Source organism: Ranitomeya variabilis, chromosome 1 (genome assembly GCF_051348905.1).
Source record: "Ranitomeya variabilis isolate aRanVar5 chromosome 1, aRanVar5.hap1, whole genome shotgun sequence".
Taxonomy (NCBI): domain Eukaryota; kingdom Metazoa; phylum Chordata; class Amphibia; order Anura; family Dendrobatidae; genus Ranitomeya; species Ranitomeya variabilis.
Genome location: NC_135232.1, coordinates 440,377,968 through 440,522,146, shown reverse-complemented (window position 1 = coordinate 440,522,146; position 144,179 = coordinate 440,377,968). Strand labels below are relative to the sequence as shown.

The 144,179-nt window shown below is 46.0% G+C and overlaps 1 protein-coding gene across 2 annotated transcripts; it reads left to right on the top strand.

The window, feature by feature from the left end:
• Positions 1-73,926: 73,926 nt before the first annotated feature.
• On the top strand, positions 73,927-136,078 carry LOC143768143 (uncharacterized). Of its 2 annotated transcripts, XM_077257699.1 has the most exons (3): positions 73,927-74,239; positions 117,137-117,421; positions 134,664-136,078. In XM_077257699.1, exon 3 carries the CDS (start codon positions 134,681-134,683, stop codon positions 135,938-135,940), a length of 1,260 nt encoding a protein of 419 aa, XP_077113814.1. In that variant the 5' UTR covers positions 73,927-74,239; positions 117,137-117,421; positions 134,664-134,680; the 3' UTR covers positions 135,941-136,078. The 2 variants fall into 2 exon arrangements, with proteins under 2 accessions (XP_077113814.1, XP_077113256.1); XM_077257141.1 differs by lacking the exon at positions 117,137-117,421.
• The last annotated feature ends 8,101 nt before the right edge of the window (positions 136,079-144,179 follow it).

The window sequence follows — 144,179 nt, the reverse complement described above, 5'->3', positions numbered from 1 at the left end:
CCGGTGGTTGTTGGTGGTAATGCAGTTGTCCCTGGGATGCAATCCTGGGCAGGTGTTGCTGCTGATTGCAGCTCTGACTGGGCTATTTAGGTGTGCAGGATTCATTAGTCATTGCCAGTTGTCCATTGTTCTTGGAGGGCTTGCATCTCTCTCTGGTTCCTCCTGCCCTGCTGCCAAATTCAGCAAAGATAAGTGTTTGGTTTGTTTCTGCAGCACACATGCCGTGTGCTTTACAATTCAATGCTTTTCATTGTTTTTCTTAGTCCAGCTTTGACTGTGTTTGGATTTATTCAGTCTAGTTGGATTCTCTGGAGATGCAGATATACATTCCATGTCTTTAGTTAGATGGTGGAATTTTGTATTGTCTGCTCTGGATTTTTTAGGGTTTTAATACTGACCGCTTAGTATTCTGTCCTATCCTTTTCTATTTAGCTAGAGTGGCCTCTTTTGCTAAATCCTGTTTTCTGCCTATGTGTGTTTTTCCTCTTATACTCACAGTCAATATTTGTGGGGGGCTGCCTATCCTTTGGGGGTCTGCTCTGAGGCAAGATAGAATTCCCATTTCCATCTATAGGGGTATTTAGTCCTCCGGCTGTGTCGAGGTGTCTAGGATGTGTTAGGTACACCCCACGGCTACTAGTTGCGGTGTCAGTTTAGGAATTGCGGTCAGTATAGGTTCCACATACTCCAGAGAAAGTCCATGCGGCTCCAAGGTCACCACCAGATCATAACAGGTTTACCCCCACATATGGGGTATCAGCGTACTCAGGACAAATTGCACAGCAATTTTTCAGGTATAATTTCTCCTGTTACCCTTGTGAAAATAAAAATTTTGGGGCAAAAAAATCATTTTTGTAGGAAAAATGCGATTTTTTTATTTTTACGGCTCTACGTTAAAAACTTCTAAGTGCTCACCACACATCTAGATAAGTTCCTTAAGGAACAGTTTCCACTGTTTAGGCACATCAGGGGCTCTCCAAATGCGACATGGCGTCCGATCTCAATTCCAGCCAATTCTGCATTGAAAAAGTCAAACGGTGCTCCTTCTCTTCCAAGCCCTGCCGTGCGCCCAAACAGTGGTTTACCCCATGTATGGGGTATTGGCGTACTCAGGCGAAATTACACAACAAATTTTGTGGTTCATTTTTTCTTTTTACACTTGTGAAAATAAAAAAAAATGGTTCTGAAGTAAAATGTTTGCAAAAAAAAGTTAAATGTTCATTTTTTCCTTACACATTGTTTCAGTTGCTGTGATGCACGTCAAGGGTTAATAATCTTCTTGAATGTGGTTTTGAGCACCTTGAGGGGTGTAGTTTTTAGAATGGTGTCACTTTTGGGTATTTTCTGTCATGTACACCCCTCAAAGTGACTTTAAATGTGAGATGGTTCCTAAAAAAAATGGTTTTGTAAATTTTGTTGTAAAAATGAGAAATCGCTGGCCAACTTTTAACACTTATAACTTCCTAACAAAATTTAGTTTCCAAAATTGTGCTGATGTAAAGTAGACATGTGGGAAATCTTATTTATTAACTATTTTGTGTGATATATCTCTCTGATATAAGGGCATAAAAATTCAAAATTTGAAAATTGCAAAATTTAAATTTTTTTTTGCCATATTTCCGTTTTTTTCATAAATAATCGCAAGTACTATCGAAGAAGTATTACCACTACTATGAAGTACAATATGTCACAAAAAAATTATCAGAATCAGCGGGATCCATTAAAGCGTTCCAGAGTTATAACCTCATAAAGTGACAGTGGTCAGAATTGTAAAAATTGGCCTGGTCATTAACCCCTTTGCGACATGCACCATACTAGTACTGCGCTGCCGGCACTGCATTAGTGCCAGCAGCAGTACTAGTACGGCGCATTGATCACCGCGGTCTCGCGCTGAGCGCCGCGGTGATCGGCTGCGGGTGTCAGCTGTATATGACAGCTGACACCCCGCAGCAATGCCCATGATCGGCGCTATCGCCCATCGCGGGCATTTAACCCCTCTGATGCCGCTGTCAATAGTGACAGCGGCATAGAGGGGGATCGCGCAGGGACGGGGGCTCCCTGCGCTCTCCCACCGGAGCAACGCGATGAGATCGTGCTGCTCCGGTGACCTGGAAGGAGTCCCCGGATCCAGGATGGCCGTGGGACTCCTTCCGGGTCATGAGATGACCCTGCTTGCCGGCGCCTGCTGAGAGCTGCTGAGTGCAGGCGCCGGCAAGCCTCTGCAAAGTGCCTGTCAGATCGGTGATCTGACAGAGTGCTGTGCACACTGTCAGATCACCGATCTGTGATGTCCCCCCCGGGACAAAGTAAAAAAGTAAAAAAAAAAAATGTCCACATGTGTAAAAAAAAGAAGAAAAAAATTCCTAAATAAAGAAAAAAAAAAAAATATTCCCATAAATACATTTCTTTATCTAAATAAAAAAAATATCACACAATAAAAGTACACATATTTAGTATCGCCGCGTCCGAAACGACTCCACCTATAAAACTATATCACTAGTTAACCCCTTCAGTGAACACCGTAAAAAAAAAAAAAAACCCGAGGCAAAAAACAACGCTTTATTCTCATACCGCCAAACAAAAAGTGGAATAACACGCGATCAAAAAGACGGATATAAATAACCATGGTACCGCTGAAAACATCATCTTGTCCCGCAAAAAAAAAAGCTGCCATACAGCATCATCAGCAGAAAAATAAAAAAGTTATAGCTCTCAGAATAAAGCGATGCAAAAACAATTATTTTTTATATAAAATAGTTTTTATTGTGTAAAAGCGGCAAAACATAAAAAAATTACATAAATGAGGTATCGCTGTAACCGTACTGACCCGAAGAATAAAACTGCTTTATCCTTTTTACCAAACGCGGAACGGTATAAACGCCCCCCCTAAAAGAATTTCAGGAATTGCTGGCTTTTGTTCATTCCGCCTCCCAAAAATCGGAATAAAAAGCGATCAAAAAATGTCATGTGCCCGAAAATGGTACCAATAAAAACGTCAACTCGTCCCGCAAAAAACAAGATCTGACATGACTCTGTGGACCAAAATATGGAAAAATTATAGCTCTAAAAATGTGGTGATGCAAAAACTATTTTTTGCAATAAAAAGCGTCTTTTAGTGTGTGACGGCTGCCAATCTTAAAAATCTGCCCAAAAAAACGCTATAAAAGTAAGTCAAACCCCCCTTCATCACCCGCTTAGTTAGGGAAAAATAATACAATTTTAAAAAATATATTTATTTCCATTTTCCTGTTAGGCTACTTTCACACTAGCGTCGGTACGGGGCCGTCGCGCTGCGTCGGCCCGACATACCGACGCATACTGTGCAAGCGCCGCACAACGGGGGCAGCGGATTCTGTTTTTCCACGCATCCGCTGCCCCATTGTGAGGTGCGGGGAGGTGGGGGCGGAGTTCCAGCCGCGCATGCGCGGTCGGAAATGGTGGACCGTCGGCACAAAAAAAGTTACATGTAACGTTTTTTGCTGCCGGCGGTCCGCCACAACACGACGCAACCGTCGCACGACGGTTGCGACGTGTGTCAATACGTTGCAATGCGTCGCTAATGTTAGTCTATGGGGAAAAAACGCATCCTGCAGATGACTTTGCAGGATGCGTTTTTTCGCCAAAACGACGCATTGCGACGTATGCAAAAAAACGCTAGTGTGAAAGTAGCGCTAGGGTTAGGACTAGGGTTAGGGTTGGGGTTAGGGCTAGGGTTAGGGCTGGGGTTAGGGTTGGGGTTAGGGTTTCAGTTAGAATTGGGGAGTTTCCACTGTTTAGGCACATCAGGGGCTCTCCAAACGCGACATGGCGTCCGATCTCAATTCCAGCCAATTCTGCTTTGAAAAACTAAAACAGTGCTCCTTCCCTTCCGAGTTCTCCTGTGCGCCCAAACAGTGGTTCCCCCCAACATATGGGGTATCAGTGTTCTCAGGACAAGTTGGACAACAACTTTTGGGGTCCAATTTGTCCTGTTACCCTTGGGAAAATAAAAACGTGGGGGCTAAAATATCATTTTCGTGGAAAAAAATATATTTTTTATTTTCGCGGCTCTGCGTGATAAACTGTAGTGAAACACTTGTTGGTTCAAAGTTCTCACAACACATCTAGATAAGTTCCCTGGGGGGTCTAGTTTCCAATATGGGGTCACTTGTGGGGGGTTTCTACTGTTTAGGTACATCAGGGGCTCTGCAAATGCAACATAACACCTGCAGACCAATCCATCTAAGTCTGCATTTCAAACGGCGCTCCTTCCCTTCCGAGCTCTGCCGTGCGCCCAAACAGTGGTTCCCCCCAATGTTTGGGGTATCAGCATACTCAGGACAAATTGGACAATAACTTTTGTTGTCCAATTTCTCCTGTTACCCTTGGGAAAAAAAATTGCTGGCTAAAACATCATTTTGTGGAAAGAAAAAATGATTTTTTAATTTTCACAGCGCTACATTATAAACTTCTGTGAAGCACTTGGAGGTTCAAAGTGCTCACCACACATCTAGATTAGTTCCTTAGAGGGTCTACTTTCCAAAATGGTGTCACTTGTGGGGGTTTCCACTGTTTTAGGCACATCAGGGGATCTCCAATCGCGACATGGGATCCGATCTCAATTCCAGCAAATCTTGCATTGAAAAGTCAAATGGCGCTGCTTCCCTTCCGAGCTCTGCCATGTGCCCAATCAATGGTTTACCCCAACATGTGGGGTATCGGCGTACTCAGGACAAATTGTACAACGACTTTTTTGGTCCACTTTCTCCTGTTACCCTTGGCAAAATAAAACAAGTTGGATCTGAAGTAAAAATTTTGTGAAAAAAAAGTTAAATGTTGAATTTTTTTTAAACATTCCAAAAATTCCTGTGAAGCACCTGAAGGGTTAATAAACTTTTTGAATGTGGTTTTGAGTACCTTGAGGGGTGCAGTTTTTAGAATGGTGTCACTTTTGGGCATTTTCTGTCATATAGACCCCTCAAAGTCACTTCAAGTGTGAGGTGGTCCGTAAAAAAAATGGTTTTGCAAATTTTGTTGCAAAAATGAGAAATCGCTGGTCAACTTTTAACCCTTATAACTCCCTAACAAAAAAAAATATGTTTCCAAAATTGTGCTGATGTAAAGCAGACATGTGGGAAATGTTGTTTATTAACTATATTATGAGATATAACTCTCTAATTTAAGGGCATAAAAACTAAAAGTTTGAAAATTGCTAAATTTTTGTTTTTTTCACAAATAAATGCAAGTCATATCGAAGAAGTTTTACCACTATCATGAAGTACAATATGTCACGAGAAAACAATGTCAGAATCACCAGGATCCGTTGAAGCGTTTCAGAGTTATGACCTCATAAAGTGACTGGTCCGAATTGTAAAAATTGGCCGTGTCACTTAGGTGAAAACAGGCTTCGGGGTGAAGGGGTTAAGTACCAAATTGGCTCTGTCACAAAGGGGTTAATTATCCAGACGTATTATTTCAGTAAGCACAGGGACATGAGCTGGAGTTCATGTGAGAATGAATGTTGACTCCTTATATCAAATGAATTAATTTTCAATGGCTGCCTTTTGTTGACTGGCTGCTGATTAGCTAATGTATATGTCCTAGCATTGCAGTTCTAGTATTGTTCTACTATCTTTGGGCAAGAAAGGCACATGATGATTAAACAATGTTTGTTAATATGTTGATGACCCATTGGTGCTGTACAAATATGAAAGACAATCTGCACATTGTTTGAACACTCAAGCAGTGAGGGATGATCTCCCGCCATCTTCCCCCAAGCCTGTAGAGGAATGCATGAATGCGAAGCTGTGAACAATAAGAGTAAGTTCACACAGGGCGTTTTTGCTGCTTTTTATGCTCATTTTCAGCTGCTTTTTACAATACCAGCAAAGCCTATGAGATTTCAGAAATCTCATGCACACACATTGTTTTTTTTTTTTATCAGTATTTTGTGCTTTGCTGCATTTTTTGGACATAGAGCATGTCACTTCTTTCACCGTTTTTGCTGCTTTTTTTCGCCCATTGACTTGAATGGGTGTTGAAAAAAATGCAGCAAAAATGCAGGTATCATTATTTGCTGAGTTTTTGCTGCTGAAAATCCAAGGACATTAGCATGGACAAGGAGAAAAAAAATGCACCAAATACGCACTTAAACCTACGTTTTTGACGCAGCTTCTTTCCTGCCAAGATCAGGTTTTGCTGCAGAAAAAAAAGCAGCAAAAGAGCCCTGTGTGAACTTACCCTAAAAAGGAGGATCTGCCTGTGTTTTGGAAGACTCTACATTACAATAGCCATTACAACTGTAGAAATACAGAGCTACTACATTGACATCACTGAACCCTCAAACACATTTAATGAATCCAGAATGGGACAATGAGGTCACTTGGCCTCGTACATCAATGGACTGTCAGCTTCCTAAGCTTGTCATTACTTCCTTTGAGTGGGTGCCTGACAAAAGTGGGGTGCCACTGATTGTGATAGTTGGCCCTGGAAGCCCCAATGTTGCAGCTACTCTAATTCCAGAGAAAAAACAAAGCACCAACAACAGTTTATAGTCCGCAAATAGTGAATATAATTTATTGTAATTTAATAACCAACAGGTACAAGGTATAACAGGAGAGAGACATGCAGCAATGCGGCACATGTATAAGCACATGAGGGCTGTGAACAGCACAAGGGGTTAATCATAGGTGTAGAGGGGCAATTCCACCAAACAGACACATAATGAAGTTAAGATATAACACAGCCATCAGTGGGCTAGCATCCAGGACTGAATAGCACCTCAACAAATAGCGAGAAATAAAACATAAAAGGGGAATTGCCAGTAAACATACCCTTAATGTAGACTCCAACCACCGCGCCGTCCACAGCCCACCCTGACGCGCGTTTCGGAATTAAACCTTCCTCAGGGGGCCACCACAATATATATCACTGGGGGGTGGTAGTAGCCCCATCTTGAACTGCCTTGAGTAGACTCTCGCAGGCCCGTTCATTTTTCAAGAAGGGTTCATCCTGCTCCCCTCCTTCTGTGATCACATCCACTGCATACCAGTGATGTTGACCCTCCATTTTGAGAATTGTGACCCTGGTTCAAGCCATCAGCTCTTGCAGCCTTCAAGGCAAGTGATCCGTCTCTACTGCCCAATAGTTGAAAGAAATGAGATGATGTGTCCCAATCTCTTCAACGGACCCCCTTTTCCGCTACCGTTTGTACGTAATGCGCACTCTATAGGATGTCAACACTTGGTATCTTGTGGCTAACGGGCCTGATAGCATTTCTCCAGCCCTGTTCCTAGCTCGTCTCCTTGTCTCTTCCAACCAGCCTAGACACCGCAGTCTGCTCACCAGTTCCTGGATCCTGGATCTCCCGCTGGAACCAGCAGTGAAGGCTGTGGCCTGGGTTTGGGACTTTTTGTTTCCGTGATAGCGGCCTGATCCAGACAACAGGCTCCTGTCATCTCTGCTGTCATACCAGCTTCCTTTGTCCCCAATATTCCTCTGGTCACTCTCTCAGTAGTCTCACTTAGTTCTGCCATCTTTGAGCGCATATTACACTGTATGGATGACTAATTGAATACCAAAATATTTTTTTTTACACTTTTTTGGAGTATTATGTATCACAGAAATGCACCCCAGACCATAGAATACTGTATAGGTGAGTAATTTAACCCAGTAATTTTTTTAACACTTTTTTGGAGTGTTATGCATCACAGAAATGTGCCCCAGACCACAAAATACTGTATAAGTAAGGAACTTAACCCAGCAATTTTTTTTTACGCTTTTCTGGAGTGTTATAGTTGTGTGAAAAGGTGTTTGCCCCGTTCCTGATTCTCACACTTAAATGTTCCAGATCTCCAACCAAAATTAAATATTAGACAAAGATGACACAAGTAAACACAAAATGCAGTTTTTAAATTAAGGTCTTTATTATTAAGAACAGCACATGCAGTGGCCTGTGTTGGAAGTAACGGCAGATAAGTATCTGCCAGTGGAACAGACTGTTGGTGCTTGTTGTGTTCCATGGACATTGATGAACGGTTCGACTTACGGTCACCCATGGTAACTGGGCGAAGTGAGAGGTCCAGCATGTTTAGTGTCTGTGAGTTAAAGCCGTATATGAAATATCTGAGTTAAAGCTGCAACTTAATATCACCGGTTGGTGCCAACTGTGTTCTATGAAGTTTACAATGAACTGTGCATAACCCGGTTTATGACTACACAATAAACCACATGGACTGTTTTTGTGAGAAAAACGTACCTGTGTGACTGAGTCCCGTTGCTAAGCGAGTGTCCCCCAACACATGCAGTAAGCACTATCTCACATATGGTGGAGAATGGGGACAGTGGTCCAGGAAGCACGTGTGGACGTGATTGCTGTAACACGGTGGGGTTACGAAGTTTACTGTGGATCAGCGGGTCCAAGAAGTCTGTGGTGGAGCTGTGCAGAGCCTTGTGGAAAGGAGCTGCAGTTGCAGCAAGAGGTTTCGCAGCAGCCGGAGCTGCAGTGGCAGCAGCAGCGGCTTGTGATTGGCAGCTGGAGGTGCTGGTGGTCTGTGACTGCAGCAGAAGCTGGTGAAGTGTCGTAAGTAGTGTTGAGCATTCCGATATTCGTTCTATCGGAAATTCCGATACCGAGTTCCGATACTTTTGCGATATCGGATACCGGAATCGGAAGTTTCCATACTGCAATAATGCACTATAATGGAGTGTGGGCGGTGCGTGGGCGGAGACTGCATGTCTCTGTGCGGGCGGGGTATGTGCGGGACCGTGGGGGGGTCTGTGCGTGCCTGCTGGGGCCCTGTACGGGGTGCCGGGGCTCTGTGCGGTCTCTCAGGGGTCTGTGCGGCCTGTCGGGGGGGTCTATGCGGCCTGCCGGGGGGTCTGTGCGGCCAGTCGGGGGCTCTGTGTGGGCCTTTCTGGGCTCTGTGCGGGCTGCCGGGGGGTCTTTGTGTCTGTGCAAGCATTGTCCGATGGGACTACAAGTCCCATCGGGCTATGCCTGCTACAATGACAGTGATTGATACATTAGCCAATGATGGGACAGTAGTAGTCCCATCATCCGGCTAATGTGTTGAATGTAAAAAAAATACTACATACATGCTTCATACATACTACATACATACTACATGCTACATGTATGCTACATGCTACATACATACTACATGCTACCTTATATGCTACATACATACTACATGCTACATACATACTACATACATACTACATACTTACATACTACATACTACTGTAATAATTATATGGGATAACTCAGGAGACTCTTTGCATGGAACAAGACAACTACAGGACACAGTTTTATAAGTGGTAAAGTCTATATTATCACACGGTGATTCAAACAGGTGCAGAGAGAAACTCAAGTCCACAACACTTGGTGCAAATATCAAATGCAGCTCAGCAGTCTATAGGAAACTTCAGAGGAAAATGCAATCACGCAGAAAGTCTATGAAGCACAATTATTCTTGAGGATACTTGACACAAATAAGTCCTTGCTTAGTCCAAAACACAGATAGATATGTTTATAAGGCAGTTCAAATAATATCTTAGCTCAACCAGGGAGGTCTGGGTAATAGTCTCAGGTTCTTGCAGAGCAACAACAGCTTACATGTCCAGCAAATGCAGATGGTAGTAAACACGAGCAGCAGATGAAGGAGGATTACTGGAACTGGTGTATGCCGCAGGAACTCAGAGCAGAGTAGCAGGATAACCCCACAGGTTCACAGGAGCAGGTATATAGCCAGGGAGTCACCAGAGGTCAGGAGCTGGATGCAAGGCAGAGTACTCTAGCACAGACTGAAGGCTGGGGTGGAGATTTATAGCAGGAAGACACAGTGCACATGAGACCAAAGACGCCATCTTGGAAAAGGGCAGTAATGCACAAAAAGGTAATAAAAAATGTTCAGAGTCCTGACAACTACATACATACATACAACATAAATTCTACATACATACTACATACATACATACCACATTCATACTACATACATGCTACATACATACTACATACATACATACTACATACGTACAACATACATACATACATACCACATACAATACATTCATACATTACATACAATACATACATATAGACATACATTACATATAACATAGATTACATACTCACCATCACTTGTCACTTTGTTCCCGAAGCCAGTGTCATCTGTAAAAAAAGATTAAAATAACAAACAACCAACATACTTGCTGTCCGCAGAAATCCACGAGTGTCCCACGACGATCTCCCGTGGAGAACAGCAGCATCAACTGATGCAACCGCTCTCCAGGGGCTCCAGGAACACAATGACGGGAGGAAGGTATCCTTCTGCCACTGTATTCCTCCGCCGCTGTAAAAAAAATAGTCCCTAGTCTCACTTTATGCCATTGCTGTGTGAGAAATTTTCCCACGCAGCAATTGCCATAAAGTGAGACTCAGAGGTTACTATAGTTCAGTGATGCACTCCAGGAGCCATTGTCTCCTGTCAGTGTGTCACTGAGGCTACTTTCACATTAGCGTCGTGCACTGCACGTCGCAATGCGATGTTGTGGCGCACCGACGCATACAGTGGAAGCGCCGCACAACGGGGGCAGTGGATGCTGTTTTTCAACACATCCGCTGCCCCATTGTGAGGTGCGGGGAGGCGGGGGCAGAGTTTCGGCCGCGCATGTGCGGTTGGAAAAGATGGACACCACGCACCAAAAAACGTTACAAGCAACGTTTTTTGGTCGCGACGGTCCGACGCAACACGACGCAACCGTCGCACGACGGTTGTGACGTGTGGCAATGCGTCGCACTGCGTCGCTAATTCAAGTCAATGGAGAAAAAACGCATCCTGCAAGCACTTTTGGACTACGGTGGACAGGTAGTATGCGGTTTATTATTTTACGTTTTTTGCAGGTGCTGAAGTATGGTAAGTATGGTGAAATGAAGAATATTAAAATACTTTTTTCTAATGTGTGTGTTTTATTAACCCTTTACTAGTATTGGATTAATAATGGATAGGCGTCTTATTGACGCCTCTCCATTGTTAACCCGGCTTAATGTCACCTTACGATAGCAAGGTGACATTAACCCCTTATTACCCCATATCCCACCGCTACATGGGAGTCGGAAGAGAGGGGCTAAGTGCCAGAATTGGCACATCTTACAGATGCGCCATTTCCGGGGCGGCTGTCGACTGGTATTTGTAGCCGGGGAGGTGGCAATATCCATGGCCCCTCTCTAGGCTATGAATATCAGCCCGCAGCTGTCTGCGTAGCCTTCCTGGCTATAAAATATAGGGGGACCCCACGTCATTTTTTTGGGGGGTCCCCCTATTTTAATAGCCAGTAAAGGCTATGCAGACAGCTGCGGGCTGATATTCATAGCAGGCTACAAATATTGGCCCCCGGCTGTCGGCTTTTCCCCTCTGGTGCAGAAAATTGCGCGGGAGCCCACAACGTTTTTAAAAAAATAAATAAAATTCAACGCTCATTAAGGCCTCTTTCATACTTGCGTTACATAGTTACATAGTTACATAGTTATTAAGGTTGAAAGAAGACTGTAAGTCCATCTAGTTCAACCCATAGCCTAACCTAACATGCCCTAACATGTTGATCCAGGGGAAGGCAAAAAAACCCCATGTGGCAAAGAGTAACTCCACCATGGGGAAAAAAATTCCTTCCCGACTCCACATACGGCAATCAGACTAGTTCCCTGGATCAACGCCTTATCAAGGAATCTAGTGTATATACCCTGTAACATTATACTTTTCCAGAAAGGTATCCAGTCCCCTCTTAAATTTAATTAATGAATCACTCATTACAACATCATACGGCAGAGAGTTCCATAGTCTCACTGCTCTTACAGTAAAGAATCCGCGTCTGTTATTATGCTTAAACCTTCTTTCCTCCAGACGTAGAGGATGCCCCCTTGTCCCTGTCTCAGGTCTATGATTAAAAAGATCATCAGAAAGGTCTTTGTACTGTCCCCTCATATATTTATACATTAACATAAGATCACCCCTTAGTCTTCGTTTTTCCAAACTAAATAGCCCCAAGTGTAATAACCTATCTTGGTATTGCAGACCCCTCAGTCCTCTAATAACCTTGGTCGCTCTTCTCTGCATTCTCTGCGTTGGTAAGGGTCCGTCGCTATGCATCGGGCCGACGTACATTGTGAAATTTGTGGACGACGTGTGCAGCAGATGCAGTTATTCAACGCATCCGCTGCCCATTCTGAAGTCCAGGGAGGAGGAGGCGGAGTTTCAGCCACGCATGCGCAGTAGAAAATGGCGGACGAGACGGGCAAAAAAACCTTCAGTTGAACATTTTTTCGTGCCGATGCTCCGCCAAAACACGATGGATCTATTGCACGACGGACGCGACGTGTGGCCATCCGTCGTGATCCGTCGCTAATACAAGTGTATGGGGAAAAAACGCATCCTGCGAGCACATTTGCAGGATCCGTTTTTTCTGCCGGATCCATTTTTTTCTGCCGGATCCTTTTTTTTCTGCCGGATCCGTTTTTTTTCCACCGGATCCATTTTTTTTCCACCGGATCCGTTTTTTTCCACCGGATCTGTTTTTTTCTGCCGGATCCATTTTTTTTTCACCGGATCCGTTTTTTTCTCATAGAGTTGTATTAGCACCGGATTGCGCCTGCCGGATCCGTCAAAAAAGCTGTTTCCGCCGGATGGAAAACACATACAGAGGAACGTTTTTTCTGTCCGGCGAAATAACGCACAGCGACGGATCTGGCAAAAAACGTATGAAACTGAGATGTGAAATGATGGATCTGGCCTCCTAATCTGTTTTTTCATGCATGTTTCCATTCAATTCATGCACATTTTCCATTTTTTTATTTATTTATTTCCAAAAATCACATCAAAACCTGCATCAAAAACTGCATCAAAACTGCACCAAAAACTGCATCGAAAACCGCATCAAAAACCGCACCAAAAACCTGCATAAAAAAAGAACCAAAAACTGCACCAAAAACTGCATCAAAAACCGCACCAAAAACCTACATCAAAAACAGCAACAAAAACTGCATCAAAAACCGCACCAAAAACCTGCACCAAAAACTGGGATACTCTGGGGTGATGTTATGGCAGCTGTTATGACCCCAGTGGACAGGGTCTCAGAGGAACGTGTAAGTCTGCAAGATACAAAAATCCAGCTCATAGGGCTGTGGTAACTGGGTTGACCAAATAGCTACTCCTAACGCCAACACTAGAAGTAGCCGGGGATCATGCCTACGGTGATCGCTAGATGACTCGCGCCAGCCGGAGAATCTAACTACCCCTAGGAGAAGAAAACAAAGACCTCTCTTGCCTCCAGAGAAAGGGACCCCAAAGCAAGATACAAGCCCCCCACAAATAATAACGGTGAGGTAAGAGGAAATGACAAACACAGAAATGAACCAGGTTCAGCAAAGAGAGGCCAGCTTACTAATAGCAGAATATAGCAAGATAACTTATCTGGTCAACAAAAACCCTATAAAAATCCACGCTGGAGATTCAAGAACCCCCGAACCGTCTAACGGTCCGGGGGGAGAACACCAGCCCCCTAGAGCTTCCAGCAAAGGTCAGGATACAGATAGGAACAAGCTGGACAAAAATACCAAACAAAACAAAAGCAAAAAGCAAAGAAGCAGACTTAGCTTGAAAAACAGGAACCAGGATCAGAGGACAAGAGCACAACAGATTAGCTCTGATTTCAACGATGCCAGGCATTGAACTGAAGGTCCAGGGAGCTTATATAGCAACGCCCCTGAACTAACGGCCCAGGTGAGGATATAGGAAAAGACAGACGCTCCAGAGTCAAATCACTAATGACCACTAGAGGGAGCAAAAAGCAAAATCACAACAGGCAGCTAGATGGTATAACTTCCCACAGGTGAAGTTGGGTCCCCAGGGCTGGAGATGGTGAGTGGTGCAATAAGAATGGAGGACACAGGTTTGCAGTCTATTTACCTAGTTTACTGAATCTTCAGGCAACTGTAGTCCAGGGAACCAGATCACAGGTACAGGCAGGGTCCGGCCGGCTTGGAAGCGAATCCAGAGTACCCTTTACCAGGTGGAGATTAAAGCCTTCCTCAAAGCACGTTGGTGTTGTAGTACCTTACTGCCTATGGCTTCTGATAAGGTCCTCACAGTTCCTCTCTGTCCTCCATATAGGTTAGGACACAAACCCATATGACAGGTGACTCGAGCCTGTTGATAGTGTCTCTATCACGACCCGGGCTCTTTGTGTCACTGTGCCTCCTGGGTGTAAAGGCGGACAGGTGATTTATAATCCGGCTGTCCTGCCGGTTTCTGCTGTGCCTCCTAGAGTCCAACACGGCCTTGGTCTTCCAGCTACCAGAATCTGCGCTCAGCCAGGCAGGTAGCCAAATCACTGCAAAGCTCCCCTGGTATCTCTCTCCTGTGCTCTGTTCTCCTGCACACTTTCAACAAACTGTCCTTTCCTTCTGTATCTCTTTCTCTAGGAGCTGCAGCAACTCTGGCTACACGGCCCCTTCAGTCTTTCTGACACTCACTGTCTGACTGCTCTCATCTCTGTCCTCTGACAGACTGCCAAAAACTCCCTTTCCCTCCAGACCAGAATGTATTTATAGGGGAGTTCACCCTTAATCCAGGTTCAGAGCTCCCCCTTCTGGCCTGGAGTATGAACATGTTGTGCGTATGTGATTACCTGATAAAAAAAGATCTTTCATCGCTTCCAAGCGTGACATCACTCTCCCCGTGAGGAAAGCAATGCCACTGTGATGACCAGGACCCTGGGGCATCACACATGACTGCAACAACCATGGGTGGCGGCCATGGGAAGAAAAGTCACATGAATGGGCGCACTTTGAAAGTGTGCTGACTAAAGGTCTGGTGACACAGACAGACTATTACTTAAGGGCCAAAGCTCAAGGCCTATATGTTGACCACTGGGGCGGAGAAAACCTAACAAAGGTGTGATGATTAGTGATGAGTGAATATACTCATTACTCTAGATTTCCCGAGCATACTCGGATGTCCTCCGAGTATTTTTCAGTGCTTGGAGATTTAGTTTTTATTGCCGCAGCTGAATGTTTTACACTTGTTAGCCAGCATAAGTACATGTGGGGGTTGCCTGGTTGCTAGGGAATCCCCACATGTACTTATGCTGGCTAACAGATGTAAAACATTCAGCTGCAGCAATAAAAACTAAATCTCCGAGCACTAAAAAATACTCAGAGGACACCCGAGCGTGCTCGAGAAATCTTGATTAATGAGTATATTCGCTCATCACTAGTGATGATGTAGGACACTAAAAACCGACTGAGATGGTTCTCTCGACTGGTTGGGCAAGGTAATGCGCGTGACCTATCTCAAAACCCCGGGTGTATGACAGGTGCTCAACCTCACAAGTTTGAACAGGGAGGTATGTGATGCAGTGACCCCTGTCACAGCTAGGGGGAGCTGTGTGTGCTCCTCGGGATGTGCATGGAGGCGTATCTGTGGTTATAATGATGATGAAACAGTGACTGGCAGATTTGTAAATGTCCGATATGTGTCGCAGTGAGAGTCTGCACTGTAAGCCTGAAGTAATGTTGGACGGCTTGTGTGTTGGGAGGTCCTGTGTGTGGACTGGATCCTTGAATAGCGCACTGTGAGGCCGTGGATCTGAAGACTGGTGTGTTGGGAGATCCTGGGAGTAGGATTGGATCCCTGAACAGCGCACAGAGAGACTTGTGTGTTGGAGGGTCCCAGGTGGGGACGGACGCCCTGAACAGCACACGCAGTGGCCTGTGTTGGAAGTCCTGGGAGTAGGACCTTCCTGAATAGCTCAACCTGTGTAGGAAGTCCTGGGAGTAGGATTCCTGAAGAGCACATGGGAAGGAGTGGAGGCAGAGTCTGCAATGGCACTGCACTGGGGGAGCTACAGCCCATCTGAGGATGTGGACTGTCAGGTGGCCTAGTGAGCAAGGCATTGTCCGGGATGGTGATCCCAGGTCGGCAGCTTCCCAGAGAGAGAGGACTGACAGGAGGTCAGTGTGTGGAGCAGGAGCTCCAAAAAGGTAACATCCAGGAAGGGGGATATCATAACGGCAGAAAAGTATCTGCCAGTGGAACAGACTGTTGGTGCTTGTTGTGTTCCATGGACATTGATGAACTGTTCAGGGTACGGTCACCCATGGTAACTGGACGAAGTGAGAGGTCCAGCATGTTTAGTGTCTGCGAGCTAAAGCCGTATATGAAATATTTGAGTTAAAGCTGCAACTTAATATCACCGGTTGGTGCCAATTGTGTTCTATGAAGTTTACAATGAACTGTGCATAACCCGGTTTATGACTACACAATAAACCACATGGACTGTTTTTGTGAGAAAAACGTACCTGTGTGACTGAGTCCCGTTGCTAAGCGAGTGTCCCCCAACACATGCAGTAAGCACTATCTCACATATGGTGGAGAATGGGGACAGTGGTCCAGGAAGCACGTGCTAAGCAAGTGTCCCCCAACACGTGCAGTAAGCCCTATCTCATAGTGTGTAGAATGTACTGGGTACGTCCAAGGTCGTAAGGGGTTAATTATAATTGATCACATAATTATTAATATAAAAATAAAAATTGTGAGTAGAGATGAACAAACCTTTCATGGTTCGGTTCAGTGAACGTCCCGAAGTTCGCCAAACATGTTTGCCAAACAGTTCGTCGAACATACCCGAACAACATTGAATTAAATGGGAGGCAAAACCAAACGCATAGACAAGTGGGGGGCCCAAAAGCTTCCCAAACAACTCATATGAAGGGCAGACACCAGGAAAAGTGGCTTCAATTGACCCAGAGTACAAATAGCGCTACAGCATGGATGCATGGGACAGGGCTTTGACCAGCATTTCTAGATGAAACATTGATCAGTAACAGGAGGACGAGTGAAAGGTATTTGCCTGGTGCTTAGACAGCTCTGCCAAAATCAGACAACACACATGAAGGAGATCCAACTTGGAGTCCAAACATTTCCAAAAATTATGGGCAGACAACAGGAAAGTAGCATCAATTGACCTACAGTAGAAATTTGATAATGGCACAGCAGCAGTCAGCCATGGGCCATGCATCAGTATCAGGGCCTGTGCCAAAATTTATACTTTTAAAATTAACTTTAAACTAAGACAAGGTGGGTGAGGGACCGGTGTAAGCCTTCTTTCCTGGGATCCCTGATACATTATTATACAGCTCAAACTGAATTTTTGCTCAGCCACACTCAGGTGCCACAAATATCAGTTTCATAGACAACTATTGGTAGAAAAATGTAAGGATAATTACTCAGGTAGTTGACTGATGATCAATTCACCCACAGTAGAAATTTTATAATGGCACTGCAGCAGTCAGCCATGGGCCATGCATGAGGTATCAGGGTCTGGGCCAGCATTTAGAGTCTTTTAATTGAGATGAGGTGGGTGAGGGAACTGTGTAAGCCTGCTTTGCAACAGCTCAAACTGCTTTTTTGCTTAGCCACACTGAGGTGGCACAAATATTAGCTTGGTAGACCACAAATGTTATAAACATTTAGGCTGTGTGCACACGTTGCTGATTTTTCACATTTTTTTCCACATTTTTCCCGATAAAAACGCTATAAAACCACAAAAAAACAGCATACAATATGCATCCCATCATTTAGAATGAATTCCGCATGTTTTGTGTACATGATGCATTTTTTTCTGCGAAAAAACGCATCGCGGTAAAAAACGCAGCATGTTCATTAATTTTGCGTTTTTTTTGTGGATTTCCCACTATAAAATGCACTGGGAAATGTTCGGAAAAAAACACATCAAAAACGCATCAAAAACGTGGTAAAAATGCGCAAAAAACGCATGCAGATTTCATGCAGAAAATTTCAGGTTTTTCTCAGGAATTTTCTGCAAGTATTCCTGAACATGTGCACATAGCCTAAAGGAGAGTAACACAGGTAGTTGACTGATCAATTCACCCACAGTAGAAATTTTAGTAAGACCCAGCAGCTGTTAGCCATTTGCCATGCATGAGGTATCAGGGTCTGGTCCAGCATTTATAGCTTTTAAGTTTAAATTAATATGAGGTGGCTGAGGGACTGGTATAAGACTTTTTTGACATAGCAGCAGTCAGCCATGGGCCATGCATGAGTCTGGGCCAGCATTAACAACTTTGAATTGTAGTTTCAATTAAGACCAGGTGGGTGAGGGAGCGGTTTAAAGGTACCTTCACACTAAGCGACTTTGCAGCGATAACAATAGCGATCCGTGACGTTGCAGCGTCCTGGATAGCGATATCGTTGTGTTTGACACGCAACAGCGATCTGGATCCCGCTGTGATATCGCTGGTCGTTGCTGAAAGTCCAGAACTTTATTTGGTCGTCAGATCGGCGTGTATCGTCGTGTTTGACAGCAAAAGCAACGATGCCAGCAATGTTTTACAATGGTAACCAGGGTAAATATGGGGTTACTAAGCGCAGGGCCGCGCTTAGTAACCCGATATTTACCCTGGTTACCATTGTAAAAGTGAAAAAAAAAAACACTACATACTCACCTTCTGATGTCTGTCACGTCCCCCGGCGTCCGCGCTGCTGCTCAGAGCTTCCTGCACTGAATGTGTCAGTGCCGGCCGTAAAGCAAAGCACAGCGGTGACGTCACCGCTCTGCTGTTAGGGTCGGCGCTCACTCAGTGCAGGGAAGCGGACACCGGGGGACGCGAATGTAAGTATGTAGTGTTTGTTTTTTTTACATTTACACTGGTAACCAGGGTAAACATCGGGTTACTAAGCGCGGCCCTGCGCTTAGCAACCCGATGTTTACCCTGGTTACCCGGGGACTTCGGCATCGTTGGTCGCTGGAGAGCTGTCTGTGTGACAGCTCTCCAGCGACCAAACAGCGACGCTGCAGCGATCGGAATCGTTGTCTGTATCGCTGCAGCGTCGCTAAGTGTGACGGTACCTTAAGCCTGCTGTGCTGGAAGACCTGATACCTCATTCAACAGCTCAAACTGCTGTTTTGCACGGGCACACTCAGGTGGCACAAATATCAGCTCGGTAGACCGCTAATGTTAGAAAAATTTAAGGATAGTAACATGGGTAGTTGACTGAAAGTAAGTGCAAGCCTGATGATCTGGGAGCCTTACTGCTACAGACAACACTCATGAAGGAGACTAAACTTGGAGTGCAAACATTTAAAAAAATTATTGCTACACACCACTAAAGTGGCATCAGTTTCCCCTAAGTAACCCACCAGATGGAGGCCCAATTTGGGGTCTCCACATTTGCAAAAATTATTTTCACACACCACTAAAATTGCATCAATTTCCCCAGATTAGAAATAGTATAATGGGCCTCTGACACCCCTTCCACTACAGGCAACCCACCAGATGGATACCCAACTTGGAGTCTATACATTTCAAAAAATTATTGTCGCACATGACTAAAGTGGCATCAATTGTCCCAGAGTAGAAATACTATAATGGCCTCTGATATCCCTTCCACTTCAGGCAACACACTAGATGGAGACCCGACTTGGAGTCGCAACCTTCCCAAAAATTATTGCTACACACCACTAAAGTGGCATCAATTTCCCCAAAGAAGAAATAGCATAATAGCCTCTGACACCCCTTCCACTATAGGCAACACACCAGGTAGAGACCCAACTTGGAGTCTCCAGATTTCTAAAAATTATTGCTACAGACCACTAAAGTGGCATCAATTTCCCCAGAGTAGGAATAGTATAATGGGCTTCTGACACCCGTTCCACTACAGGCAACACACCAAATAGAGACCCAACTTGGGGTCTTCATATTTCCAAAAATTATTGTCATACACCTGTAAGGCAGAGCCAGGGCCGTAGTTATGGCTACGGATACTGGGGCGCCTGTGCCCTGGCCGCCCTTCACATGAAAATAATGTCCATTACTCTGCATACCTGTAGCTCCACTTTCTGCACCGTCAGGATCCCCTCTGCTCTGCTGTAGGTTCCCTTTAGATGATGTTGCACAGATTGAGACACAGTCCTTTTCAACTTTCATATAAACAACTTTACCATATTCTTCATAGCATTTACAACAGGATTCACATTGTACATTTCTTCCTCTTTCCCTGCACTTTACTTTCTGTCACACAGCACATACCCGGGTCGAACCATACCGCATGGTTCCTCAGCATCCTCCCAATTCAGCTCTGCTTCGGATAGACCTTCCTTAGTCTGTTTCGCCCCAGACAACAGATTATCAGCCTCCGAAGTCAGTGACCACTTGGTGAGCTAAGTGCCCATCTGTACTGTACTTTGCGATGACCCAGTGCACTCCTGGTCCAAGCTCACTGCATCTGAGATTTTCCTCAGCTGTTTCGCCCATGCTATAAGTTGCCACATACTGGAGCTACCTGCATCCTCGTTCTGACCCTGTTTCTGTCTTTAGTATCCTTGCTTGCTGCTGTACTGGCCTACTGCTGATAAGGCCCAATGCAGTGGATGGCTGGGCTTCTGCCTTAGTGAACATTGCATGGTCACTGTTATCGTCCTGGGCAGGGGAGGACATATCATTGGTGCAACCTGAGCAGCCGCACAGGGGCCCAAGAGGTAAGGGGGCCCATTTCTACCTCCGAAACAGGTGCAATTTTGCATTTTTAGTAGCTCTTGAGCTGCAAAGGGTCCAAATATTTTTCTTGCACATGGGCCCTTTTCTATCTGTGTCCGCCAGTGGTCCTGGGCATTTAAGCCTATGTGGACTGTCTGGCCACCCGGACCCTTCTCTCTGAAATGAGGAAGTTCTCCCTTTCTTAGCTGCAGCTGACCCCTCCTACATTAACTATTTACTAACTGGTTTCAATAACTATATTACATCTATATATATAATTGTCTAAGGGTTTTTCTGTCTGTCCTGGAAATCCTGCGTCTCTGATTGGACGAGGCCGCCTGGGCCTCGACCAATCAGCGACGGGCACAGTATCGACGTAGATGTCATAATGGTTGCCATGGCTCAAAACAAAGAAGAAAAGATTGGACTACAACAGGCCCGCACAACCATATAGTATGAAAAAATGGAAAACGTTTTATTCAACACCACAAACAAGCATAAAAACATTTAAAATACAACGATTGTAAACACAACACCCCTATGCAAGATATAACTGCAAAGATTATATACAGTGAGGCAAAAAAGTATTTAGTCAGTCAGCAATAGTGCAAGTTCCACCACTTAAAAAGATGAGAGGCGTCTGTAATTTACATCATAGGTAGACCTCAACTATGGGAAACAAACTGAGAAAAAAAAAATCCTGAAAATCACATTGTCTGTTTTTTTATCATTTTATTTGCATATTATGGTGGAAAATAAGTATTTGGTCAGAAACAAACAATCAAGATTTCTGGCTTTCACAGACCTGTAACTTCTTCTTTAAGAGTCTCCTCTTTCCTCCACTCATTACCTGTAGTAATGGCACCTGTTTAAACTTGTTATCAGTATAAAAGGACACCTGTGCACACCCTCAAACAGTCTGACTCCAAACTCCACTATGGTGAAGACCAAAGAGCTGTCAAAGGACACCAGAAACAAAATTGTAGCCCTGCACCAGGCTGGGAAGACTGAATCTGCAATAGCCAACCAGCTTGGAGTGAAGAAATCAACAGTGGGAGCAATAATTAGAAAATGGAAGACATTCAAGACCACTGATAATCTCCCTCGATCTGGGGCTCCACGCATAATCCCACCCCGTGGGGTCAGAATGATCACAAGAACGGTGAGCAAAAATCCCAGAACCACGCGGGGGGGACCTAGTGAATGAACTGCAGAGAGCTGGGACCAATGTAACAAGGCCTACCATAAGTAACACACTACGCCACCATGGACTCAGATCCTGCAGTGCCAGACGTGTCCCACTGCTTAAGCCAGTACATGTCCGGGCCCGTCTGAAGTTTGCTAGAGAGCATTTGGATGATCCAGAGGAGTTTTGGGAGAATGTCCTATGGTCTGATGAAACCAAACTGGAACTGTTTGGTAGAAACACAACTTGTCGTGTTTGGAGGAAAAAGAATACTGAGTTGCATCCATCAAACACCATACCTACTGTAAAGCATGGTGGTGGAAACATCATGCTTTGGGGCTGTTTCTCTGCAAAGGGGCCAGGACGACTGATCCGGGTACATGAAAGAATGAATGGGGCCATGTATCGTGAGATTTTGAGTGCAAACCTCCTTCCATCAGCAAGGGCATTGAAGATGAAACGTGGCTGGGTCTTTCAACATGACAATGATCCAAAGCACACCGCCAGGGCAATGAAGGAGTGGCTTCGTAAGAAGCATTTCAAGGTCCTGGAGTGGCCTAGCCAGTCTCCAGATCTCAACCCTATAGAAAACCTTTGTAGGGAGTTGAAAGTCCGTGTTGCCAAGCGAAAAGCCAAAAACATCACTGCTCTAGAGGAGATCTGCATGGAGGAATGGGCCAACATACCAACAACAGTGTGTGGCAACCTTGTGAAGGCTTACAGAAAGGATATATTACAAAGGATATATTACAAAGTATTGAGATGAAATTTTGTCTCTGTCATTGCCAACAAAGGATATATTACAAAGTATTGAGATGAAATTTTGTTTCTGACCAAATACTTATTTTCCACCATAATATGCAAATAAAATGATAAAAAAACAGACAATATGATTTTCTGGATTTTTTTTTCTCAGTTTGTCTCCCATAGTTGAGGTCTACCTATGATGTAAATTACAGACGCCTCTCATCTTTTTAAGTGGTGGAACTTGCACTATTGCTGACTGACTAAATACTTTTTTGCCCCACTGTATATGTAAAGATATATGTTGCAAAAACATGCTCCATCAAGCCAACTATTGTACATAACACCACCTATTCACCAGTAAATTAGCCAAAGCTCTGAGGAACCTATAGAGTAAATAAAGCAATAAGCTAAAAAAAAGAGATGGTTAAAGGCAGTGTGTAATAAATCCCTCTGCTACCTGTTAGAGGAGAGGGTGGCGCCTGTGTGAAAAATAATCGCAAAATGGCTAAACAACGCTCTTAAGTGCACAAGAGAGCGGCATTGCGCCAATAATACTTGACCGGATCAGGAGTGGAGCAAGCTGGAGCCACAAGGTTGCTAGGCTGGAGAAGTCATGCAGATGCACATGCCAAGGAAAGTCGGCATAAAATGAGAATGGGGTGTGAGGAAAAGACCCCACGCGTATCGCCGCTACAGCGGCTTCGTCAGGGGAAGTAGGTTGTGTGATGAACAGCGTACGTTAAATATAGATTTGTATTTCCTTGAGTGCCAACCGGTGTGCCGTCCAAGAGAGGGAGGCGTGAACAGGAAGACGCGTGCCAGCCGTAAATGGGGGGAAGCAGAATAGATCATGGAGGTCTCCATGGAGAAATGCTGCGCATGCGCCGAAGCGGTTCAAGTAAAGAGCCGCAAGGCGCATGCGTCAGGACCGGGAGGCATAAGGAATAGAGGAGGGTACAGAAAGCGCGTAGTGTACGAACCGTTCTAGAGAGGAATGGGGCATAGATGCAGGTACAAAATCACAAGTGTCATACGAAATAGCCTGTGAAGAGGGGAAGCTGTTGTGAATTCCGTTCTTGGGCTCCCTCTGGTGGTTTCTAGTGGAACTTAGCAGCTGCATTCACTAATCGGTTCCCTGGTCTTGTTATTTAACTGGGCTCTAGTCTTTAGTCAATGCCAGCTGTCAATGTTCCTCCTGTGGACTCAGTCCTTTCCTGGAAGTGCTCTGTTGGCCAGTTCATTTCAGCTTAAGATAAGTCTGCTAGTTTTTTGGGTGTTTCCTTGCTTATGACCTTCAGTTCAAGTTAATGTTTTGTCTTTTTGTCCAGCATGCCAGTATGAATTATTTTGGCTAGTTGGAAGCTCTGGGGTAGCAGATTTGCCCCTCCACACCGTGAGTCGGTGTGGAGGTTATTTTTTGTAAACTCTGCGTGGATATTTAGTTTTTTAATACTGACCGCACAGTAGCCTTTTCTATCTCTGTCTATTTAGATAGTAATGGCCTCCTTTGCTAAAATCTAGTTTCATTTCTGAGTTTGTCATTTCCCTCTCCACTCACCGTCAATATTTGTGGGGGGCTATCTTTCCTTTGGGTTGCTTTTGCCTTTGCCTATCCCTGAGAGGCCCTGGACGCATATTTCCATGGATTTTATTTCCGATCTTCCTGTCTCTCAGAAGATGTCTGTCATCTGGGTGGTTTGTGACCGGTTTTCTAAAATGGTCCACTTGGTACCTTTGCCTAAGTTGCCTTCCTCCTCTGATTTGGTTCCTTTATTTTTTCAGCATGTGGTTCTATTGCATGGTATTCCGGAGAATATTGTGTCTGACAGAGGTACCCAATTTGTTTCTAGGTTTTGGCGGTCCTTTTGTGCTAGAATGGGCATTAATTTGTCTTTTTCTTTGGCATTTCACCCTCAGACGAATGGACAGACGGAGCGAACCAATCAGACCTTGGAAACCTATTTGAGATGCTTTGTGTCTGCTGATCAGGATGATTGGGTTACTTTTTTGCCGTTGGCCGAGTTTGCCCTTAATAATCGGGCTAGTTCGGCTACTTTGGTTTCGCCTTTCTTTTGTAACTTCGGTTTTCATCCTCGTTTTTCCTCACGGCAGGTTGAGCCTTCGTACTGTCCTGGGGTAGATTCTGTGGTGGACAGGTTGCAGCGGATTTGGACTCATGTGGTGGACAATTTAACATTGTCTCAGGAAAAGGCTCAACATTTTGCAATCTGAGGTTGGTCGAGGAACCCCCATGTTTAATTAAAAAATGCTCGGCCACTGGGATGAGGGACTTGCCCTTTTTCTGATCCGAAATCGCAAGATGTACCATTGAGACGTGCTTCTGTGCACATTTCCTCAGCTCTTGCGAGGTCTGCCCAACGTACACCATTTTACAAGGGCAAATGAGAGCATAAACCACATCCCTAGACTTACAGTTAATGTATGCCCTTAGGGGATGTCTACTATGGAGTGTGGGGTGGACAAAGAAATCGCGGGTCGGACACATGTGGGGACAGATGTTACAATCCTCACATGGAAATGAGCCTTTAAGATTGATGCCTCTGTTCAACCTCACGGTGGGTTTTTTAAAATGGCTCCTAGTGAGTATGTCTCTCAGATTCGGTGCTCGTCTTGCTGTCATAAGGGGTCTTTCACTCGTTATCTCCATTGTTTGGAGATCCGCTCGTAGAATTTGCCAGTGTTTAGATAGAATGTCACTGACCTGTTTCCAGCTGTCATTAAAGTCGGTGATAAACCTTGTTCGTGTTTCCTGGTTCTGCCTCCCAGAAGATAGAAGTGACTTCTGATCTCGTCCTCTTGCTCTCTGATAAGCTGTGAAAATAACACGTTTAGGGTAAGCCCTTTGCTTAAAACGAGCCGATAGATCTCGAGCCTGGACCGAAAAATCACAATCCCGGGTACAGTTACGCCTTACGCGTAGAAACTGTCCTGTGGGTACACCCACCTTGGTGTGCCAGGGATGGAAACTGGAAAATTCCAAAAGTGCATTTGTTGCCGTAGGTTTACGGAATAAGTTTGTCGCCAGGCGATTTTCGTCTGGAAATATCCTTAGGTCCAGAAACGTGATTTCACTAGCGGAGATGGAATAAGTGAGAAAAATGTTAAAGGGGTTGGAGTTCAGGACATTAAAAAATTCAATACACTCCTCCTCTGTGCCTCTCCAAAGAATGAATACAACGTCTATAAAGCGAAACCAGGCGTGGACGTGGGCGACGAATGATGGTAAAGGGTAGACAAATTTCTCTTCCCACCAGCCTAAAAAAATATTAGCATAGGCTGGTGCGCATTTCGTGCCCATCGCCACGCCTGATCGCTGTAAATAATAGACCCTATCAAAAATGAAGAAGTTATGATTATGATGTAAAACAAAAGTCAACAAGTCAAGCAAGAAGGAATCATGCCCTCTGTCGGTAGAGCAATTCTTGTCCAGAAAATACGCTACCGCCTCGGTACCATCTTTGTGACCAATATTCGAATACAATGATTCTACATCGCATGTTATGAGTAGAAAATCACCAGGGAGTTCTACCTGATCACACAATTCAATAAAGTGTTAGGAGTCACGGACAAATGATGGGAGAGATGAGGCGATAGGCTGAAAAAAGAAATCCAGGTACTCACCTGCTCTTTCACACATGCTCCCGACACTCGAGACAATAGGTCTTCCGGGAGGCCTTACGCTGTCTTTGTGTATCTTCGGCAACATATAAAATGTTGCCGTGACTGGATTTTCCACCCATAGATACTGTTTCTCTTGTGGGGTGAAGATAGCAAACTGTAGGGCCCTGCAAAGGAGTCATTCAAATTTTGAGAGGAAATTGGAAGTAGGGTCAGATGGGAGCTTTTGGTAATACTGCACATTATTAAGCTGCCGCTTAGCCTCAGCTTCATAAAGTTGAATAGACCACAGCACTACGTTGCCCCCTTTATCTGCCTCCTTGATGGTAAACTCCCTGTTATTTTGTAGGGCCGTTAGGGCTCGTTTTTCCTCTGCATTTAAATTGGAAGGGCCACTTACCCGAGCAGACATGGCCAAAATGTCTTGTTTGACCACCTCAAAAAATATTTTTATGGCCGGCACCAGAGAGAAAGAGGGTGTTTTGAGAGATTTATTCCGGTATGGAAACTTCCTTCTGCCGGACCCCAACTCATTCTCCTCCAATAGTTCCAATAGATCCTGAAACGTTTGATGATCGTCCATGGAAATAGTCTGCAAGATATCGGGTCTCCTGCACATGACCTGGAAAGTTAACTTCCTCCAAAAAAGATAAAGATCCTTTATGAGGATAAACTTGTCCACCGAATGTGTGGGCACAAATGATAAACCTCTCTGAAGGACAGACAGTTCAGTAGATGTGAGATTATGTTTAGAGAGGTTGATTACCTGTAGTGCCGTAGAGTTAGACCCATGTTCTCGAATGTTCTAACAAGGAGCATCCGAAACCCCTACTTCTGTCTGGTGGGATACCTGTGGCGGTAGGGAGATCTGTGACTCCTGTACCGGGTTGGTCTTTTTTGTACGTTTCTTACATTTTCCACCGCGCCTGGTCCGTGGTCTATTTTGCTCCTGCTTGAAGACAAAAAATCACTAGAATGCTCCTCCCTATGTGGGGAAGTAGAGACCGCTGATGGAGAAATGTCTCTATTCCATCTCGGGCGACGGGCATTACCCGAATGCCTCCACTTATATGCCATCTTTTGTTCAAAGTCCATTTTATCCCTCTGAAACTTTTTACATTTGCGTTGCGTCACCTCTGCTTCGTATTTATCAAGTGTATCTTTCAGTTTATTTTTAAAGATCATAACTTGACTTTCATCAAAGACTGCCAGCTTGGTCTCCAGCTCCTTGATTAAAGTTTTAGTGGACCCAAATATGGTTCTGTCATGTTCAAGCAACAAATTTATCAGAATAGTCGAGCAACGAGATAATCCCTGTTCCCAATGTTGTTTAAAGGTATCAGAAGGTTCTCAAGCTGGAAAAATTGATATACGGAGCCCACTTGGGATGAAACCGCATTTTATGTACTCTTCTAAACTTCTCATGTTCCACCAGAGCTTGACACACGTTTTGTGGGCCCTGGTTAGATCAGAACAGAGTGCAGAAAAACCACTATCCACCTGAGGGGTGGAAACCCCTGCTGTCTCAAAGACACTGGAAGATTTGGCCCACCAAGATGCCTCTCTGGCCTCCCAATCCATGACAACACCAACGGTGTAAAGCCACCCAAGACAAAATATAACAAATAATGTATATAAATATATCTCACAACAGCACCACCCGAATCGGTGTGTGCAACCCTTGGAAAATTGCCCTGGGACACAGGGCTAAACAATTAAATGAAATTATGGAGAAAGGGTGCACCCAAGCTGTAAAACAGATAGTGGAGAGGGTGCAGTGCCTAGTCCAATAATATGTATAAATCAAAACAAAGAAGAAAAGATTGGACTACAACAGGACCGCACAACCATATAGTATGAAAAAATGGAAAACGTTTTATTCAACACCACAAACAAGCATAAAAACATTTAAAATACAACGAGTGTAAACACAACACCCCTATGCAAGATATAACTGCAAAGATTATATATATATGTAAAGATATATGTTGCAAAAACATGCTCCATCAAGCCAACTATTGTACATAACACCACCTATTCACCAGTAAATTAGCCAAAGCTCTGAGGAACCTATAGAGTAAATAAAGCAATAAGCTAAAAAAAAGAGATGGTTAAAGGCAGTGTGTAATAAATCCCTCTGCTACCTGTTAGAGGAGAGGGTGGCGCCTGTGTGAAAAATAATCGCAAAATGGCTACACAACGCTCCTAAGTGCACAAGAGAGCGGCATTGCGCCAACAATACTTGACCAGATCAGGAGTGGAGCAAGCTGGAGCCACAAGGTTGCTAGGCTGGAGAAGTCATGCAGATGCACATGCCAAGGAAAGTCGGCATAAAATGAGAATGGGGTGTGAGGAAAAGACCCCACACGTATCGCCGCTACAGCGGCTTCGTCAGGGGAAGTAGGTTGTGTGATGAACAGCGTACGATAATGGTTGCCATGGCGACGATGATGTCATAAAGGTTGCCTCGACCAATCAGCGATGGGCACAGTCTGCCGTGAATTGTCATCATCAATCATCATTGTCCATATACTACGGGGACATGCATATTCTAGAATACCCGATGCGTTAGAATCGGGCCACAATCTAGTATACTATAACGCCCCCATCTAGTGGCCAATTTAATAACTGTACTTACCCTATACACTATACCTACCAGCATTACAACAATTTAACATTACAAATATATACATTTAGTAAGGCACGGTAATACACATAACTGTCTAGCAGTACCATTGTATAGGGTTGGTAATGCACTAAATCGTGTAGCAGTACCATCATATGTAAACAAATATACAAACACTGATAATATATGGCACCGGGACAAAAGAGAAAGGCAAAGGTACAAAACATAATACTGTATATCATACCCCCTACACACCACTAATGTGACATCAATTTCCCCAGAGTAGAAATAGCATAATGGTGCTCTGAGACCCCTCCCACTACAGGCAACCACCAGATGGAGACCCAATTTTGAGTCACATTGTAACTAGTGTTGAGCGATACCGTCCGATACTTGAAAGTATCGGTATCGGAAAGTATCGGCCGATACCGGCAAAGTATCGGATCCAATCCGATACCGATACCCGATACCAATACAAGTCAATGGGACTCAAGTATCGGACGGTATTCCTGATGGTTCCCAGGGTCTGAAGGAGAGGAAACTCTCCTTCAGGCCCTGGGATCCATATAAATGTGTAAAAGAAAGAATTAAAATAAAAAATATCGTTATACTCACCTCTCCGACGCAGCCTGGACCTCAGCGAGGGAACCGGCAGCGTTGTTTGTTTAAAATTCGCGCTTTTACTTGGTTACGTGAAGTCCCGGCTTGTGATTGGTCAGGGCGGCCATGTTGCCGGGACGCGGACCAATCACAGCAAGCCGTGACGAAATTACGTCACGGCTTGCTGTGATTGGTCCGCGTCCCGGCAACATGGCCGCCATTAACCAATCACAAGCCGGGACGTCACGGGAGGCTGGACACGCGCCCATTTTAAAAAGCGCGCGTGTCCAGCCTCCCGTGACGTCACGGCTTGTGATTGGTTAATGGCGGCCATGTTGCCGGGACGCGGACCAATCACAAAGCCGGGACGTAATTTTAAAATCCTTAAGGACCTGAAATTACGTCACGGCTTGCTGTGATTGGTTGCGTCTCCCATGTGACTGCGACGCAACCAATCACAACGCCGGAACGTAATTTTAAAATCCTGAAGGACCTGAAATTACGTCACGGCTTGCTGTGATTGGTTGCGTCCCGGTCACATGGGCGGCACGCAACCAATCACAAGCCGGGACTCACGTAAAGGAAAGAAAAGCGCGAATTTTAAACAAAGAACGCTGCCGCTTCCCTCGGTAAGGTGCAGGCTGCGTCGGAGAGGTGAGTATAGCAATATTTTTTATTTTAATTCTCTCTTTTACACATTTTTACATTAATGTTGTTTCGATACCGATACCCGATATCACAAAAATATCGGATCTCGGTATCGGAATTCCGATACAGCAAGTATCGGCCGATACCCGATACTTGCAGTATCGGAATGCTCAACACTAATTGTAACATCAGCAGCAGTAGCAACAGCAGGCACAGAAGCCATGACAAAGGTGTCACAGACTGCAATAACGTGAGATCAATGCATCACACTAAAAATGATACCATTGCCTAGTCTGCCCAGTCTGCAACTAGGGTGCAAAAGTTATTGGAAATCCATGACTTGTTCATCTTGATGAAAGATAGCTGGTTTACACTTTCAGGAGACACCCGGATATGCTTATCCTTCAGGATACTACCAGCAGCGCTTAAGACATGTTCTGAGGGAATACTGGCTGCCGTTCATGATAAAACCTCCAAGGTGTGAGCAGTTAGCTCAAGCCACTCATCCATTTTTGAAGACCTAAATGTAAAAGGGTCCAAATTCCTCCTGATGGCATTGATATTAAGCTCAAGATACTTATGCACCATCCTCTCCAGTCGTTCACAACATTTCAGGTTTGTACACTGTTCAGCTGGAGCACGGGTTGGTCTAAAAAATGTGTGAAAAGACACACAGAAATGGCTTATGCCACTTACACCAACTTACAGGGTTGGAAGTCTATAACTGCTATGCACACTGTGTGCCTCACTGCTATCTTGGGGAAAACCACACTTAAGATTTTCTACAAGCGTGTTTCAATACTTCAGCATGCACAGGGGGAAGTATCTTGCAAAATTTTCTCTTGTACTGTGGCTTTAACAGAGTGGCAACCCAGTAGTCAGCACTATTTCTAACCCTAAGGGTATGTGCGCACATTGCGGATTTGCCTGTGGAATTTTCTGTGCTGCTTCTGCATCTGTTGGCAGAAAACGCAGGTCAAAATCTGCGCATTTTTTATGCAGATTTTGTGTGTTTTTGTTGCGGATTTACTGTGGATTCTGTGCGGATTTACTGTGTTTTTACCCCAGCGGATTTCTATTTTGGAATGGGTGCAGAAAAGCTACAGATCCGCACAAAGAATTGACATGCTCCTTCTTTTAATCCGCAATGTTTTCAGTGCGGAGTTTTCCGCACCATTAGCACAGCATTTTTTTTTGCCATTGATTTACATTGTACTGTAAATCACTTGCGGATCTGCAGTATTTCTGCGCAGACAAAAACGCTGCAGATCCGCAGGAAATCTGCAACATGTGCACATAGCCTAACAATAGGGGCATCATGTTGCAGATAGTGAAGCAAGAAGGTGCTCATGTGTCAGGGGTTTCTATGAGGTCCGATAACATGGTGTGTTGGTGGCGGGGTAACAATCAAGCTTGCTTCCTCAATCCCCTCCCACCAACCATCGACAACAAAGGGATTGTTATCCTCTTCGGTTTTTGACAGTTGCATGCCCATCACCTCTTCCTCCTCATCCTCCTCCATTTGGTCCTCGGTTCCTGAACCTTTATTAACAGTTTGGTACCATGAGCTCCCCTTGATCCACTCTCCCATGGCACTCGCCTGTGCAACGATGGAATGTCAGTGTGTTTGTGCCTTGTTTCCCCAGCGTTACTCTGCAAGTCTGTGCTCTTACCTTTTGCTCCTTTCCCCCTAATCAGCTGGAATCTGTTATTATTATTATTATTATTATTATTTATTGTTATAGCGCCATTTATTCCATGGCGCTTTACATGTGAGGAGGGTTATACATAATAAAAACAAGTACAATAATGTTAAACAATACAGGTCACGACTGGTACAGGAGGAGAGAGGACCCTGCCCGCGAAGGCTCACAATCTACAAGGGATGGGTGAGAATACAGTAGGTGAGGGTAGAGCTGGTCATGCAGCGGTTTGGTTGATCGGTGGTTACTGCAGGTTGTAGGCTTGTCGGAAGAGGTGAGTCTTCAGATTCTTTTTGAAGATTTTGATGGTAGGCGAGAGTCTGATGTGTTGTGGTAGAGGGTTCCAGAGTAGGGGTGATACGCGAGAGAAATCTTGTATACGATTGTGGGAAGAGGAGATAAGAGGGGAGTAGAGAAGGAGATCTTGTGAGGATTGGAGGTTGCGTGTAGGTAAGTACCGTTGTCTTTTACCTGTATGGATGCTGCTCAGTTCCCTGCTCTGCTATGTAGCCATACATGTGTTGTAGAGTCTTTGCTCTGCTGCATGACCATCCACATGTGCGGTCTGTGGAGCATGTGGAGCCTGACGACCGCTGCTCGATGTCTTGCCAGTGTCCCTGAAGTCCTGCCGGTGTCTCTGATGTCCTGCCTGTGTCCTGATGTTCTCTGCCTGGAGCTGTGTCTGTTGTCCGGAGTAGAGATGTCCTGCCTTTGTCGTGTTCCTGGACGGGTTCCTCCTCCATGTTTCTGGGGAGTCTCCAGTCTTGTTTCCTGGTGGCGGCTCTGCCTGTGTGTCCTGGATCTGACCAGCCAATGTCCCGAGCTGCCATGTCGATGTTTCAGGACCTGTGCTGTCCGTGTTTTGCCTTTGTCCCGATGTCTGGCCTGTTCTCTGAGGTCCATCCTGTGATGACGTCTGTCCGATGGTGGTGTCTCATGTTCTCCTGCTGTGCCTGTGCTATGCCTGTGGCCTGAGAGAGAAGTACTCCTGATAGGCCCGTGCCAGATGACCACTGGACTGCATCAACTCGAGATGACTTTTGCCATCGTCTGACGTCTGCTGTCCTGTGATGTTCAACCTTGCTAGATGTGCGGAATCCGTAACCTGACATCGTAATTTCTTGTTTCTGTATTGTGACTTTATTTAGTTAACTTTTCTTCATATCTGAAGTTGTGCAGTGTCATCTAGTCCTGCATGTTACCACCTTGCCCACATGCTCAGCTGCCACAGACCCCAGTCGCTGCCCTTCCTTAGTCCGCGTAGTCCCAGGTCTGTTGTGAATTCCGCTCTTGGGCTCCCTCCGGTGGTTGTAAGTGGCACTTTTGTGAGTTCTGCTCTTGGGCTCCCTCCGGTGGTTTTAAGTGGTACGGCTGCTCCTTGGATTTAGCAGTCAGCAGCTGCTTCCACTGATCGTCTATTCTGGCTTGGCTATATAGCCTGGCTCTATCCTTCAGCCAGTGCCAGTTGTCAATGGTTCCTGGTTGGATTCACATCTCTGCTTGGATTTCCCTGATATTCTGACCAGTTCAGCAAAGATAAGTCCTTGCTTGTTCTTTTGCTGTCCACATATTGTGGACTTAATCGTTCAGCACATTCTATGTTTTTCCTTGTCCAGCTTGTCAGTATGGATTTATTCAGTTAAGCTGGAAGCTCTGGGAAGCAGATTTACCCTCCACACCTTTAGTCAGGTGTGGAGATTTTTGTAAACTCTGTGGTGGATTTTTCTAGTTTTTAATACTGACCGCACAGTTCCTGTTCTATCTATCTAGCTAGAGTGGCCTCCTTTGCTACATCCTGGTTTCATTCTGCGTATGTCATTTACCTCTCCACTCACAGTCAATATTTGTGGGGGGCTGTCTATCCTTTGGGGATTTTCTCTGAGGCAAGATAGCTTTCCTGTTTCCATCTTTACGGGTAGTTAGTCCTCCGGCTGTGACGAGGTGTCTAGGGAGTGACAGGAACATCCCACGGCTACTTCTAGTGTTGTGTTAAGCTCAGGAACTGCGGTTAGTACAGGTACCATCTCCTCCAGAGCTCGTCCCATGTTGCTCCTAAACCACCAGTTCATAACAGTACAACTGGCCAAAAATGAATTAGATGCATCTCAAAAGAAGGAAAAAAAAAGGTTCTGAGCCATTTTTTTTTCTGCAGTCTTGTCTTTTTTTTTTTCTTCTTAATCTCTGGGTGGTTCCGGATTTTGGCGCTGGCATGGATGTTCAGGGTTTATTTTCTCATGTGGATCAACTTGCTGCAAGAGTACAGAGTATCCAAGATTATGTTGTCCAGACTCCGGCTTTAGAGCATAGAATTCCTACTCCTGATTTGTTTTTTGGGGACAGATCCAAGTTTTTGAACTTTAAAAATAACTGCAAATTGTTTTTTGCTTTGAAACCCCGTTCCTCTGGTGATCCTCTGGTGATCCCATTCAGCAGGTTAAAATCGTCATCTCTCTGCTGCGTGGTGACCCTCAGGACTGGGCATTCTCCCTTGAATCAGGGGATCCGGCATTGCTTAATGTAGACGCATTTTTTCAAGCGCTCGGATTATTGTATGACGAACCTAACTCTGTGGATCATGCAGAAAAAACCTTGTTGGCCCTGTGTCAGGGTCAGGAAGCGGCAGAATTATACTGCCAGAAATTTAGAAAATGGTCTGTGCTCACTAAATGGAATGAGGAGGCTCTGTCAGCAATTTTCAGAAAGGGTCTTTCTGAAGCCCTTAAAGATGTTATGGTGGGGTTCCCCACGCCTACTGGTTTGAGCGAATCTATGTCTCTAGCCATTCAGATTGATCGGCGCCTGAGCAAGCGCAAAGTCGTGCACCATATGGCAGTGTCCTCTGAGCAGAGTCCTGAGCCTATGCAATGTGATAGGATTTTGACTAGAGCAGAACGGCAGGGATTCAGATGTCAGAATAGGCTGTGTTTTTACTGTGGTGATTCTGCTCATGTTATTTCTGATTGCCCTAAGTGTACTAAGAGGGTCGCTAGGTCTGTTACCATCAGTACTGTACAGCCTAAATTTCTCTTATCTGTGACCCTGATTTGCTCATTATCGTCCTTTTCTGTCATGGCATTTGTGGATTCAGGCGCTGCCCTGAACTTAATGGACTTGGAATTCGCCAGGCGCTGTGGTTTTTCCTTGCAGCCTTTGCAGATCCCTATTCCTTTGAGGGGTATTGATGCTACGCCGTTGGCCAAGAAAAAACCTCAGTATTGGATTCAGCTGACCATGTGCATGGCTCCAGCACATCAGGAAGATTGCGGTTTTCTGGTGTTGCATAATTTGCATGATGTTGTTGTACTGGGTTTTCCATGGTTACAGGTACATAATCCGGTGCTGGATTGGAAATCTATGTCTGTGACTAGTTGGGGTTGTCAAGGGGTACATAGTGAGGTTCCTTTGATGTCAATTTCCTCTTCCCCCTCTTCTGAAGTTCCTTAGTTTTTGTCAGATTTCCAGGATGTATTTGATGAGCCCAAGTCCAGTTCCCTTCCTCCACATAGGGACTGTGATTGTGCTATTAATTTGATTCCTGGCTGTAAGTTCCCTAAGGGCCGACTTTTCAATCTGTCTGTGCCAGAACATGCCGCCATGTGGAGTTATGTTAAGGAGTCTTTGGAGAAGGGGCATATTCGGCCGTCTTCGTCACCATTGGGAGCGGGATTCTTTTTTGTTGCCAAGAAGGATGGCTCCTTGAGACCCTGTATTGATTATCGCCTTCTTAGTAAGATCACGGTCAAATTCCAATATCCCTTACCTTTGCTTTCTGATTTGTTTGCTTGGATTAAGGGGGCTGGTTGGTTTACTAAGATTGACCTCCGAGGGGCATATAATCTTGTTCGTATTAAACAGGGTGACGAATGGAAAACTGCATTTAATACGCCCGAAGGCCATTTTGAATACCTTGTGATGCCTTTCGGGCTCTCTAATGCTCCTTCTGTATTTCAGTCCTTCATGCATGATATTTTCCGCAATTATCTTGATAAATTCATGATTGTGTATTTGGATGATATTTTGATTTTTTCCGATGATTGGGAGTCTCATGTGAAGCAGGTCAGGATGATATTCCAGATCCTTCGTGATAATGCTTTATTTGTGAAGGGGTCTAAGTGCCTATTTGGAGTTAAGAAGGTCTCTTTTTTGGGTTTTATTTTTTCCCCCTCGTCTATAGAAATGGATCCTGTTAAGGTCCAAGCCATTCATGACTGGATTCAACCCACATCTGTGAAGAGCCTACAGAAATTTTTGGGCTTTGCTAATTTTTATCGCCGTTTCATTGCCAACTTTTCCAGTGTGGTTAAGCCCCTGACCAATTTGACGAAGAAAGGCGCTGATGTGACGAATTGGTCCTCTGCGGCTGTTGAGGCCTTTCAGGAGCTTAAACGCCGATTTACTTTGGCCCCTGTGTTGCGTCAGCTGGATGTTTCTCTTCCTTTTCAGGTTGAGGTTGACGCTTCTGAGATTGGGGCAGGGGCCGTTTGTCTCAGAGGAGTTCTGATGGTTCTTTGATGAAACCGTGTGCTTTTTTTTTCAGAAAGTTTTCGCCTGCGGAGCGCAATTATGATGTCGGCAATCGGGAGTTGTTGGCTATGAAGTGGGCATTTGAGGAGTGGCGACATTGGCTTGAGGGAGCCAAGCACCGCGTTGTGGTCTTGACCGATCATAAGAATCTGATTTACCTCGAGTCGGCCAAGCGGCTGAACCCTAGACAGGCTCGATGGTCCCTGTTTTTCTCCCGTTTTGATTTTGTGGTCTCGTATCTTCCGGGATCTAAGAATGTTAAGGCTGATGCCCTCTCTAGGAGTTTTTTGCCTGATTCTCCTGGAGTCCTTGAGCCGGTTGGCATTCTTAAGGAAGGGGTTATTCTTTCTGCCATCTCCCCTGATTTACGGTGGGTGCTCCAGGAATTTCAGTCTGATAAAACTGACCGCTGTCCAGTGGGGAAGCTGTTTGTTCCTGATAGATGGACAAGTAAGGTAATTTCTGAGGTTCATTGTTCGGTGTTGGCTGGTCATCCTGGGATTTTTGGTACCAGAGATTTGGTTGCTAGGTCCTTTTGGTGGCCTTCCTTGTCGCGGGATGTGCGTTCTTTTGTGCAGTCCTGTGGGACTTGTGCCCGGGCCAAGCCTTGCTGTTCCCGCGCTAGTGGGTTGCTTTTGCCTTTGCCGGTCCCTGAGAGGCCTTGGACGCATATTTCCATGGATTTTATTTCGGATCTTCCTGTTTCCCAGAGGATGTCTGTTATCTGGGTGGTTTGTGACCGGTTCTCTAAAATGGTCCATTTGGTACCTTTGCCTAAATTGCCTTCCTCCTCTGATTTGGTTCCATTGTTTTTTCAGCATGTGGTTCGTTTGCATGGCATTCCGGAGAATATTGTGTCTGACAGAGGTTACATAGTTACATAGTTACATAGTTATTAAGGTTGAAGGAAGACTTTAAGTCCATCTAGTTCAACCCATAGCCTAACCTAACATGCCCTAACATGTTGATCCAGGGGAAGGCAAAAAAAACCCATGTGGTAAGAGTAAGCTCCATCATGGGTAAAAAAATTCCTTCCCGACCCCACATACGGCAATCAGACTAGTTCCCTGGATCAACGCCTTATCAAGGAATCTAATATATATACCCTGTAATATTAAACTTTTCCAGAAAAGCATCCAGTCCCCTCTTAAATTGAAGCAATGAGTCACTCATTACAACATCATATGGCAGAGAGTTCCATAGTCTCACTGCTCTTACAGTAAAGAATCCGCGTCTGTTATTATGCTTAAACCTTTTTTCCTCCAGACGTAGAGGATGCCCCCTTGTCCCTGTCACCGGTCTATGATTAAAAAGATCAGCAGAAAGGTCTTTGTACTGTCCCCTCATATATTTATACATTAACATAAGATCACCCCTTAGTCTTCTTTTTTCCAAACTAAATAGCCCCAAGTGTAATAACCTATCTTGGTATGGCAGACCCCCCAGTCCTCTAATAACCTTGGTTGCTCTTCTCTGCACCCGCTCCAGTTCAGCTATGTCTTTCTTATACACCGGAGACCAGAACTGTGCACAGTATTCTAAGTGTGGTCGCACTAGTGACTTGTATAGAGGTAAAATTATGTTCTCCTCATGAGCATCTATGCCTCTTTTAATGCATCCCATTATTTTATTTGCCTTTGTAGCAGCTGCCTGACACTGGCTACTGAATATTAGTTTGTCATCCACCCATACACCCAGGTCTTTTTCATTGACGGTTTTGCCCAGAGTTTTAGAATTAAGCACATAGTTATACATCTTATTACTTCTACCCAAGTGCATGACCTTACATTTATCCCCATTAAAGCTCATTTGCCATTTATCAGCCCAAGCTTCTAGTTTACATAAATCAGCCTGTAATATAAAATTGTCCTCCTCTGTATTGATTACTCTGCAGAGTTTAGTGTCATCTGCAAATATTGAAATTCTACTCTGAATGCCCCCTACAAGGTCATTAATAAATATGTTAAAAAGAAGAGGGCCCAATACTGACCCCTGTGGTACCCCACTACTAACCGTGACCCAGTCCGAGTGTGCTCCATTAATAACCACCCTTTGTTTCCTATCCCTGAGCCAACTCTCAACCCACTTGCACATATTTTCCCCTATCCCCATTATTCTCATTTTATGTATCAACCTTTTGTGTGGCACCGTATCAAAAGCTTTTGAAAAGTCCATATACACTACATGTACTGGGTTCCCTTGGTCCAGACCGGAACTTACCTCTTCATAGAAGCTGATCAAATTAGTCTGACATGAACGGTCCCTAGTAAACCCGTGCTGATACTGGGTCATGAGGTTATTCCTCTTCAGATACTCCAGTATAGCATCCCTTAGAAAACCCTCCAGGATTTTACCCACAGTAGAGGTTAAACTTACTGGCCTATAATTTCCGAGTTCAGTTTTTGTCCCCTTTTTGAATATTGGCACCACATTTGCTATACGCCAGTCCTGTGGTACAGACCCTGTTATTATGGACTCTTTAAAGATTAAAAATAATGGTCTATCAATGACTGTACTTAATTCCTGCAATACTCGGGGGTGTATCCCATCCGGGCCCGGAGATTTGTCAATTTTTGTGATTTTTAGACGCCGCCGTACTTCCTGCTGGGTTAAGCAGGTAACATTAAATTGGGAATTATTATCACTAGTCATATTGGCTGCCATGGGATTTTCTTTTGTAAATACTGATGAAAAAAAGTCATTTAGCATATTGGCTTTTTCCTCATCCTCATCCACCATTTCACCCAGACTATTTTTAAGGGGGCCAATGCTATCATTTTTTAGTTTCTTACTATTTATGTAGTTAAAGAATATTTTGGGGTTATTTTTGCTCTCTCTAGCAATGAGTCTCTCTGTCTCAATCTTTGCTGCCTTGATTTGCTTTTTACATAATTTATTTAATTTTTTGTATTTATTTAATGCCTCCTCACTACCTACTTCCTTTAATTCTCTAAATGCTTTCTTTTTGTCACTTATTGCGCCCCTTACAGCTTTATTTAGCCATATTGGTTTCTTCCAATTTCTAGTATCTTTATTCCCATACGGTATATACTGTGCACAGGTCCTATCCAGGATGCTAATAAATGTCTCCCATTTTCTTTGTGTACTTTTATGTCTCAGGATATCGTCCCAGTTAATTGCACCAAGATCCTCTCTCATCCGTTGGAAATTTGCCCTCCGGAAGTTTAGTGTCCTTGTCACCCCTCTACTACACATCTTATTAAAGGAGACATGAAAACTTATTATTTTGTGATCACTATTCCCCAAGTGACCCCCCAACCCTTATATTTGATATGCGGTCTGGCCTGTTGGTTAATATTAGGTCTAGCAGTGCCCCCCTTCTTGTTGGGTCCTGAACCAGTTGTGAAAGGTAATTGTCTCTCATAGTTGTCAAAAAACGATTACCTTTACTGGAACTGCAGGTTTCTGTTCCCCAATCTATTTCAGGGTAGTTGAAGTCCCCCATAATAATGACTTCTCCTTGAGTCGCAGCTTCATCTATTTGCTTTACAAGGATATTCTCCATTGCTTCCATTATTTTTGGAGATTTATAACAAACCCCTATCATTAATTTATTATTTTTTCCCCCTCCCCTTATCTCCACCCACAGGGACTCTACATTTTCATTAGATTCACCTATATTATCACGCAGGATGGGTTTTAAGGTCGATTTTACAAACAGACACACCCCACCCCCTCGCTTATCTGTACGGTCATTTCTGAAAAGGCTATAGCCCTGCAAGTTAACAGCCCAGTCATGGCTCTCATCCAGCCATGTTTCAGATATCCCCACCATGTCATAATTATGTTCCAACAACATTAGTTCTAATTCGTCTATTTTGTTGGCGAGGCTTCTGGCATTAGTATACATGCACTTGATGTTCCTCTCTGTACCTCTATTCTTTCTTAAATTACTAACTGTTCTAACCCCACCCCCCATGCCTCCGCCACCCCCAACTTCCTTATTTGTGCCCAGGTCTCTATCTGCCCTATCTTCCCCTCCTATAAAATGAATACCCTCCCCCCCAATCCCTAGTTTAAACACTCCTCCAACATTCTAACCATTTTCTCCCCCAGCACAGCTGCACCTTCCCCATTGAGGTGCAGCCCATCCCTAGCGTAGAGCCTGTAGCCCACTGAGAAGTCGGCCCAGTTCTGCAGGAACCCAAACCCCTCCTTCCTACACCAATTCTTGAGCCACTTATTAACCTCCCTAGTCTCCCGTTGCCTCTCTGGCGTGGCACGTGGTACAGGCAGTATTTCAGAAAATACCACGTTGGAGGTCCTTGCTTTCAGCTTGCAGCCTAATTCCCTGAAATCATCTTTAAGGACCTTCCACCTACCTCTAACTTTGTCATTTGTGCCAATGTCCCAGTTTGTTTCTAGGTTTTGGCGGGCCTTTTGTGCTAGGATGGGCATTGATTTGTCTTTTTCTTTGGCGTTCCATCCTCAGACAAATGGCCAAACTGAGCGAACTAATCAGACCTTGGAAACCTATTTGAGATGCTTTGTGTCGGCTGACCAGGATGATTGGGTGGCTTTCTTGCCGTTGGCCGAGTTTGCCCTTAATAATCGGGCTAGTTCGGCTACTTTGGTTTTGCCTTTCTTTTGTAATTTTGGTTTTCAGCCTCGTTTTTCTTCGGGGCAGGTTGAGCCTTCTGATTGTCTTGGTGTGGATTCCGTGATGGACAGGTTACAGCAGATTTGGACTCATGTGGTAGACAATTTGACGTTGTCTCAGGAAAAGGCTCAATGTTTTGCTAACCGCCGTCGGTGTGTTGGTCCCCGGCTTCGGGTGGGGGATTTAGTCTGGTTATCTTCTCGTCATGTTCCTATGAAGGTTTCTTCCCCTAAGTTCAAACCTCGGTTTATTGGTCCTTATAAGATTTCTGAGATTATCAATCCGGTATCTTTTCGTTTGGCCCTTCCAGCCTCTTTTGCCATCCATAATGTTTTCCATAGATCTTTGTTACGGAGATATGTGGTGCCCGTTGTATCCTCTGTTGATCCTCCTGCCCAGGTGTTGGTTGAAGGGGAGTTGGAATATGTGGTGGAGAAAATTTTGGATTCTCGTTTTTCGAGGCGGAGGCTTCAGTATCTTGTCAAGTGGAAGGGTTATGCCCAGGAGGATAATTCTTGGGTTGTTGCCTCCGATGTCCATGCCGCCGATTTGGTTCGTGCTTTTCACTTGGCTCGTCCTGATCGGCCTGGGGGCTCTGGTGAGGGTTCGGTGACCCCTCCTCAAGGGGGGGGGGGGTACTGTTGTGAATTCCGCTCTTGGGCTCCCTCCGGTGGTTGTAAGTGGCACTTTTGTGAGTTCTGCTCTTGGGCTCCCTCCGGTGGTTTTAAGTGGTATGGCTGCTCCTTGGATTTAGCAGTCAGCAGCTGCTTCCACTGATCGTATATTCTGGCTCGGCTATATAGCCTGGCTCTATCCTTTAGCCAGTGCCAGTTGTCAATGGTTCCTGGTTGGATTCACATCTCTGCTTGGATTTCCCTGATATTCTGACCAGTTCAGCAAAGATAAGTCCTTGCTTGTTCTTTTGTTGTCCACATATTGTGGACTTAATCGTTCAGCACATTCTATGTTTTTCCTTGTCCAGCTTGTCAGTATGGATTTATTCAGTTAAGCTGGAAGCTCTGGGAAGCAGATTTACCCTCCACACCTTTAGTCAGGTGTGGAGATTTTTGTAAACTCTGTGGTGGATTTTTCTAGTTGTTAATACTAACCGCACAGTATTCTTTCCTGTTCTATCTATCTAGCTAGAGTGGCCTCCTTTGCTACATCCTGGATTCATTCTGCATATGTCATTTCCCTCTCCACTCACAGTCAATATTTGTGGGGGGCAGTCTATCCTTTGGGGATTTTCTCTGAGGCAAGATAGCTTTCCTGTTTCCATCTTTAGGGGTAGTTAGTCCTCCGGCTGTGACGAGGTGTCTAGGGAGTGACAGGAACATCCCACGGCTACTTCTAGTGTTGTGTTAAGCTCAGGAACTGCGGTTAGTACAGGTACCACCTCCTCCAGAGCTCGTCCCATGTTGCTCCTAAACCACCAGTTCATAACACAGGTCCCCCTCTGTAGTCCATTAGGTCCACATTCTATTACCACCTGGAACACACACCCCACTTCGTCATGGCCTGGCGATGTGGGAACGTAAGCTAAGCAGTGTCCCCCTTGTTTGTGGCATACGACAGTCCGGACCTTAGAGATATTGTTATTTCTTCCGCATCCTTCTCGTTCACCATCTTAATAGCCATTTCAAAACTGTGCAGAAGGGTGCAGAGGTCCTTCATCTGTGCCCACATCACAAGTATGATTTGCACCACATCCATATTGCGTTGGCCCAGGCTATGCAAAAGTACATACTGCACTAGGGCTTGTCGCTGTTGCAAAAAAAGCATATTAGGACTAGGGAAAATCAAATTTGTGTAACATATAATCCCTTAAAATGTGTAATTTTATTGACTATGAATTTAAAAAACACCACCCAGTGGACCAAAAAATGTGTTCAAATAACACAAAATAAGTACAAATACAACCCCCGGCAAAAATTATGGAATCGCCTGCCTTGGAGGATGTTCATTCAGCTGTTTAATTTTGTAGAAAAAAAAGCAGATCACAGAGATGGCACAAAACTAAAGTCATTTCATGGCAACTTTCTGGCTTTAAGAAACACTAAAAGAAATCAAGACAAAAAAAATTTGGTCGTTTTTTAACCAAGCATAGGGGAAAAATTATGGACTCACTCAATTCTGAGGAAAAAATTATGGAATCACCCTGTAAATTTTCATACCCAAAAAATGGAATAATTAAAAACAAACAGAAACACTCGAAAACATCACCAGTACTTAAGGGGACGTGTCACGGGGGCTACCCGGTCCGTGGCCCTAGGCGCCCATGTAAAAGGAATATTGATTAAAGTTTATGTCCATGATGACACCTGCGGTATTTGGTCAGTAGGGACCGACGCTGCTAAAAGGGGTCCTCTGGAGTGATGGTGTGGCAGCTAGATGGTATAACTTCCCACAGGTGAGTATCTCCCCAGGACTCCCGGTGAGTAAGTGAAGATGGTGAGAAGTGCAGTGAAGAACAGAGGACACAGGTTTGCAGTCTCTTTACCTGGTTTACTGAAGCTTCAGGCAACTGCAGTCCAGGGCACCAGATCACAGGGCAGGCAGGGTCCGGCCGGCTTTGAAGCTAATCCAGAGTCCCCCTCACCAGGTGGAGATGAAAGCCTTCTTCAAAGCGCGGTGGAGTTGTAGTCCCTTACTGCCTATGGCTTCTGATAAGGTCCTCACAGTTTTTCTCTGTCCCCCATATAGGTTAGGACATAACCCGTATGACAGGTGAAGCAGGCCTTTTTACAGGGTCTCTATCACGACCCAGGCCCTATAAGTATCACTGTGTCTCCTGGGTGTAAATGCGGACAGGTGATGTACAATCCAGCTGTCCTGCCAGTTTCTGCTATGCAACTATAGAGTTCAGCACGGCCACGGTTTTCCGGCTACCGGAATCTGCGCAAGCCAGGGAGGTAGCTAATTCACTGCTCTGCTCCGCTGGTATCACTCTCCTGTGCCTTTTCTCTCCTGCACACTTTCCACAAGTTGTTTGTTCTTTCTAAGTTCTCTTTTCTCCAGGAGCTGTAGTACCTCAGACTACATGGCCCCTCCAGAACTTCTGACACTCTATGTCTGTCTGCTCTCTTCCCTGTCCTCTGACAGTCTGACTGAAAATCTCCCTTTCCCTCCAGATCAGAGGGAGTATTTATAGGGGAGTTCACCCTAAACCAGGTTTAGAGCTCCCCCTTCTGGCCTGGAGTGTGAACGTGTTGTGTGTATGTAATGACCTGGTGAAAGATATCCTTCATCGCTTCCAAGCGTGACATCACTGTGACGACCAGGACCCTGGGGCGTCACACTGCCCCCATTAAATCCAGTACTCCTGGATTGGGAAAAAGAAAACAATTGTTGCAGGTTAATAAAAGACATGCAACATTTTTGGAAATGCATTTCAACAAATTAAGTTAGACATCCCTTTATGGGAGGTGCGGGTTCTTGAACATTGCATAAACAATAACATAAGTGCACACAGGTAAAAGTGCAAACATTTATATACAAAGGTGCATTGACCAGCACTGGTATTCACTACGCCATACAGTTCTGCTTCTGGCCTGTTAAAGCAAAACAAGGTAAATAAGGCCCTACCCACGCCGGGAAAGTGGATAGAACCAGGGTGCACCTGAGTGTACCGACTATTTACAAGGAAGTTCTCAGTTAATTATTGTCCATTACCCTATTGTCCTTTTCAAACTGGAAAGAAAACATAAAATCAACGTTATTTACCTTATTTTCACGCAGGTGAATATCTCTTTAATTATTCTTCCAGGGCAGGTCCTGGTGTGCACAGCTTCCTGACTGGGGAAGTCCTTTGGCAGATGTCACAACTGGTGACTCAATAGGAAACAGTCCATCAATAGGACTTTGTGTAGCATGGGTATGCATTCCACTTTCAGTGGCTACACGGATATGGATTTGCTGTCCAGAGCACCTTTTTACATGCAGGGCATAATATCCTGTTCTAAACCTGTCTGCAGGTTTAGCTTTACGGGACCTGGTTTATGCTAGTATTTCCACACGGTTAGCTGCTATATGGGCCTCTACTGGGAATCCCATAAGGTCAGTTTTTGGGTGCTTCCATCATATGGCTTCTTTTGGTCTGTATGCCTTCAGGGGCGATAATTCTGGTATCATAGGGTCAGTTAAATCATGTCTTATGTCTATCATGCGGTCCCATGTTACTGTAACAGTTACTGACTGGCCAGGTGATAAAGTCAGGGGGGGATCTAGGGGTACGAACAGGGTGTCTTCAGCTACCGGGGCAGTTTGCGTACCTTTTTCCTCCTCTGCTGGGGTCAGGATCACTTGTTGTGGCGCCTAGTCCGTGGGTTGCAGGGTCTTGTGCTGCGGCATTGTCATCTTTGTTTGCAGCATCTCACTTTCCGGTGGTGCCTTACATTCTGGCTCCTTCGGGTTTACATGTGTAGGCTCTGGATCTTCCATCGGTGCCAACTCCTGCAGCAGCGTCACTCCTTCCGGCTCTGCTGGGGTTGTGAGCGCTGGTGGTATGGTCGGAAGCTGCGCGGTCTTCATCCTCCGGATCAGGGACTCCTTCCATGCGGTCACCACGTCATCTGGGTCCACAGGAGCCATTCGGCCAGTTCCTCTATCTCTGCTCCGAGGAGCTCCGGATCCATGGTGGTCATCAGGTGGGTGGTTTCTTGCGACTGCTGACCGGGGACATCTCCGTAGGTGTGGGCAGATCCCGATGGCTCTCCACTGCTGTCCGCCAATGCAGTTATCGGGTAGCGTGCAGCCATGCTGCGGTCACACTTTCCCGCTTCCTCCTCCTTCTTTCCTCCATTTTGTGGACGATCTCTGCTCCACCTTCCCGCAGGCAATCTCCGGGGGCGGATCCGTCCTGGTGATGGACATGTTTTTCTGGCATTAAAATCTCTGTAGTGGGTGGATCCAGCTTTCGCGCCGGTTCTTGAACTCCACCCATGGCAACACATCTTCTTCCTCCTTTATCTGCCTTGTGGTGCAGCAATGGGGGCCATTAACAATTTCACACAGTCCATTATAATCCATGGCGCACAGGACCCATTCCAATGGGTCAGTCCATTTTGTTCATGACACCAAAATGGAACGCCCGCCAGGGTTGTGGGGCACTCGGTACCGGGTCTGGTACTTAAGGGGACATGTCATGGCAGAGACCTGGTCCTTGGCCCTGGGCACCCATGTAAAAGGAATATTGATTAAAGTTTATGTTCGTGACGCCACCTGTGGTATTCGGTCAGTAGGGACCAACGCTGCTTAAAGGGGTCCTCTGGGGTGATGGTATGGCAGGCAGCTAGATGGTATAACTTCCCACAGGTGAAGTATGTCCCCAGGACTCCCGGTGAGTAAGTGAAGATGGTGAGAAGTAATAATAATCTTTATTTTTATATAGCGCTAACATATTCCGCAGTGCTTTACAGTTTGAACACATTACTATCACTGTCCCCGATGGGGCTCACAATCGAAATTCCCTATCAGTTTGTCTTTGGAACGTGAAAGGAAACCAGAGTACCTGGGGGAAACCCACACAAACACGGGGTGAACATACAAACTCCTTGCAGATGTTGTCCAAGGTGGGATTAGATCCCAGGACTCCAGCGCTGCAAGGCTACAGTGCTATCCACTGAGCCACCGTGCTGCCCTATAGAAGTGCAGTGAAGAACGGAGGACACAGGTATGCAGTCTCTTTACCTGGTTTACTGAAGATTCAGGCAACCACAGTCCAGGGCACCAGATCACAGGCAGGGTCCAGCCGGCTTGGAAGCGAATCCAGAGTCCCCCTCACCAGGTGGAGATGAAAGCCTTCCTCAAAGCGCAGTGGAGTTGTGATCCCTTACTGCCTATGGCTTCTGATAAGGTCCTCACAGTTTTTCTCTGTCCCCCATATAGGTTAGGACATAACCTGTATGACAGGTGAAGCAGGCCTTTTTACAGGGTCTCTATCACGACTCAGGCCCTATAAGTATCACTGTGTCTCCTAGGTTTAAATGCGGACAGGTGATGTACAATCCAGCTGTCCTGCCGGTTTCTGCTATGCCACTATAGAGTTCAGCATGGCCACGGTTTTCCGGCTACCGGAATCTGCACCAGTCAGGGAGGTAGCTAATTCACTGCTCTGCTCCGCTGGTATCCCTCTCCTGTGCGTTTTCTCACCTGCACACTTTCCACAAATTGTTCGTTCTTTCTAAGTTCTCTTTTCTCCTGGAGCTGTAGTACCTCAGACTACATGGCCCCTCCAGACCTTCTGACACTCTATGTCTGTCTGCTCTCTTCCCTGTCCTCTGACAGTCTGACTGAAAATCTCCCTTTCCCTCCAGACCAGAATGTATTTATAAGGGAGTTCACCCTAAACCAGGTTTAGAGCTCCTTTTCTGGCCTGGAATGTGAACGTGTTGTGTGTATGTAATGACCTGGTGAAAGACATCCTTCATCACTTCCAAGAGTGACATCACTCTCCCCATGGGGAAAGCAATGCCACTGTGATGACCAGGACCCTGGGGCATCACAGATACAAGCAGGAAGGAATGAAGTATGAAGGAACAGGTTGGGACCTGTTCACACAGGAGGAGAACCGCAAGGCTGCGGATAACAGCAGTAGAGCAGCAGGAGATTCTGCAGCAGCAGAACCAGCATGAAGCAGAATCGCAGGAGTACAGAGCACAGGCAGAGCCACAGAGAAACAAGGGTAGAGAGCAAGGTAGAACCGCAAGAAGCAGGGCAGGGTAGAATGGAGCCAAAGAGCAAGGGCAGAGCGGAGCGGCAGAGTGCACAGTAAAACTACAGAGTATAGAGCCGAGAGCAGAGAGAAGCCACAGAGTGCAGAGCCGAGAGCAGAGCAAAGGCACAGAGTGCAGAGCTGAGAGCAGAGTAAAGGCACAGAGTGCAGAGCCGAGAGCAGAGCGAAGGCAGAGTGCAGAGCCAAGAGCAGAGCGAAGGCACAGAATGCAGAGCAGATAGCAGAGTGAAGGCACAGAGTGCAGAGCCGAGAGCAGAGCGAAGGCACAGAATGCAGAGCCGAGAGCAGAGTGAAGGCACTGAATGCAGTGCCGAGAGCAGAGCGAAGGCACAGAGTGCAGAGCCAAGAGCAGAGTGCAGAGCCGAGAGCAGAGCGAAGGCACAGAGTGCAGAGCCGAGAGAAGAGCAAAGGCAGAGACTGGACAGCGGAGAACAGAGCGAAGGCACAGAGTGCAGAGCCAAAAGCAGAGCAAAGGCACAGAGTGCAGAGCCAAAAGCAGAGCAAAGGCACAGAGTGCAGAGCTGAGAGCAGAGGCCCAGAGTGCAGAGCCGAGAACAGAGAAAAGGCACAGAGTGCAGAGCCAAGAGCAGAGCAGAGCCACAGAGTGCAGAGCCGAGAGCAGAGCAGAGCCACAGAGTGCAGAGCCGAGAGCAGAGCAGAGTCCCTGTCAGGCTAAACAACACCGCAGACGTAGGTGTAGCTCTTGAGGCTGGCATGCAACTTGCCAGAGTATATGCTCTACCCACAGAAGTGAACCCCATGGGACCCTTACAATTCACCCCGTCTACAGAAGATGGCTGGACGGTAACTGTCTCAGCCATAAATGCTCAAGCAGATGATGAAGACATTGGGCGAAAACTACTGGAAAAAGTGCAACTGGACCCGTCCCAGTACACCAAACAGGAAGTGTCTCAAATGGAGAAACTACTACGAGAACATCAAGACTCCTTTGCAAAGCATGACACCGACTTCGGGTACACCACCAGTATCCAACACGAGATTCCCACGGGCGATGCTGCCCCTATTCGCGAGAGGTACCGACAAATACCACCTCAACAATACCAGGAGGTGAAAAGCCTCTTAGAATCTATGCTACACGCCGGAGTGGTGCGGGAAAGCCAGAGCCCATGGGCTGCACCCGTGATGATAGTCAAAAAGAAAGATGGATCCCTGAGATTTTGCGTAGACTACCGTCGGTTGAACGCTTGCACGATCCGGGACTCCTATCCACTCCCCCGGATCGAAGAGTCACTGACCGCCCTGAAAAAGCCAAATATTTTTTGTCTCTAGACTTGGCCAGTGGATATTGGCAGGTCCCCATGAGTGAGAAGGACAGAGAAAAGACCGCCTTCATCCTTCCCATGGGCCTGTACGAGTTTGACCGGATGCCATTCGGCTTGAATAACGCACCAGGGACCTTTCAGAGACTGATGGAACGCTGTCTGGGAGATTTCAACTTCGAATTCATGCTGATATACCTTGATGACATCGTGGTATACTCCGCCACCTTCGAGGATCATCTTGACAAGCTTGGCAAAGTGTTCCAGCGCTTGAAGAAACACGGCTTGAAGTTGAAGCCCAGCAAGTGCCGTCTATTCCAGCAGGAGATCGATTACCTGGGACACCGGATCTCGGCCGAAGGTGTCCAACCCTCTCCAGAGAAGATAGCAGCTGTCCAAGAGTGGCCACAGCCAACCACCATCAAAGAAGTCCAGGCTTTCCTGGGGCTAGCGGGCTATTACCGCCGATTTGTCAAGGACTTTGCCCGGCTTGCGGAACCACTGCATGAGACCCTCCAAGGGACCGCGAACAATCCCAGAGGACGACGCATCAGCTGGGGGCCCGACCAAGAAAAATCCTTCCGGGCGCTTCAAGCTGCTCTGACATCACCCCCTATTCTGGCATATGCAGACTACACCTTGCCGTTCCAGTTATACACCGACGCCAGCCTTCGAGGTCTCGGGGCGGTCCTCTCCCAAGTCCAAGATAACAAGGAACGCGTAATAGCCTATGCCAGTAGATCCCTGCAGCTGAGGTTCGAGCAGCAGGGGGGGACAGAGAATGGGGTGTAGAAAAACAGAGCCAGCAACGGAGTACTCTCGCCTCGAGTAGTCCTACACTTGAAGTTATTCTGGAGGGAGTTGCAGTGCAAGGGTTGATGGACACTGGGTCGCAAGTGACCACGGTCTCTGAACAGTTTTATGAAAAGTACCTCAAACCAAGAACTGCTTGTGATCCAGATACCACCATTAAGATTATTGCGGCTAATAACCTACCTATTCCAGTAACCGGAGTCGCCTGGATGGATACGAAGGCCTGCGGACAAGACCTAGGGAAACGAGGAATCGTCATTGTCAAGGAAGGCTTCGGCTCCGAGACCCCAGTGATAATCAGAATGAATATCTTGAAAAACCTGGACCTTATGCTGTTGACAAGAAAAGGGCCCAAGTACTGGCAGAAAGTTACCAAACATAAACCGACTCATCTGGCATTCCAACGCGTAATCCGGACCGTTGGACTTCAACAGATGGCAAAGGAACAACTACCCCTAGCAGCCATTAAAGTGCCCCGCTGTACCCGGATTACTTTGCCCGCTGAAAAAGAGACAGTCATTTCCCTGCCTCTTAACACCAACCGACAACTTGAAGGAGTTGAAGTGTTAATCGAGCCGAGGGCTCCAAGTGGGAGTAAGCTAAACCCACTAGTCACCCGCACCCTAGCCGTCGTGAGGAACGGAAGAGTCCCTGTCAGGCTAAACAACAGCGCAGACGTAGGTGTAGCTCTTGAGGCTGGCATGCAACTTGCCAGAGTATATGCTCTACCCACAAAAGTGAACCCCATGGGACCCTTACAATTCACCCCGTCTACAGAAGATGGCTGGACGGTAACTGTCTCAGCCATAAATGCTCAAGCAGATGATGAAGACATTGGGCAAAAACTACTGGAAAAAGTGCAACTGGACCCGTCCCAGTACACCAAACAGGAAGTGTCTCAAATGGAGAAACTACTGCGAGAACACCAAGACTCCTTTGCAAAGCATGACACCGACTTCGGGTACACCACCAGTATCCAACACGAGATTCCCACGGGCGATGCTGCCCCTATTCGCGAGAGGTACCGACAAATACCACCTCAACAATACCAGGAGGTGAAAAACCTCTTAGAATCTATGCTACACGCCGGAGTGGTGCGGGAAAGCCAGAGCCCATGGGCTGCACCCGTGGTGATAGTCAAAAAGAAAGATGGATCCCTGAGATTTTGCGTAGACTACCGTCGGTTGAACGCTTGCACGATCCGGGACTCCTATCCACTCCCCCGGATCGAAGAGTCACTGACTGCCCTGAAAAAGCCAAATATTTTTCGTCTCTAGACTTGGCCAGTGGATATTGGCAGGTCCCCATGAGTGAGAAGGACAGAGAAAAGACCGCCTTCATCCTTCCCATGGGCCTGTACGAGTTTGACCGGATGCCATTCGGCTTGAATAACGCACCAGGGACCTTTCAGAGACTGATGGAACGCTGTCTGGGAGATTTCAACTTCGAATTCACGCTGATATACCTTGATGACATCGTGGTATACTCCGCCACCTTCGAGGATCATCTTCACAAGCTTGGCAAAGTGTTCCAGCGCTTGAAGAAACACGGCTTGAAGTTGAAGCCCAGCAAGTGCCGTCTATTCCAGCAGGAGATCGATTACCTGGGACACCGGATCTCGGCCGAAGGTGTCCAACCCTCTCCAGAGAAGATAGCAGCTGTCCAAGAGTGGCCACAGCCAACTACCATCAAAGAAGTCCAGGCTTTCCTGGGGCTAGCGGGCTATTACCGCCGATTTGTCAAGGACTTTGCCCGGCTTGCGGAACCACTGCATGAAACCCTCCGAGGGACCGCGAACAGTCCCAGAGGACGACGCATCAGCTGGGGGCCCAACCAAGAAAAATCCTTCCGGGCGCTTCAAGCTGCTCTGACATCACCCCCTATTCTGGCATATGCAGACTACACCTTGCCGTTCCAGTTATACACCGACGCCAGCCTTCAAGGTCTCGGGGCGGTCCTCTCCCAAGTCCAAGATAACAAGGAACGCGTAATAGCCTATGCCAGTAGATCCCTCCGTGACACCGAAAAGAACCCCGTCAACTACAGCTCTTTCCGCCTGGAACTCCTGGCCCTGACCTGGGCTATGACAGAGAAATTTGCTGGCTACCTGACAGGGGCGGAGGTGCTGGTCATGACAGACAACAATCCTCTTGCCCACCGAGAAAATGCCAAACTAGGGGCAATGGAACAGCGCTGGATGGCAAGGCTCTCTAGATTCCAATACAAAATTAAATACAGAGCGGGGACGGAGAATCAGAATGCTGACAGCCTTTCCAGAGTGACATCATCCCCGCCAGTGGGGGACCGGGATGAAGAGTTGGAGGAAGATGAACTGCCCGACTTTGCCTGGCTAGCTAAACAAATAGAAGATAGCCGCCAGTATGCTGTAGGCGGGATCGAAGCCGTAGTGGGGTCCCCCCTGTCCCAACAAGAATGGGCCAAGCTTCAAGATCGAGACCCTGAACACGTCTTACTGAAACAGTATGTGAAGACACAAGAGAAACCACCCTCCGAAGTAAGAGCCCGACTATCAACCAGGGCCTCTGCCCTACTTGCCCATTGGGATCGGCTGATCGTGAAGGATGGAGTCTTGTATCGCAGGGCCCTTTTATCCCATATGCTGGAAGAATGTTTGCAGATTGTCGTCCCGGTGCAGCTAGCCCATGAGATGGTGGCTGAAGCCCACAGAAGGAACGGTCACTTCGGCATAGACAAGACCCTCCGGTGGACCCAGCAATTCATTTTTTGCCCAGGACTCCGTAAGCTGGTTGAAAACGTCTGCCTAAGATGTCGTACATGTGAACTCCACAAGTCTACTGAGCAGCGTGCACCCGTCCAGACTATTAGCACATCCAGGCCCCTCGAATTGTTGATGGTGGACTATCTGTTGATCGGAACGGCGAATAGTGGCTACCAGTACTGTCTGGTGATGGTGGACCACTTCACGAAATTCGCCGTCACTGTTGCTACCAAAGATCAGACTGCCGAATCAGCTGCACAGGCCATCTGTCAACACTTCGTTCGGGTCTACGGGTGTCCGGAGCGGCTGCACTCTGATCAGGGGGCGTGTTTTGAAGGGCGAGTCATTGAAGAACTTCAGCAGATGTATGGAATCAAGAAGTCCAGGACCACCCCGTATCATCCACAAGGGAATGGCGCGTGTGAACGTTTCAACCGGACCCTCTTACAACTGATCCGAACCTTAGCAGAAGACAAAAAGCCCGACTGGCCTCGATTCCTCCCAGAACTGCTGTGGGCCTATAACTATCAAGTCCATTCTGTCACCGGATACACGCCTTACACCCTCCTTTTTGGCCGCCCAGGCAAAGGCATCCATGAGCTACACCTGTCTAACTCTGATGAAGACACCTGTGGTACCTATCCTTCCTGGCTACAAGCACACCGTCAAAGGATGGAAACTGTCTACCGGCTGGTGGAACAGCAGATCCAGGACCAGGTCCACGCTGATCCACTTCCAGTACAAGAAGACCTACTGAGTGTGGGTCAACTAGTCCTAGTTCGTATAAAGAAACCGCAAGGAAAACTCCGGCCCAAGTGGGAGACCGAAGTCTATCGAATAATTGGACACCCGTACCCTGGTGGCCCCGTCTACCAAGTACAAGGCAAAGACAGCGGCAGCCTCCGCACCCTGCACCGTAACATGTTGCGCCCCTGTCGTTCTCAGCCTGACTCCCCTCCTATAATGCCTAGAGAGATGGATATCACTAATACTGTGGGAGACACCGATACCGGGGATGTAGAGGTGGAAGACATCCCTACCCCTGCTCGCCTGACTGATGCGTCTGAACCCCTTACCTCCTCGACTGACTTACCGACTGGGGCGGAGAGTGGGGTGACCGATCGGGGAGAGAGACTAGCACCCGTTAGGCAGACGGCGAGGACCACCGCAGGAGTGCCCCCGGGACAGTCCTACAGAGACCAATATGTGTGGCCCTCTTCACAGCCGGGTCCTACAACCTCCACAGCCATCGCCGCCCTGGAGTCAGTCGTTGACAGGGACTGCCAACCTTTAAGCGGGGGGCGTGTAGTGAGCTGGCCGGCTGTGGCTGTTCCGTTATCATTGACATAGAATCTGTGACAGACACTGCCCCCGTGTGGCCAGAAGTTATACCTATGCCGAATGTGATTACAGAGAAACAAACTGTATTGGCTAAACTCCCCCCTGTTATGTCATGTGAACAGGAAGGGGAGGGAGAAGAGAAAGAGCCCGGGAAATCAGTCGGTGCAGAGAGAGGTCTGTGTGTGCTGGCGTCCTCCTGTAGATGCGATATAGAAGATTGCCTGGATGACCTCTCTCTCTTGGAAGCTGACATCCAGCTTGTTCCCAGCTCCCACACTGCGGAGCACTCAGCGGTGACATCTTCACAGATCCTGGAGCCCATGAACTGTAAGCGGGTCCTCTGTTGAGAGGCCGAACATCCCAGCCTTACCTGCTGAACCCCAAGGACTACAGTCTGGACCTGAGAGACAGAGTTTTGTTTACTCCCTGTTGTTTTCTCTTCGGCTGGAGCGTCTCCCTGCAGTGACAGACAGGCCTGCGACGTGGGAAGATAACCTCCTGGAGCAAAGGAACTGGTAACGTGTGGATAGGGACAGTGAGGGATAGTTTGTTATTACACGTTATTTCTGTGAATAAGCATACTTTGCACTGTCTATTATTGTGTTCTGCTGTGTTAAGAAAAATGTATAACAGTAAAGATACATTTGTTAAGATGGAATCTGAGTGTGGAGGTTTTGCTGGGCCAGATCATGGATATGCATGGGCGGCCTTGCCCTCGGACACTTCAGAGGCACAGCAGGGAAAGAAGCCACAGACAAGGAGACGGGGACAGAGGTAGGACAGAGTTCAGACAAGGTAATGATACAAGATAAGGTACAGAAACAAAGACACAGGGACCAGGATATTCTGCCTCCTGGAGGGCAGACAGACAAGTACAAGGCAAGGCACAGGAACAAAGACACAGGTACAAGGATATTCTGCCTCCTGGAGGGCAGACAGACAAGAGCAAGGCAAGGCAAGGAGTAAAGCCTTCAGAGAAGGCAAAACACAGAACAAGGCCTGGCAGCTCAGAAGCAAAACACTAACTGAATTAACACATTGCACAGGCCAGTTCAACAGGATGGAGCTGCCCTAAATACTAAAGGCCTCTTGATAATTGGTCAGGGACACATTAGACAGGTGCGCCCTGATTCCATAAGAACCAAAGAGTTCTGGCGCCGCCCCCCTATGCACACAGCCATGAAGCATGCAGAGAGCAGGCAGAAAGCAAGAGACACAGAACATGAAGCCGGCAGCTGACAGAGATCACAACATGACCTGGAGCAGTGAGTAAGATGATGTGTGAAAGATGAGAGGCCATGCCGTGATGCCAGCAGAGTTGTTACATGCATTTATTGAAGATGTCATGACAGCCATCTCCCCAGTGCCTTTACCTGACATGCAGCCCCATATAGGGTTGAGCGAAACGGGTCGGCCATTTTCAGAAGTCACCGACTTTTGGCAAAGTCGGGTTTCATGAAACCCGACCCGACCCCTGTGTGGGGTCGGCCATGAGGTCGGCGATCTTCTAAATCTGGTATCAGAATTCCGATACGGAGTTCCGATATGTTTGTGATATCGGAAATCGGAATCCATATTTAAGTGTAAAATAAAGAATCAAAATAAAAAATATTGATATACTCACCCTCGGACGTGCCCTGGTACTAACCGGCAGCCTTCCTTCCTAAGAATGAGCGCGTGAATGACCTGCAGTGATGTCGCGGCTTGTGACTGGTCGCGTGAGCGGTCACATGGGCGGTCGCGACCAATCACAAGCCGCGACGTCATCTAAGGTCCTTCACGCACTCATTCTTAGGAAGGAAGGCTGCCGGAAAGAAGCAGGGCGCGTCCGAGGGTGAGTATATACCTAATAGGAATATACTCACCCTCGGACGCGCCCTGCTTCTTTCCGGCAGCCTTCCTTCCTAAGAATGAGCGCGTGAAGGACCTTAGATGACGTCGCGGCTTGTGATTGGTCGCGACCGCCCATGTGACCGCTCACGTGACCAATCACAAGCCGCGACGTCACCGCAGGTCATTCACGCGCTCATTCTTAGGAAGGAAGGCTGCCGGTTAGTACCAGGGTGCGTACGAGGGTGAGTATATCAATATTTTTTATTTTGATTCTTTATTTTACACATTAATATGGATCCCAGTGCCTGAAGGAGAGTTTCCTCTCCTTCAGACCCTGGGAACCATAGTATCCCATTGCACTGCATTGTGTTTCGTGTTTCGGCCGACCCCGACTTTTTTATAGGATCGGCCGATTTCACTCGACCCGACTTTTGAGACAGTCGGGTTTCGTGAAACCTGACCCGATCCTATAAAAATAAAAGTCGCTCAACCCTAGCCCGATATCATCATGACTGTGGAAATTTGCATGTTCTCTTCAGGCAGTCACCTTTATAAATCTCATTGGAACGGCACCAAACAAAAGTTCCAGCATCATCACCTTGTCCAATGCAGATTCGCGATTCATCACTGAATGTGACTTTCATCCAGTCATCCACAGTCCACAATTGCTTTTCCTTAGCCCATTGTGATTGGTTTTCCTTAGCCCATTGTAACTTTGTTTTTTTCTGGTTAGGTGATGGCTTTCGTTTAGCTTTTCCGTATGTAAATCCCATTTCCTTTAGGCGATTTCTTACAATCAGCGGACAATCGGACAATCAGCGCATTGCATTCCAATCTCAGTCTGATTTATACAGTCTTACTGCACCCTTAAAAGGGAACCTGTCAACCCCAAAATCAAAGGTGAGCTAAACCCACCGGCATCAGGGGCTTATCTACAGCATTCTGTAATGCTGTAGATAAGCCCCCGATGTATTCTGAAAGATGAGAAAAAGAGGTTAGATTATACTCACCCAGGGGCGGTCCCAGTTCTGTTCTGGTCCGATGGGCGTCGTGGTCCGGTCCGGGGCCTCCCATCTTACGATGACGTCCTCTTCTTGTCTTCACGCTGCGGCTCTGGTGCAGGTGTACTTTGTCTGCCCTGTTGAGGGCATAGAAAATTACTGCAGTGTGCAGGCACCGGGAAAGGTCAGAGAGGCCTGGCGCCTGCACACTGCAGTACTCTGCTCTGCCCTCAACAGGGCAGCACCACAAGAAAAAAAGATGATACTAGGTCTAATAAAGTATCAAACTGTAACAACTTTATTAATAAAATCATTTAGATACAAGGTGAACGGAGATGACAATACAGAGTTACAGTATATATAAAAGGATATTGTGCAAAACAGCAGGAGGTTTTGTACCCAGGGATCTTATTTCACATGCATATAATGATCTCCAATGACTAGGGTTGAGGGAAACGGATCGGACAAATTCAAAAATCGCCGACTTTCGGCAAAGTCGGGTTTCATAAAACCTGACCCGATCCTAGTGTAGGATCGGCCATGAGGTCGCCGATCTGTGCGCAAAAGTCGCGTTTCATATGACGCTTTCAGCGCCATTTTTCAGCCAATGAAGGAGGACGCAGAGTGTGGGCAGCGTGATGACATAGGTCTCGGTCCCCACCATCTTAGAGAAGGGCATGGCAGTGATTGGCTTGCTTTCTGCGGCGTCATGGGGGCTATAAAGGGGCGTGCACGCTGACCGCCATCTTACTTCTGCCAATCTTAGCATAGGGAGAGATTGCTGCAGCTTCGTCAGAAGAAGGGATATAGTTAGGGAGGGAAGATTAACCCCCAAACTGCTTGTGCTGTAGCGATTTCCACTGTCCAACACCACCTTTTTTTTGCAGGGACAGTGGAGGCTATATTTTTGTGTATCAGCTCTGTAGCTTATTAGGCTGCCTTATAAGGCTCCCTGATAGCTGCATTGCTGTTTGCACGCTGCTGTGCAAACCAACTGCTTTTTTAAAAGCAAAAATCCTGTTGCTCCTTTCTGCAGTTATCTTGTTTATTTGTCCACACTTTTGTGTGCAGCAGTCCTTTTTATTGCTGCCATACTTGTCCTGAGATCATTGTAGGGAGATTGAAATTGTACTACAGTCCTTGTATTTTTTCATATTTCTTCCAGCCACTTTCTGCCACTTACATTGTGTTGTTTTATACACTGGGCCTGAGTTTTGGTTCAGTCTCCCCCCCAAAAAAGTGAGATTCAAATTCTCACAAAGTGGATATACTTCAGTCCTGTAAGTTTGTCGTATGTCAGCCAGCCACTTTCTGCCACTTAGATTGCGTTGTTATATACACTGGGCCTGAGTTTTGGTTCAGTCTCCCCCCAAAAATAGTGAGATTCAAATTCTCACAAAGTGGATATAATTCAGTCCTGTTAGTTTGTCGTATATCAGCCAGCCACTTTCTGCCACTTACATTGTGTTGTTTTATGCACAGGGCCTGAGTTTTGGTTCAGTCTCCCCCCAAAAAAGGGAGATTTAAATTCTCAACAAGTTTATATACACCTTCTACCTTGTTTTACAGTACCATTTAACGGTTGTTATTTTGGCTAAATTTTCCAAGAAATGAGGAAGTGTGGTGGAAGAGCCCGTGGGCGGTGGTTGCCAGCTGGTACTGATGGTGGTGGTGCTGGTGGTGCATCTGGTGGTAGTGGCAAAAGCACAATAGCACCTAAGGCTGGAGGTGTTGAGCCAGCGTCATCGTCTGGCTACACAAGGCCTCGAAGGCTCCCTTATCTGGGAGTAGAAAAACAGCTTTTAAAGCCGGAGCAGTAGGAAAAAGTTTTGGCTTTCCTTGCTGACTCAGCCTCTAGCTCTTTCGCCTTCTCTTCAGAAAGTTCCAAATATAAAAGCAGCGAGTCGTCAGTGGATGCTCCCGGTCAGGAACAAGATGTTTCCTTGTGTCCTTCACCCAAACCAAAAGTGAAGGATGCGTCAGGCGACACTACAGGTTACTCCATGGAGCTCTTTACACATACATTGCCTGGGTTAGAAAGGGAAATTGTTAACTGCCCATTACAAGATGAATTGGACATGGAGTGCACTGATGCACAGCCACAGATAGATTATTATGCTGTTCCATTGACTCAGATTACTACATTACCCTCACAGTGTACTGAGCCAGAATCTGACCCTGATGAGACTATGGTGCCCTGTCCTGAACGCTATAGCACCTTACACGGTGACACAGAGGAAGGTGCACATGACATTGAAGAGGGGGTGATAGATGACCCAGTTGTTGACCCAGATTGGTAGCCATTGGGGGAAGAGGGTGCCGCTGCCAGTAGCTCAGAAGCGGAGGAGGATGATCCGCAGCAGCCATCTACATTCCAACAGCTGTCATCTGGCAGGCCCGTATCAATCCAAAAATGTTTGTCAAAAACAAAAACAGTTTTAGGACAGCGTGGCCATCCGGTGAAAGTAGCACAGCGTGCAATGCCTGAAAAGGTATTCCATAGTAGGAAGAGTGTAGTGTGGCAATTTTTAAACCAAGATCCGAATAATCAGTCAAAAGTTATCTGTAAGAAATGCTCAAAGACCTTTAGCAGAGGGAAGAATCTTCAAAATTTAAATACAACGTGCATGCTTAGACATTTAACCAGCATGCACTTGCAAGCCTGGACTAACTACCAAACGTTACGTACCGTTGGTGCACCTGCTCAGAATGAAGGTAGTCAGCAACGCTACATTGCTTCCCTCACTGTAAGCCCACCGGTTAGGACACCACCAGCAGCAAATGTGGAGGTATCGTCGCAAGGCCAAAGCAGTCAGGGAATCACAAGGTTATTGGTAGGAAACACTGTATGTAGGCCAACATCAAGAATACCATCACCAACCCTCTCTCAATCCGCCATGTCCACCACCGCTAGTTCCACCATATGCAGCTCTCCAGTCCAGCTCACCCTACAAGAGACTCTCGTTAGGAAAAGAAAGTACTCATCCTCTCATCTGCATACACAGGGTTTGAACGCCCACATTGCTATACTAATCTCGTTAGAGGTGATGCCCTACCGGTTGGTTGAAAGCGAAGCTTTCAAAGACCTGATGGCTACGCAGTACCACGCTATGACCTACCCAGTCGGCACTTCTTTGCGAGAAAAGCCATCCCAGCCCTCCACCAGCATGTCAAAGACCGCATTGTCCATGCACTGAGGCAATCAGTCAGTGGAAAGGTGCACCTCACAACAGATGCATGGACCAGTAGGCATGGCCAGGAACGTTACATGTCCATCACGGTGCACTGGGTTAATGTGGTGGATGCAGGGTCCACAGTGGACAGCCATAGTGAGACAGTTCTGCCTAGCCCACGGTCTAGGAAACAGTTGGCTGTAGGCGTTCGCCACCCCTCCTCCTCCTCCTCCAGAAGCGAAAGCTTGTCCACAGAGCGCAGTCGCACGACCACTCCATCCGCAGCTGTCAGTGTTGAACACGAGGTGTCCCATTATCGAACAGCTAGTGGTAAGCGTCACCAGGCTGTGTTACAAATGAAGTGTTTGGGTTACAACAGACACACCGCGGAAGTGCATCTTGAGGCAGGCAAGGTAGTCAGTGATAACGGAAGGAATTTTATGGCTGCCATAGCCCTTTCAGAACTGAAATGCAGCGCCCCAGAGTCCTGGTCGTTGCAGTAATGTCGCTCTTCCACCAGGGGGAGTGATATTACGTCTGATGGTAATAAAGTAGTTCATCTTTCCAGGTATCACAAAACAGACACCACATTTCACACTCCAGTCCACCAGGGGGAGCCTTGTCTCTATCTATTAGGACACTCCTCACATTAGGGTAAAACTGGTGGGCTGGATAGAAAGTTAGGCAGAAGCTGACTGGGCTTGGCCCAGGCAACACCTGTCAGGCAGACAGGGGGAAAGGAGGAACATCTGAGCTGCAGACAGAGGGTCCCTGTCAGGGGTGGGATCCTGACAGGCCTAGCACGAGACAGAAAGACACGGAGCTGCGCCTGCCCCACATGCGGCAGCATCCTAAGGAAGGACAAGAAAGGAATTGTGTTGCAGGGAGTGAGAAACAAAGTCACAGCACAAGGAGACAACACCAGAAGGAGTTCTGTCCTGTAAGAGGCTGCCTCCTTCTGAGGCGCGTAGCCGGTGGCCGGAATACCGAGGGAGTAATTGACTCTACGCATTACTTCAAAGACCGGCAGGACAGTCAATTCCAAGTTGGCTGCCCGACCTTAAAACCTAGGAAGACACAGTGGCAAATTGTGGGGGTCGGGGCGTCTCTAGGGTCCCTATAAACAAGCCTCAGGCCATCAGTCATATGGGTATGTCCTATCCATACCATTTGGGGGACAGAGAGGAAGAAATAACATCTAGAACATCTACGAAGGTTGTGAGGACTCTCCCGTGGTCCTCAGCAGGGAGGTACTACAACACCCAGGTGCTAGTAGGAAGGCTACTGATTTCCACCTGGATAAGAGAACTCTGGATTTGCCTTCAGACCGGCCAGACTCTGCCTGCCCTGTGATCTGTACTCTGGACTGTGGATGCTGAAGTCTTCAGTAAAAGGTAAAGCGACTGCAAACTTGTGTCCTCATTATTCATTGTGCCTTACATCGTCCACCATCACCACCTACACATCTGGGAAGCCCTGGGGACACACTTCACCTGTGGGAAGGTATACCATCTAGCGGCCATTCCATCACCCCAGCGGACCCCTAAGCAGCATCGGTCACCCTGACCGAGTACCACAGGTGGCGTCACGAACACTAGACAAACTTACACCTTTAATTGGGCGCCCCTCAAAAGGGCCACGGACCAGGTCAGGCCACCGTGACATCCCCCAAACCGAAGGACCCGGTACCGAGTACCCCATTGCCCTTAACAAGGGGGCGTCCAGAAACACATACCTTGCTTGGCTCACACCTTGAACCTGGTGGTGCAGTGCTTCCTCAAAAATTATCCGGAGTTGCCAGCCCTGCTCCTGAAGGTGCGAAGACTTTGCACACACATCCGCCAGTCGCCCGTACACTCCAGCCGTATGCTGAACCATCAGCGATTGCTGAATCTTCCCCAGCACTACCTAATAATCGACGTTGCAACAAGGTGGAACTCCACACTGCACATGGTTCAGAGGCTGTGCGAACAGAGGCGTGCTGTAATTAATTTGTGGGAGGATACACATACACGGGCAGGCACTTGGATGGCAGACATGGAGTCGTCTGGTGTGCAGTGGTCGAAGCTACAAGACCTCTGTCAAGTCCTTCAGTGTTTTGAGGAATGCACACGGCTGGTAAGTGCAGACGATGCCATCATAAGCATGAGCTTCCCACTAATGCGCCTGCTGATGCAAAGTTTGACGCACATTAAGGAGCAGGCATCTGCAGCCGAGGAGGAGGGAAGCCTTGATGACAGTTAGCCATTGTCTGCTCAGGGAACTCTCCTGGACGAGGTGGCGGATGAAGAGGAGGAGGAGGAGGATGATGGGGATGAATATTTATGGGAGGAGGATGCTTCTCAGGGGGCAATAGAAAATGGTGGCGTTGCAAGGTCAGGTACAGGGTTTTTGCGGGACACAAGTGATGTTGATTTGCAAGAAAGTGCTCCTCAACCCAGCACAAGCAGTGAATTGACACCTGGAACATTGGCCCACATGGCTGAGTATGCCTTGTGTATCCTAAAAAGGGACCCCCGCATAATCAAAATGATGACCGATGAAGATTACTGGTTGGCCTGCCTCCTGGATCCACGATAAAAAGGAAAATTACAAAATATCATGCCACATGAGAACCTTGAGCAAATATTGGCTACCAAACAAGCAACTCTTGTAGACCGTTTGGTTCAGGCATTCCCAGCACACAGCGGCGGTGATGGTTCTCACACGAGTCGTAGGAGGCAACATGGCAGAGGTGTTAGAGGTGCACAAATCCGAAGTGGCGTTGGAGAGAGGGGTTTTATGACCAGGTTGTGGAGTGATTTCGCAATGACCGCTGACATGACAGGTACTGCTGCATCGATTCCAAGTGACAGGAGACAGCATTTGTCCAGTATGGTTACAAACTACTTTTCCTCCCTTATCGATTTTCTCCCTCACAGGTCATTCCCCTTTGATTCCTGGGCATCTAAAATAGACACCTGGCCTGAATTGGCAGTATATGCATTACAGGAGCTCGCTTGCCCTGCTGCTAGTGTGCTATCAGAAAGAGTCTTCAGTGCTGCTGGTTCAATACTGACTGAAAAAAGGTCATGTCTGGCTACCAGATATGTTGATGATCTAACCTTCATTAAAATGAGCCAATCATGGATTTCAAATTATTTGGCCCCACCTTCCCCTGCTGACACGTAGCTTGCCTGAAAAATGTCTTGCTTTTGGCCTCCTCTTACTGACTTCTCCAATTCCTCCAATTGTAGCTGCTGAATGTCCACCATAGGCCATTTTTATACCTCCTTAAATGGGCTGACTCCCCCCACAGGGCCGTGCTCACCACCTGGCGCAAGCACCCGTGCGAGTGCCGTTTGCCTGGACAGGTGGGCAGCCCACTCTTGGGCGACAGCACTGGCACAGCTTCCCTCATAGTTAGTGTTGAGCATTCCGATACCGCAAGTATCGGGTATCAGCCGATATTTGCGGTATCGGAATTCCGATACCGAGATCCGATACTTTTGTGGTATCGGGAATCGGTATCAAAACCATATTAATGTGTAAAATAAAGAATTAAAATAAAAAATCGGGATATACTCACCTCTCCGACGCAGCCTGGACCTTACCGATGTAACCGGCAGCTTCCGTTTCTAAGAATGAGCGCTTGAAAGACCTTAGATGACGTTGCGGCTTGTGATTGGTCGCTGGGCGGTCACGTGACCACCACGCGACCAATCACAAGCCGCGACGTCATCTAAGGTCTTTCAAGTGCTTGAAAGACCTTAGATGACGTCGCGGCTTGTGATTGGTCGCTGGGCGGTCACGTGACGTCACGTCATCTAAGGTCTTTCAAGCGCTTGAAAGACCTTAGATGATGTCGAGGCTTGTGATTGGTCGCTGGGCGGTCACGTGACCGCCCAGCGACCAATCACAAGCCGCGATGTCATCTAAGGTCTTTAAAGCGCTCATTCTTAGAAACAGAGGCTGGCGGTTACAACCAGGGCGCGTCAGAGGGTGAGTATATCCCTATTTTTTATTTTAATTCTTTATTTTACACATTAATATGGATCCCAGGGCCTGAAGAGAGTTTCCTCTCCTTCAGACCCTGGGAACCACCAGGATACCTTCCGATACTTGGTGTCCCATTGACTTGTATTGGTATCGGGTATCGGTATCGGCGATATCCGATACTTTTCGGGTATCGGCCGATACTATCCGATACCGGTACTTTCAAGTATCGGACGGTATCGCTCAACACTACTCATAGTACAATGAAGTGTCTCTGACGGTGGTGGTGCACAACCAACGTCAGACACACCGTCGTAATATGAGGGGCCCTGTGCCAGTACCGCCGCCCACGAGACAGTGTTCCCCCCCAGCTCGAACAGTGCTCTACCACTTGCAATACTTACCTCTCGCTGCTCCACCACTGTGTAGTCTGTGCTGTTAAATCCTTCAATGGCACTGCCAATACAAATTTGTTGAAATGATAGATGATAGTTAAAATATACAGGGGCCCTGGCCTCCATTTAGATCAGTTAATACTTTGCGCCTACTACCACTGTCTGCTACTCAGCAGAGGAGCCCACCCCTGTACCTAGCTATGCTACCTGTTTATTTATGAACAATTTTTTGGCAGACATTTAGCCCACTTTATTATTTGGGCCTACTCACTGTGTCAGCCACTCATTACAGTTTTCCTCCACTGAACAAAGCAATGCCGCCTGTTTAGTCCTGTTACCACATTTGAACTGCATTTAGCCTACTTTATTATTTGGGCCTATATCTGTGTTTCCTCCTCATCCTGCCCATTGCCCAGCCACTGCTAGATGAGTCTGCAGGTACATTGACCCAGACCACTACATTCCCCTTGCACTCTACACAGCCAGAATCTGACCCTGCTGAAAGTCAGGTTCCTCTTCCCGCATACTATACCACCTTACACAGGGACAAAGAGGAAGGTGCAGATGAAAGTGCAGGTTCCTTCATCAGGTGGGGGGGATACTCATTGGCGACGTCACTGGCACAGGGCTCATAGTACGCAAAAGTGTCTCTGCCAGTGGGAGGCGCCACCCGCCGTCAAACATACTGCTGTACTATGAGGGGCCCTGTGCCAGTGCCAACGAGTGGGCCCCCCTGCTTTCTCAGGATCACAGCACTTGCAAAGTATAAATACTTACCTCTCCCTGCTCCACCGCCGTGACGTATTCCGCGTTTCCTGGGCCCACAAAATTCTTGAGCCAGCCCTACCCCCCCACAACTTTAGACAGATGTTGTCAGTTACTCCTTCCTTCACTCAATATTAGCTCAAACTATTTTGATTAGGAAATGGGGCTTCTGGAGTCCTGACTGCAACACAGTATTAGCCACAATGATTTGGATTGGGAAATGTGGACTACTGAAGAAAACCAAAGTGGAAATGAAACCCCTTAAAAAATAACTTTTCTTCTTAAGCAATAAAAAGGAGTAATAGAGTCTGATACGGGTTATCCCAGAGGGAATATACACTGGGATAAAAAGACACAGATAGCGTGTAGGGTTTGGCGCTAGTTAGTAACACAAAAGAAAGCGTCTATGGAATATAGATTGTGTGTGACCATATATACTGTATGCTTTCCTAACAATGGAGGTCGGCACCCTTGATAGCGAAATGGCGCCCCCACTCCACATCAACTGACCCTCAGAAAGGACTCCCTAACAAAATCACCACCAACACCTACATAAAGTGCTTAAATGCATATTATAAATATATGATCCTATGTGCCTAGTTCGTAAGGGATATGGTTCAATGTTTCAAGAGGAAGATAAACTGTCATAGAGATACTGTATGTTTCACACGTCTTTACATAAAGTGATAACTATCTCAATATGATGTAGAGAGAAGATGGCTAGAGTAATGTCCTAGACCAAAGACAAAAAAGGTTGCATATTGAGACAACACAAAACCTGTCAAATGGAGAAAGGTTTTTAACCCCTTTCTGACATCGGGCATAATAATACACTACTGTTAAGGTACCGTTACACTAAACGACTTACCAACGATCACGACCAGCGATACGACCTGGCCGTGATCGTTGATAAGTCATTGTGTGGTCGCTGGGGAGCTGTCACACAGACAGCTCTCTCCAGGGACCAACGATCAGGGGAACGACTTCGGCATCATTGAAACTGTCTTCAACGATGCCGAAGTCCCCCTGCAGCACCCGGGTAACCAGGGTAAACATCGGGTTACTAAGTGCAGGGCCGCGCTTAGTAACCTGATATTTACCCTGGTTACCACTGTAAAAGTTTAAAAAAAAAACACTACATACTCACATTCTGATGTCTGTCACGTCCCCCGCCGGCGGCTTCCCTGCACTGAATGTGTCAGCGCCGGCTGACACAGTCAGTGGACGCCGGGGGACGTGACAGACATCAGAATGTGAGTATGTACGGTTTGGTTTTTTTTACTTTTACAATGGTAACCAGGGTAAATATCGGGTTACTAAGCGCGGCCCTGCGCTTAGTAACCCGATATTTACCCTGGTTACAAGTGAACACATCGCTGGATCGGCGTCACACACGCCGATCCAGCGATGACAGCGGGTGATCAGCGACCAAAAAAAGGTCCTGGTCATTCCCATCGACCAACAATCTGCCAGCAGGGGCCTGATCGTTGGTCGCTGTCACACATAACAATAATCGTTAGCGGGATCGTTGCTACGTCACCAAAAGCATGATGTTGCAACGATATCGTTAACGATATCGTTATGTGTGACTCAGCCTTTAGATATCCTCGTTTTGATGTTTGCTCCAGCATTAAGGGTACTGTCACACCGTGCAATATTCGTCGCTACGACGGCACGATCCGTGACGTCGCAGCGTCGTATGAGTATCGCTCCAGCGTCGTAGACTGCGGTCACACTTTGCAATCACGGCGCTGGAGCGATGCCGAGGTTCGCTGGTAACCACGGTAAACATCGGGTTACTAAGCGCAGGGCCGCGCTTAGTAACCCGATGTTTACCATGGTTACCAGCGTAAAAGTAAAAAAAAACAAACCGTACATACTCACCATCTGATGTCCGTCAGGTCCCTTGCAGTCTGCTTCCTGCTCTGACTGAGTGCAGCCGTACAGTGAGAGCAGAGCGCAGCGGTGACGTCACCGCTGTGATCTGCTCTCACTTTCCGGCCGGCGCTCACAGTCAGAGCGGGAAGCAGACTGCAAGGGACCTGACGGACATCACATGGTGAGTATGTACGGTTTTTTTTTTTTACTTTTACGCTGGTAACCAGGGTAAACATCGGGTTACCAAGCGCGGCCCTGCGCTTAGTAACCCGATGTTTACCCTGGTTACCAGCGAACGCATCGCTGGATCGCTGTCACACACAACGATCCAGCGATGACAGCGGGAGATCCAGCGACGAAAGAAAGTTCCAAACGATCTGCTACGACGTACGATTCTCAGCAGGGTCCCTGATCGCTGCTGCGTGTCAGACACTGCGACATCGTAACGATATCGCTAGAACGTCACGAATCGTACCGTCGTAGCGATCGTAATTGCACTGTGTGACAGTACCCTAAGCCAACATGTTTTCCGGCACGTCAGCTTTTTTGAACAGCTGACATGTGCCTCTAACAGTTGCGGGTGGAATCCACCCACGACTATTAACCCTTGAAATGCTGCTGTCAAACTCTTACAGCAGCATTTAATACGTGCTTCCGGCAAGCAAGCTGGAAATCCGCCTCATCGTGGACCTCCGTCACATCATCGTGGGTCACTGATGGGTTGGCATGATAACCAGAGGTCTCCTGTAGACCTCTATGGTTGTCACTGCCGGATTGCTGTGAGTGCTGCCCGGTGGTCGGTGCTCATAGCAAGTGAGCAGTTCTGCTACATACAGGTGATCTGATCATCGCCTGTATGTAGCAGAGCTGATCGGGTTATGGCAGCTTCTATTGATAAATAAAAAATAAATAAAAATAAATAAAAGTTCAAATCATCCCCTGTTGCCCCATTCAAAATAAAGCAATAAAAAACAAACATACACATATTTGGTATCACAACATTCGGAATTGCCTGCTCTATCAATATAAAAAAAGAATTATAACAATTGCTAAACAGCATAACGAGGAAAAAAGTCAAAATGCCAGAATTTAATTTTTTTTTGTCAAAAGATTGTATCTGCACCAAAATGGTATAATTAAAAACACCAGCTCGGCACGCAAAAAAATAAGCTGTCACCCAACCTGAGATCACAAAAAATGGAGACACTACGGGTATCGGAAAATGGCGCAATTTATTTATTTTTTAACAAACTTTGGAATTTTTTTCACCACATAACTAAAAAAGAACCTAAACAAGTGTGGTGTCTATAAACTCGTAATGATCTGGAGAATCATAAAGGCAGGTCAGTTTTAGCATTTAGTGAATATAGTAAAAAAGCATAACAAAAAACAATTGTGGAATTGCACTTTTTTTGCAATTTCACAGCACTTGGAATTTTTTTCCTGTTTTCCAGTACATAATGTGCTAAAACCAATGGTGTCACTCGAAAGTACAACTCGACCTGCAAAAAACAAGCCCTCACATGTCCACATTGAGTGAAAAATAAAAAAGTTATGGCTCTGGGAAGAAGGGGAGCAAAAAACGAAAATGCAAAAACAAAAATACCTCCTGTCATGAATGGGTTAAAGGTGGTATGGTCATGCAAAAAACACCATAAATGGCATAGTATGTGTATGCATGATCCTAAAAGCACAGTGGATCTATATTAAGCATAGGTGCATATGTAAAAACATGCCAATAATACAGGGCTAAACTTACGTGAACGCAGTGTTCCACCGTCATATGCTGCTCGTTGCTAACTGCAACCATTTCCTCTGATGAACCCCATTTGACTGTTAATAGGGGGGAAACACGTCGTGATCAGGGACCTGTCCCCTTGAGATAAGTGTAACCCTGTATTATGGGCATGTTTTTACGTATGCTCCTATGCTTATTATAGATTCTAGGATCATGCATCATATTGAGATAGTTATCACTTTATGTAAAGTGTATGAAACATATCTCTATGAGAGTTTATCTTCCTCTAGAAACATTGAGCCATATCCCTGCACAGCTCATTGCAGACTAGGAACATAGAATCATATGTCTATAAGGGCTGTCCCACACGTCCAGATAATTCCGGTACCGGAAAAAATCGGTACCGGAGTTATCCGTGTCCGTGTGCCCGTGAGCTCACGCGACCATACGTGCGGCACACGTTTGCCGCCCGTGTGCCGAGTGGGTACCACACGGAGCGTGTGGTACCCACGCGTGTGGTACCCTGCATCGTGCTGAAGCCGCGATTCATATGTTCCCTGCAGCAGCGTTTGCTGCATAGAAGATATGAATAATAGTGTTTAAAATACAGATCTATGTGTCCGCCGCCCTCCCACCCCCTGTGTGCCCCCCCCGCTGTTCTGAAAATACTCACCCACTCCCTCGTTGGCTGTCGCTCCTTCCTGGTCTGGCCCCATCTTCTCCTGTATGCGGTCACATGGGGCCGCTCATTTACAGTCATGATTAGGCGGCTCCACCCCTATGGGAGGTGGAGCCACATATTCCTGACTCTAATCGTCGGCCCCACGTGACCGCATACAGTAGAAGGGGCGGCCAGCACAGAACACTGCGAGGGAGGCGGGTGAGTATTTTCAGAACAGCGGGGGGGGGGGGGCGCACAGGGGGTGGGAGGGCGGCGGACACATAGATCTTTATTTTAAACACTATTATTCATATTTTCTCTGCAGCAAACGCTGCTGCAGGGAACATATGAATCGCGGATTCAGCACCAGTGGGGGGGACAGCGCTTACTGTAGTGCTGTCTCCTGCACGCCACACGGACTGCAAACGGAGAAGGTCCGTGTGTGGTCCGTGTTTTACACGGACCCATTGACTTTAATGGGTCCGTGTAATACGTGCACTCCCACGAACACTGACATGTCTCCGTGTTTGGCACACGGAGACACGGTCCGCAAAAAATCAATGACATCTGCACAGATGCATTGATTTTTATGGGTCTACGTGTGTCAGTGTCTCCGGTACGTGAGGAAACTGTCACCTCACGTACCGGAGCCACTGACGTGTGAAACCGGCCTAATATGCACTTTAAAGGGACACTGTCACCTGAATTTGGAGGGAACAATCTTTAGCCATAGGGGCGGGGTTTTCGGGTGTTTGATGCACCCTTTCCTTACCCGCCGGCTGCATGCTGGCTGCAATATTGGATTGAAGTTCATTCTCTGTCCTCCGGAGTACATGCCTGCACAAGGCAAGATTGCCTTGTGCAGGCATGTACTCCGGAGGACAGAGAATGAACTTCAATCCAATATTGCAGCCAGCATGCAGCCGGCAGGTTAGGAAAGGGTGCATCAAACACCCGAAAACCCCGCCCCTATGGCTAAAGATTGTTCCCTCCAAATTCAGGTGACAGTGTCCCTTTAAGCACTTTATGCAGGTGTTGTTGGTGACCCTGAGAAAGGAATCCTTTCTGAGGGTCAGGGAGGGTTAGCTGTCGTGTAGTGGGGGCGCCATTTCGCCATATATGCTGTTAAGAAGGCATATATAGGGTAACGCACAATCTATCTTCCCTAGATGCTTCCTTTTGTGTTACTAACTAGCGCCAAACCCTACGTGCTATCTTTGTGTTTGTATCCCAGTGTACATTCCCTCTTGGATAATCCATATCAGACCCTCTATTACTCCTTTTCATTGCTCCTTTTTATTGGTAGTTTTATATAAATACCAATAAAAGTTATTTTTAAGGGGTTTCTTTTCCGCTTTTGTTTTCTTCCTGTTAAGACCCTATAACATTGTTTTGGTTTTTGATGAAATGTAGACTCCTGCCTGCACAACACTATTAGCACAAACTAGTTAGTTGCTGGAAGGCAAATTTCACACAGGACAGGACCCTATCTACAGGTCCTTCTCAAAAAATTAGCATATAGTGTTAAATTTCATTATTTACCATAATGTAATGATTACAATTAAACTTTCATATATTATAGATTCATTATCCACCAACTGAAATTTGTCAGGTCTTTTATTGTTTTAATACTGATGATTTTGGCCTACAACTCCTGATAACCCAAAAAACCTGTCTCAATAAATTAGCATATTTCAACCGTCCAATCAAATAAAAGTGTTTTTTAATAACAAACAAAAAAACCATCAAATAATAATGTTCAGTTATGCACTCAATACTTGGTCGGGAATCCTTTGGCAGAAATGACTGCTTAAATGCGGCGTGGCATGGAGGCAATCAGCCTGTGACACTGCTGAGATGTTATGGAGGCCCAGGATGCTTCAATAGCGGCCTTAAGCTCATCCAGAGTGTTGGGTCTTGCGTCTCTCAACTTTCTCTTCACAATATCCCACAGATTCTCTATGGGGTTCAGGTCAGGAGAGTTGGCAGGCCAATTGAGCACAGTAATACCATGGTCAGTAAACCATTTACCAGTGGTTTTGGCACTGTGAGCAGGTGCCAGGTCGTGCTGAAAAATGAAATCTTCATCTCCATAAAGCATTTCAGCCGATGGAAGCATGAAGTGCTCCAAAATCTCCTGATAGCTAGCTGCATTGACCCTGCCCTTGATGAAACACAGTGGACCAACACCAGCAGCTGACATGGCACCCCACACCATCACTGACTGTGGGTACTTGACACTGGACTTCAGGCATTTTGGCATTTCCTTCTCCCCAGTCTTCCTCCAGACTCTGGCACCTTGATTTCCGAATGACATGCAAAATTTGCTTTCATCAGAAAAAAGTACTTGGGACCACTTAGCAACAGTCCAGTGCTGCTTCTCTGTAGCCCAGGTCAGGCGCTTCTGCCGCTGTTTATGGTTCAAAAGTGGCTTTACCTGGGGAATGCGGCACCTGTAGCCCATTTCCTGCACACGCCTGTGCACGGTGGCTCTGGATGTTTCCACACCAGACTCAGTCCACTGCTTCCTCAGGTTCCCCAAGGTCTGGAATCGGTCCTTCTCCACAATCTTCCTCAGGGTCCGGTCACCTCTTCTCGTTGTACAGCGTTTTCTGCCACATTGTTTCCTTCCAACAGACTTACCATTGAGGTGCCTTGGGAACAGCCTATTTGTTGAGAAATTTCTTTCTGGGTCTTACCCTCTTGCTTGAGGGTGTCAATGATGGCCTTCTTGACATCTGTCAGGTCGCTAGTCTTACCCATGATGGGGGTTTTGAGTAATGAACCAGGCAGGGAGTTTTTAAAAGCCTCAGGTATCTTTTGCATGTGTTTAGAGTTAATTAGTTGTTTCAGAAGATTAGGGTAATAGGTCGTTTAGAGAACCTTTTCTTGATATGCTAATTTATTGAGACAGGTTTTTTGGGTTATCAGGAGTTGTAGGCCAAAATCATCAGTATTAAAACAATAAAAGACCTGACAAATTTCAGTTGGTGGATAATGAATCTATAATATATGAAAGTTTAATTGTAATCATTACATTATGGTAAATAATGAAATTTAACACTATATGCTAATTTTTTGAGAAGGACCTGTAACTATATGACAACTTTCAGCACGTGCAGGAGCTGCCTCTCTGTGCTGTTGCACTTAAAAAATTGTGCCAGCAAAACAACATGTCCTATTTTAATATGGAGAGGGACATGTGACGTCGGCAACCAATGACAGAAGCCCTTGTGTCTGGACGTTGTGGATTGCTTCTGCACCCTGATTGGCTGCCAGAATATGCTCCCAGTTAATTAATAAAAAAATAAAATTACACTCCACTGCTCCTCTGACCTATACACACCTCCTGCCCTCATAAAACACATCCCCCTGGTTAATCATACAGCACCACTACACTAGCCAAAGTCCTAAAAAAAAGCATTAGTTGAAATGCGATCATTTTCTGAACCGTGCCCAAATGTTGCAACTTTGAAGGAAAATACTCGGGAATCCGAACACGAATCCAACTCAGTTACGTTCGTTCCGAATTTGAGAGTGGCGAAAGTTTTCCGAACACGTTTACTCATCTCTAATGGTGACACATTCCATATAGGGTTCATTTACAAGGACCCACTGGCAGCACGATACGACACGAATAAAACGCTCAATGCAAGTGTGCGATGCAGTGCTCATCTTGTGGGAATGTGGCCGGTAGTATGCATATTGCATACTTGCAGTCACATGACTGACCAGTTTTGCCGCCAACACCGTAGATTCCTGACAAAGCACACTGTGTGTGATGTGAGAATTCAGAAGTTTTTTTGTCACAAAATGCAGATGTTCATAGCAAACTGAACAACCTCTTTAAGGCCGGGGTCACACTTGCGAGTGTAATGCGAGAAACTCGCGAGAGTCTCTCACATCAATGTCCAGCACTGCCACCGACACTTGGGACCGGAGCGTTCAGCTGCATAGAAATACATGCAGCCCACACACTCCGTTCCCAAGTGCCGGTGGCAGTGCCTGGTATTGAGGCGCGAGTTTCTCGCATTGCACTCGCAAGTGTGACCCTGGCCTAATAGGTTGCATTGCTTCCTACATCTAAATCTTTTAAAGGGATGCACAGAATGAATGTGCAAACCAAATACAGGTGCTTCATGGTGGAGCCAAACATTGCCACCTGCTTGTTTTCCATCTATGGCTACTTTCATACATCAGGTTTTTTGCATCAGGCACAATTCGGAAAAAAACGGATCCGGCGCAGATTGTGAAAAACTGATGCGACAGATCCGTTTTTTTGACGAATCCGACTAGCATATCCAGATAATTGGATAAAAAAAAATTGGAGCATGCTTAGCTTAAAAAAACAGAATTCGGCGCCGGAATCTGTCATTTTCTGGATCCGGCACCTTCCAGCTCCCATAGGCTTCCATTCTAACGAACAGGCTTTTTCGCTAGAGACAAAAAACGTTGCTATGGAAGTTTTTTTCAGAAAAAGGAAACGGCAGATTTGCCGGATCCGGTGAAAACCGGACAAAACGCAATGTCATCCGGCACTAATACAAGTCTATAGGGAAAAAAACAGATCCCGCGGCAACATTTGCAGGATCCGTTTTTTTTTTAAATTTAGTCGGATTGAGCCTGACAGCGAAAACCTGATGTGTGAAAGTAGCTGTCTCTGCCTTTCTCTTGTTCTGTGACGCCAGAGCTGTCAATCAAAGAAGGGGGGTGGAGATAGAGGGAAAGGAGCAGGTGGGAAGGTGTATATAAATGAATGACTACTATGAAGTGACTACTATGACTGCTATGAAGCACTGAGTGGTGGAACTTGATTTTCTCTGCTGTCACAGGACTGGCTCTGACAGATGTGAAATAGGATTGTGAACAATAGGTCTCCACCTTCCCAATAGACTGTGATAAAGGATGCCATAATCTGCTAATTCAGTCTGTAGGAAGGAAAGCTCAGTCTCCATTACAGAGGTGAGACTGGCTGTCTACAAGCAGGAGAGAACCATACAGCTGTAGGCAACTGAGGTCTAAACAAGTCCCCAGCACCGCTCAGGAGGCAACTTAACCAGTGGAAACTTACTTGAGTGGACAATGTTTGGTAAGTATCATCATACAATTGACTACAGGTTTAGAATTAGGACTTGTTCACACAATGTTTTTGCTGTGATTTCATCCTCACATTTTTTTTTTCTCAAAATATTTTACTGTACCAGCAAAGTGAATGAGATTTCTGAAATCTCATGCTACCTATTTTATTCTTTCAGTGTCTATCACTCACTCAGATGAAGGGGGGGAAAAAACTTTATCAAAGATTCATATTTTATGCAGTGTTTTTCCTGCCAAGAGACGTGCTTTTTGGTGCAGAAATGTCTGCTGCAAATACGTAATGTGTGCATGTAACTTTTTAAATTGCTGTAATTTATTTTATTGCAGGGAATCTTAGTATTGTTTATTGATAATACCGGTTTCCAATATCTCCATTCAAACCTCATTTTACCCCCAAAAGACTCGTTCACATGACCATATTTTTGGTTGAAGTGCTGAGTGGGAAAAAATGTACAACACTTAGACCAATATTACTGTGTGGCAGTGCAGATGAAGTTTTTCACTGACTATGGCAAAAAAAAAAAAATCACAGCATACCCTCATAAATCGGATGAGACTACCCCCCCATTCAAGTCTATGGGTGCATAAAAATTATTTTTTTTTTTGTTCCATTGCAATTTTGTAACATAGCAAATTGTAAATGATAGCTTGTGTAATAAATATATATATATATATATATATATATATATATATATATATATATATATATATATATATATATATATATATATAATTACACATGGATGGTGAGTGAGAAAATCATACTACTTTTCTGGATGAAAACTTTGACTTATTTATATATAAATATGCTCATGTGAACCTGCCCTTTGACTTATTTATATATAAATATGCTCATGTGAACCTGCCCTAACAATTTAATACCTTTTTTTTTCTGTATAATACTCTTTTACTAAATTAACTTTATTGCCCCAACCTTAAAAATCTTACAATATTGGAGGGTGTAAAATTTTTAAATGAGTACAGCTGATCATCATCTGAAGGAATAGATGAGGTGAGAATGAATGGGTGACAATCAACACAGCATCAGTAGCTACTGGGAAGGTATTGCGTGTGGCCGCCCACAAATAGGGGCCCACCCAGAGTTACGCTACTCTTGACTGTATCGGAGTGCGCAGCCCACTGATACAGTTAAGCCCATGGTAGAGCAGGTGTGTTCTCCCTCTACCTGCTGGCGCACGAGAGATAGTCTGCCTGGGCCATGTGAACCCGTCAGAATCTTAGATTAGGTGAGTGTTGTTTTTTTTTTTTTTTTTTAAATAAATAAAAAAAAAAAAAAAAAAAAAATCTATCTATCTATCCTCATGCGGGGTCCATCTTTAAGTTTTGGGGGCTAATGCAGGAGGCATTATATAGCATTGAAGATGATGTGGGGGCTATTGTACAGTGAGGGCTTGTGTGTAAGTCCTTATGCTGTGTTCTGGGGGAGCAGTGAGCACATCATGCTATGTATAGAGGAGCTGTGGGCCCACAATACTGTGTATAGGGGAGCTGTGTAGATGTCCTACTCTGTATAAAGAAGCTATGGGCCCACCATACTGTGTACTGAGATTCTGTACATTGGGTGACTGCATTGCCAAGTTTTTAACACTAAAGTTCAGATACGGCTTTAAAGGGCACCTGTCACCCCGTTTTTTCCGTATGAGATAAAAATACTGTTAAATAGGGCCTGAGCTGTGCTGGACAATAGTGTATTTTGTGGACCCCGATTCCCCACCTATGCTGCCGAAATACGTTACCAAAGTAGCCGTTTTCGCATGTCATTCAGGCTGGTCTGGTCAAAAGGGCGTGGTGTCTTCCCCCAGATCTTGCTTAGTTTTCCGTTGGTGGCGTAGTGGTGTGCGCATGCCCAAGGTCCCAAATCCACGTCACAGGGGAGTGAAAAGATCGCGATGTGCACTATTTCATTGGTGATCGGTGGGCGTGGCCATCTTCCTTTGGCCGCGCGTGCGCAGAAGCGGCGCTCTGCTGGCCGCGGCTTCAGGAAAATGGCCGCAGGATGCCGCACATGCGCAGATGGAGATCGCGGCGGCCATTTTCCTGAAGCCGAGATGCGAACTCGGTACAAAATTAAAGGAATAGTATGACTGCATACACTTTTGAATATTTTAAGATACAAACGTTAAGTACATATAAAGATTAAATACATATGTGAGTATGTGTACTTAATGATTATGTCACCAAGGGGCTTTTAAAAATCATCCGTCGGGAAAATCAGAGAAGTATGCACCAAGACAGAACTCCTGGCAAAATCACATCACTGCACGGGTGTCCTCACTTATGCAGGTATAACACTGTATACATATAAGTACAGGTACACCAGTTTATACTTCTATCTTGGTTATGTTTCTCTGGTCTCGTATAGTGATTTGCACTATGTGTTAGGGTACCGTCACACAGTGAAATTTCCATCGCTACGACGGTACGATTCGTGACGTTCTAGCGATATCGTTACGATATCGCAGTGTCTGACACGCAGCAGCGATCAGGGACCCTGCTGAGAATCGTACGTTGTAGTACATCGTTTGGAACTTTCTTTCGTCGCTTGATCACCCGCTGACATCGCTGGATCGTTGTGTGTGACAGCGATCCAGTGATGTGTTCGCTTGTAACCAGGGTAAACATCGGGTAACTAAGCGCAGGGCCGCGCTTAGTAACCCGATGTTTACCCTGGTTACAAGCGTAAACGTAAAAAAACAAACAGTACATACTTACATTCCAGTGTCAGTCCTCCGGCGTCTCAGCTTCTCTGCACTGTGTGAGCGCCTGCCGGCCGGAAAGCGAGCACAGCGGTGACGCGGTGACGTCACCGCTCTGCTTTCCGGCTATGGCGCTTACACAGTGGAGAGAAGCAGAACGCCGGGGACAGACACCGGAATGTGAGTATGTACTGTTTGTTTTTTTTACGTTAACGCTGGTAACCAGGGTAAACATCGGGTTACTAAGCGTGGCCCTGCGCTTAGTAACCCGATGTTTACCCTGGTTACCCGGGGACTTCGGCATCGCTCCAGCGCCGTGATTGCAAAGTGTGACCGCAGTCTACGACGCTGGAGCGATATTCATACGACGCTGCGACGTCACGAATCGTGCCGTCGCAGCGATGGAAATTTCACTGTGTGACGGTACCCTAAGGAGTACCTTCACACGAAAAGACTCTACAACGAGAACGACAACGATCTGTTCGCTGCAGCGTCGCTGTTTACATCGCTGTAGAGATGTCAAACACAGCAGCTCCAGAACGACGCAGGAGCGATCCTGTGACATAGTGGTGACGCACTTATCGTTCTCACAGGTCGTTAGCTCCATGTTTAACATTGCTGGCATCGTTGCTTTTGCTGTCAAACACGACGATACACGCCGATCTGACGACCAAATAAAGTTCTGGACTTCTAGCTCCGACCAGCGATATCACAGCAGGATCCAGATCGCTGCTGCGTGTCAAACACAACGATATCGCTATCCAGGACGCTGCAACGTCACGGATCGTTGTCGTTCTCGTTGTAAAGTCGTTTCGTGTGAAGGTACCTTAAGGTTTCACCTTGTCCTTCAAGTGGCCAGCTTTCAAGATAGGATAAAACCAAGATAACATGGAATCATCAATGGGCAATAAACCCACAAGGGTTACATAACTCCACCACAGACAGAGGTTAAATAAACCTTCATGTTTTACAATAACAAACCTAGAACTGCTTGTTAACTGAAAGGTCTTCAGACAATAAGTAAACAGTTCTCAAGATTGTCACTATGAGCATTGTCTGTAAATATATGACCAGAAATGCTGCTCTGTAAGGCCATGTGCACACGTTCAGGATTTTTTGCAGAAATTTCCTGAAGAAAACCGGAAATTTTCTGTAAGAAATCCGCATTTTTTTTGCGTTTTTTTTTGCGTTTTTTTTAGCATTCTGCAAGCGTAATTAGCTTGCAGAATGCTAAAGTTTTCCAAGCGATCTGTAGCATCACTTGGAAAACTGACTGACAGGTTGGTCACACTTGTCAAACATAGTGTTTGACAAGTGTGACCATCTTTTTACTATAGATGCAGCTTATGCAGCATCTATAGTAAAAGAATGTTTAAAAATAATAAAAAAAATACAAAAAATGGTTATACTCACCCAGACATCTCATCAGCGGCGTCCGTTCCTCTTCCTATAGCTTGTGTGTGCGCAGGACCTTCCATGACGTCGCGGTCATGTGAGCGGTCACATGACCGCTCATGACCAATCACAAGACAGTGACGTCATCGGCAGGTCCTTCACCGCACAGCAGCTATAGGAACCGAAGCGGCAGCATGCAGCGGGAAGACATCGAGGGTGAGTATATCGCTATTTTTTATTTTAATTCTTTTTTTTTTTTACCAATTATATGGTGCCCAGTCCGTGGAGGAGAGTCTCCTCTCCTCCACCCTGGGTACCAACCGCATATAATCTGCTTACTTCCCGCATCGTGGGCACAGCCCCGTGCGGGAAGTAAGCAGATCAATGGACTCCTAGGTGTGCGGAATCCCCACAATTCCGCAAATTTAATGAACATGTTGCTTTTTTTTTTTTTGCGGAAAAAAATGCAACATTTGCACTAGAAATGCGGAATACACTTAAAATAATGGGAGGCATATGTAAGCGTGTTTTTTTTTTTGCGTTTTTTTTTATACTGAACGTGTGCACATGGCCTCATGGTCTGAATGCATTCTGTATATTTCAATATGGACTCAAAATAGCCATTTTTTTTGGCTATGTGCCCACGTTGTCGTGTTTTTTTTTTTTTTTTTGTTTGGTTTTTTTTTTCCAGAATCCACTGGTAAAACGCACTGCGTTTTACCTGCAGAATTCCTGCGGTTTTTGTGCTTATTTCACCTGTGGTTTTACACCTGTGGATTCCTATTGAGGAGCAGGTGTAAAACGGTGCAGAATCAGCACAAAGAATTGACATGCTGCGGAAAATGCAACAGTTGTTCCTTGTGGTATTTTCCGCACCAAGGGCACTGCAGATTTGCTTTTCCATAGGTTTACATGGTACTGTACACTGCATGGGGAAAACAGCTGCAAATCCGCAGCCAAATCCGCAACGTGTGCACATACCCTTATATTCACACTACAGGTCCTTGGCATTTAATAATGTCCACTACGTCGGTACTTTAAAGGCATTATTGTCATAGAAACACTCAGTGTTATGGCTGTCAAAGGGACAAAATGTGAACTTTTTTTTTTTTTTTTTTTGGGGGGGGGGCAATTGCACAGAGCATTTATTTTCTATGGGGCAATTTTTCAGTCTAGAGGGCACAAAGGAGGCGTTGTTACTATGTAAGCGGTGGGCACTATTATGTGAGGCACGATAACTGTGCTCCTAACAGCAGGTGCAGTACTGGAGACACGACAGCAGTGGTTTAGTATTATGGTACCAGTAGGAAAAGGAGACTGAAGTCAAATGTATGTGTTGTGTGTGGGTGTTTGTTTTTTTTTCTCTGTAGACAAATCCTGGCTGGAAGAAGCTGCCTAGTCAGTCTGGGCCAGACGGAAAAGATGAGAAAAATGTAATAACTGTACCTGTAAGTTACTATATATAACTGTACACTAATCACTTGTATGTTCTGCTGGGCTGGTATCTACCACTGTCACCATATGGCGGTAAGATCAGTGTTACCATATTTGTAATCAAGGTTACCTGTACTGTCACACTCTGCAACTTTCCAACGATCACGACCAGCGATACGACCTGGCCGTGATCGTTGGAAAGTCGTTGTGTGGTCGCTGGGGAGCTGTCACACAGACCTCTCTCCAGCGACCAACGATGCCGAAGGCCCCGGGTAACCAGGGTAAACATCGGGTTACTAAGCGCAGGGCCGCGCTTAGTAACCCGATGTTTACCGTGGTTACCAGCGTAAAAGTAAAAAAAAACAAACCGTACATACTCACATTCCGGTGTCCTTCAGGTCCCTTGCCGTCTGCTTCCCGCACTGACTGAGTGCCGCCGTAAAGTGAAAGCAGATCACAGCGGTGACGTCACCGCTGTGCTCTGTATTGCCTTACGGCCGGGAGTCAGTCAGAGCGGGATGCAGACGGCAAGGGACCTGAAGGACACCGGAATGTGAGTATGTACTGTGTTTTTTTTTTTTTTTTACTTTTACGATGACAGCGGGAGATCCAGCGACGAAAGAAAGTTCCAAACGATCTGCTACGACGTACGATTCTCAGCAGGGTCCCTGATCGCTGCTGCGTGTCAGACACAGCGATATCGTATGGATATCGCTGGAACGTCACAGATCGTACCGTCGTAGCGATCAGTGCCAATGTGTGACAGTACCCTTAGGGGTGCTTTCAGATGTTTTGCCCCCCACCACGAACTAAACGCCTATCTACACATCTGCAAAGTGCAAAGGGGAATTCAAAGTACAGTGCAACTCCAAAACTTTTTTTTTACCATATTCAGAAAATGCTAAAACTGACCTGCCGTTATGTTTATCCATGTCATCATGAGTTTGTAGATACCAAACATGTAGGTTTTTTTTTTTTTTTTAAAGCGATGAGAAAAAATGCAAAGTTTGTTTACTACTTGTGTGCCGAGCTGACACTTTTTTTTTTTTTTTTTTTTTTAATACCATTTTGGTGTACATATGTTCTTTTGATCGCCTATTATTGCATTTAAATCCAATGTTGTGGCCACCATTAAAAAAAAAAAAAACACAAACAAAAAAAAACCTGATTCCGGCGTCTTTACTTAAATACCCACACCATTTATGGATTAGATTAATTCTTTTTATCTTGATCGGGTGTTTTCTGAATGCCGGGATATAGATATAGATATAGATTTGCTTCAATAGTCCCCATGAGAGGCTAAAAGCGATCGCTTGTGCTACAAAGAGCAGGTCTGGAGCTCTTCTTTATGTAGCAGAAATGCTTACGGCAATGACTACTACAGGGGTCTGCTGCAGACCCTGGGTTGTCATGCCAACCCATTGGTGAACTGCAGTCATGTGACATGGGCGGGATTAGTGACGGGCTTCCCGCGTGATCACATTAAATGTAGCTGTCAGACACTGACAGCATTATTTCATGTGACCAGTCGTGGGTGGATCACTATGCCACCCACGGCTGTTGGGAGCACATGTCAGCTGACATGTGCCGGGAAAGATGTGGGCTCCGCATCGGAGCCCACCTCAAAGGGAGACACACAACATGAGCTGTGCATTTCGTGAATGGGGTTAACCTAAATGGTTTAACCCCATTATCTGGTTTATGTTCCCACAATGGGCTTTTAGTAGGTTTTTGATGTTGCAAGTTTTATGCACCAATTAAGTAAATTGGGTTACTTGCAATTTATTTTTTCCCGTCTCCCATGACAGCACACCTGAGAGAGGGATCCGCCCAGTCAGGACAGGAAACCTACTGAAATAAAAGGGCGGTACCTCTCCCTCGCTTCAGTTGGGTTTCCTGTCCTGATGGGAACCCTTGTGCTGAAAGATGGCGTTTTTTTTTTATAGAAGATCCACTTACCCGCTCCTGTCCCGGCACTGGAAGCGCAGGCAGGGCGCCTGTATGTCGGCCTTCAGGAGCGGTAGCGCCGTTCGCAGATCCCTTGGGGCTCTTGCGCACGTGCGGGCGTCGGTCCGGCACAGTCCGGACTCCTGGGGCTGGTCTCTGTCCACCACGCCGCTCTCTCCCCCTCAGCTGGGCGACTTCCGGGCGCGCGGCTGACGTTGCGCGCAAGGTACGCTGGGAGTGGGCATGTCCGCGTGACGTCAGACCGGCGTGCCGGATCCAAGATGGCGGCGCCCATGGAAAAGAACGCCGGTAACGCTGTGGGCTTCCCGGCGGTGTTCAGGGGGAGAAAAAGAGCTAAATGGTCACCGGAAGAGGTGGAGAGCACGGAGGGGACCCTTTATTAAGGGTAAAACAACGCGAAACGACGCTCATTTCCATGCAGCTATTCCAGTGATGGAGGATCGTATGGAGCTTCAGCACCAGCAGCCTTTACAGCAGCAGCAGCAAGAGCCCCTTTCAGGTGATACATCTGCCCACCAGCGTACTAAAAAGGATAGCCGCTTGAGTGGAAGGAGTGGCAATCGTCCTGGTCAGTCGTCTCAGGATTCTTCTACCTCCAGGAGGAACATTCCCCGTGCTCCTAGTCCGCCTCGGAATCCGGTATTGTTTGTGGTCAGCGGGTGGTGAGTGATCTACGTGAATGTCACCCTGGTGGTAATGGGCTACATTTTCTGTTTACTTGGCAGGTGCCGAGGAAGGCTAGCTCCAAGACAAAGAATAAGGAATGTGCCCTCTGTAGAGCTCCGTTGGCAGTCCAGTGGCAGAAAAGTCTTTGTATAGATTGTATCCAAAAGACCATCCAGGAAGAAACCCCTGACTTTGCCTCTAGTCTTAGGGCAATAATTAGAGCAGAAGTAGAAGGCTCTGTTAAAGCAGCCCTTAAGAAAAAGGGTAGTAGAGACCCAGAACCAGTTTCTGTATCCGAGGTTTCTCAGTCTGATGAGGAATGTCAGGAGGAACCATTGTCTCCCTGCTCCTCCTCCTCTAGGTCCTCTGGCTCCTCTTCAGATAGTGATGTTGGGGGGCCGTCCATGCTTTCTTACCGAGAACATGGACAAGCTGGTTAAAGCCGTTAGAGCTTCAATGGGCCTAAAGGATGAGAAAACAGCCAAATCCCTGGAGGACATTATGTTCGGGGGGTTGGAGGAAAAAAAAACGTACCTTTCCTGTTAACTCCAAAGTAAAGGCCCTTATAGAGGAAGAATGGAAAAAGCCGGAGAAATCGGGTAATCTACCCTCGGCTTCTAAAAGACGTTACCCCTTTGAGGAGAAGGATTCAGGGACTTGGGATAAAGTGCCTAAAATTGATGGCGCAGTAGCTAAATCTTCTAAAAAGCTATCCCTTCCCTTAGACTCTGGTGTATTAAGGGACCCCTTAGATAAAAAAGCGGACGGATTCCTAAGACACACCTGGGAAGCAACCGCAGGCGCTCTAAAACCGGCAATTGCAGGAACCTGTGTCTCACGTTCCCTTATTGTATGGTTGCAGCAAATAGAGGAGCAGTTGAAATCTAAAGCTTCAAGGGACGAAATTTTATCCAATGTAACTATGGCTAAGGGAGCGGCTGCCTTTATAGCGGATTCGTCAGCAGACTCCGTAAGGCTGGCAGCTAGAGCTGCAAGTTTGTCCAATGCGGCTAGACGTGCTCTCTGGTTGAAGGGGTGCCCGGGAGACTTGCCCTCAAAGAATAGACTCTGTTCTATACCATGTGATGGCCATTTCCTCTTCGGTAAAAAGTTGGAGGACATTCTGGAGAAAGCCGGTGACAGGAAAAAAGGTTTTCCTCGCTTTCCAGTGGACTTTAGAAGGCCTTATTTTCGGAGGGGCAAATTTAGTAGGGGCCGCCACCCGGGAGATAGAAGGAGTTGGGACTCCAAAGACAGAAGGGGATCTGGATATATGTTTAAAGGTCCCTCAACGTCAACTAAAAAGCCCTCCCAATGACGCCAGGCCAGTAGGGGGGAGGCTTTCATCTTTTTTCCCAGCCTGGGTAAACATCTCCCCCACTCATTGGGCTCTGAAGGTGGTCAAAGACGGCCTAAAAATAGATAGTTTATCCACCGCGACAGACCGGAAGAGCAGCTAGCCTTGGAAACAGAGGTATTGGAGCTGGTATCAAAACACGTTCTGGTAGAAGTCCCGGGGGAAGAACAGGGAAAAGGTTTTTATTCCCCTCTTTTTTTTGATAAAAAAACCAGACTGGTCACTAAGAACTGTCATCAATTTAAAAAATCTCAACCAATCGGTAGTAAACTGTTCCTTCAAAATGGAGTCTGAATACAGCGATAAAACTCTTGTTCCCACAGTGCTTCATGGCAGCTATCGATTTTAAAGGACGCCTATTATCACGTCCCAATTCATCGAGACTTTCAAAAATTCCTAAGGGTAGCAGTTTATGTCCAAGGTTGTCTCAGGCACTATCAGTACGCTGCCCTCCCATTCGGCCTGTCAATAGCGCCAAGAATTTTTACCAAGCTAATGTCAGAGGTCATGTCCTTCCTCTGCTCTCGGAACGTGGTAATAGTTCCGTATCTAGACGACTTCCTGATAATAGGGAAGTCAGCGGCACACTGCCTGTCGCAAATAAAAGAGGTTATGGCGACACTAGAATTGTTGGGGTGGAAAATAAATCTCGCCAAATCAAGGTTGACGCCGGAGCCGATTCAGTCCTTTCTAGGCCTGGTTCTGGACTCCAGGTGTCAGCTTTGTCTCCTACCAGAAAACAAGCTGGTCAAAATTCAAAATCTTGTGGAAACAGCAATTCAACACCCTGTAATGACCTTGAGGAAGGCAATGTCCTTGCTGGGCTCTGACGTCCTGTATACCCGCAGTAAGATGGGCTCAGTTCCATCTAAGACTATTGCAGTGGGAGGTCCTATCTGCGCAAAGATGGTTTAAAAGGGCGTTTAGAGGGCAAGCTGTGTATTTCATTGGAGGTAACAGATTCCCTAAAATGGTGGGCCATAAGAGATCATTTGACATTGGGGGTCCAGTGGGTAACTCCGGTAGAACAGGTCATCACCACAGACGCAAGCGGTACAGGATGGGGGGCGCATTTAGGAACTCTCTCAATTCAGGGATCCTGGTCCCATCTAGAATCACAGCAGGCATCAAATTTAAGAGAATTATGGGCCGTAGAAAGAGCTGTGACACACTTCCTTCCCATCCTTCAAGGTCACCATACCAGAGTCATGTCAGACAATCGCGCAGTGGTGGCATATATCAACCACCAAGGGGGGACCCTTCCCTAATGAAGTCAGCATCTGTCCTCCTACAACTAGCAGAGTGCCACCTGCTATCCCTCTCTGCTCTCCACATAAGGGGAGTCGAGAATACGAGAGCAGACTACCTAAGCCGCAAGACACTGAGGTAGGGGGAGTGGTCTTTAAATCCCTGGGTGTTTTAACAGAGAGTGCAGGCCTGGGGCATACCTGTAATAGATTTATTTGCCACTCTAAACAACAGGAAGGTAGACAGGTTCTGTTCGTTAGACCCGAGGGAGAATCCCTTCGCGGTAGATGCTCTGCAGATACAATGGGATTTCAGTCTCGCTTATGTGTTTCCACCGATAGCGATGATTCCAGCAGTGGTAAGAAAGATCAGAATGGAGCAAGCGAGGGTAATCTTGATTGCTCCATTTTGGCCGAGAAGACCTTGGTTCTCCCTCCTGAGACAAATGTCTATAACCGATCCGTGGATTCTACCAGAGATTCCGGACCTGCTAACCCAGGGCCTAATATGCCACTCTCAGGTGAAGGGCTTCCATCTTGCAGCCTGGAATTTGAGAGGGCATTACTGAGTAGGCGGGGGTTTTCGCCGGGGCTAGTCTCCACCTTATTAAAGTAGAAAACCAGTAACATCGAGAATCTATGGTAGAACGTGGAAAAAATTTCTGGATTTTCGGGGCAACCTTTGGGGGATAAGGCTCCTGTGGGTACCATTTTAGAATTTTTACAAGCGGGTTCACAACTGGGGTTGGCAACTAATATGCTTAAGGTCCAGGTTTCGGCATTAGGAGCCTTATATAATTGCAATCTTGCCTCCAATAGATGGGTGTCCCGCTTTATTAAATCCTGTAGTAGGTCTAGACCAGTAGAAATTCAGAGTTCCCCCGTGGGATTTAAATCTGGTGTTAGATGCTCTAACCAACAGTCCATTTGAACCCCTGCAGGAATCATCGTTAAAGATACTCACTCTTAAAACGGTGCTCCTGGTAGCGTTAACATTAGCCCGCAGAGTGAGTGACTTACAGGCCCTGTCCGTCTCCCCTCCTTACATGCAAATTTGATGACAGAGTAGTACTTAGACCAGATCCGGCATACCTTCCAAAAGTTGTACTTAAATTCCATAGAAGTCAAGAGATCGTGTTGCCCTCCTTTTGTAATAATCCTAGAAACCCAGGGGAAGCTAAATTTCATACACTAGATGTGAGGAGAACTATTGTGCAGTACATATCCTTGACTAGTCAGTGGAGGAAGGATCAATCCCTTTTTGTAGCCTTCCAGGGTAGTAGGAAGGGATATGGGGTATCCAAGGGTACTATTGCTAGGTGGATTAGGGAGGCTATTTCCTTATCCTATGCTTCCTGTGGCGCCCCGATCCCTGATGGCATCAAGGCTCACTCCACCAGGGCCGTGGCTACTTCCTGGGCAGAAAAAGCAGAGGTATCGATAGATCAAATTTGTAAGGCCGCTACCTGATTCTCTCCGTCTACCTTCTTTAGACACTACCGGCTAGATCTATCCTCCTCGTCTGACCTTACCTTTGGTAGAAGGGTGCTACAAGCGGTGGTCCCTCCCTAAGGTGGTTCTTTCTCCAAAAATCTCTCAGGTGTGCTGTCATGGGAGACGGGAAAACACCAAGGTTACTTACCGGTAGCCGGTTTTTCCGGAGCCCATGACAGCACCTGTATATTCCCTCCCTTCCTTTTTTTCACCCTTTGGTGCGCACTTTTTAGCTGGGTGTATTTTGTTATAATTATGATGTGGTGATGGATTACCATGTACTAACCAAGGGGGCCTCTCATGCTCTGAAAACCAACTGAAGCGAGGGAGAGGTACCGCCCTTTTATTTCAGTAGGTTTCCTGTCCTGACTGGGCGGATCCCTCTCTCAGGTGTGCTGTCATGGGCTCCGGGAAAAACCGGCTACCGGTAAGTAACCTTGGTGTTTTTTTTTCATTCTCTTCTGTTTTAAATCTATTGATTTCTGGTATTTGGTATTTAGACAGAATATTTAATGATAGGCCGGGGTTACACTTGCGTGTGCAATGTGAGAAACTCGCGCATCAATACCCGGCATTGAAATACATGCAGCTGCACGCTCCAGTCCCAAGTGCCTGCAGCAGTGCTGGGTATTGATGCGAGAGGCTCGCGTGAGTTTTCTCACATTGTACTCACAAGTGTGACCTTGGTCATATAGTCATGTGTGAATTGCATGCCTTTCACCATGAAAACGCGCTAAAGTGTTTTATTTATTTATTTATTTTTTTTCCTAAAATACATTGCAGCTTTAAAAATATGAAAAATGGCAAACAGGAGGTGTCTAGAAACGTCATCACTAGAGTTGAGTGACTTTTTTTAAACTTTTTTAAAAGTCGGGTCGGGTGAAATCGGTCGATTACTGCATAAAGTCTGGGGCCGACTGAAACATGAAACCCAATGCAAGTCAATGGGGAATCAAAGTCGGCAGTGAGTGGAGGACAGGAAAATGCCTACAGTGCCCATTTTAATGCCAAAAACATCAATTCTTATTACTGAAGCTTGTCAATCTTAATTTACTTTATAATAATTAGGCATTGAAAATTGGGGGTCATAGGGCTGGCTCAAGTTTTCCATGGGCCCAGGAAATGCGGAATACGTCACGGCGGTGGAGCAGGGAGAGGTAAGTATTTCAACTTTGCAAGTGCTGTGATCCTGAGCAAACGGGGGTCCCACTCGTTCGCACTGGCACAGGGCCCCTCAAAGTACGGCGGTATGACGGGGGGCGCCTTCCACCGGCAGAGACACTTTTGCGTACTATGAGGGGCCCTGTGCCAGTGATGTTGCCAACGAGTATGCCCCCCCACCTGATGACGGAACCTGCACTTTTATCTGCACCTTCCTCTTTGTCCCCATGTAAGGTGGTATAGTATGCGGGAAGGGGTACCTGACTTTCAGCAGGGTCAGATTCTGGCTGTGTAGTGCAAGGGGAATGTAGTGGTCTGGGTCAATATACCAGCAGACTCATCTAGCAGTGGCTGGGCAATGGGCAGGATGAGGAGGAAAAACAGATAGAGGCCCATATAATAAAGTAGGCTAAATGCAGTTCAAAATTGGTAACGGGAGTAAACAGGCGGCACTGCTCTGTTCAGTGGAGGAGAAAAGCAAGGAGCGGCAGACACCGTTACTAGGCTCAACCAAACAAGTAGGCCAAATGCAGTTTAATATTCGACACAGGATGAAAATTGAGGCCTAGCTTTATTCAGTGGAGGACAATTGTAAGGAGAGGTGCAGACAGACTTAGTAGTCCTAAAATAAAAAAGTAGGCTCAATGCAGTTCAAAATTGGTAACTGGAGTAAACTGGCGGCATTGCTTTGTTCATTGTTGGAAAATTGTAATGAGTAGCAGGCTAAGTTAGTAGGCCCAAATAATAAAGCGGGCTAAATGTCTGCCAAAAAATTGTTCATAAGTAAAATGGTGGCATAGCAAGGTACAGGGGTGGGCTCCTCTGCTGAGTAGCAGACAGTGGTAGTAGGCGCAAAGTATTAACTGATCTAAATGGAGGCCAGGGCCCCTGTATATTTTAACTATCATCTATCGTTTCAACAAATTTGTATTGGCAGTGCCATTGAAGGATTTAACAGCACAGACTACACAGTGGTGGAGCAGGGAGAGGTAAGGCTAGGTTCACATTGCGTTAGGGCAATCCGTTTAGCGCTAGTGGATTGCGCTAACGCAATGTTTATTTAGGGGCCGCGTTCAGGGGTCGCGTTAACGTCCCCCCTCTCGCAGATCCCCGATCTGCGAGAGCGGGGAACGGACCTCGGGCGCGCCGCGGACGCTGCTTGCAGCGTCCGAGGCGCGTCACAGAAGAACGGCACATCACTAGCGCGAGCCGAAAAAGGCACGCGCTAGTGATGCGCTGCAGGCGAAATTTACATTGCTGTCAATGGGTGCGCTAACGGACCCGTTGCACGGCGTTAATTGCGACATTTTCGCCGTGCAACGCTGTCCGTTATCGATCACCCACTAACGCAATGTGAACCTAGCCTAAGTATTGCAAGTGGTAGAGCACTGTTTGAGCAGGTGGGAACACTCTTGTGGCCGGCGGTACTGGCACAGGGCCCCTCATATTATGACTGTGTGTCTGACATTGGTTGTGCACCACCACCGTCGGACACTTCTTTGTACTATGAGGGACCCTGTGCCAGTGCCATCGCCCAAGAGTGGGCACACCCACCTGTCCAGGCAAACGGCACTTGCACGGGTGCTTGCGCCAAGTGGTGACCACGGCCCTGTGGGGAGTCAGGCCATTTTTATACCTCCCTAAATGGGCTATGGTGGACATTCAGCAGCTGCATTTGGAGGAATTGGAGCAATCCGTAAGGGGAGTCCAAAAGCAAGACCTTTGACAGGCAAGCTACGAGTCAGCAGGGGAAGGTGGGGCAAAATAATTTGAAATCCATGATTGGTTCATTTTAATGAAGGTTAGATCAACAACATTTCGCATAGCCAGACGAGTCCTTTTTTCGGTCAGTATTGAACCAGCAGCACTGAAGACTCTTTCTGATGGCACACTAGCAGCAGGGCAAGCGAGCTCCTGTAATGCATATTCTACCAATTCAGGCCAGGTGTCTATTTTAGATGCCCAGTAATCAAAGGGGAATGACCTGTGAGGGAGAACATCGATAAGGGAGGAAAAGTAGTTCGTAACCATACTGGACAAATGTTGTCTCCTGTCACTTTGAATTGATGCAGCACTACCTGTCGTGTCAGCGGTCGTTGCGAAATCACTCCACAACCTGGTCATAAAACCCCTCTGTCCAATGCCACTTTGGATTTGTGCACCTCTAACACCTCTGCCATGTTGCCCCCTATGGCTCATGTGAGAACCATCACTGCCGCTGTGTGCTGGGAATGCCTGAACCAAACGGTCTACAAGAGTTGCTTGTTTGGTAGCCAATATTTGCTCAAGGTTCTCATGTGGCATGATATTTTGTAATTTCCCTTTGTATCGTGGAGGAGGCAGGCCAACCAGTAATCGTCATCGGGCATCATTTTGATAATGCGGGGGTCCCTTTTTAGGAAGCGCAAGGCATACTCAGCCATTTGGGCCAATGTTCCAGGTGTCAATTCACTGCTTGTGCTGGGTTGAGGAGCACTGTCTTGCAAATCAACATCACTTGTCTTCCGCAAAAAACCTGTACCTGACCTTGCAACGCCACTAGTTTCTATTGCCCCCTGAGAAGCCTCCTCTTCCTCTTCTTCCTCTTCTTCCTCTTCCTCCGCCACCTCGTCCAGGAGAGTTCCCTGAGCAGACAATGGCTGTCTGTCATCAAGGCTTCCCTCATCCTCGGCTGCAGGCGCTTGCTCCTTAATGTGCATCAAACTTTGCATCAGCAGTTGCGTTAGTGGGATGCTCATGCTTATGATGGCGTTGTCTGCACTTACCAGCCATGTGCATTCCTCAAAACACTGAAGGACTTGACAGAGGTCCTGTAGCTTTGACCACTGCACACCAGACAACTCCATGTCTGCCATCTAACTGCCTGCCCATGTATGTGTATCCTCCCACAAATACATTACAGCATGCCTCTGTTTGCACAGTGTCATGGTCCTCAACCACTGAGGACTCTCAATTCTAAATATTTTTCTATCTACTGGCTAACACGGTACCAAGATATATTTCTTTCCTGTATGGTTCCCAATGGCAGGGGAACGTCAAAACACAAAAATAACGGACGAGCTCTGGGTGATGGAATCTCGAGCTGACCGTGAGCTAAATCTACCACACAACTAATAGCAGCCAGGGAGCATACCTATGATTATCCCTAGATGCCACGCGCCAGCCGGAGGACTAACTACTCCTGGTAGAGGAAGAAACAGACCTGGCTTACCTCTAGTGAAATACCCCAAAGATGATAGAAGCCCCCCACATATAATAACGGTGAGTTCAGAGGAAACTACATACACAGTATGAAAGTAGATTTAGCAAAGAGAGGTCCACTTACTAGATAGCAGAAGGATACAAAAGAGGACTTCACGGTCAACTGAAAACCCTTTCAAAAAACCATCCTGAAATTACTTTAAGACTCCTGTATCAACTCATGACACAGGAGTGGCTATTTCAGCCCACAAGAGCTTCCAGCTACAGAGGATTACAAAACTGCAAACTGGACAAAGATACAAAAACAAAAGGACAAAAGTCCACTTAGCTGATCAGCAGACTAGTAGCAGCAACATGCAACCGAAGGCTCTGGTTACAATGATGACCGGCAAGGAAATGACTGGAGAGCAAGGCTAAATAGGAAACTCCCAAACACTGATGGGAGCAGGTGAACTGAGACCGCAAAGCACACACAGTCATCAGTACCACCAGCAACCACCAGGGGAGCCCAAAAGCGGATTCACAACAGCACAGCCTCTAAAGCATGTGCAGTGTGGAGTTCCACCTTGTTGCAACGTCTATTATTAGGCGGTGCTGGGGAAGATTCGGCGATTGCTGATGGTTCAGCATGTGGCTGGAGTTTGCGGGTGACCGGCGGATGTGCGAGCAAAGTCTTCGCACCTTCAGGAGCAGGGCTGGTAACCCCGGATAATATTTCAGGAAGCACTGCACCTCCAGGTTCAAGGTGTGAGCCAGGCAAGGCATGTGTTTCAGTTCTGAAAGGGCTATGGCATAAAATTCCTTCCGTTATCACTGACTACCAGGAAGGATAAAAATCAATTTAAAAAAAAAAAAAATCAAAAAAATCGGATTTTTATTTAAATCGGATTTTTTTTTCAATAAACTGCTTTTTGAGGAAAATATTTTACCATCCAAAGGTTCTTCCATCATGAGATAAAGCTGAGTTGTTTAACTCAGTAGAATAAAGGCTGTATATGTGTAACATTCACAATGCCATGCTCTTCCAGAGGTTTCTGTAGGATTAGTGGGCAGTTTCTCTCCTATATTATCACAGACGCTCGCTTTACTTGCGCAGTTCTCAAAACTGAATTTGACTCCGCAGAGGTCCCAGCCTCTTCTTCACAGCAAAAATGTTACAACATGAACAGAGTTGAGAAAAAGACCTTAATCCTGTTCTACAAACCTATGAATACAGAATCAACCCCTTCAGTGCCAAGTCCAAGAAGTTAGACAATATGTTTCTGATTGTTTGGAGTGGAATAGATCTGCACAACACAAGAAGAATGTGAATCTAAGTGTGAGGAGGAGGAAGGGCAAGCAGACAAGAAAATGAAAGTGAAACTTTGAGCACAATACTGCAGCATAGCCACAGACAGACAAGTCTGGATCTGTTTGTGTGTACGATCTTAGGTTTATTACATTCTTTCCTTATAATGGCAGCAGGCCGTAAAAGAGACCGTTAGGCGAAGAAGCTTCATTAAAATATTCCCAATCGGTAAGGCAGGCATGCGTGCAAAATGCAAACGATGCAACAAAGAGATGCGAGGCCTGGTGGCGCGAATGAGGCAACATCATGAGAAGTGCGGTGATGAAGATGACCAAAGAAACACTTCTAAACAGGCAGGATCTTCAGGTTGGTAAACATTTTTATTGAATCCTATTTCTAAAGACTGAACTGTCATGTGTGAGAAATTATATTTCTTATTATTACTGCATGTTACTGTCATTTGGTACAGTTATGAAGAAAAACAAATATTCCTTTTGGGGCAGGGGCAGTGATGTGTTGTGTACAATAAGCAGAAATTGTATAAACAATAAAATAACAGCATTGACTTTTTTTGTTTAGGGGAATTCATGGATTCTGGAAACTATCCACCTCCAAGATCACCATCATCCTGTTCTACAGTTTCAGAGTTATCCATCCAGGATAGTGCTTCATTAGCAGCAGCATCATCATCAGACACCCACAGCCACATATCACCATCACCCAAAAGGAAGAAAAAACCTTTACCTCCTGGAACCACCATAGATAGGTTTGTGATAAAGAACTAGCAGATTAGAAAAAGAGTTGATTGATGAAAAAATTGCCCAGTTTATTTATGCAACGAACTCTTCTTTCCGTCTGACTGAGAACCCACATTTCATTAATATGGTTCAGTCACTGAGACCAGGATACAGTCCACCCAGCAGAGCTGATGTTGCAGGGAAACTGCTGGATCAAGTGTATGACAGAGAAATGGAGCAATGTGCAACAGCTCTGGAGGGTAAAATTGTTAACCTAAGTATTGATGGGGGGAGTAATGTCCACAATGATCCTATTGTATGTGCTTGTATAACAACAGAAGAAGGTAAAGTCTTCCTTGCACAAACAACTGATACGTCAGGAAATGCACACACAGCAGAATACTTACAAGAAGTGGCAGTAAAAGCTATAACGACATGTGAACAAAAATTCAAATGTCTAGTACGCAGTTTGGTCACTGACAATGCTGCAAACGTATCCAAGATGAGAAGAGATTTAGAAGAGCAGGGAGGGAATACAAAGCTGCTAATAACATATGGTTGCAGTGCTCATTTGCTGCACCTCTTAGCAAAAGACTTAAGTGTTCCAGAAATAAAGGCTAATGTTGTTGAAATTGCTAAATATTTCCATAATAATCATCTTGCTGCAGCAGCTCTGAAAAGGATGGGTGGAACCAAGCTAACGCTCCCACAAGATGTTAGATGGAACTCTGTGGTGGACTGTTTTGAGCAGTATATCAAAAACTGGCCTATTCTGATGACACTTTGTGAAGAAAATCGAGATAAAATAGATGGCACTGTCACGGCCAAAATCCTCAACATTGGGCTTAAGAGAAATGTTGAACATATGCTGAGCTTCCTGAAACCCATCTCTCAAGCTTTAAACAAAATACAGAAAAATAGCGGTTTTATTGCGGATGCTGTTGAAATTTGGAAGGAACTGAGTAAACACTTAAAAACAGAACTACACGTGGACAGAATTAAATTACAAGCAGTAAACAAACGAATGGGACAAGCACTGACTCCAGCTCATTTTTTGGCAAATATTGTCAATATCCAATATCAGGGTCAAAACCTAAGGGCTGAGGAAGAGGAGTTAGCTATGACATGGGTTTCCAGCAATCATCCACCTTTAATGCCAACTATAATAAACTTCAGAGCTAAGGGGGAACCATTCAAGAAATATATGTTTGCTGAAGATATTTTAAGGAAGGTCACACCAGTAAACTGGTGGAAGTCACTTAAGCGCTTGGATTTAGAGACTGTTAAAGTAATGATTTCACTTTTAACAGCAGTAGCTTCTTCTGCAGGCATTGAAAGAATATTCTCTTCCTTTGGACTCATTCATTCTAAATTGAGAAATCGGTTGGGACCCAATAAAGCAGGAAAGCTTGTTTTTCTTTTCCAGATTATGAATAGGAACAAAGAAGATGACGACAAGTGAGCTACAGAGGACAGCAGGGACAGTAGTATTTAAGTTTTTCATGTGTCGGCTGGGCTGACAGTCTAAGTTTCTTAAAATATATATATATATATATATATATATATATATATATATATATATATATATATATAGCCAAATTAGTTAACAAACATGGATGTTTGTTTAAGCAAATAACTTATGCTGTAATGTTGTTATTGTTTCAGTTGAATAAATCTATTTAAATTGTTAAGGTCAGGATTATTTTTCTCCTTCCTAAATACAACAGAACAGTGGTGTCCAAATATGAATGATTAACCCATTAAACTGGGGAGAAAAAGGTAATATAAAAAGTGATTCTAACAATCTTCATCTACTTGCATGTTAAAGTAGCAAGAACTAGTTTAGGTAGAAACTTTGATTTAAATCAAGCCTTACTGACCAGTGATTTAAATCGTGATTTAAATCAGTTAGATTTAAATCGAATCCACCCTGCTGACTACCTTGCCTGCCTCAAGATGTACACTGCCCAGCCATGACTGAGTTTGTTGCTGCAAGAACTCGGCCAGAACTTCCGCGGTGTGTCTGTTGTCACCCAAACACTTCATTTCCAACACAGCCTGCTGATGCTTACCACTAGCTGTTCCATAATGGGACACCTCGTGTGCAACACTGGCAGCTGCGGATGGAGTGGTCGTGCGACTGCGCTCTGTGGACGAGCTTTAGCTTATGCTGGAGGAGGAGGAGGAGAGGTGGTGAATGCCTTCTGCCAACTGTTTCCTAGACTGTGGGCTAGGCAGAACTGTGCCACTATGGCTGTCCCTTGTGGACCCTGCATCCACCACATTAACCCAGTGTGCCGTGATGGACATGTAACATCCCTGGCCATGCCTACTGGTCCATGCATCTGTTGTGAGGTGCACCTTTCTACTGACTGATTGCCTCAGTGCATGGACAATGCGGTCTTTGACACGCTGGTGGAGGGCTGAGATGGCTTTTCTCGCAAAGAGAAGGGTAGGTCATAGCGTGGTACTGCGTAGGCCATCAGGGCTTTGAAAGCTTCGCTTTCAACCAACCGGTAGGGCATCATCTCTAACGAGATTAGTCTAGCAACGTGGGCGTTCAAACGCTGTGTACGCGGATGAGAGGATGAGTACTTCCTTTTCATAATGAGAGACTCTTGTAGGGTGAGCTGGACTGGAGAGCTGCATATGGTGGAACTAGTGGGGGTGGTGGTGGACATGGCAGATTGAGAGAGGGTTGGTGAGGGTATTCTTGCTGTTGGCCTACATAGTGTTTCCTACCAACAACCTGGTGAGTCCCTGACTGCTTTGGCCTTGCGACGATACCTCCACATTTGCTGCAGGTGGTATCCTAAATTGTGGGCTTACAGTGAGGGAAACAATGTAGCGTTGCTGACTACCTTCATTCTGAGCAGGTGCACCAACGGTACGTGACGTTTGGTAGTTAGTCCAGGCTTGCAAGTGCATGCTGGTTAAATGTCTACGCATGAACGTTGTATTTAAATTTTGGGGATTCTTCCTTCTGCTTAAGGTCTTTGAGCATTTCCTACAGATAACTTTGCACTGATCATTCGGATCTTGGTTCAAAAAATTGCCACACTCCACTGTTCCTACTATGGAATACCTTTTCAGGCATTGTACGCTGTGCTACTTTCACCGGATCACCACGCTGTCCTAAAACATTTTTTTTTTTTTTTTTGGGTTGACAAATGTTTTTTTCCTGAGATGGGCCTGCCAGATGAAAGCTGTTGCGATGTAGATGGCTGCTGTGGATCATCCTCCTCCGCTTCTGAGCTACTTTCAGCGGCACCCTCTTCCCCCAATGGCTACCAATCTGGGTCAACAACTGGGTCATCTATCACCTCCTCTTCAATGTCATGTGCACCTTCCTCTGTCACGTGCTATAGCGTTCGGGACGCGGCACCATAGTCTCATCAGGGTCAGATTCTGGCTCAGTACACTGTCAATGGAACAGCATAATAATCTAGCTGTGGCTGTGCATCAGTGCACTCCATGTCCGATTCATCTTGTAATGGGCAGTTAACAATTTCCCTTTCTAACCCAGGCACGGTATGTGTAAAGAGCTCCATGGAGTAACCTGTAGTGTCGCCTGACGCATCCTTCACTGTTGGTTTGGGTGAAGGACACAAGGAAGCGACTTGTTCCTGACTGGGAGCATCCACTGACGACTCGCTGCTTTTAAATTTGGAACTTTCTGCACAGGAGGCGAAAGAGCTAGAGGCTGAGTCCGCAAGGAAAGCCAAAACTTGTTCCTGCTGCTCCGGCTTTAAAAGCTGCTTTCCTACTCCCAGATAAGGGAGCCTTCGAGGCCTTGTGTAGCCAGACGATGACGCTGGCTCAACACCTCGAGGCTTAGCTGCTATTTTGCTTTTCCCACTACCACCAGATGCTCGACCACAAACATTACCAGCTGGCAATGACCGCCCACGGCCTCTTCCACCAGACTTCCTCATTTTTGGGAAAATGTAACCAAAATAACAACCGTTATATGGTACTGTAAAACAAGGTAGAAGGTGTATCTAAACTTGTTGAGAATTTAAATCTCCCTTTTTTTGGGGGGAGACTGCACCACAACTCAGCCCCAGTGTATAACACAACACAATGTAAGTGGCACAAAGTGGCTGGCAGATATACGACCAGTGTGTGACAATTTGAATCTCCCTTTTCTTTTGGGGAGACTGCACCACAACTCAGGCCCAGTGTATTTTAGAATGCAATGTGGGTGGCAGCAAATGGCTGGCTGATACACCACTAAGAGGACTGAGGTATATCCACTTTGTGAGAATTTCAATCTCACTTTTTTTTTGGGGGGGGAGACTGAACCCAAACTGAGGCCCAGTGTATAACACAACACAATGTAAGTGGCAGAACATGGCTGGCGGATATACGACAAACTAACAGAACTGACATATATCCACTTTGTGAGAATTTTAACCCCTTCCCGACATTTGACGTACTATCCCGTCGAGGTGGGGTGGGCCCGTATGACCGCCGACGGGATAGTACGTCATCACCGATCAGCGGCGCTCACGGGGGGAGCGCGGCCGATCGCGGCCGGGTGTCAGCTGCATATCGCAGCTGACATCCGGCACTATGTGCCAGGAGCGGTCACGGACCGCCCCCGGCACATTAACCCCCGGCACACCGCGATCAAACATGATCGCAGTGTACCGGCGGTATAGGGAAGCATCGCGCAGGGAGGGGGCTCCCTGCGGGCTTCCCTGAGACCCCCGGAGCAACGCGATGTGATCGCGTTGCTGCGAGGGTCTCCTACCTCCTTCCTGGCTGCAGGTCCCGGATCCAAGATGGCCGCGGCATCCGGGTCCTGCAGGGAAGGAGGTGGCTTACCGAGTGTCTGCTCAGAGCAGACACTTGGTAAGCCTGCAGCCCTGCACAGCAGATCGTCGATCTGGCAGAGTGCTGTGCACACTGCCAGATCAATGATCTGTGATGTCCCCCCCTGGGACAAAGTAAAAAAGTTAAAAAAAAATTTTTCCACATGTGTAAAAAAAAAAAAAAAAAAAAAAATCCTAAATAAATAATAAAAAAAAAATATATATTATTCCCATAAATACATTTCTTTATCTAAATAAAAAAAACAAAACAATAAAAGTACACATATTTAGTATCGCCGCGTCCGTAACGACCCAACCTATAAAACTGCCCCACTAGTTAACCCCTTCAGTAAACACCGTAAGAAAAAAAAAAAAAAAACGAGGCAAAAAACAACGCTTTATTACCATACCGCCGAACAAAAAGTGGAATAACACGCGATCAAAAAGACTGATATAAATATCCATGGTACCGCTGAAAACGTCATCTTGTCCCGCAAAAAACAAGCCGCCATACAACATTATCAGCAAAAAAATAAAAAAGTTATAGTCCTGAGAATAAAGCGATACGAAAATAATTATTTTTTCTATATTTTAGTTTTTATCGTATAAAAGCGCCAAAACATAAAAAAATGATATAAATGAGATATCGCTGTAATCGTACTGACCCGAAGAATAAAACTGCTTTATCAATTTTACCAAACGCGGAACGGTATAAACGCCTCCCCCAAAAGAAATTCATGAATAGCTGGTTTTTGGTCATTCTGCCTCACAAAAATCGGAATAAAAAGCGATCAAAAACGGTCACGTGTCCGAAAATGTTACCAATAAAAACGTCAACTCGTCCCGCAAAAAACAAGACCTCACATGACTCTGTGGAGCAAAATGTGGAAAAATTATAGGTCTCAAAATGTGGAGACGCAAAAACTTTTTTGCTATAAAAAGCGTCGCTGGTTTCACACTTGCGTTTTTGTCTGCAGCGTTTTTTGCACAAAAAAACGCATGCGTTTTTTCCCTATATTTAACATTGAAAACGCATGCGGTTTTTTTGTACGCGTTTGGTCGCGTTTTCAAACGCATGCGTTTTTTTTCTGCATGCGTTCATTTTCAGAAATACAACCTGCAGTATTTTCTTGCGTTTTTAAGCACATGCGTTTGTTTGCGTTAAAAACGCATGCATTTAAACACACTGAAAAGCCACCCACCACCATCAAGGTGATAAAGGGATCCAAACCCTAACCCTAACTCTACCCCTAACCTCACCCCTAACCGTTTAATGAACATTTTCTGACAGTCATAGTGCCACGTATTTCAGTGCCACGTATTTCAGTGCCACGTATTTCAGTGCCACGTATTTCAGTGCCACGTGTTTCAGTGCCACGTATTTCAGTGCCACGTATCACATATTTCAGTGCCACGTATCACGTATTTCAGTGCCACGTATCACGTATTTCAGTGCCACATATTTTAGTACCACGTATTTCAGTGCCACGTATTTCAGTGCCACGTATTTCAGTGCCACGTATTTCAGTGCCACGTATTTCAGTGCCACGTATTTCAGTGCCACGTATTTCAGTGCCACGTATTTCAGTGCCACGTATCACGTATTTCAGTGCCACGTATTTCAGTGCCACGTATTTCAGTGCCACGTATTTCAGTGCCACGTATCACGTATTTCAGTGCCACGTGTTTCAGTGCCACGTATTTAAGTGCCACGTATCACGTATTTCAGTGCCACGTATTTCAGTGCCACGTATTTCAGTGCCACGTATCACGTATTTCAGTGCCACGTATTTCAGTGCCACGTATTTCAGTGCCACGTATTTCAGTGCCACGTATTTCAGTGCCACGTATTTCAGTGCCACGTATTTCAGTGCCACGTATCACATATTTCAGTGCCACGTATTTCAGTGCCACGTATTTCAGTGCCACGTATTTCAGTGCCACGTATTTCAGTGCCACGTATTTCAGTGCCACGTATCACGTATTTCAGTGCCACGTGTTTCAGTGCCACGTATTTAAGTGCCACGTATCACGTATTTCAGTGCCACGTATTTCAGTGCCACGTATTTCAGTGCCACGTATCACGTATTTCAGTGCCACGTATTTCAGTGCCACGTATTTCAGTGCCACGTATTTCAGTGCCACGTATTTCAGTGCCACGTATTTCAGTGCCACGTATTTCAGTGCCACGTATCACATATTTCAGTGCCACGTATTTCAGTGCCACGTATTTCAGTGCCACGTATTTCAGTGCCACGTATTTCAGTGCCACGTATTTCAGTGCCACGTATCACGTATTTCAGTGCCACGTATTTCAGTGCCACGTATTTCAGTGCCACGTATTTCAGTGCCACGTATTTCAGTCACGTTTAGGGTTAGGGGTAGGGTTAGGGTTAGGGTTAGGGTTAGGGCTAGGGTTGGAGGTAAAGTTAGGGTTGGGGCTAAAGTTAGGGTTGGGGCTAAAGTTAGGGTTAGGGTTTGGATTACATTTACGTTTGGATTAGGGTTGGGATTAGAATTATGGGTGTGTCAGGGCTAGGGGTGTGGTTAGGGTTACCGTTGGGATTAGGGTTAGGGGTGTGTTTGGGTTAGGGTTTCAGGTAGAATTGGGGAGTTTCCACTGTCCAGGCACATCAGGGGCTCTACAAGCGCGACATGGCGTCCAATCTCAATTCCAGCCAATTCTGCGTTGAAAAAGTAAAACAGTGCTCCTTCCCTTCCGAGCTCTCCCGTGCGCCCAAAAAGGGGTTTACCCCAACATATGTGTTATCAGCGTACTCGGGACAAATTGAACAACAACTTCTGGGGTCCAAGTTCTCTTGTTATCCTTAGGAAAATAAAAATTTGGGGGGCTAAAAATCATTTTTGTGGGAAAAAAAAGATGTTTTATTTTCACGGCTCTGCGTTATAAACTGTAGTGAAACACTTGGGGGTTCAAAGTTCTCACAACACATCTAGATAAGTTCCTTGGGAGGTCTAGTTTCCAATATGGGGTCACTTGTGGGGGGTTTGTACTGTTTGGGTACATCAGGGGCTCTGCAAATGCAACGTGACGCCTGCAGACCAATCCATTTAAGGCTGCATTCCAAATGGCGCTCCTTCCCTTCCGAGCTCTGTCATGCACCCAAACAGTGGTTCCCCCCCACATATGGGGTATCAGCGTACTCAGGACAAATTGGACAACAACTTTTGGGGTCTAATTTATCCTGTTACCCTTGTGAAAATACAAAACTGGGGGCTAAAAAATCATTTTTGTGAAAAAAAAAAAGAATTTTTATTTTCACGGCTTTGCGCTATAAACTTTAGTGAAACACTTGGGGGTTCAAAGTTCTCAAAACACATCTAGATAAGTTCTTTGGGAGGTCTAGTTTCCAATATGGGGTCACTTGTGGGGGGTTTGTACTGCTTGGGTACATCAGGGGCTCTGCAAATGCAACGTGACGGCTGCTGACCAATCCATTTAAGTCTGCATTCCAAATGGCGCTCCTTCCCTTCCGAGCTCTGTCATGCGCCCAAACAGTGGTTCCCCCCCACATATGGGGTATCAGCGTACTCAGGACAAATTGGAAAACAAATTTTGGGGTCCAATTTATTCTGTTACCCTTGTAAAAATACAAAGCTGGGTGCTAAAAAATCATTTTTGAGAAAAAAAATAAAAATTATTTTCACGGCTCTGCGTTATAATCTGTAGTGAAACACTTGGGGGTTCAAAGCTCTCAAAACACATCTAGATAAGTTCCTTAGGGGGTCTACTTTCCAAAATGGTGTCACTTGTAGGGAGTTTCAATGTTTAGGCACATCAGGGGCTCTCCAAACGCAACATGGCGTCCCATCTCAATTCCAGTCAATTTTGCATTGAAAAGTCAAATGGCGCTCCTTCCCTTCCAAGCTCTGCCATGCGCCCAAACAATGGTTTACACCCACATATGGGGTATCATCGTACTCAGGACAAATTGCACAACATTTTTTGGGGTCCAATTTCTTCTCTTACCCTTGGGAAAATAAAAAATTGGGGGCGAAAAGATCATTTTTGTGAAAAAATATGATTTTTTATTTTTACGGCTCTGCATTATAAACTTCTGTGAAGCACTTGGTGGGTCAAAGTGCTCACCACACATCAAGATAAGTTCCTTAGGGGGTCTACTTTCCAAAATGGTGTCACTTGTAGGGGGTTTCAGTGTTTAGGCACATCAGGGGCTCTCCAAACGCAACATGGCGTCCCATCTCAATTCCAGTCAATTTTGCATTGAAAAGTCAAATGGCGCTCCTTCCCTTCCAAGCTCTGCCATGCGCCCAAACAATAGTTTACACCCACATATGGGGTATCAGCGTACTCAGGACAAATTGCACAACATTTTTTGGGGTCCAATTTCTTCTCTTACCCTTGGGAAAATAAAAAATTGGGGGCAAAAAGATCATTTTTGTGAAAAAATATGATTTTTTATTTTTACGGCTCTGCATTATAAACTTCTGTGAAGCACTTGGTGGGTCAAAGTGCTCACCACACATCTAGATAAGTTCCTTAGGGGGTCTACTTTCCAAAATGGTGTCACTTGTAGGGAGTTTCAATGTTTAGGCACATCAGGGGCTCTCCAAACGCAACATGGCGTCCCATCTCAATTCCAGTCAATTTTGCATTGAAAAGTCAAATGGCGCTCCTTCCCTTCCAAGCTCTGCCATGCGCCCAAACAATGGTTTACACCCACATATGGGGTATCAGCGTACTCAGGACAAATTGCACAACATTTTTTGGGGTCCAATTTCTTCTCTTACCCTTGGGAAAATAAAAAATTGGGGGCAAAAAGATCATTTTTGTGAAAAAATATGATTTTTTATTTTTACGGCTCTGCATTATAAACTTCTGTGAAGCACTTGGTGGGTCAAAGTGCTCACCACACATCTAGATAAGTTCCTTAGGGGGTCTACTTTCCAAAATGGTGTCACTTGTAGGGAGTTTCAATGTTTAGGCACATCAGGGGCTCTCCAAACGCAACATGGCGTCCCATCTCAATTCCAGTCAATTTTGCATTGAAAAGTCAAATGGCGCTCCTTCCCTTCCAAGCTCTGCCATGCGCCCAAACAATGGTTTACACCCACATATGGGGTATCATCGTACTCAGGACAAATTGCACAACATTTTTTGGGGTCCAATTTCTTCTCTTACCCTTGGGAAAATAAAAAATTGGGGGCAAAAAGATCATTTTTGTGAAAAAATATGATTTTTTATTTTTACGGCTCTGCATTATAAACTTCTGTGAAGCACTTGGTGGGTCAAAGTGCTCACCACACATCAAGATAAGTTCCTTAGGGGGTCTACTTTCCAAAATGGTGTCACTTGTAGGGGGTTTCAGTGTTTAGGCACATCAGGGGCTCTCCAAACGCAACATGGCGTCCCATCTCAATTCCAGTCAATTTTGCATTGAAAAGTCAAATGGCGCTCCTTTCCTTCCGAGCTCTGCCATACGCCCAAACAGTGGTTTACCCTCACATATGGGGTATCAGCGTACTCAGGACAAATTGTACAACAACTTTGGGGGTCCATTTTCTCCTGTTACCCTTGGTAAAATAAAACAAATTGGAGCTGAAATAAATTGTGTGTGAAAAAAAGTTAAATGCTCATTTTTATTTAAACATTCAAAAAATTCCTGTGAAACACCTGAAGGGTTAATAAACTTCTTGAATGTGGTTTTGAGCACCTTGAGGGGTGCAGTTTTTAGAATGGTGTCACACTTGAGTATTTTCTATCATATAGACCCCTCAAAATGACTTCAAATGAGATGTGGTCCCTAAAAAAAAATGGTGTTGTAAAAATGAGAAATTGCTGGTCAACTTTTAACCCTTATAACTCCGTCACAAAAAAAAATTTTGGTTCCAAAATTGTACTGATGTAAAGTAGACATGTGGGAAATGTTACTTATTAAGTATTTTGCGTGACATATGTCTGTGATTTAAGGGCATAAAAATTCAAAGTTGGAAAATTGCGAAATTTTCAAAATTTTCGCCAAATATTCGTTTTTTTCACAAATAAATGCAAGTTATATCGAATAAATTTTACCACTAACATGAAGTACAATATGTCACGAGAAAACAATGTCAGAATCGCCAAGATCCGTCAAAGCGTTCCAGAGTTATAGCCTCATAAAGGGACAGTGGTCAGAATTGTAAAAATTGGCCCGGTCATTAACGTGCAAACCACCCTTGGGGGTGAAGGGGTTAATCTCCCTATATTTTTTTTTTTTTTTTTTTTTTTGGGGGGGGGGAGTAGACAGCACCACAACTCAGGCCCAGTGTGTAACACAATGCAATGTAAGTGGCAGCAAGTGGCTGGAAGATATCTGAAAAAATCCAAGGACTGTAGCTAGTGTTGAGCATTCCGATGCTGCAAGTATCGGGTATCGGCCGATACTTGCTGTATCGGAATTCCGATACCGGGATTCCGATACTCTTGTGGTATCGGGTATCGCAACAACATTAATGTTAAAATGTGTAAAAGAGAGAATTAAAATAAAAAATATCGCTATACTCACCTCTCCGACGCAGCCGGGACTTCAGCGAGGGAACCGGCAGCGTTGTTTGTTTAAAATTCGCGCTATTACTTGGTTACGTGAATTCCCGGCTTGTGATTGGTCAGGTCGGCCACGTTGCCGGGACGCGGACCAATCACAGCAAGCCGTGACGAAATTACGTCACGGCTTGCTGTGATTGGTCCGCGTCCCGGCAATATGGCCGCCCTGACCAATCACAGCAAGCCGTGACGTAATTCGTCACGGCTTGCTGTGATTGGTCCGCGTCCCGGCAACATGGCCGACCTGACCAATCACAAGCCGGGAATTCACGTAACCAAGTAATAGCGCGAATTTTAAACAAACAACGCTGCCGGTTCCCTCGCTGAAGTCCCGGCTGCGTCGGAGAGGTGAGTATAGCGATATTTTTTATTTTAATTCTTTCTTTTACACATTTATATGGTTCCCAGGGCCTGAAGGAGAGTTTCCTCTCCTTCAGACCCTGGGAACCATCAGGAATACCGTCCGATACATGAGTCCCATTGACTTGTATTGGTATTCGGTATCGGATTGGATCCGATATTTTGCCGGTATCGGCCGATACTTTCCGATACCGATACTTTCAAGTATCGGACGGTATCGCTCAACACTAACTGTAGCACAATTTAAATCTCCCTACAATGTCAGGACTAGGGTTGAGCGACTTTCATTTTTTTTAAGATCGAGTCGGGTTTTGTGCAGTCGGCCGATTATCGCTGAAAGTCGGGGATCGACCGAAACACGAAACCCAATGCAAGTCAATGGGGAAGCATAGTCGGCAGTGAGTGGAGGCCAGGAAAACACCTACAGTGCCCATTTTAATGCCAAAAACATCCATTCTTGTTTCTGAAGCTTGTCAATCTTAATTAACTTTATAATAATAGTTGGGCATTGGAAATTGGGGGTCAATTGGCAAAAGTTGTGGGGGGGTAGGGCTGGTTCAAGGTTTTAGTGGGCCCAGGAAACGTGGACTACGTCACGGCGGTGGAGCAGTGAGAGGTAAGTATGTCAAGTTTGCAAGTGCTGTGATCCTAAGCAAGCAGGGGGGGCCCACTCGTTGGCACTGGCACAGGGCCCCTCAAAGTACAGCGGTGTGTTTGCACGGCGGGGGCGCCTCCCACCAGCAGCGACACTTTTGCGTACTCTGAGGGGCCCTGTGCCAGTGACGTCGCCAACGAGTATGCCCCCCCACCTGATGAAGGAACCTGCACTTTCATCTGCACCTTCCTCTTTGTCCCTGTGTAAGGTGGTATAACATGCGGGAAGGGGAACCTTACTTTCAGCAGGGTCAGATTCTGGCTGTGTAGAGTGCAAGGGGAATGTAGTGGTCTAGGTCAATGTACCAGCAGACTCATCTAGCAGTGGCTGGGCAATGGGCAGGATGAGGAGGAAACACAGATATAGGGCCAAAGAATAAAGTAGGCTAAATGCAGTTCAAAATTGGTAACAGGACAGGACTAAACAGGCGGCATTGCTTTGTTCAGTGGAGTAGCAAACCCAGGAGCAGCAGACACTGTTTTAAGGGCCCAACCACACTAGTAGGCCAAATGCAGTTTAATATCTGCTACTATAGGCCAAAAGCCTAAAGACTGAAGCTCAGCTTTATACAGTGGAGGACAACACCAGGGAGCGGCAAACAGTTATTAGGCCCCAACCACCAATTTTTGGTTAAAAAAGCACTTAATGAGAGCCTGAAGGTTGAAGCTCAGATTTAGACAGTGGAGGACAATTTGAATTAGGGACTGCAGACAGACTTAGTAGGCTGTCCCCTGTGGACCATGCATCCACCACATTAACCCATTGTGCCGTAATGGACACGTAACCTTCCGTGGCCATGCCTACAGGTCCATGCGTCTGTTGTCAGGTGCACCTTTGTACTCACAGATTGCCAGAGTGCATGGACAATGCTGTCTTTTACATGCTGGTGGAGGGTTGGGATGGCTTTTCTCGCAAAAGAAGTGTCGACTGGTTAGCTTGTAGCGTGGTACAGCGTAGTCCATCATGGCTTTATTAATATTAAATAAAATATATAAATAGGCTCTATGAACTTTTAAATAGGTTCCAGGGGTACACGGGCAGCATTGTTGTGGTCAATGGAGGAGGATTGCAAGTAGGGACCGCAGACAGGCTAACGAAGGCCTAAAATAACTAAATAGGCTCAAGGCAGTTTTAAATAGGTTACATGGATACACAGGCAGCATTGGTGTGGTCAGCGGAGGACGATTGCAAGGAGTGTCTGACACAGTTAGTACTCACAAAAAATAAATAGATGTTAATGTCTCGCAAAACAGCAAAAAAAAGTGTGGCATACTTAGGTACAGGGGTGGGGCTCATCTGCTGAGTTTCTGACAAAGTAATTTGGCAGTAAGTATTTACTGGTGCCAATATAGGACACTGACCCAGACTACTTTAACTAGCATCATAGATGTCAACAAATTGGTATTGTCAGTGCCAGGCATTGAATGATGTCAGCGCATAGACTAAACATTGGTGGAGCTGTGCGAGATAATTTTGCACGTGGTAGAGCACAGTTTGAGCTGGGGGGGGGGTGAACTCTCTTGTGGCCGGCGGTACCGTCCCAGGGCCCCTCATGTTACAACGGTGTGTCTGACGTTGGGTGCGCGCCACCACCGCCAGAGACACTTTATTGTACTATGAGGTACCCAGTGGCAGTGTCGTCGACCAAAAGCGGGCACACCCACCTCCTCAGACAAACTGCACTAAAACGGGTGCTTGCGCCAAGTGGCGAGACCACGGCCCCGTGGGGGGAGTTTTCCCATTGAGGGAGGTGTAAACATGTCGTATGCTGGACAAACAGCTGCTGCAAATTAAGGGATTGGAACACTCAGTAAGACCAGTCCACAAGCAAGACCTTTTTATAGGAAAGCTAGGTGTCAGCCGAGAAAGATGGGGCAAAATAATTTGAAATCCAGGAGTGGTTCATTTTAATGAAGGTGAGATCATCCACATTTTGGGTAGCCAGACGAGTCTTTTTTTCGGTTAATATTGAACCAGCAGCACTGAATACTCTTTCTGATAGCACACTAGCTGCTGGGCAAGCAAGCTCCTGCAATGCATATTCTGCCAATTCAGGCCAGGTGTCTAATTTTGATGCCCAGTAATCAAATGGTAATGACGGTTGAGGGAGAACATCGATAAGGGATGAAAAATAGTTAGTAACCATACTGGACAAATGTGGTCTCCTGTCACTTTGAATAGATGCTGCAGTACCTGTCCTGTCTGCGGTCATTGCGAAATCACTCCACAACCTGGTCAGAAAATCCCTCTGTCCAACGCCACTTCTGATTTGTGCACCTCTAACACCTCTGCCCTGTAGCCCCCTGCCGCTCGTGTGAGAACCATCACCGGCGCTGTGTGCTGGGAATGCCTGAATCAAATGGTCTACAAGAGTAGCTTGTTTGGTTGCTAATATTTGTTCGAGGTTCTCATGTGGCATAATATTTTGCAATTTGCCTTTATAGCGAGGGTCAAGGATGCAGGCCAACCAGTAATCGTCATCGCTCATCATTTTAATAATGCGTGGGTCCCTTTTGAGGATACGTAAGGCATAATCCGCCATGTGGGCCAAAGTTCCAGTTGTCAAATCTGCGGTTGTGCTGGTTTGAGGGGCAGTTACAGGCAAATCTACGTCACTTGTCTCCCTTAAAAAAACAGAACCCGGCCTTGCAACGCCACTAATTTCTGTTGGCCCAGGAGAAGCTTCCTCATTAAAAAAGTACTCATCCTCATCATCCTCCTCGTCCTCCTCCTCCTCCTCCTCCTCTTCGCCCGCTACCGCGTCCTCTACACGGCCCTGACCAGACAATGGCTGACTGTCATCAAGGCTTTCCTCTCCCTCGGCTGCAGACGCCTGCTCCTTTATGTGCGTCAAACTTTGCATCAGCAGACGCATTAGGGGGATGCTCATGCTTATGGCGTTGTCTGCACTAACCAGCCGTGTGCATTCCTCAAAACACTGAAGGACTTGACACAGGTCTTGTAGCTTCAACCACTGCACACCTGACAACTCCATGTCTGCCATCCAACTGCCTGCCCGTGTATGTGTATCCTCCCACAAAAACATAACAGCACGCCTCTGTTCGCACAGTCTCTGAAGCATGTGCAGTGTGGAGTTCCACCTTGTTGCAACGTCGATGATTAGGGGATGCTGGGGAAGGTTCAAAGACCGCTGATAGTTCTGCATATGGCTGGAGTGTACGGGCGAACGGCGGATATGCGAGCAAAGTCTGCGCACTTTGAGGAGCAGGTCGGGTAACCCCGGATAACTTTTCAGGAAGCACTGCACCACCAGGTTTAAGGTGTGAGGCAAGCAAGGAATGTGTTTCAGTTGGGAAAGGGCTATGGCAGCCATGAAATTCCTTCCGTTATCACTCACTACCTTGCCTGCCTCAAGATGTACAGTGCCCAGCCATGACTGAGTTTCTTTCTGTAAGAACTCGGACAGAACTTCCGCGGTGTGTCTGTCGCCCAAACACTTCATTGCCAATACAGCCTGCTTATGCTTGCCACTAGCTGTCCCATAATGACACACCTGGTGTGCAACAGTGGCAGCTGCGGATGGAGTGGATGTGCGACTGCGGTCTGTGGACGAGCTCTCGCTTCTGCAGGAGGAAGAGGAGGAGGAGGGGGCGAACGCCTACAGCCAACTGTTTCCTAGACCGTGGGCTAGGCAGAACTGTCCCAATATTGCTGTCCCCTGTGGACCCTGCATCCACCACATTCACCCAGTGTGCCGTGATGGACACGTAACGTCCCTGGCCATGCCTACTGGTCCATGCATCTGTTGTCAGGTGCACCTTTGTAGACACAGACTGCCTGAGTGCATGGACGATGCGGTCTTTAACATGCTGTTGGAGGGCTGGGATGGCTTTTCTCGAAAAGAAGTGTCGACTGGGTAGCTCGTAGCGTGGTATCTCCATTATTATTAATCTGGCTTAATGTCACCTTACAATAGCAAGGTGGCATTAACCCTTCATTACCCCATATCCCACCGCTACACGGGAGTGGGAAGAGAGTGGCCAAGTGCCAGAATAGGCGCATCTTCCAGATGTGCCTTTTCTGGGGTGGTTGGGGGCAGATGTTTTTAGCCACGGGGGGGGGGGCAATAACCATGGACCCTCTCCTGGCTATTAATATCTGCCCTCAGTCACTGGCTTTACTACTCTGGCGGAGAAAATTGCGCGGGAGCCCACGCCAATTTTTTCTGCCATTTAACCCTTTATTTGAGCAGCTACAGTGGCCAAATTTTGCACATACACACTACTAACATTAGTAGTGTGGAATATGCAAAAAAAAGGGGGATAGGAGATGGTTTACTGTATGTAAACCATGTCTCATATCCTGTCGGGTTTAGGCAGGAGAAATGAAAAGTCGGCAATTGAATTACCGGCTTTTCACAGATATCGCGCTGAATGAAATATAAATACAGAATATATATGTGTCTCAATGAGAGATATATATATATATATATATATATATATATATACAGTATAATATATATATATATATATATATATATATATATATATATATATATATATATATATATATATATATATATATATATATATATATATATATTTTTTACCGAACATTTGAGCACATAAATCCATTAGATGTCGGTTTTGCAAGCCTGCGAGAAAATCTCGCAGTACGGATTACATACGGAGGATGCCATGCGCAAAATACGCTGACACACCCTGCCTACGGATCACTATTTTGGGAACATTTCTCTGTATTACGGCCGTAAAAAACGGACCGTATTGGCTTACGCTGAGTGTGACGCCGGCCTTAGGTGCTGTACTGCTTTTACCACGACCACCTGATGCTCCACCACCACTACCATCATTACCAGCTGACAATGACCGCCCACAGCCACGACCTCTTCCACTAGACTTCCTCATTGTTTGCAAAACGTAACCAAAGTAACGGTATTTGTTACTGTAAAACAACTTATCAGGTGAACTCAAACTTCTGTAGGATTTATATATACCTTTATAGGTGCCTGACACTGAAAGGAAAATCAGGCCTAATGTTACACACTAGGTTTTCTGTGCCCCAATAATTTGAGACAGATGGCACACACAGGACCGGCACTCAAGCAGAAATGCCAATCTTAATCTCCCACTTTTTTTTTTTTTTTTTTTTTTTTTTCAGGGAGAATTTTAAAAACAAAACAAAACAAAAAACAATATTACACACTAGGTTTTCTGTGGCGCACACAATGAGAGACAGATGCCACACACGGCAATGGCACAGAGGCAGACTTGCCAATCTTTATCTCCCTGCAGTAATCTCAGAAAAGTATGGCAGGCAGCTATGAAAAGGACTGCTGCACACAAGTGTGGACAAACACACAAGATAGCTGTGCGGAAAGGAAGGAACAGGATTTGTGCTTTGAAAAAAGCAGTTGGTTTGCACAGCGGCGTACACACACACACAGCAACGCAGCTATCCGGGTCAGGGGCCTTCTAGGGCAGCCCAATGAGCTACAGCGCTGAGGAAAAAAAAATGTAGCTTCCACTGTCCGTGCAAACAAAAGGTGGTGTTGGACAGTGGAAATCGCTACAGCACAAGCGGTTTGGGGGTGAATGTACCCTGAAAAAAACACTATCCCTGCTTCTGACGAAGCGGCACCTCTCCCTACACTCAGATCAGCAGCAGTAAGATGGCGGTCGGCGGGAACGCCCCTTTATAGCCCCTGTGACGCGGCAGAAAGCAAGCCAATGACTGCAATGCCCTTCTCTAAGATGGTGGGGACTGAGTTCTGTCATCACGCTGCCCACACTCTGCGTCCACCTTCATTGGCTGAGAAATGGCGCTTTTAGCGTCATTGAAATGCGACTTTGGCGCGAAAGTCGCGTACCGCATGGCCAACCCCACACAGGGATCGGTCGGGGTTCATGAGACGCCGACTTTGCCAAAAGTCGGCGACTTATGAAAATGAACGATCCGTTTCGCTCAACCCTAGTCAGGACAAGTATGGCAGCAACAAAAAGGACTGCTGCACACAAGTGTGGACAAATAAACAAGATAACTGCAGAAAGGAGTAAGGGTATGTGCACACGTCAGGATTTCTTGCAGAAATTTCCTGAAGAAAACCGGAAATTTTCTGCAAGAAATCCGCTTTTTTTTTTCGCTTTTTTTTTTTTTTTTTAGCATTTTGCAAGCGTAATTAGCTTGCAGAATGCTAAAGTTTTCCAAGCGATCTGTAGCATCGCTTGGAAAACTGACTGACAGGTTGGTCACACGTGTCAAACATAGTGTTTGACAAGTGTGACCACCTTTTTACTATAGATGCTGCCTATGCAGCATCAATAGTAAGATAGAATGTTTAAAAATAATAATAAAAAAAAAAAATGGTTATACTCACCTGCAGACAGCCAATCTCCTCAGTGGCATCCGTTCCTATAGATGGTGTGTGTGTGTGTGTGTGTGTGTGTGTGTGTGTGTGACCTTCGATGACGTCGCGGCTTGTGATTGGTCACGTGAGCGGTCACGCGACCAATCACAAGCCGCGACGTCATCGCAGGTCCTGCACACAGCATCTATAGGAACGGAAGCAGCAGCGTGCACCGGAGAGGTGGGAAGACTGCGGGGGCCATCAGAGGGTGAGTATATGACTATTTTTTATTTTAATTCTTTGGTTTAAAAAAAAAATTAAAAAAAAAATATGGTGCCCAGTCCGTGGAGGAGAGTCTCCTCTCCACCCTGGGTACCAATCGCACATAATCTGCTTACTTCCCGCATGGTGTGCACAGCCCCGTGCGGGAAGTAAGCAGATCAATGCATTCCTAGGTGTGCGGAATCCCCGCAATTCCGCAAATTTAATGAATATGTTGCTTTTTCTTTCGCGGAAAAAAATGCAACATTTGCACAAAAAATGCGGAATACCCTGTAAATAATAGGAGGCATATGTAAGCGTTTTTTCGCCTTTTTAGCAAAAAAAGCGAAAAATCCTGAACGTGTGCACATGGCCTAACAGGATTTTTGATTTTAATAAAGCAGTTGGTTTGCACAGCAGCGTGCAAACAGCAATACAGCTATCAGGGAGCCTTGTAAGGCAGCCTAATAAGCTACAGAGCTGATGCACAAAGATATAGCCTCCACTGTCCCTGCATAACAAAGGTGGTGTTGGACAGTGGAAATCGCTACAGCACAAGCAGTTTCGGAGTTAATCTTCCCTCCCTAACGATATCCCTGCTTCTGATGAAGCTGCAGCAACCTCTCCCTATGCTAACATCGGCAGAAGTAAGATGGCGGTCGGCGGGCACGCCCCTGTGACGCCACAGAAAGCAAGCCAATCACTGTCATGCCCTTCTCTAAGATGGTGGGGACCGAGACCTATGTCATCACGCTGCCCACACTCTGCGTCCTCCTTCATTGGCTGAGAAATACAAAACGTGACTTTGGCGCGAAGATCGCAGACAGCATGGCCGATCCCACAGTGGGGTCGGGTTTCACGAAACCCGACTTTGCTGAAAGTCGGCGATTTTTTTTTTTTTTTTTTAATTTGTCCGATACGTTTCGCTCAACCCTAGTCATCACCAATAAAGGCTTTTGTATGAAGTATTAAATTTCAGTAAGGTTGTGTAATCATTTTCCCCCTGTCACTTCTCGTTATTACTTAACTTAAACTAATTTACGGGTTTCATGGTTTGATTTCTTGTGTAGATTGTTACCAACATCTGATGAGAATTTCATGTAAAGAATAACTTTAGAAAATTGATGTGTTCTTTACTTATTTCACCCTCTGTATGTGTAACTTAATAAATAAATATATTGTGTATTATCTTTGCCTACCCACAAGGTCAACTGTATGCTGGAGCTACACAACGTTTTGGTTGCAACATAAATCATGCCACCAAGCATCGCTCTATGCCACTGATGCATCGTAGCTCCCTAATTTCTCCCCCCCATTAAATAAAGCTGTTTGTCCCTTCTATCATGTCATGCCTCTGCTCCCTTGCATTGTGCACACGGAAGTTGAAGGAGGAGGGAGACTGTGTGACTTCAGCTGTAAGGTTACTACTAGTGATGAGTGCTGGTTACTCGGGTTTCTCCGAGCATGCTCGGGTGGTCTCCAAGTATTTCAGCGTGCTCAGAGATTTAGTTTGACACAGCTGCATGATTCTAGATAGCTTGAATACATGTGGAGATTGCCTGTTTGTTAACCCCTTCCCGACCCATGACGCCACATAGGCATCATGAAAGTCGGTGCCAATCCGACCTGTGACGCCTATGTGGCGTCATGGAATGATCGCGTCCCTGCAGATCGGGTGAAAGGGTTAACTCCAATTTCACCCAATCTGCAGGGACAGGGGGAGTGGTACTTCAGCCCCCCCCCCCGTGGCTATGATCGCTCTGATTGGCTGTTTCACTCTCAACAGCCAATCAGAGCGATTTGTAATATTTCACCTATGAAAATGGTGAAATATTACAATCCAGCCATGGCCGATACTGCAATATCATCAGCCATGGCTGGAAAACCTAATCTGCCCACCACCGCCACCGATCGCCTCCCCAGTCCTCCTTTCTGCCCTGTACTTCTGTGCGCTCGCCCCCCGTGCTCCGATTTCCCCCCCCCTCATACTTACCGAGCCTTGCGGTGTCCGTCCGTCTTCTTCATGGGCGCAGCCATCTTCCAAAATGGCGGGCGCATGCGCAGTGCGCCCGCCGAATCGGACGGCAGATTCGTTCCAAGTACATTTTGATCACTGTGATAGGTTTTATCACAGTGATCAAAATAATACAAAAATAGTAAATGAACCCCCCTTTATCACCCCCCATAGGTAGGGACAATAATAAAAATAAAGAAAATATATATATATTTTTTTTTTTCTTACCCCACTAGGGTTAGGGTTAGGCCATGTGCACACATTGCAGATTCTGCTGTGGATTTTTCCGCAGCGTTTTTAGAAAATCCGCAGTGCAAAACCACTGTGGATTTTCTCGCGGTTTCTTCTGCGGATTCCTCTGCGGGTTTTCAACTGCACTTTCCTATTGGTGCAGGTTGAAAACCGCTGCGGAATCCGCAGAAAGAAGTGACATGCTGCGGAAAATCCGCTGTGTTTCCGCGTGGATTTTTCCGCAGCATGTGCACAGCGGTTTTTTTCCCATAGGTTTACATGGTACTGTAAACTTTGGGAAAACTGCTGTGGATCCGCAGCGGATTGGCAACAGTTTTCCATCAGGTTTACAGTACCATGTAAACATACTGAAAACCAAATCCGCTGTGCCCATGGTGCGGAAAATACCGTGCGGAAACGCTGTGTTGTATTTTCCGCAGCATGTCAATTTTTTTGTGCGGATTCCGTTTTACACCTGCTCCTCAATAGTAATCTGCAGGTGAAATCCGCACAAAAACACTGGAAATCCGCGGTAAATCTGCAGGTAAAACGCAGTGCCTTTTACCTGTGGATTTTTCAAAAATGGTGCAGAAAAATCTCATACGAATCCCATAATGTGGGCACATAGCCTAAGGGTTAGGGTTGGAATTAGGGCTAGGGTTGGAAGTAGGGTTAAGGTTAGGGTTAGGGGTGTGTTGGGTTAGGGTTGTGGTTAGGGCTGTATTGGGGTTAGGGTTATATCTAGAGTTGGGAATAGGGTTTGGGGTGTGTTGGGATTAGTGTTGGAGTTAGAATTGAGGGGTTTCCACTGTTTAGGCACATCAGGGGTCTCCAAACACAACATGGCGCCACCATTGATTCCAGCAAATCTTGCGTTCAAAAAGTCAAATGGTGCTCCCTCCCTTCCGAGCCCCGATGTGCGCCCAAACAGTGGTTTATCCCCACATATGGGGTACCAGCATACTCAGAACAAACTGGGCAACAATTATTGGGGTCCAATTTCTCCTGTTACCCTTGCAAAAATAAAAAATTGCTTGCTAAAACATAATTTTAGAGGAATGAAAAATTATTTTTTATTTTCACGGCTCTGCGTTATAAACGTCTGTGAAGCACTTGGGGGTTCAAAGTGCTCACCACACATCTAGAGAAGTTCCCTTGGGGGTCTAGTTTCCAAAACGGGGTCAATTGTGGGGAGTTTCTACTGTTTAGGCACAAAGGGGCTCTCCAAACGCGACATGGTGTCCGCTAATGATTGGAGCTAATTTTCCATTCAAAAAGCCAAATGGCATGCCTTCCCTGCCGTGCGCCCAAACAGTGGTTTACCCCCTCATATGGGGTACCAGCGTACTCAGGACAAACTGGAAAACAACATTTGGGGTCCAATTTCTCCTGTAACCCTTGGGAAAATAAAAAATTCCGGGCTAAAAATCATTTTTGAGGAAAGAAAACACACATTTATTATTTTTACGGCCCTGCGTTATAAACTTCTGTGAAGCACTTGGGGGTTTAAAGTGCTCACTATGCATCTAGATAAGTTCCTTGGGGGGGTCTAGTTTCCAAAATGGGGTCACTTGTAGGGGAGCTCCAATGTTTAGGCACACAGGGGCTCTCCAAACGCGACATGGTGTCCGCTAACGATTGGAGCCAATTTTTCATTCAAAAAGTCAAATGGCGCTCCTTCCCTTCCGAGCCCTGCCGTGTGCCCAAACAGTGGTTTACCCCCACATGTGAGGTATCAGCGTACTCAGGACAAATTGGACAACAACTTTCGTGGCCCAGTTTCTCCTTTTACCCTTGGGAAAATAAAAAAAATTGTTGCTAAATGATAATTTTTGTGACTAAAAAGGTAAATGTTCACTTTTTCCTTCCATGTTGCTTCTGCTGCTGTGAAGCACCTGAAGGGTTAATAAACTTCTTGAATGTGGTTTTGAGCACCTTGAGGGGTGCAGTTTTTAGAATGGTGTCACTTTTGGGTTTTTTCTGCCATATAGAACCCTCAAACTGACTTCAAATGTGAGGTGGTCCCTAAAAAAATGGTTTTGTAAATTTTGTTGTAAAAATGAGAAATCACTGGTCAAATTTTAACCCTTAACTTCCTAGCAAAAAAAAAAAAATTTGTTTCCAAAATTGTGCTGATGTAAAGTAGACATGTGGGAAATGTTGTTTATTAACTATTTTGTGTCACTATTTTGTGTCACATAACTCTCTGGTTTAACAGATTAAAAATGTGAAAATTGTGAAAATTTTCACCAAATTTCCGTTTTTTTCACAAATAAACTCAGGAATTATCGACCTAAATTTACCACTATCATGAAGCCCAATATGTCACGAAAAAACAATCTCAGAACCACTAGGATCCGTTGAAGCGTTCCTGAGTTATTACCTCATAAAGGGACACTGGTCAGAATTGCAATAAACGGCCAGGTCATTAAGGTCAAAATAGGCTGGGTCATGAATGGGTTAAGCAACCCCCATATATATTCAAGCTGTCTAGCAGCCACAAATCATGCAGCTGCGTCGACATACTAAATCCCAGCACGCTGAAATACTGACCACCCGAGCATGCTGAGAAACTCGAGTAACCAGCACACTCGCTAATCACTAGTTACAACTAGGTTTTTTTTTAAATTTAATTATTTTTTTTTATAAAACGGGAAAAGACTAGTTGGACTTTGATCAGATCTCCTAAAATCAGTTGTGAGGATGGTCACATGCCAAAGTGTGTTATTTGGGCTATGGTCCAGAATGCGGGCAGTGAATATATTCTAAAATATTAGTATCCTGCAGCCTAGGTTCACAGAATATAAGACAAAAACCTGGACATCCCTTTAGAGATGTATGTAAATGGAATTCTAGGTATGTGACAACCCATATTTAAAGCTTGGCAATACTTAGACAAATTAAAAGATTGATTTTCTTAATCGCATATTTTTTTTTTATGTGCTCCTTCAGAATTTAATAAAGCATTATAAACTAACAGATTTGCTTGGTTTCAGGACTTTTTGATTTATCGACTGACAGCTGTTGAAGACCTTGACTTCATGCCACCGGTGTTTTTTTTTTTTTTTTTTTTTTTTTTCCCCCTCAACTTGGCTTTGTGACCTTCATTGTCAACCTTTTACATTTACAAATTGCTTACCATTTTAAGTTTTAATTTTGGAAAGATTGAAAACTCTACAAGCCAATAACTTTACAAGAGTACCTTTCTACTAAGCTGACTTTTGTACATAAATTTAAGACACTGGAAGATAAACCTAAAAAATTAAGTTCTCTTAAGCCTGGTGAGTATATCTAACAAAAGAAAAATGTTCTCAAAGTGTGCTCATGACCTAATGAGTAGTAATGAGCGAACACGTGTGTGTGTGTGTGTGTGTGTGTGTGTGTGTGTGTGTGTGTGTGTGTGTGTGTGTGTGTGTGCTCAGATAACATCTTATCCATGCATATGGGATTGCTCTTATATTATGTTCAAGTGCCGGTGGCTGTATGATTTGCGGCTGTTAGACAGCCTGAATACATGGGGATTCTCTAACAAATGTGTTCATACTGTCTAAAAGCCGCAAATTATGCAGCTGCAGGGACTGTAACATAATATCCGAGCATGTTCACTCATCACTAATAATCAGTCCTTTTTATAGTATTATCCCTGCATTAGGGGTTTTTTTTTTTTCTCCTGGGCTGTCATAACAATGAGATAATTTGGCATAGTGAACATTCGAGAAACATCCCACTAAAGCTGGCTATACATGTGATAAAAATTGTCAATTTTGCTTTTATTCTGCAGACTGCAATCTATCTAATCTCTCTTGACTCAGCCTAGCATTCCTGTAGTTTTAGGCTACTTTCACACTTCCATCTTTTTTCCTCCGTCGGTATGGGCAAAAAACGGATCCTGTAAATGTGCTTGCAGGATGCGTTTTTTGCCCATAGACTTGTATTAGCGACAGATGGGCACATGTCGCATCCGTCGTGCGACGGATCCGTCGTGTTTTGGCAGACGCGACGCACAAAAAAAGTTCAATGTACTTTTTTTTTTTGTGCGACGTGTCTGCCATTTTCGACCGCGCATGCGCTGCTGAAACTCTGCTGCCTCTTACCCGCTCATCACAATGGGCAGCGGATGCGTTGTAAAACTGCATCCGCTGCCCACGTTGTGCTAAATTTAGCACAACAATCGTTGGGCTGACTATTTGCGATGGCCCCGTACCGACTGAAGTGTGAAAGTAGCCTTACATGGGAGAAAGAAAGCTGCTGTCGGCTCATCTTAAAGATAAAAGGACTGGAAATTGAAATTCATGTGACCGATCCTTTTCTCCTTAAACCACTTTTGTTGGGGGAGAGTTCGAATGCCCTCCTAGATATTAGACGGTTGGCTGGTCCTGCTAAGATAGGCAACTTCAGCTGATTTTTATCTGTGAATGAGGCCTTTAAAAACAGAATGCTTAGAATATTCTATACATGCAGCAAATAGAATTCCTATCAATACTTATCTTTAAAATCTGATTACCATAATTAGGATTGACAATACAGCACAATTAGTAGTTGAAAGACTAAATCAAGTTAGCCTAAAGGTACCTTCACATTAAGCGACGCTGCAGCGATACAGACAACGATGCCGATCGCTGCAGCGTCGCTGTTTGGTCGCTGGAGAGCTGTCACACAGACCGCTCTCCAGCGACCAATGATGCCGAGGTCCCCGGGTAACCAGGGTAAACATCGGGTTGCTAAGCGCAGGGCTGCGCTTAGTAACCCGATGTTTACCCTGGTTACCAGTGTAAAATGTAAAAAAAACAAACAGTACATACTCACCTTCGCATCCCCCGGCGTCCGCTTCCCTGCACTGACTGAGCGCCGGCCCTAATAGCAGAGCGGTGATGTCACCGCTGTGCTGTGCTTTCACTTTACGGCCGGCGCTCAGTCAGTGCAGGAAGCGGACGCCGGGGGACGCGAAGGTGAGTATGTACTGTTTGTTTTTTTTACATTTTACACTGGTAACCAGGGTAAACATCGGATTACTAAGCGCGGCCCTGCGCTTAGCAACCCGATGTTTACCCTGGTTACCAGTGTAAAACATCGCTGGTATCGTTGCTTTTGGTGTCAGACACGACGATACACGCCGGTCTGACGACCAAATAAAGTTCTGAACTTTCTTCAACGACCAGCGATATTACAGCAGGATCCTGATCGCTGCTGCGTGTCAAACTAAACGATATCGCTAGCCAGGACGCTGCAACGTCACGGATCGCTAGCGATATCGTTTAGTGTGACGGTATCTTTAGGGACAAACCAAGAATGACATGACAATGTTGAATTTCCATCTTCTGTGGCATTAAGGTTAACATTTTTATTGCTACATGTTGAGGGAAAAAAACTTTTGGAACCTGAAATGATGCACCTTCTCCTATCTTTAGGCTTATAATAATTGTCAACTTTTTATCCTCTGTTCAAAATCTACCCTTTATTACACTACTTATTTCCTCTAAAGATGATCACATCTTTTCAAAATCTTAATTTGCTAGAGTCTTCTAATTTTTCAAAAATATTTGATGTGGTTTTTAATTCACAATACTGCAAAGCAATTCTGAAAAGTGTATATTGGGGATGAGAGCACTAAAGTACTCGGGTGCTCGTTGCTCGAACCAAGCAATTCCTAATACTTGCAAAATTGTAAATGGGGGGGGGGGGGGGGAGCTGAGCTTTTTTCTGGCTGGCAATGCAAAGAGGTCTGGGGTGCAGTGACTATTAAAATGCATGTGAAAAGTGCTGAATGGAAGGAGACCAGCATGAGGAGGACACCCCCCCATAAATATATGTAAACTAAAATGTTTTTTTGGTTTAATAAATGGCAAATTTGAGATGAATATGTGAAGGAAACAAGAACTGCCAAAAATTAGGACTCTGTATTAGCCAGCAACATTTTCAAATGCACTTTTTTTCCACCACAAAAATGTGACACAAAGCATGTAATGCTGTATGGATGAGTGACATATTGTTTTTAATTCTTTTTGTATGCTTTACATACCACTGTAATGCAACAACAGCTGTGTTAACCTGTATGGATCAGTCTTTGAATCCATAACATGAGAATTTTTTTTTTTAAAGTGTAGTTGATGTAATTACACAGTGATAAAGCCTTTGCAGAAAGTGCAAAGCCATACAGAAATTGAGGGTCATCCATAGACCCCTGAAAGGCAGCAACTGGTGGACCTAATAAAAATATTGAATATTACAAGCACTCTTTTTTATTGCTGTCATCTGGTGGTATGGAAAAGGGTGGGCTAATTCAGGGTTTGATCATTTTTGAGAAAGAGCCTGTCTGCATTCTTTATTGAAATGCAAAAGCACCTGTCTGTTATGACCCCTCCCCCTTCTGGTGGCACTAAAAACCCGCTCAGACAAGATGCTAGCGGCAGTGCAGCACGTCAACACAGAGGCATAGAGTGATAGCTCATGCCAGGTGTCCAGCTTTGAAACCCAATAGTTGAAAGTGGAATTGGGGAGTACACTGGTTTGGTCGGCTAGGTATTGCTTGGCCATCTTTAAAATTTCTTCCCTGCTTATCACTCCTGGTCATCGGGTGCTGGGTTGGGGTCATGAAATTGGCAGTATACCCCTGCTTCTGCATTCATGAAATGTGAGGGTCACGGGAAAGGCAGCGGTACATGAAGTCAGCCATATATGCCAAGCTCCTTACAACAAACACTTCACTGTCCCAACTATGATGACCACTCTCCATTGCCTCCTTTCATCCTCCTCACTCCCATCCTCAGCCCATCTGTGTAGAAGAGATGGGACAAAGGTTGTGGCTACTAGCATCCATTGCGCTAGGCACCAGCTCCTGTTCCTCCTCTTTCTTCTCCTAAGCAGCCACCTGATCATTGATGCACAATCATCTGCGCTGAGCAGATGAGGCTTGGCTGGCTACAAACTGTTTTCTTTCTCCATCCCCACCTTCTCTGCATGCAAGGCTTCATGGCGAATTGTGAGCAGCGACTGTTTAAGTAGGCATATGGTGACATTGCACTTCAGATGGTGAGCTGGCGCTTGCATGTGCTGTGGTAACACTGGTAGAGTGGCGGCAGCTGTAGCTAACTTGCAGAAATGGGTGCTGACGCAGCATACCTTGACCAGACGCTCTGGCAAATCTGGGTATGTTTTCATAAGTCGCTGAACTTCCAGCTGAGCACATGTGTGAGCTTGCAAAGCTCCTCAGCTGCTACCAGGTTACACCCATTTTTTCCATCATACATGATGGCACCAAGAGAGAGGGGATCTGCCCATCAAGGACAGGAAACCTTCAAGATAAAAGGGGTTGCTCCTCTCTCCATCAGTTGGTTTCCTGTCCTTGACGGGGAACCCTCAAGATGAAGACTTCTGATGAAGACAGAAGAGGATGCCTGGGTCGGGTGGATTTGGGCAGGCGCTAGTCTGCTGCACCTGTCACTAGATACCGGTAGTCGCCTCGGGGGCCATGTATTCCATGCCCCCCTGAGCAAAGCATGGCCACAGCCCGTGAGGCGAATGCCCGGGTGAAGATGGGGCCTCGGCGGTGTAACCTCCCTGTGACCATAATACCTGCTGCTCCCTTGGGATCCACGGAGGTCAGTTATAGTGCCCTCCCTGTTGATCCATGGTGGCCATGCAGCTTGTGAGACACATCGGTGCCCAGGCTAGGTAAGGCTCCTCGGAAGGTATTGAACCCTCCCTGTTGAGCACTGAAAGGGGGTTTTCCCCCCTCCCTCCCTCCTTCTCTCTACTTCCCTGTATGGAGTACCTGTAAGCAGGTGAGCGCAGGGAGGAGAGCGGTGTATGTGACAGCGAAGGCGGGGTGACTGCAGCTTCAGTCCGGTGACAAGGAGCCCAGGACACGGTGATGTTTCTTCTCAGTGCGTGTGTCACGCGGCAGGAAGTGCACACGCACATGGGCTTCATCCAGGATTCGGCAGCACTCAGAACCTTAGTTACAGGTGAAGGGGCAGGGGGACCAGGAGTGCGCACATAGAAGAAAGGAGGATGCGCAGATGCTGGTGCTGGGAGCAGGATCAACCAGGTGAAATAGTTGATTAAGTAGCACACACCAGACGTAACTACCAGCGGTGCACATAGAATGAGACACAAATTAATTAAATTACCAGCTGAGGCTGGGTGGCGGCAGAGGCAGGATCAGCCAGGTGATTTATTACATTTATGAACACTGGAAGTGGTGCAGGCACGATCAGCCAGGTAATCAATCATGACAGGTGCGCATATGCACCTGACTACTGAAGCGACTAGTAATGGCAGGATCAACCAGGTGATCCATCAAAAAAAAAGGAAGTGAATCTATTTAAACGAACCAGAAATGCAGCCCTGTGTCACTAAACCAGGCCAGGTTGAAGGTGACTGCTCTTGTTACGTGGTAGTGTAAGATGGAGAGCTTTTCACCAGAACATTTAATGCCACAGCAAGAGGTGCAGAAGAGGCGGTCTCGCTCAAGTGAGAAGAGCCAGATCCGCCATGGCAGCAGCAGAAGCCGCTCGGACAGCGTACGGACGGATCGCCATGCCAAGGAGGGGTCCCTGGTCTCATTGGGAGACACTGAGAGAACCAGCCAACCTTTGGATCCGGTACCCGTACTTTGAAAGCGTCCGAGTGGTGAGTGAACTTCGAGAAAGTCCAGCACGCTAATGTCTGTTCTCTTCTCTTATCTCCGTCTCTCCCCTCTTACATACATTTGGGGGGCAGGGGGGGGGGGGGGGAGTATAGGAGGTCCCCAAGAAGTGTAAATCAAAGGCTAAAAACAAGGAATGTCCCTTATGCAAAAAAGCATTGAAACCATCCTGGAATAAAAATCTGTCATGATTGCATTAACGAGATGGTAGCGGAGGAAACGCCCTCCTTTACAGAGTCTAAGATCACTGATCCAATCAGAGGTCTGTTGGTCTGTAAAAGCATTGCAGACAGCCGACACAGATACCAGATCTAGGGACAGATCCAGTCCCTCAGTAGCATCCCAAAGAGATTCCTCTGAGTCAGAGGGGGACTCGGATAGTAGCTCAGAGGAGGAGGATACATTTCCAGCAGAGGCTACGGATAAGCTTATAAAAGCTGTTCGCTCTACCATGGGGCTGGTAGATGAGAAGGCAAAAAGACAGCCCAAGAACTTATGTTCAGTGGTCTGCAAAAGAGAAAATGGAGGTTATTCCCTATTAATGATCAGTAGTGTTGAGCATTCCGATACTGCAAGTATCGGAATTCCGATACCGAGATCCGATATTTTTGTGATATCGGGTATCGGTATCGAAACAACATTAATGTAAAAATGTGTAAAAGAGAGAATTAAAATAAAAAATATTGCTATACTCACCTCTCCGACGCAGCCTGCACCTTACCGAGGGAAGCGGCAGCGTTCTTTGTTTAAAATTCGCGCTTTTCTTTCCTTTACGTGAGTCCCGGCTTGTGATTGGTTGCGTGCCGCCCATGTGACTGCGACGCAACCAATCACAGCAAGCCGTGACGTAATTTCAGGTCCTTAAGGATTTTAAAATTACGTCCCGGCTTTGTGATTGGTTGCGTCGCAGTCACATGGGAGACGCAACCAATCACAAGCCGTGACGTCACGGGAGGCTGGACACGCGCAATTTAAAATGGGCGCGTGTCCAGCCTCCCGTGACGTCCCGGCTTGTGATTGGTTGATCGCGGCGCAACCAATCACAAGCCGGGACGTCACGGGAGGCTGGACACGCGCGCAATTTAAAATGGGCGCGTGTCCAGCCTCCCGTGACGTCCCGGCTTGTGATTGGTTGCGCCGCGATCAACCAATCACAAGCCGGGAGGCTGGACACGCGCGCATTTTAAAATTTTAAAATGCGCGCGTGTCCAGCCTCCCGTGACGTCACGGCTTGCTGTGATTGGTTAATGGCGGCCATGTTGCCGGGACGCGGACCAATCACAGCAAGCCGTGATGTAATTTCGTCACGGCTTGCTGTGATTGGTCCGCGTCCCGGCAACATGGCCGCCCTGACCAATCACAAGCCGGGACTTCACGTAACCAAGTAAAAGCGCGAATTTTAAACAAACAACGCTGCCGGTTCCCTCGCTGAGGTCCAGGCTGCGTCGGACAGGTGAGTATAGCGATATTTTTTATTTTAATTCTTTCTTTTACACATTTATATGGATCCCAGGGCCTGAAGGAGAGTTTCCTCTCCTTCAGACCCTGGGAACCATCAGGAATACCGTCTGATACTTGAGTCCCATTGACTTGTATTGGTATCGGGTATCGCATTGGATCCGATACTTTGCCGGTATCGGCCGATACTTTCCGATACCGATACTTTCAAGTATCGGACGGTATCGCTCAACACTAATGATCAGCTACAAGAACTGATTAAAAGGGAATGGCAAAAACCGGAAAAAAGGTCCCAAATAACCACCTCCCTAAAGAGAAGATATCCTTTTGAAGAGGAGGCGTCCTCCTCTTGGGATAGAGACCCAAAAATTGATGTGGCAATTTCAAAAGTTGCCAGAAAATCCTCCCTGCCATTCGAGGATTAAGGTTCTCTAAAAGAACCTCTGGATAGAAAAGTGGATGGTTCCCTGAAAACAGCATGGGAAGTCTCAGCAGGGGCACTAAGGCTAGCTATCGCAGCCACTTGTGTAGCCAGATCCCTTAAAATCTGGATAGACAACCTGGAGGAACAGGTAGAACAAAAAGTTCTCAGAGAAACTATCCTAGAGGCAATACCAACCATGAGAGCAGCGGCAGTGTTTCTAGCTCAAGCATCAGCAGACTTGGCTAGACTGGCAGCAAAGTCAGCAGCTTTAGCCAAAACAGGATGCCGGGCGGTATGGCTTAAATACACAGGCAAAGATGAAGCTTTGCTCTTTGCCTTGTGAGGGGAACTTCCTGTTTGGACCGGCATTAGACGAGGTGTTGGAGAAAGCAGGTGACAAAAAGAGAAATTTTCCAAAGCAGCCATTTCAGCCCTTTCGGCGCTCCTTTCAGAGAGGCCGAAGATTCCAAAGGCAGCAGTTTGGAGACCAAGACAGGAGCAACTTGGTCAAGCGATCCATGAGAGTAAAAGGCTTCTATTTTGGCAAGTCCCCCAGGGACACCAAGAAACCCTCCCAGTGACAGTCCTTCTAAGGTGGGAGGGAGGCTCTCTCACTTCCTTCCAGCCTGGGAGAGGATCTCATCATTATAGGATCAGGCATAAAACTAAAATTCCACCACTGGCCTCCAAGAAGATACATCTAGATCCCGGTACAGTCCTCCCAAGAGAAACAAGACTGTCTGGAAGGAGAAATAATATCACTCCTAGACAAACACGTCTTGGAAGAAGTTCCAATAGAGGAAAGGATGAAAGGGTTTTACTCCCCCCTTTTTCTCATTAAAAAAAAAAATGAAAATTCTTGGACAATAATAAATCTAAAGGGCCTCAACAAATATCTAATTCCATCGTTCAAAATGGAAACAATAAAATCAGCAGTGAAGCTCCTATATCCTCAGTGTTACATGTCCGTCCTTATTACCACGTCCCAATCGGACAACAAGATCGTCAGTTTCTCAGAGTGGTAGTCCAGATGGGGTCCCAGTTGCTATCCCAAAGGGCAGAGCCCTGTACTGAAAGTGACGCAACAGCCCCACAAGTATTTACAAAACTGATTGCAGAGGTCACAGAGAAAAAGATACTCTGATAATACCCTACTTAGACGACTTCCTGATAGTGGGGAAAAACTTCTCACTGTCAAGCAGGTCAGAATAGTGATGGACACTCTATAGACACTAGGATGGCAACTGAACCTCAAGAAATCCAAACTAGAGCCAGCAATGGTCCAGAATTTCCTAGGGATAATGGTAGACTCTGTGGCGCAGGAATGTCACCTCCCAGAGGAAAAGATCAAACAAATTATTATGACCACATTAAAAAAAAACAGAGATGACTTTAAGAAGAGCCATGTCGGTGTTAAGGTACCTTCACACTAAACGATATCGCTAGCGATCCGTGACGTTGCAGCGTCCTGGCTAGCGATATCGTTGAGTGTGACAGGCAGCAGCGACCAGGATCCTGCTGTGATATCGCTGATCGTTGGTTAAAGTTCAGAACTTTATTTGGTCGTCAGATCGCCGTGTATCGTTGTGTTTGACAGCAAAAGCAACGATACCAGCGATGTTTTACAATGGTAACCAGGGTAAATATCGGGTTACTAAGCGCAGGGCCGCGCTTAGTAACCCGATGTTTACCCTGGTTACCAGTGTAAAATGTAAAAAAAACTACATACTCACCTTCGCGTCCCCCGGCGTCCGCTTCCTGCACTGACTGAGCGCCGGCCGTAAAGTGAAAGCACAGCGGTGACGTCACCGCTCTGCTGTTAGGGCCGGCACTCAGTCAGTGCAGGAAGCGGACGCCGGGGGACGCGAAGGTGAGTATGTACTGTTTGTTTTTTTACATTTTACACTGGTAACCAGGGTAAACATCGGGTTACTAAGCGCGGCCCTGCGCTTAGCAACCCGATGTTTACCCTGGTTACCCGGGGACCTCGGCATCGTTAAGGCACTTAAGGCAAGGGGAATGGTCCCTATAAAGTCCATTTTTCAATGGATAGTGCATATGTGGGGAAGACCCAGTGTAGACCTCTTTGCCTCAAAAGTTCTGCCCCCTGAACCCAGCAGACAGGCCGTTGGCAGTAGATGCCTTCAGCATAGAATGGACGTCAGGACTCCTGTATGCCTTCCCACTGATATGTCTAATCCCAGCAGTTCTGAAGAAGATCAGGGAGGACAATTCCAGGGTAACTGTAATAGCTCCCTTCTGGCCGGAAAGACCATGGTTTTACTGGCTGAGAGTGATGTCAGTGACGGACCAGTGGGCTCTCCTGGAAGACCAGGACCTTCTAACACAGGGTCCCTTCAACCACCCGCAGAATTCCAGGCTACATTTGACAGCCTGGCATTTGAACAGTCGTTGTTAGAGAAAGAAGGGTTCTCAGCTGGTTTAATATCCACCTTGCTCCATAGCAGAAAACCAGTAACTACCAAGATCTATGGGAGAATATGGAAGAAATTCCTGTCCAGCTCATGGCCAATACGGGAAGGGGAGGTCCCGATAGTGGCAATACTGGAGTTCCTGCAAAAGGGCTTAGATCTGGGGTTAGCTGTTAGTACCCTCAAAGTACACATTTCAGCCTTAGCAGCCTTATTCAACTGTGACCTGGCAAGCAATAGGTGGGTGGTGAGGTTTATCAGAGCCTGTAGTAGAGCTGACTGTTCCATCCCCTACTCCTCCACCATGGGATCTAAATTTTAGTGTTGACAGCTTTGACAGAAAGCCCCCTTTGAGCCGTTAAATACAACCTCAGATAAAGTACTAACATTAAAGACCGCTTTGTTAGTGGCACTTACATCGGCCCATGGGGTTGGGGATTTACACGCGTTTTCAGCTGACACCCTCCCCCCCCCTTACACACACATTATGGACGATAGGGTTGTATTAAAATTAGAACCGGCATATCTCCCCAAAGGTGGTATTGAGTTTCCATAGGGCTCAGGATATAACCCTACCCTCTTTCTGTCCCAATCCTAGTATCAAGAAAGAGGAGAGACTCCATTGCCTAGATGTCAGGAGATGCATCCTACAGTATTTAGAGATGGATGGTTCACGACTAGTGTGATCTGATAATAAATTAATCAAACACTATGGTACTATATAAAATATCAAATTTTTATTGAAAGTCAATGATAAAACGCATAAAATACATTTACTACATGTTGTAGAGGGTACAAAAAATCCGCTAAAGAGGGACTACACTGCCTAAGATGCACTACCTATCCAGACTGCAAATATGCAATAAACTGTTACCCACCTAGGCAACCTAAGATCATCACCGTACACTGGAGCTATCTATGGCCATTTCATAACGCCATGACAATTAAACTGGCCCCAAAGTAACGCTCCGACATTTGGCTATGCTGATAGTGTGCATAAGAGGGTGGAAAGTAAAGGCAAAGTACCTGCTAATAAGTCTGGAAGGGTGTCTCGGCGTCCCTCTGCCCCTGATGTGGAGAGGAGCCGCCCCTTTTATCTTGAAGGTTTCCTGTCCTTGATGGGCGGATCCCCTCTCATGGTGCCGTCATGTCTCATGAAAAAACACATTACCAGGTATGTAATACCAATGTATCACATAGGACCATGCCTGGTTGGAGGTTTAGTGGCAAAATCCATAAATCTGTTCTTTTAAGTAACCCTGCATGGTGTGGGTTTTTGTCTCCTAAACAAATTTGCTTCAGTAGAGCTTGTTGCCGCTTCACTGAGGCAGTGCTCTACAGCTTCCAGCTAATGTGGATGACTGAGATACTTCATCAGAGATGGATTATGAGGGGGTGCAGGAACTGCTGTAGGAGATGAAGTAAACCTTGATAGAAGTAGGGTGAGCAATCCTCTGCTTCAGGAGCACACATGCCGTGCCAGGGTATGACTTTTTTCTCCAGCCTTAACAATGTTCACCCAGTGTGCCATCAAAGAAACTTAGCATCCCTGGTCACGAGCTTATCAACGTGCCGATCGTTAAGTGGACATTGACAAGAAGTGCGTTGGTAAGGGCACGAGTGATGTTACTGGACACATGCTGGTACAAGACGGGGATGCCACAAGGGGAGTGGCAGCTGGGGACAGAGTGCCGAGGCACAGCTGCCGCCATAAGTCAGTGGGAATCCTCCTTGTCTACCAGTCTAAATGCTAACATTTTCACTGCAAGCAGGCTGCAAATGTCCCATTTAGCATTTGGGTGTGTGGCTGGGAACTTTCTTTCTTATTTGCTCCAATGCCTGGTTTAGGGACAATTGAATGCTAAGCTGGGACAAGGATTTGGAAGTCCCTGATGATGGCAAGTCAGAATGTGCAGGGCAGGAAGCATCTGCACCAGTGTTTTGAACAGAAGATTAAGAAACTAGCAGTGATGCCATCGGGTGACACCACTGCTAATAATGTACCAAGGTGTTCTGCCCACAGAGTTGGGTGCCTAGATGACATATGCCTGATCATGCTTTTGGTAGTTGGGTTCTGCATGCCAGCTTCCTAGTTTGGGTCGGTGACTGTCATCCACCACCGCACCTTGGTCCTTCTGACTTCATGTTTTAAAAAGACTTGGCGGCAACTGTCTCATCATCTTCCTCCTCCATATCAAAATTTGCCATTCCCCAATGTCCTCTTCTTATGGCAGTGGCTGTTGTAAGTTTTGTGCATCACTAAGCAGCATGAACTCCTGTCCCTCTTGGAGCATGCAGGTTGAGAGGCCACAGTCAAATGTTGTGGTAAACCTCACCTTGGTGTTTTAGTGTGGGATCACTAGTCTCTTGGGACTCAACATGGTGGGAGGAAGGAGGATCAGGGTGTGGATTAAGTGATCCAGACTAGGCTTGTGAGACTGGACAAGGTGGAAGACTGTGTGGTGCTGTTAAGCCAGCTGGAAGCACTATCTGCCAAATAACTGACCATCTGTTAACACTGCTCCTAGCTTCAGAAATGGTGTACTGTGCCTCCCTACAAAGTGGGACAGGAATCCATGTGTCATGGATGGGCGTGTTTCTTGTGCTCCAGCAACAGGCATAGTCGCACCTGCTCCACGTCCTCGGCATCTGCGTGCACCATCATCAGAAGTTCCACTTGCCCGTTCCTTAATGCACACCTTACGTGTTCTGTAACTGCTAGGTCTCTTGAAACCAATATTTGTAACAAAAGAAATTGGTCGCTTGCAGCAATCAAAGCAGTTTTTGTGAGTTACCGTATTGTAGCAGAATGCAAGTGTATGAATGACTATCAAATTCAATCCAGAAAAATGTCGTTTTGATGCTTTCTCAGTTTTACAGATAACAGAAATGTTCACAAACCATGTAACACTGTATGTCCTGTAAAATGCGTACAAAATTTTAAAAGCATTTGTTCATGGAGATCACACAAATTTACTCCACACTATGGAATAGGGTGTGGCCGAGAAATGTAGCCAAAGGAAAATGTTTTAAATTTTTTTGGGGTCTGTTATATAACGCAAAAAAAGGACCTCAAAGCACAATACTTGATGGATGAAAACATATTAAATTTTATTCAGTCGCCATGACAGCACTAATCGAGAGAGGGGATCCGCTCTTCAGGGACAGGAAACCTACAGAGATAAAAGGGTGGCACCTCTCTCCCGCATCAGTTGGTTTCCTGTCCCTGACAGGTGACCCTGCAAACATACCTTTTTTAAAGAAGGTGAAGATAGAAGATTTGGACCCAGATCTGACACACTGATACAGGAGGTGGGAGCTCCTTGGTGCTGATCGAAGTTCTGGGGGTGCCACACCAGAGGGCTGTGGGGGTGGGCAGCAGCAGAAGCAGCCTTCAGGGGGAGTGCTGTCTTTTCGGTGTCCCATCGTCGCAGGTACGGTGAGTATTGTATGGGAGGCCTTATCTTCCGGGACTGCGCACGCCGGCGTTCCTTTCTGACCGGGGGCTGAGTAGCTGTGACAGGCAGTGTGATCCGCGGTTTGGGAGCAGCGGGGTGCATCGGAAGTGATGCGAGTGAAGTCGCACAGGTAAATATGGCGACGCCCTTTAGAATAACGGCAGAATCTGGGAGCAGCGTGGTCGGCGTTCTGGGAGCAGCAGGTCGCATCGGAAGTGATGCCTGAGAAGGGGCGGAGCTTGGCGCGTCAGTGGGCGATGACATGCAGCGCATGCGCAGTAGAGTCACGCTGGTAAATATGGCAATGCCCTTTAGATTAACTACAAGAAACTGGACGTTAAGAGGGTTTTTCTTTTATCGCAGGGGGGCCGGACAGTTGGGATAAGGGAGCGGCGTTTGACTCGGCGGGCGGAGTGGGTGCCGGCGGTGGTGTGGTCTCATGGGGGAGGGGCCTCCCATATACCAAGTACCTGGAAGTTCACCAGGATTGGCCTGCTGACCCCATCCGGGGGAGGTACCTAAAGGGGCCGCCTACTTAAACATTCGGTTTGGGCTACCACATGCTTCGTATCCATATTACAATGGAGTCTCAGGAGCAGGAACCGTTGCAGTCAGAGCAACAGTGTCAACCCCTGGAGAAGCCCCAAGCAGCGAGCACCCAGCGTCGTTCTAGTGGCAGTAGTCATCCTGGAGGTGATAGAGCTGATCAAAGTTCTAAAGCTGGAAAAAGTTTGGTGGATACACAGCTGATAGTCCTACTGAATTGACTGTTAGCTGCTTTTTTTATGTATATGTATATGTATATGTATGTGTATATGTATGTGTGTATATATATATATATATATATATATATATATATATATATATTAGTTAGGGATTTCACTCACTCGGGTGCGATGGCTGACACTCAGGAGACACATTCCTTTAAAGTTCAGAGGGTTTATTGCGTCATAAACCACATGGAAAAATAACAGCAGGCAAATAGCCTTAAGTTCAGGAAAAGAAAAACAAAGTGTCCAGTCCACCAGGCTCGCTCCTGTAGCCTTAACACACTCAGGAGGGTTTCACCTCCACAACCAGTCCGATCAGCTCGTCGGCATTCTGGGGATCACCCTGGGCAACCCAAGTCTGTATGGACCTCGGGAGGGAATGCACAAACCGATCCATCATCACCCGTTCCACCATCTGTGCAGGTGTACACGACTCTGGCTGCAGCCATTTCTGGACCAGGTGCAACAGATGAAACATTTGAGAGCGAGGCGGTTTGTCCCTGTGATAGGCCCAGCTGTGAACTCGCTGTACCCTGACAGTCAGTGTCACCCCCAAACGTGCGAGAATCTCTACTTTCAATTTGTGATACTCTTTGGCATCCTGCAAGGTCAAATCATAGTACGCCTTCTGGGGTTCTTCCGTCAGGTATGGCGCCAGTACCTCTGCCCACTGCTCTGGCGGGACTTTTTCCCTCTCAGCGACCCTCTCAAACACCGTCAGGAAGGCCTCAACATCATCCCCTGGGGTCATTTTCTGCAATGTGCGTCTTACCGTCTTCCGGACGTGGGTGTCATCAGCCAAACCTGGGGTTGGGGCACTCGACTTGCCCTGGATGGCGGTTGCCAGAAGCTGCACCTGCTGCCGTTGCTCCTGCTGGTTCTGCTGCCGTTGCTCCTGCTGGCTCTGTTGTATCTGCTGCTGGCTCTGTTGTATCTGCTGCATCAACAGCCTGTTGGTCTCTTGCTGCCGTTGCTCCTGCTGGCTCTGCCGTTGCTCCTGCTGTGACTGCAACTGGACCAAGTGTTTCAGCAGTTCCTCCATTTTCCCCGGCTGGCTTACAACAGACTTGACCCAGGACATTCAATAACAGGCTTTTCGTCTCCGCTGGGAACACTGCCCGCACGTCTACCACCAATTGTAGGGATTTCACTCACTCAGGTGCGATGGCTGACACTCAGGAGGCACATTCCTTTAAAGTTCAGAGGGTTTATTGCGTCATAAACCACATGGAAAAATAACAGCAAACAAATAGCCTTAAGTTCAGGAAAAGAAAAACACAGTGTCCAGTCCACCAGGCTCACTCCTGTAGCCTTAACACACTCAGGAGGGTTTCACCTCCACACATATCCCCTGTGTTAAGCATCTGCCTGTCTTATATAGAGCTAACCACACCCAGTAACCCATCACATGATTAGCCATGTGGTCTGACATCACGACAGGTCCTGGAACACACATATATACATGGTTATATACAACAAAAAAATACTCCGGGTTACATTACAGCAACAAGGCACTTATGTGGCACATACCTCCCGTCGACTACACACCCTATAGCTATATATATATATATATATATATATATATATATATATATATGTCAGCGCGATATACCATGTCATATCCCCCTTTTTTTGCATATTCCACACTACTAATGTTAGTAGTGTGTATGTGCAAAATTTCGGCGCTGTAGCTTGTAAAATAAAGGGTTAAATCGTGGAAAAAATTGGCGTGGGCTCCTGCGCAATTTTCTCCGCCAGAGTAGTAAAGCCAGTGACTGAGAGCAGATATTTAATATCCTAGAGAAGGTCCATGGTTATTGGCCCCCTCTGGCTACAAACATCTGCCCCCAGCCACCCCAGAAAAGGCACATCTGGAAGATGCGCCTATTCTGGCACTTGGCCACTCTCTTCCCACTCCCGTGTAGCAGTGGGATATGGGGTAATGAAGGGTTAGTGCCACCTTGCTATTGTAAGGTGACATGAAGCCAGATTAATAATGGAGAGGCATCTTTTTCCGCGATTTAACCCTTAAATTTAATAGCTACAGCGCCGAAATTTTGCACATACACACTATAATTAGTAGTGTGGAATATGCAAAAAAAAGGGGGATATGACATGGTTTACTGTATGTAAACCATGTCTCATATCATGTCGGGTTTAGGCAGGAGAAATGAAAAGCCGGCAATTGAATTACTGGCTTTTCAACATTATCGCGCTGAAGCAAATATTAAAAAAGTATGCTTCCCCATTGACTTGCATTGAGTTTCGTGTTTTGGCCAATCCCCCGACCCCGACTTTTCAATAAGATTACAATTTACCCAATTTTCACTACATTCAATATCAGAATATTGCTAATATTTGATTCTATTTCGAGCCAATTAAATGTTGGTGCAAAGCTAGAAAAATGTTAGTTTGTATCTAATGAAAATATGTACAAAAGAACTTGTGTTTTTTTTTTTTTTTTAAATTTGAAAAGTAAAAATAATGGTGAACAAGTTTCACACTGGCCCCATGGTACATATTAAATTGGGCTTCCTATTATGGTTCTTGCAACTCAATAGATGGAAAGACTGGACCAATCCTACTAGTTTCTCAGTCTTTTGAAGTCCCCCTAGCAAGTTCACAGCCTTGCTCTATGGCAGAGGTCCCCAACGTTTCTGACCTTGAGAGCCACATTCAGCTGACAGAGGGTCGTGAGCCACATCCAGCCTTGGGAGGGTCGCGGGCCACACTCAGTTCCCGCCCACCTCACAATAGTGGCCCCTATTACAGTCATAATGGTAACTAAAGCTCTTCGACAAAAATCACCCCAAAGCAGTATGCAAAGATCCAGGGGTTCCCACATTACCCCACATTCAGTATTTTCCTTTAAAGCACTCCCAAGACACTGTCACATCCAGCTTCAAACACCTCCTCTGACAGGTGGTATCATCTTGTCTCCAGTGTACTGTACTTAAATTATCTCAAAACCCCTAAGACCAGTGTATGTGCATCCACATCTGCTCTTCTGTGCAGGGCTGCTCACAAAATTCACCATTTTGAGATGTGCTCTTCATACCTGTTAGCTTGGTACATTAGTTCCAGTTCTAGCAGACAGACAGCTGCAAGCTACAATTTATGGGACCACGAGCCACATGTGGCTCCCGAGCTACAGGTTGGAGACCCCTGCTCTATGGCAAGTATGATGAGTAGCAATGTTTCTTTTCCAATTTTTCATTTTGAGAGCAGATTCTACGAAATTCTGCAAAACTGCCTGACTCTTGTTTGTCTGTAAAATTACAATGTTTTACACCTATGTTTTAGACTGTAAATATTATTCTTCTTCTTTTCACAGTTCGTGTTGATGAAAAGATGTCCTGCTCATTAAAACAGAAGTTCATTGTATGCAATATATTGGTGATCGTTTTCATCCTTCTCTCATATCTGCTACAACCCAAGGATTCTAAAACAAACTATGTTCCCAACATTGCTGTCGGACCCTTAATACCATTACAGGATAACAAAACCTTCATCATCGCTCCATACTATGATCCCAGGAACTCCAGTTTAATAAGAATACTTGCTATAGTCCATCACACAGTGAACAACTTTTTCTGTCTGTTCTACTGTAAGCAATTTGGTTATGTACATGTTATGGCAGAAATTGATACTGTTAAGGACAATTTAGGGTTCCCTTTTGAGACCACCAATCTCTTATGTGCAAGCCCACCAGAATGCAACTATACCTACATGTCTGTCTATACAAACCGCACAAAAGACATAAGCCAAATTCCAATGTTTGAAATCTCAAAAGATCCAATAGGGTCATTTTCTGCCAATTTTACGGTTTGTATCTCTGCCTTTTATGGGAAGTTTGATAACGTTTTGCAAGTGATCCAAACCATTGAAATGTATAAAATACTTGGAGCTTCTAGAGTCACCATCTATAACACGAGCTGTGGTGACAATGTGGACAAGGTTTTGAGATATTACACTCAAGAAGGTGTCTTAGAGGTAGTACCCTGGCCAATAGACAAATATCTGAAAACCTCCAAAAAATGGAAATACGTTGAAGGACTCGACAGTGAAATTGGCTACTATGGACAAATTGCATCTTTAAATGACTGCATGTACAGAAATATGTTTAAAAGTAAATATGTTCTCCTAAACGACATTGATGAGATTATCATTCCATTAAAATATTGGGACTGGCCAACATTAATGAGGAATCTCCACAAACAGTATCCATATACAAGTGTCTTTCGTTTTATCAATCAAATTTTTCTATCATCAGAGCAAGAATCTGGGTTCAATTTATGGAATCAAATCCCTGGAGATGATATTCTTCAGCATGTGTATAAAGAACCTATTAACAACCTGTCCACCACGTCACCAAAAATGATCATGAATCCACGAAAAGTCATTCACACTTCAATCCACTCTGTTATAAAGGCTGATAGTGATATGACATATGTTTCAAGACAACATGCTATTCTATTTCACTGTAAGCAAAAACGAAACAATGCAATTCTAGAGCGAGACTGGATCAAAGATGACATAATTTTGAGGTACAAGTCAACCTTAGTGCCTAAAGTCAATGCAGTTGTTCAAAAACTTTTCCAACAGCACTAGCTGATAGAGAATGTGGGGAAACACAATTTCTCCAGTTTTTTGTTTTACATACGGACTACTTTTATGCTAAATGTTTTGTATTCAAACTTTTTTAATATTTCTTCTATGATGGAAAATAAAATGACTATTTTTACCAGAGTAGATTTCACAAGTTTGTGATCCGCACAGCATCTAGTTGTCAGTGATTAAATCTATGGGTATGTGTTTAGTGTCTTTTTCAGATGGATTCCAATTGCAATCTACGAGTGATAAAAAAAATAATTTAATATATGCTCTTCAATAACAAACTCAGTAGGTACCCTCCTTCTGGTCCTGCTGTTTTGGCTGCAGCAGTGATGTCAATAGTGCACGTCACAGCTTCTGCCAATCGCTGAGCTCGGTGTTAATGCATTGAGCTTAGTCATGCAAGCTAGAGTTGACGGTACAATATGCATATCTAAATATGTTAGCACTAGTGATGAGCGAGTGTGGATCAGCCAGCCTTAGAGTGCACCATTGTAATTTACAAGCACTTTACCCAATGAAACTTTAGACAGCACTTTTATATATTCTAAATCCACTAAAAAAAACAACAAAAAAGTCCTAATTAGTGATGAGCGAGTGTACTCAGGTTTTCCTGAGCACGCTCGGGTGACCTCTGAGTATTTATTACTGCTCAGATTTAGTTTTCATCGCGGCAGCTAAATGATTTACAGCTACTAGCCTGCTTGATTACATGTGGGGATTCCCTAGCAACCAGGCAACTCCCACATATACTCAGCCTGGCTAGTAGCTGTAAATCACTCAGCTGCCCGCGATGAAAAATAAATCTCCAAGCAGTCATAAATACTCAGAGGTCACCCGAGCGTGCTCGGGGAAAACTGGAGTACTCGCTCATTCCTAATTAGCACTTGTGTGTTTTTTTTTGTTTTGTTGTAGATTTAGTTTATATAAAAGTGCTGTCTAAAGTTTTTAATTGAGAAGAGTGCTTGTAAATTACAATGGTGCACTCTTAAGGGTATGTGTCCACGCTCAGGATGGCCGGCGCTTTGGACTGAGCATAAAGCTCGCTCCGCCCAAAGCGCCACCCCTTCTGTAGATGCGATGATTCCGGATGTGTTCATTGCACACATCTGGAATCATCACACCCCACACATGGGGTCCTGTGTTTTACCTTGTGGCAGCGCAGCGTCGCCGCAAAGTAAATGGACCTGCTGCCTTCTAAAAAGATGCACTGCATGTCCGGAAACACGGGGCAGCCAGGTGCATGTTTGCACGCATAGTGGAGACGGGTTTTTATAAAATCCCCTCCACTATGCTGTCATGGAGCGCCCCCACTGCCGCTGGGCCGAGGGTTACCCGGTACTGGGCCTCTCTGTCTTGGTTCAGGGAGTGTCACGGTGGCTAGACCCGGTCCGTGACCCTGCTGAGGGGCTTCCAGGGAAAATGGAGAGTGATGATGGTGTGGTGCAGGTCGCGGTAAATAACGAGGACATCAAGTTGCAGTCTCTTTACCTCTTTACTGAAGGCTTCTGGATCCTCAATCCGGAATACGGTTAACAGGGCTGTCTGAGACTGGCCGGTCCGATGGCACCTCCAGAGTTCCCTTTGCAGGTGGAAATCTGTGCCTACCTTCTAGCGCTTGTGTGTTGTAGTCCTTCCCTGCTTAGCACCACGGGATAGTCCTCACAACTGTTGTGTCTGTTTCTGAAGTTCCCTCACAACTAATTCTGATGTTCTTCTTCGTCCCCCAGATGATATGGCTAGGACGCACCCGTATGACGGGTAGGCCTGGAGGTCTTCCAGGACCCTAGAGTCGCCCCTCTCCAACTGTTGCCCCCTATGTCTGCTTAGGTGATTTGAGTGAGACAGCCCGCCTATTACTGACTGTCCTGCCGTAGGTTTGAAGTAAGGCCTGGAGCTCAATACTTCCTCGGCGTTTCCGGCTACGCGCCTCAGTAGGATGTTGCCTCGTCTTACAGCACGACTCCTACTGGTGGTTCTCCTTGTTGCGCCGATCTCGTTTCTCACTCTTCACAATATACCTCGCTTCTTGTCCTTTCTTGGGGTACCGCCGCAATGAAGTGCAGGCGCGGTCCCGTAATGTTCTTTCTTTTTGCTAGGCCTCTGTCAGGATCCCACCCCTGACAGGGACCCCCCTGAATCTTCCCCTGCAACACCCTCTGCCACAGGATGTTGCCTGGTTCCAACCCAGTCAGTTTCTGTCTAACTTTCTATCTAACCCCCAGTTTTACCAGATTGTGAGGAGTGGCCTAATACATAGCACCCTTAGCTCCCCCTGGAGGCCAGACTGTGAAGTGTATTGGTGTCTGTGATACCTGGTCAGGTGAACTCCTTCAGTGCCATCAGACGTACCAACACCCCCCTTAGTGGTGGAGCATCAGTACTGCAACGACCAGGACTCTGGGGCGCTGCACTCCCCCGCCGGTTAAATCCAGTACTCCTGGACTGGGAAGAAAACAACAATATATGTCAGCAAAAAGACATACAATTTTTTTTTTAAATGCAATAACAGGTAAATTTGAACAGAGCTTCCCTTTATGGGAGGTGAGGACACTTGAACGTTACAAACATGATTAAATATCTTAAATAACATACTATAAATAACTTCTATTACCCAACCGGGTATTCTACTTAGTGCAACTACTGAATAATAATTTAACTTTGCCTCCAAGGACGTATAAGCTGAATCCACTAAAGGCTTACTATAAAACACTACAAGGCTAATCAACTTTTCTTCATTTTTCCAACTTTACATTCGCAGGACCGCCTGTCTATCTGCCCCAGGCCTACTGCCTCTCGCTCTCTTGCAGGACCACCCCATTCCTCATCCAGGCCTACTGCCTTTCTGCTACTATACACATTATAGAACTTATCAACCTTCTCTCAGTTCAAGATCACTGAGCCATCTCTGTATGGCTCCTAGGAGGACTCGCTGACTAACCCGGTACGGGTTCACTTCCTGTCCTCATTCTCTAACACATTATTAAACATTTCTTACAATCAACTGACTGACTACATATAACTTTTACATGTAAGCATTATTATACTTTAAGTGCTATTGGTGAACGTTCCCTTTAAGAGGGGACCAAGTCCCTTGGAGGTAGTGCAACTTCTCAAGCTGCAAGTTTGTGTACAGCAGGGACTCCGGTACTGTTTCCAGGAACAGTTTCTTTGCAAAGAGTCCTTTTCTTTGTAAAACCAGTAGAGGGCACCTTTAAGAAGGTGCAAACTATTTACAATAAGTTTGTAATCATGCAGTGTTCATGATCCAGCAGTTCTTTTCAACAGGGATGAACAAGAAACAAAAAGGCAAAAATAGGGATCCCGGGTAAACTAAGGGATCCCTTTAAGAGTTAACCCTAGTTGGGTTGTAGCAGCAGGAAGACACATAGAAAGATGAACAATTAACTATGTACAGTTTGTAAAGCATTTTTGCTTACTCAGGTTCTAGCTGAGCAGGAGGTGGCCTCCTTCCGGGCCTCACCTGGCAGACGGGTCGTGGTGGCGTAACGAGGACCTGTCCCGGCCTCAGCAACGACAGGATCCCTCGCTGGGACACCCTCCTCACTCGTGAGCGAGCACGACCCATAGATAAGCGGTGGGCCTGGATTTCCTGGGGTTCCGCGGGGACAGGTTCCGTCGCCTTCTCCACAGGAGGCTCGTCCTCCGACGTTCCGGCAGCGGCCTGGAGTGCGACGCACCGCTGAATGCCCCGAGCGATCCAGCCGACCTCCCTCTTCCACCGGGTATAGGTTACTGCATCTCCGGGCTCCAAGTCGCGATCGTGCCTTCCCCCGCAGGGCTCCACCTCTTCCCGGTCAACACGGAACTGCAGTGGCTCTCCAATTTCTTGGATAACTCCCCTTCCTTCCCGGGAGTTAAAGAAAACCACCACACCCCAGTGTGACGGCAGGGCCTCCTCAACGCCCGTCAGGTCAGCGAGGGCTGCAGGTTGGGGTCTGTTCCGCCACGCCGTCATCAGGCGCCGCAGGTGTTCTACCTCCGGCAGGATCCTCAGGCCCTGTGCCTGCAGCTCACATTCTGCCGCTGTTATGGAAATATTAGGGTTGGATAAATATATCCCTGTGTGTGCTGTGGCCGCTCCCAATTAGACTGAGTATTTAGAGCGCTCATCAAGAATGGACTGTACACAACTGTGACAGAACAACATTCCATCAATACTGAATTTTATTGTACATACATAGTTTTATATTTTCACATAGAAAGGAGTGGTTAGGGGTTGTCAGGGGTGGTCAGTTAATTATCATATTGTCTAGCTCCTCTGTCATTGGTTATCTAAACATATATGGAATATTGTGATTAATGCTCATATGACTGCTGATTAAGCTGAGACATCTGATCAGCAGTCATCAGACATCTGACATCATTCTGCTTTTAGGGATGGAAAACCCCATATGATCTGTCTGGTTTATATTAGTTCATGTCAGCCATTTTATGATCTGTCTAGGTTATAATGTATATATTAGCTGTGAGCATATAAGTATATATTTGATTATAGAGGAGTATACATGCAAGTGAGATCTACATGATATATATATATTTCTATCACAAGCCCCCCTTAGATATCACTTGCCCTAATCCTAGCCTCCTGTCCCAAAGCGCTGCAACTCTTTTGTGCTGTTGGCGAACTGACACAAGCCTAACGCCTGTGCCCCACTCCATACAGACTTTTCGCAAATGGGCGGTCAGGAGATCTGTCCCTAACGGGGGTTCGTTGCAATCAGTCTCTTAGTCAATAGCATGTGTAGTGAGCGATGTGCAGTCTTTATCAGGTAGGTCATCTGTTCGGTCAGGCAGGGCATCCACGACATCATTCTGGCTTGGGTGTCATCTTCTGGTAGGGGAGCTTTCTTGCCATGCGATGAGTGGATACAAGCGAGTCTTCCCTCCAGTTTCACAGAGTTTGGTGTCATCAGCAGCACTTGAGCAGGACCATCAAATCTGGGATCGAGTGGTGTTCTCCTTACAAGCTTTTTCACCAACACCCAGTCTCCTGGCTTCTAGGAGTGCATACCGGACACTGAATCTGGATCTGGCAATGAAGAAAAAAAACTCGAGAATGGATGTTAGCAAGTTTCTTGGTGATTTCAATTACAAAAGCAGACAAAGTATCATATTACATAATCAGCTGCTAAGGGAAAGGATACCCCTAACCTGGGACTAGACACAAACAAAATTTCATATGGTAACAGCTTTCCTGGGCCTCTGGGAGTGTGCCTAACACTGAGTAGTGTGATTGGGAGTGTGTAGGCCTAAGTCTGATCCTACTGCTGACTAGATCTCTCGTGTGAGATTTGCTGTGAATGCAGGTCCCTGGTCACTCTCTATCACTTCTGGGACCCCATAGCTGCATATCTCGTCTCTGAGAGTAGCTTCTTTGCTGACTGGTTCCTCACTGGGAAAGCTTCTGGCCATCCTGAGAACACGTCCGCGACCACAAGGGCATATTCGAATCCTCCACTTGGCGGCGTCTGGATGTGGTCTATCTGGATCCTCTGGAAGGGGGTACAGTGGTCTGGCAAGTTGATGTGTGGGAACTTTCTTCATTCTTCCAGGGTTGCATTTGCCACAGGTTAGACAGCTGTTTATGAATTTGGCTGTTAGGGTGGAGATTTCTGGAGCGAACCAGTAAGCACCAATCGGATCATTCATCTGTGTCTTTAATCTGTGTGTGGGCCCATGTGCCCACTGGACCACCATAGGGTACATGCTTCGGGGTAAACAGGGTTTGTAGTCCATTTAGTATACCCTTCCTTCTTCATGTGTTGCTCACTTCTGCACCCAGCATTCCTTCTTGTCCTTTGGGGCTTGCTCTTGCAACTTTTTTTTTGAGCAGATCCCAGGATGTCATCTTGTCAGGTTTCCTGTCTTCAGCCGTCCTGTAGTAGCCGTCCGGCTCTACGACCTCTTCCACTTGTCCATATTGTCTTCCCTTGACTGTTTCTTTGGCTGCCATATCCGCCATGTTGTTGCCTCGTGCCTAGTGTTGAGCATTCCGATACCGCAAGTATCGGGTATCGGCCGATACTTGCGGTATCGGAATTCCGATACCGGGATTCCGATACTTGCCGCGTATCGGATACCGGAATCGGAAGTTCTAAGATTCAAAAAGCAGAAATTCAGCCAATGAGATTGATTCCAAGTGTGGGCACATCCTGTTTAGCATGGAGGGCATGAAACTACTGGCAAGGCTGTGATTGGCTGGTGTAATGATGTCATGATGCAGTTTAAAAGTCGCTGGCGCCATTTTGCGATCACTCTGCTGTGAATTCAGTTAGTGACAGGACGCTGTTTGCTGACTGAGGGACAGTTTAGAGATAGCGATTTGCTTCTTTGTGCTTTCCAAAGGCTAATTTAGCAACCGCTGTGTTCACCTACTATTCACCTTGCTTTTGCCTTGTAGCGCTGTTTTCACAGCGATCTGCAGGGTCTGTGTGTGTGTGTGTGTGAGTGCAGCCCAGTCTCCAGTCTGAGTGCAGCCACATAGGCCATCCATAGTTGGTTGTATTCAGTTCAGGGAGGGTGGTTCATTGCCTCATACTGTTCCTTTTTTTTTTTTTTTTCCAAAGTAGTGTAGTCTGCTGCTAATTTATTCAAAAAAATCCTATTAGTGTCTTTCCACCCGTCTCCAGCTAATTTGTGGAAAAACACTACATAGGATAAAGTAGAGGAGGGTTTTTGGGCCTTGCAGCGCCGTTTACGGCTGTCTGCACGGTCTCCGTGTGACTGCAGCTCGCCCTGTAATCTGTGAGCAGCTGTAGCCTGGTTGTCTCCAGCTCAGGGTTTTTCACTGCGTCATACCGCCAAATCAATTTTCTTTTTTTTCAAAGTAGTGTAGTCTGCTGCTAATTAATTTAAAAAAATCCTATTAGTGTCTTTCCACCCGTCTCCAGCTAATTTGTGGAAAAACACTACATAGGATAAAGTAGAGGAGGGTTTTTGGGCCTTGCAGCGCCGTTTACGGCTGTCTGCACGGTCTCCGTGTGACTGCAGCTCGCCCTGTAATCTGTGAGCAGCTGTAGCCTGGTTGTCTCCAGCTCAGGGTTTTTCACTGCGTCATACCGCCAAATCAATTTTCTTTTTTTTCAAAGTAGTGTAGTCTGCTGCTAATTAATTTAAAAAAATCCTATTAGTGTCTTTCCACCCGTCTCCAGCTAATTTGTGGAAAAACACTACATAGGATAAAGTAGAGGAGGGTTTTTGGGCCTTGCAGCGCCGTTTACGGCTGTCTGCACGGTCTCCGTGTGACTGCAGCTCGCCCTGTAATCTGTGAGCAGCTATAGCCTGGTTGTCTCCAGCTCAGGGTTTTTCACTGCGTCATACCGCCAAATCAATTTTCTTTTTTTTCAAAGTAGTGTAGTCTGCTGCTAATTAATTTAAAAAAATCCTATTAGTGTCTTTCCACCCGTCTCCAGCTAATTTGTGGAAAAACACTACATAGGATAAAGTAGAGGAGGGTTTTTGGGCCTTGCAGCGCCGTTTACGGCTGTCTGCACGGTCTCCGTGTGACTGCAGCTCGCCCTGTAATCTGTGAGCAGCTATAGCCTGGTTGTCTCCAGCTCAGGGTTTTTCACTGCGTCATACCGCCAAATCAATTTTCTTTTTTTTCAAAATAGTGTAGTCTGCTGCTAATTTATTCAAAAAAATCCTATTAGTGTCTTTCCACCCGTCTCCAGCTAATTTGTGGAAAAACACTACATAGGATAAAGTAGAGGAGGGTTTTTGGGCCTTGTAGCGCCGTTTACGTCTGTCTGCACGGTCTCCGTGTGACTGCAGCTCTATCTGTTGTCAGTTCAGCCCCCAAAAAATAAATAAATAATAAAGTTCACCAAACACACCAGTTACACCACTTTACATTTCTGTAGGCCACATTAGCTCATATTTGTGTCTAGTCCACACTTTAGATAATTAGTGCTTCTTATACCTGTTAGGAGGAGTTGCTCAGGAATAAGCACACAAATCCGTTAGTACTTTTCTGCTTATCTTTATCAGTCAACCAAGATGAAGAAGGCAGTGAGTAAGGCACGGGGGCGTGGGAGCCGTCGCGGAGCAGGGAGGGGACGTGGGGATTCTGTGCCTGCTGCGGGCACCGGTGACTCATCAGCACCCACTTTCACCAGGCAACAGTCGTTCATGCGAAGCTTTGTGTCCGAGCGCCGTACACCGCTGCTGCGTGAAGAACAAATTGAAGCTGTTGTCGGATGGATGGCAGCTA